The sequence below is a fragment of the Anomaloglossus baeobatrachus genome, chromosome 11 (genome assembly GCF_048569485.1).
Source record: "Anomaloglossus baeobatrachus isolate aAnoBae1 chromosome 11, aAnoBae1.hap1, whole genome shotgun sequence".
In the NCBI taxonomy this organism is placed as follows: Eukaryota; Metazoa; Chordata; class Amphibia; order Anura; family Aromobatidae; genus Anomaloglossus; species Anomaloglossus baeobatrachus.
In genome coordinates this window covers 178,811,129-178,955,307 of record NC_134363.1, presented here as the reverse complement: position 1 = coordinate 178,955,307, position 144,179 = coordinate 178,811,129, and the positions used below count along the sequence as shown (strand labels likewise).

At 45.1% G+C, this 144,179-nt stretch overlaps 2 protein-coding genes across 2 annotated transcripts; both read right to left on the bottom strand.

The window, feature by feature from the left end:
• Nucleotides 1-8,841: 8,841 nt before the first annotated feature.
• On the bottom strand, nt 8,842-51,644 carry LOC142257000 (indolethylamine N-methyltransferase-like). The gene is made up of 5 exons (XM_075329044.1): nt 51,494-51,644; nt 45,556-45,763; nt 32,325-32,446; nt 22,676-22,682; nt 8,842-9,548 (listed from the first exon to the last, which is right to left on the bottom strand). The coding sequence occupies exons 1-5, from the start codon at nt 51,642-51,644 to the stop codon at nt 9,245-9,247; spliced, it is 792 nt and encodes a 263-aa protein (XP_075185159.1). The 3' UTR covers nt 8,842-9,244.
• Nucleotides 51,645-55,013: 3,369 nt separating this feature from the next.
• On the bottom strand, nt 55,014-113,624 carry LOC142256812 (indolethylamine N-methyltransferase-like). The gene is made up of 3 exons (XM_075328706.1): nt 113,466-113,624; nt 96,391-96,598; nt 55,014-56,037 (listed from the first exon to the last, which is right to left on the bottom strand). The coding sequence occupies exons 1-3, from the start codon at nt 113,614-113,616 to the stop codon at nt 55,611-55,613; spliced, it is 786 nt and encodes a 261-aa protein (XP_075184821.1). The 5' UTR covers nt 113,617-113,624; the 3' UTR covers nt 55,014-55,610.
• Nucleotides 113,625-144,179: the final 30,555 nt, after the last annotated feature.

Sequence of the window (144,179 nt, the reverse complement as noted above, 5' to 3'; positions counted from 1 at the left end):
GAAAAAGTGGAGAAAAAGTGGAGAAAAAGTGGAGAATAAGAGGAGAAAAAGTGGAGAATAAGAGGAGAAAAAGTGGAGAATAAGTGGAGAAAAAAATGGAGAAAAAGTGGAGAAAAAGTGGAGAAAAAGTGGAGCATAAGAGGAGAAAAAGTGGAGAAAAAGTGGAGAAAAAGTGGAGCATTAGAGGAGAAAAAGTGGAGAAAAAAGTGGAGAAAAAGTGGAGAAAAAGTGGAGCATAAGAGGAGAAAAAGTGGAGAAAAAGTGGAGAAAAAGTGGAGAAAAAGTGGAGCATAAGAGGAGAAAAAGTGGAGAAAAAGTGGAGAAAAAAGTGGAGAAAAAGTGGAGAAAAAGTGGAGAAAAAGTGGAGAAAAAGTGGAGAAAAAGTGGAGATTAAGAGGAGAAAAAGTGGAGAAAAAGTGGAGAAAAAGTGGAGCATAAGAGGAGAAAAAGTGGAGAAAAAAGTGGAGAAAACGTGGAGAAAACGTGGATTAAAAGTGGAGAAAAAGTGGAGAAAAAGTGGAGAAAAAGTGGAGCATAAGAGGAGAAAAAGTGGAGAAAAAAGTGGAGAAAAAGTGGAGAAAAAGTGGAGAAAAAGTGGAGCATAAGAGGAGAAAAAGTGGAGATTAAGAGGAGAAAAAGTGGAGAAAAAGTGGAGAAAAAGTGGAGAAAAAGTGGAGAAAAAGTGGAGCATAAGAGGAGAAAAAGTGGAGAAAAAAGTGGAGAAAAAGTGGAGAAAAAGTGGAGAAAAAGTGGAGCATAAGAGGAGAAAAAGTGGAGCATAAGAGGAGAAAAAGTGGAGAAAAAAGTGGAGAAAAAGTGGAGAAAGTGGAGAAAAAAATGGAGAAAAAGTGGAGAAAAAGTGGAGAAAAAGTGGAGAATAAGAGGAGAAAAAGTGGAGAAAAAGTGGAGAAAAAGTGGAGAAAAAGTGGAGAGAAAGTGGAGAAAAAAATGGAGAAAAAGTGGAACACCCTTTGGTACCTTTCATGTGGCACTAAGGGGTGCTTAGCTTTGTATTTAGCCAAAAAAATGAAAAAAAAATGACATAGGGTTCCCCCTAGTTTTGTAGCCAGCTAGGGTAAAGCAGACGGCTGCAGCCTGCAGACCACAGCTGGCAACCTCACCTTGGCTGGTAATCCAAAACTGAGGGCACCCCACGCTGTTATTTTAAATTAAATAAATAATTAAAAAAAAAACACGTAGGGGTCCCCCAAAATTGGATCACCAGCCAAGGTAAAGCAGACAGCTGGGGCCTGATATTCTCAGACTAGGGAGGTCCATGGTTATTGGAATCTCCCCAGCCTAAAAATAGCAGGCCGCAGCCGCCCCAGAAGTGGCGCATCCATTAGATGCGCCAATCCTGGTGCTTCGCCCCAGCTCATCCCGCGCCCTGGTGCGGTGGCAAACGGGGTAATATTTGGGGTTAATACCAGATGTGTAATGTCACCTGGCATCAAGCCCTGGGGTTGGTGAGGTCAGGCGTCTATCAGATACCCGACATCACCAACCCAGTCAGTAATAAAAAAAAAATAGACGACAAACACATTTTTATTTGAAAAAACACTCCCCAAAACATTCCCTCTTTAACCAATTTATTAGATTGAAAAACAAATCCAGGTCTGGTGTAATCCAAGGGGTTGCCATGACGATGCACACTGTCCCAGTCAATGAAGAGCAGGATGTTCCCCATTGGCTGGGAGAGCAGTGCAGTGACCTGAGCTAACATCAATGGGTCAGCCCAGGTCACTGCAGGGGGGTGACAAGTGCTGCTGTCAGTGAGGTACATTACCTGCGCTGATCTCCAGCACACTGACAGCCCCTGTCACTGAGGTCAATGACCGGCGCCTTCACATCAAGTATCGCGAGAGGTCCGTGACGTCACCGCCAGTGTCAGTCTCGGGTCGGAAGCGATAGGTGATGTGACAAGCGGCGGCCATGGAGGACAGTGACAGCGCTGAGGTCGGGATGGCGGGACTTCATCACCGCAGGTAAGCCGAGCGAGCGAGCGAGCGGGCGAGCGGGCGGGCGGGCGGGGGGGGGGGGGTGGACGTGTGTGTGTGTGTGTGTGTGTATGTGTATGTATGTGTACATGCCGCGGGCAGGAGGGGGTGGAGCGAGCTGAGCGGGAAAGTGTGGGCTTCCTGCACGTAACTAAGATAAACATCGGGTTACTAACCAAAGCGCTTTGCTTGGATACCCGATGTTTATCTTGGTTACCAGCTTGTGGCAGGCTGCCAGCGATGGCTCCTGCACACTGTAGCTGTAAAAAGCCCTGCTTTTTGCTGCTAGAACCGTTCTCGAACGTATCTAGAACTATCGAGCTTTTAGCAAAAAGCTCGAGTTCTAGTTCGATCTCGAACATGCCCCAAAATCACTCGAGCTTAGAACTGGAGAACCACGAACCACGAACCGCGCTCAACTCTAGTTAACATACACCGTGGAGCCTTTGATGCAATACAGAAATCAATAGAGGGGCTCCAGAGAAATCAGAAAAAGAATAGAATCCTAAGTTCAGAAGAATATAAACAGAAAGGACTGTGTTTTGAATGTTATCAGAAATGGCACATGAAGAGGGACTGTCCTCAGAGGAAAAAGAGAGGACAGACACATGTGGCAATGATAAATGCTGGAGATTCTGGGAATGATTCAGACTAGGAAATAGGCAGCCCCCAAGGAAGTCAGATAATTACAGTTTCTCCTACAGATGCCTGGCCACACTAAATCAGATGCACATACTGTCGCAAAACAATTACCCACTGAGGTGGTATGCAGGTATGGAGTAACAGAGGTAACAGAGAGTGACAGGGGGAGTCATTTCACCTCAAAAGTTTGTCAGGAGATTTTGCAAGCTCTAGGAATAGAGCAGGTCTTACTTAATCCTTATCATCCGCCAAGCAGTGGAAAGTTTGAAAGGTTAAATGGGACTTTGAAACTAAAAATCCAAAAAGTCATAGGAGAGACAGGAAAGCCATGGACTGAATGTCTTCCTATAGCACTGTACTCTTTAAGGGTCAACCCAAACAAAAAGAGTGGATTAAGTACTTATGAGACATTATTTGGGGGACCACCTAAAACAGGATTATATTATCCTCACAAATTCCGACATTACATTCTGACATGACAGCATATGTGGGAGCTTTACAAAATGTATTGTGTCAAATTCATAAATGTGTTTTCAGTTTCATTCCAGATCCCTCCTCCCTGGAAGGCACACAGTCTCTAAAGTCCGGGTACTGTGTGACAATCCGGAAACATGTGAGGAAAAGCTTGGATCCTAGATTTGAGGGACCATAAAAATTCCAACTTACGACACCAACCTCAGTAAAAGTTGAGGGAAAGACCATTTGGATCAATGCCTCCCACTGCAAAAAGTTCCACAAAGACTGAAAGAATAATATTAGGGAATTATTGTGTATTGATTCTATTTCTATACTCAACTTTCCTTTCAGCAATAAAAGGTGATAATTTGATCAAACCATGGGAGAAATCAGTAATACAACAGGAAGAAGTAGTTGAACGGAGTGATTAGCAGTGGGGTGGGATACCCAAGAAATGGGATAAGATTGTGATGTACCATGATTAATCATAGAGTTAGTATATACAAAACATCTTATTGTTATGACTAATCAGCACTCAATGGTGCTTGACAATCTCACAGCCTCTGGTGGAGGCTTTTGTCAGGTGGTAGGACCGTCATGTTCTCATTTTATTAACCCTTAAGGACTCATGCAGGTTACACATGATATAGTTCAAGCAGAAAAATGAAAATCGAGAATATAAAAAGGCTAATGCACTGGATGATCTGCGTTTTCCTGCATGTCTCTCCTGGTTAAATCCATTAAATTTGTTTAAAGGTGTGGGTGGGTAAATAACTGGGATAATACACTATGTGATCCAAGGAGCTTTTGTAGTATTGGTGTTTGCAGTACGGATAAAATTGTTTGTGATGCTTGTGATGAAAATTCAAGGAGCTAATTGTAAATATTTTTCAGGAAAATATAACATCAAAAAGGATAAAAATACTGACATTGAATCACGCCAAACTCATGTACTGATGACAATAGCTACCATAAAGAGATGCAGATGCATACTTTGTGACAATGAGACCCCAGTGGATCTGGCAGACTGCGCCTACTGTGGAAGTCTTATGGAGCTGACTCAATTATAAGAAAGTCGACAAAAAAAGAACTTTAATACTGTGTAAAACACTCATATAAGTGTTGAGGATAAAGAATTGAGTATCCAAAAATACTTAATTCAGCCATTTCATAGACTCAGTTATATAGTTCAGTAGATGTGAACTAACACACATATTTGTGAATGCTTTTGTTTCTTACTAACATGTATATATGTATATTGCATATTCAGTGTATTTTCCTTAGACACAGTATATACCAGCACATGTAATTGTAAAGATGGCTGCTATTTCCTGTTTTGCACCCAAGACAGATGGACAAAGGAAATTCCTGGAGTCTGGACTGACCAATCCAAGGAGGATGTGCAGATCTCTCTACGTCATGAAGCCCTGCCCTGCGATACTTGATTGGACTAAAACTTTTGTTTACACCCCCTTACTGCTCAGACATCTCAGGTCTCTTCCTCAGGCATAGTTTTCAATATGATATATAGAAATGCACTACTCTGATTTAATAAACTGTAGCAATATATATATATATATATATATATATATAAAATATAACAATATATTACACATATCTCATGCATGTAGTTTCAAATATATCTATATTTTCCATCTCCATCAAAAGGTAGGAAGCCTACAGGGTCTGTCTGAATGGTAGTGCCCCATAATGTGTGTAGGGAAAGCCTTGTGTATTGTGTAGTAGGACATCTCTGCAGACCTACCGTACAGTTAGGGATAGATAGCATAGGTAAAAATAGAACATAATAAAAAGAGGGGAGTTGTTAAAGAAGACACCATTTTGTTAGTTCAGCTATTTTTCTCTATTCAAGCCAATTAAAGTTCATCATGTTCTATTCTCATAGATAATGTGATAAACAACTTATGTTCAATTTGGCAGAACATGTGTCCCTGGCAGGACAAAATGCATTTTTGTATTATTATATCCTTTTATTCCCTTTTACTCCCTTATTTCTCCGAAATCAAGCTTATCTCATAAACAACATGTGTTGACCTACGGACTAACTCGTGTCATTTGTTAAAATATGTGTCCTTGGCAGGATCTTGATATTATATTCTTCTTACTCCCTTATCTTTCTGGGAATATTATAAATACCAAGGTCAAGTTGAGCCAAAGAATGTCCATGCTAGCCAAATTGCAAGATTTTCTAGACATGTCAAAATTGATCAATTACTCTGGAAACATGTAATTTGTCCAAGAAAACCCCCATTTATTGTGTAATCTTTTATTCAACACATTTTATGTACTTTAGAAAACCTATATATTATCCCTCTGTTACAATAAGAAGATGTGACACTCATAACCTAAGACTCTGAGTCTGTGTCTTTCTTGGTGAGCATCTGCAAGATACTGCTGCCGATCCAACCATCCTCTACTACCTGAGAGAGAAAAGAGTCTCCCGTCTCTGACACAAGCCATCAAAGAAAGAAGAACTTCTTAAATTTTTGCACTAGGAGTGGCATAAGGTCACCCAAAAGCAGTCTGAAAGACTAGTGGAAAGCAGCCAAGACGAATGGAAGCTGGGATCAAAAATCATGGTTATTCCACAAAATATTAATTTCTGAACTCTTTCCGAGATAAAACATTATTAGTATTGTTGTTTCTAAATTATTCTGAACTTGTTTTCTTTGCATTATTTGAGGTGTGAAAGCAATGCATTGTTTTGTTATTTTGACCATTTTTCATTTTCGGAAAATACAAAATTCATTGCTTGGAAATTCGGAGACGTCAGTAGTTTATTGTTAATAGTAGAGGATAACCTCGGCACACTAAAACTCCCACACTGAGTCAGAAAGTCACAATGAATAGTAATGCAAAAACACTCTTTATTGGTCCGTAATTTGAAGAAATTTTTTTTTAAGGCATATATGTTTCTGTCCAAAATAAGTAGCTAATTTGACGTTTCGGCCTGAGCCTTCGTCAGATTGGACTTATCGAGAACACATATAGTCATGATAGGTACGTCAAACAAGAGGACCGGACAATGTAAGGCACTTTATACTGTTGTGTGTATCACTGTTGCTTAGAAACAGTTATAAGGTAACATGTGCCAAGAGGCACCTGTCAGGTGCTATAGCTACTCAGCCTAGGAGTGCTGGGGAAGACACAGTAGCGTCTAATATGGATCAAGCTGTATGTCAGCCTTGCTAGTATAGCACTGTCACAGGAGCTGTATAGGATTGCTGGGATGTTTTCCACAGATAATGCCTTATGGGAAGCTTGCTATGAGATATAGGTAGCTTGCAATCAGATATAGATACAGTCACTGCACAGGAGCGCGCTAGTACTGAACGCACGTCCACCAGCGGCGAGAACCTTGGCCTGATACCCTTCCGGTGCTACCGGCAGCATTAACACTTGACCTTCCACTTAGAGGTACCTATATCTCATAGCAAGCTTCCCATAAGGCATTGTCTGTGGAAAACATCCCAGCAATCCTATACAGCTCCTGTGACAGTGCTATACTAGCAAGGCTGACATACAGCTTGATCCATATTAGACGCTACTACTGTGTCTTCCCCAGCACTCCTAGGCTGAGTAGCTATAGCACCTGACAGGTGCCTCTTGGTACATGTTACCCTATAACGGTTTCTAAGCAACAGTGATACACACATCAGTATAAAGTGCCTTACATTGTCCGGTCCTCTTGTTTGACGTACCTATCACGACTATATGTGTTCTCGATAAGTCCAATCTGACGAAGGCTCAGGCCGAAACGTCAAATTAGCTACTTATTTTGGACAGAAACATATATGCCTTAAAAAAAATTTCTTCAAATTACGGACCAATAAAGAGTGTTTTTGCATTACTATTCATTGTGACTTTCTGACTCAGTGTGGGAGTTTTAGTGTGCCGAGGTTATCCTCTACTATTGTCTATTAATTTACCTCTGAGCACCTGTATACCAGTGCAGCAAAGCTTCCTCTACAGTAGTTTAATGTTAGGTATTGTGGTGTATTTTTATACATTAGGCATTTGTTCTTATGGTATCCATCCTGTCTTATGACTAGTGATGTCATAGAACTCAGCTAACACTGATGGGCGGGGAACTTTCACATTTCTATACTCACCCCTACTGCTCTTATTGGTGCATAGTTCAGAGGGACCATGTTCTTTGTTCTGAGATCCTATATAAACTGGTCACATGACCTAATAAACCAGAAGTCTCCAGTAGAAGATGGTAGATTGTGCTGTTATGATTTCTCGAGTGCTCAAAAAACAAATATTATTAATTTTGAGTTCAAACGGCATAGAAGGAGTGCATTTCACTCCCGTGGGCATTTACTTACCTATTGCACTCATGATAGTTACTCATTGTTTCGGAGGGGACGAATGAAATAAAATAATAAACAATAAAGTAATATCAATCGTTGCCCCACGTCCGCCGAGCAGGTGTTAAGGCCACTTAGGACTGAAGAGCGAACTACAGCAACTCCGGAAACACAAACCATGTGCGTGTCCCTATGACCCCACAGATGCACATGCAATGGTCACGTGTGTAGGGATATGTCTAAACCAAAGGAATGCAACTAAAGATGGTCACGTGTGTAGAGACATGACAAAAACAAATGGTAACCCAGTTAACCTCACTGAAAAACCTGGAACGTAACCACTGAGCCGGTCATGTGTGTACAGGACATGTCAGACCGTGAAGGCTACCCAGTTAGGATCACTGGTAACCTGGAACGTAACCACTGAGCCGGTCACGTGCATACAGGGGCACGTCAGACCGAGGAGGTCACTCTGTTAGTGGCACTGGGTACCCAAAGCTGGCACACACATGCACACATGTCTGCCACTGCAGACGGGGCGTGTGCGTAGGGGGCACTTCGTGTCCAGAAGGACTTCGAATTCCTCACTGTGCAGAGACACAGCTTGTACCTAGATACGAATACCTGGTACCGGAGCCTGACCTAAAGTCAGAATCACACTACACATCTACAAAAGTTAGTTAGTGTCTCTGGGTACCCACAACTGGCACACGCATACATACAAGTCTGCCACTGCAGACGGGGCGTGTGCATAGGAGGCACGTCTTGTCCAGAAGGACTCAAATCCCTAACTGTGCCGAGACACAGTTTGTACCCAGATACGAATACCTGGTACCGGCACCTGCCCTAAAGTCAGAATCACACTGCACATATACAAGAGTCTGCCACAAACACGGCAGACTTACATTGGCGCTGGAACCAACTCACACCTCACAGAAGGGAAAGTGGCCTAGCTGTCAGCAAAATGACGCTCGTGCCATGATGGTCGGAGCTACAAACCTTTTATAGCCACCGCCCTGGCCCAGACAATATGGCATGTGGTAATGGTGTCGGCTGCAGCCATACAGGGGCTGCCACGTCATTGCTGAAGTCATGATGACCAATCGACGGCTGCCACTTCATCGCTGATGTCACTGGTGACCAATCAGTAGCCACCTTGTCATCAAAGACATCACGCACATGCTCAGTGTGGCTGCATGAACACTTAGGCTCAGGATGGTACAAAACTCTAGCCACCTGATACCTCAAGTGATGGCCAGGTGGCGCTGCAGAGTTAACCGACCTCAATGTGTGACTTAATGAGGAGACTACATAAGTAAATGTTTTTAAACTATAGAGCAAGTGTTAAAAATCCAGCCATAAAAGGGAAGAAACAGTTAATGTGAAATTCATACCTTTATTATACTATACAAACAAAGTAAGCAGGAAACATGGGAAACAAAGCAACAATGAAAGATGAGCAGATCCCAAGACATCAAGATCAGAGGCTGCTCCAGATGGTGAAGCCACGTCTTAGCATAAATCCACAATAAGTTCTAAACATAGGGGCCCTTAATATATTTAGAACATAAAGTCTAGAACTTTTATCTTACAAGTATGATCCTGTTACACATGTATATGGAAGATATTTCCTGTGATACATGATGTTCCTCACATATTATACTGAAAGCAGGATTATATTATTATATACCCATACCACTCAACGCAAATTGCAGATATCAACATCTGAATAAAAACAGGTCACACATCTTGAGAATATTATATATTATTTTAACATATACATATAACTCTTGACATGTGGACTCTACTTTTTGCTTACACCGTATCCTTATGAGCTGCAATGAATATGCCAGCCTTATAGTCAATAAGGTCACTTACATTTGTTCTCTTCTTAACCTTACAATTATCAATTACAAAACCTGCATCAACCAGAGCTTTCCTGACAAAATCCTCATCATGATTGAGAAGGTGATATTTATGTTTACCAGCTGTTGCATACGTTGCCTCTAAACATCCAATTAATATAATGTGTCCTCCAGGTTTCAGCAACTGTGAGAACTTCCTGACATTTCTCATGTATTCATCTTTATCTTTGCTAATAAACTCTAAAAGGCAAAAACTGATGATAAGGAAATAGAGCGAAGGAAGGAAGGATCCAGCACAAATCCTCGTGGTTAAAAGTAAAAAAACATCCTTTATTTCAAAAGTTTAAAAGATCTTCAGAGACCGGGAGTAGGAAAAATATTTACAATGGACGCATAGGTGAACTTTACGCGTTTCGGACTTGGGGGGTAAAAACAACGGAGTCCTTAATCATAAGTGACCTATGCTTAGCTGGAAGCAACTCATATAGGGGAGGAAGTGAAATACACACCAGGAAAAGGGGCGGAAATGAAAAAAATCGTAGGTGGAAGGAAAAGATGCGATTTTACGTTTTCTTCCCCTTCTTGAACAGGATGTTACATTGAAGTCTGTTCTTTCTAATGGAGTTAACATTGTGGCGAAGAGAGCATGCACAGTCGGTAACATGATCGCACCAACCGCTTACACAGTTCGTAACCCTAAGAAAACATGGCTTAGTGTTTCAGGCTCTTACAAATGTAATTCCAGTCGCTGCGGTCTATGTAAGTTTATGAATACCACCAAAGTCATCACTAGTGTTGATAATACAGATTATAGGATTAACTCATTTATCAATTGTGCCACTACTCATGTAGTGTACAAAGCCACATGTTCTACCTGTAACATGAGTTACATCGGTTGTACATCCAGACCTTTGAGAACAAGGATATCTGAACACACTAGGATAACATCTTGCCTTGAACCAACTACTTCTAATAATCTTCCATCACAAAAACGTTCCCTGTCGGGTCTTTCCCGACACTTCATGGAACACCATTCTGCAGATTTTTCTTCGCTCACAGTCACTGGTGTTGAATTTGTTCCCAAGCCATTCCGAGGAGGTGACTGGTTTCAGGCACTTTTACACACAGAGGCTAAATGGATACTTAAACTAAATACCAGACATCCGCATGGCATGAACTATCGTTTTGATTTGAGATATATTTTCTGATCATTTATACCCAATCCTGTTCATTTCCCAATATAACCCCCCCCCATCCCCTCCCCTTCCCCCCCTCCCCACCCCCCACCCCCAGTTCGTATAGTACATTATTACATTGGGATGCTGACATAGATTATTTTGCCTGCACATTTATTTGTGAGATTTTGTTATTTTTCAAATTGACATCTTTATCATTGACATCATATACATTTCATATATATATATTCTGCATTTACTATTTAATTTGTCTTGTCCCCCCCCCTTCCCCCCCCCAGTTTGCATATTATATCATTACATTGGGATGTTAACATGGATTATTTTGCCTGCACATTTATTTGTAGGATTTTGTCATTATTTAAATTGACATCTTTATTATCAACATCTTATACACTTCATACATATATATATATATTTTTTTTTATTTATTAATTATTTTGTCCTTTGTTGGTATTTATCTTACAATCATGATATATGGTGTTCATTTTTTCATCAATTTATATCGATTTTCATTTATTTGCTGTGGTCATGGAAGATTTGCTAATCTTGTCTTTTCTGCTTATAACCCATTTATTTTCATGTGATTTTTGGTTAATATTCTTCTATATATGGGTATCTATTCATATATAATATTATGGTTATATATTTATCTCATGTATGTTGAACGCCTTTTTGTCTCTTAATTGAAGTGGGTACAGGTGGTTTGGCCTTTTCCTTCCACCTACGATTTTTTTCATTTCCGCCCCTTTTCCTGGTGTGTATTTCACTTCCTCCCCTATATGAGTTGCTTCCAGCTAAGCATAGGTCACTTATGATTAAGGACTCCGTTGTTTTTACCCCCCAAGTCCGAAACGCGTAAAATTCACCTATGCGTACATTGTAAATATTTTTCCTACTCCCGGTCTCTGAAGATCTTTTAAACTTTTGAAATAAAGGATGTTTTTTTACTTTTAACCACGAGGATTTGTGCTGGATCCTTCCTTCCTTCGCTCTATTTCCTCATTACCTTGGCTGGCCTGGACCTTCCAGCGGATCCGTGCACCCAGGAGATCACAGCAGTGGAGTCGGCAGCTGAGCTGAAATATCTTCATTTTCACGTCTAGTTTATGGTCCCCTTTTCGTGCTCCCTGCCACTCTCGGTGGACTGCCTTCATCCTCTTTTTGGTCACAGGTTTATTGAACTATTATATACTAGTGTGGATATTATGTGCCAGTGACTGGATTCGTTTCCATATCATCGCGTCAGAGACCGGAGTAGTACTTATTTAAAAAGAAGATTTGTTTTGCTGGAGTTTTTTCTGTGGTTAATTTGCAACTTACATATTTTCACACCATATATATATATTTTTTTTTTTCTCTTTCTAACATGGACACCTCCTCCTTTCTGGATAATGAGGAACGCCGCAGAAGGGTGGATACGGTCTTTTCAGAACCAATTGATTCACGTCCTATACTGAATAATGATTCACATGGTGATAATTTATACACATTTTGGGACCTAGAAAGATTGTCTATACAAAGGTTGAAAACATGGTGGGATTCGATGACCCTGAAAAAGTATATTGAAAAAGAGATGGTTCCTAGAGGACTAAGGATTAAAAAAATCCCCACCTTTATTTTCTCGGACAATTTTATGGAGGAGTGGAATGCCATACTAACATCCTGCTCATTAAAATTAATGGACTTAATTGTGAAGGAGGAATTATCACGTATCTCTGATCTGGACAGTAAGATAAAAGGTGTACATGATCATCTTGTGAAAAATTATGACAAATCTGATTTTGATAAGTTGAATTCCCGTTTTAAGAATACAGTAGATAAGATTGAATCAGAGATTATGGAACTGAAGCAGGGCAAGTATCATAGGGATATCAGAGACTATGAGTCAAAACAGGTATATACATGGCAAAATGCCAAAAAGAATAAATCAATCTTGAAAAGACGCCAGCAGAACCCCCACAATGAATGATCGGTCAATTTTTCCTCAACAGATTTGGATTCTACTGATGGCAGTGTGGGCTCACATGAATCCGCCAGAGACACTTATACCTCACGGCATACAAAAAACTTGTTGCCCACAAGAAACGTAAACCGCGGAGAGGGGGGAGGAAGCATAGACATTACAGAAGAGAGATATCCCCTACGCTCCAGGAGACGCCGATTTTGGAGGAATTAAATAAACCTGAATCCCCTGATATTGCCATTATTAACCTTTCTGCTTGTTCCTTGGACTCCTCTCAAATTAAAGTCTTACAGAAAGGTCTCAATTTTGCTCCCATAAATCGAGCCAACCTTTTTCAAACTATCAAAGATGTGAATAAATTTATCAGAAATCTGACCGTTAAGAGACACTTCTTCAACACCAATAAAGGGACCCAGGACGAAGATTTCGTCCCAACGACAACAATAGATACCATCACTCACATCCCACTCCATTTGGATCTTAAAGAACAGATTGCAATTTCCAATCTTCAGGATTTGGGTGACCCATCTCCCGTCTTAACCGAGCCACCTCCTTTTTCTACCAGTAATCCATACTTCTACCCGGTGGCCTCCAGAGTGCCAGCAATGGACACCTTTCAGGATGTTATTGAGATGGAGATCAGACGTATTCTTACTTCTGCCTCTGGATTTCAAGATAATCTATCCATACCAGAGAGAAAGGCTCTTAAGTCTCTGAGAAATAATGAGTAGAGATGAGCGAACCGGTCGCGGTTCGGCTCGAGGTTGGTTCGCCGAACGGACCTCCCGTTCGAGTTCGGTTCGTCGAACGTTCGACGAACCGAACTCGAACTGCATAGGAAACAATGGCAGGCAATCACAAACACAGAAAAACACCTAGAAAACACCCTCAAAGGTGTCCAAAAGGTCACAAACAACTCACAACACATGGAAAAGTGACAAGGACATATACTCATGCGAAAACAAAAGAGCTGGACAAGGAAAAAGAGGAGGACACACAGATATATGAGTATATGCAAGGAAACATCGATTCCATTAATGTGCAACTTGAGCCCTGCTCATTCTTGGCTTCCAATCTTGATAAATTGCCTGAGCTCGCCACGTACGTCTTGGGGATCTTGTCGTGTCCTGCAGCCAGCGTTCTCTCGGAACCTGTCTTCAGTGCTGCTGTGGGTCTGCTGGCAGATAAGCACACGTGTCTGTCCACTGACAATGTGGACATGGCTCTCAGAGGACTTTTCTTCCCCTGGGTCAGCCAGGGGACGGGAAAGGCACGCGTATTTTTGAGAGTGCTTCATGCAAAGCATCTTTTTCTTTTTCAAAAGGGAGCTCAACCGATGCCAGTCAAGTGGGGTGTGTGTGGCCCAGTGAGTGGCAACCAGGGAGACTGTGGTTGGAGTCCCCTCGCTGTGTCTCTAAAAGAACCAAGATGAACAAGTCATGGCTCTCAGAGGACTTTTCTTCCCCTGGGTCAGCCAGGGGACGGGAAAGGCACGCGTATTTTTGAGAGTGCTTCATGCAAAGCATCTTTTTCTTTTTCAAAAGGGAGCTCAACCGATGCCAGTCAAGTGGGGTGTGTGTGGCCCAGTGAGTGGAAACGAGGGAGACTGTGGTTGGAGTCCCCTCGCTGTGTCTCTAAAAGAACCAAGATGAACAAGTCATGGCTCTCAGAGGACTTTTCTTCCCCTGGGTCAGCCAGGGGACGGGAAAGGCACGCGTATTTTTGAGAGTGCTTCATGCAAAGCATCTTTTTCTTTTTCAAAAGGGAGCTCAACCGATGCCAGTCAAGTGGGGTGTGTGTGGCCCAGTGAGTGGAAACGAGGGAGACTGTGGTTGGAGTCCCCTCGCTGTGTCTCTAAAAGAACCAAGATGAACAAGTCATGGCTCTCAGAGGACTTTTCTTCCCCTGGGTCAGCCAGGGGACGGGAAAGGCACGCGTATTTTTGAGAGTGCTTCATGCAAAGCATCTTTTTCTTTTTCAAAAGGGGGCTCAACCGATGCCAGTCAAGTGGGGTGTGTGTGGCCCAGTGAGTGGAAACGAGGGAGACTGTGGTTGGAGTCCCCTCGCTGTGTCTCTAAAAGAACCAAGATGAACAAGTCATGGCTCTCAGAGGACTTTTCTTCCCCTGGGTCAGCCAGGGGACGGGAAAGGCACGCGTATTTTTGAGAGTGCTTCATGCAAAGCATCTTTTTCTTTTTCAAAAGGGAGCTCAACCGATGCCAGTCAAGTGGGGTGTGTGTGGCCCAGTGAGTGGCAACGAGGGAGACTGTGGTTGGAGTCCCCTCGCTGTGTCTCTAAAAGAACCAAGATGAACAAGTCATGGCTCTCAGAGGACTTTTCTTCCCCTGGGTCAGCCAGGGGACGGGAAAGGCACGCGTATTTTTGAGAGTGCTTCATGCAAAGCATCTTTTTCTTTTTCAAAAGGGAGCTCAACCGATGCCAGTCAAGTGGGGTGTGTGTGGCCCAGTGAGTGGCAACCAGGGAGACTGTGGTTGGAGTCCCCTCGCTGTGTCTCTAAAAGAACCAAGATGAACAAGTCATGGCTCTCAGAGGACTTTTCTTCCCCTGGGTCAGCCAGGGGACGGGAAAGGCACGCGTATTTTTGAGAGTGCTTCATGCAAAGCATCTTTTTCTTTTTCAAAAGGGAGCTCAACCGATGCCAGTCAAGTGGGGTGTGTGTGGCCCAGTGAGTGGCAACCAGGGAGACTGTGGTTGGAGTCCCCTCGCTGTGTCTCTAAAAGAACCAAGATGAACAAGTCATGGCTCTCAGAGGACTTTTCTTCCCCTGGGTCAGCCAGGGGACGGGAAAGGCACGCGTATTTTTGAGAGTGCTTCATGCAAAGCATCTTTTTCTTTTTCAAAAGGGAGCTCAACCGATGCCAGTCAAGTGGGGTGTGTGTGGCCCAGTGAGTGGCAACGAGGGAGACTGTGGTTGGAGTCCCCTCGCTGTGTCTCTAAAAGAACCAAGATGAACAAGTCATGGCTCTCAGAGGACTTTTCTTCCCCTGGGTCAGCCAGGGGACGGGAAAGGCACGCGTATTTTTGAGAGTGCTTCATGCAAAGCATCTTTTTCTTTTTCAAAAGGGAGCTCAACCGATGCCAGTCAAGTGGGGTGTGTGTGGCCCAGTGAGTGGCAACCAGGGAGACTGTGGTTGGAGTCCCCTCGCTGTGTCTCTAAAAGAACCAAGATGAACAAGTCATGGCTCTCAGAGGACTTTTCTTCCCCTGGGTCAGCCAGGGGACGGGAAAGGCACGCGTATTTTTGAGAGTGCTTCATGCAAAGCATCTTTTTCTTTTTCAAAAGGGAGCTCAACCGATGCCAGTCAAGTGGGGTGTGTGTGGCCCAGTGAGTGGCAACGAGGGAGACTGTGGTTGGAGTCCCCTCGCTGTGTCTCTAAAAGAACCAAGATGAACAAGTCATGGCTCTCAGAGGACTTTTCTTCCCCTGGGTCAGCCAGGGGACGGGAAAGGCACGCGTATTTTTGAGAGTGCTTCATGCAAAGCATCTTTTTCTTTTTCAAAAGGGAGCTCAACCGATGCCAGTCAAGTGGGGTGTGTGTGGCCCAGTGAGTGGCAACCAGGGAGACTGTGGTTGGAGTCCCCTCGCTGTGTCTCTAAAAGAACCAAGATGAACAAGTCATGGCTCTCAGAGGACTTTTCTTCCCCTGGGTCAGCCAGGGGACGGGAAAGGCACGCGTATTTTTGAGAGTGCTTCATGCAAAGCATCTTTTTCTTTTTCAAAAGGGAGCTCAACCGATGCCAGTCAAGTGGGGTGTGTGTGGCCCAGTGAGTGGAAACGAGGGAGACTGTGGTTGGAGTCCCCTCGCTGTGTCTCTAAAAGAACCAAGATGAACAAGTCATGGCTCTCAGAGGACTTTTCTTCCCCTGGGTCAGCCAGGGGACGGGAAAGGCACGCGTATTTTTGAGAGTGCTTCATGCAAAGCATCTTTTTCTTTTTCAAAAGGGAGCTCAACCGATGCCAGTCAAGTGGGGTGTGTGTGGCCCAGTGAGTGGCAACCAGGGAGACTGTGGTTGGAGTCCCCTCGCTGTGTCTCTAAAAGAACCAAGATGAACAAGTCATGGCTCTCAGAGGACTTTTCTTCCCCTGGGTCAGCCAGGGGACGGGAAAGGCACGCGTATTTTTGAGAGTGCTTCATGCAAAGCATCTTTTTCTTTTTCAAAAGGGAGCTCAACCGATGCCAGTCAAGTGGGGTGTGTGTGGCCCAGTGAGTGGCAACGAGGGAGACTGTGGTTGGAGTCCCCTCGCTGTGTCTCTAAAAGAACCAAGATGAACAAGTCATGGCTCTCAGAGGACTTTTCTTCCCCTGGGTCAGCCAGGGGACGGGAAAGGCACGCGTATTTTTGAGAGTGCTTCATGCAAAGCATCTTTTTCTTTTTCAAAAGGGAGCTCAACCGATGCCAGTCAAGTGGGGTGTGTGTGGCCCAGTGAGTGGCAACCAGGGAGACTGTGGTTGGAGTCCCCTCGCTGTGTCTCTAAAAGAACCAAGATGAACAAGTCATGGCTCTCAGAGGACTTTTCTTCCCCTGGGTCAGCCAGGGGACGGGAAAGGCACGCGTATTTTTGAAAGTGCTTCATGCAAAGCATCTTTTTCTTTTTCAAAAGGGAGCTCAACCGATGCCAGTCAAGTGGAGTGTGTGTGGCCCAGTGAGTGGAAACGAGGGAGACTGTGGTTGGAGTCCCCTCGCTGTGTCTCTAAAAGAACCAAGATGAACAAGTCATGGCTCTCAGAGGACTTTTCTTCCCCTGGGTCAGCCAGGGGACGGGAAAGGCACGCGTATTTTTGAGAGTGCTTCATGCAAAGCATCTTTTTCTTTTTCAAAAGGGAGCTCAACCGATGCCAGTCAAGTGGGGTGTGTGTGGCCCAGTGAGTGGAAACGAGGGAGACTGTGGTTGGAGTCCCCTCGCTGTGTCTCTAAAAGAACCAAGATGAACAAGTCATGGCTCTCAGAGGACTTTTCTTCCCCTGGGTCAGCCAGGGGACGGGAAAGGCACGCGTATTTTTGAGAGTGCTTCATGCAAAGCATCTTTTTCTTTTTCAAAAGGGAGCTCAACCGATGCCAGTCAAGTGGGGTGTGTGTGGCCCAGTGAGTGGCAACGAGGGAGACTGTGGTTGGAGTGCCCTCGCTGTGTCTCTAAAAGAACCAAGATGAACAAGTCATGGCTCTCAGAGGACTTTTCTTCCCCTGGGTCAGCCAGGGGACGGGAAAGGCACGCGTATTTTTGAGAGTGCTTCATGCAAAGCATCTTTTTCTTTTTCAAAAGGGAGCTCAACCGATGCCAGTCAAGTGGGGTGTGTGTGGCCCAGTGAGTGGAAACGAGGGAGACTGTGGTTGGAGTCCCCTCGCTGTGTTATACATGCTTTTAGAAGGGCATGACATGGCTTGGAGGTTGACTTTCATAAAATGCAAACTGTTGGCTACCAAAATGCTGCCTTTCCAACAACTGTGGTTATAGGCAATGAGGAACATACTGATGAAGATGAGACGCAGATACCCGATTGGGATGACAACTTAAATATTCGGTCAGGGCAAGAAGAGGCTCGGTCTGAGGGGGAGGGGAGTGCAAACACAACAATTGATGATGAAGTTCTAGATCCCACCTACTGTCAACCCCCAGTCAGGCACTCGAGGAGGTCAACAGAGGCGGTGGAGGAGGATGCAACCGACGACGAAATTACCTTGCGCCTTCCTGGACAGAGTCGGAGCACTGGTAGCACGTCTACAACTGCATCCTCAGCCACCACTCTGCCTATGAGCATTATTCGGGGTGCATCAACAGGTCGCATGGCCTCTAAGCCTTGCCTAGCCTGTTCCTTTTTTGACATAGAAAAAGATCGCCCAAATCATGTGATATGTAAAATTTGTCATGATTCTCTTAGTAGAGGTCAAAACCTCAGCAGTTTGACAACTTCTTCCATGAATCGTCACATGAATAAATATCATAGGTCCCGGTGGGAAGCTCACTGTGCTGCAATGCGGCCTAGCGGAGCGAACCATCCACCGCCCGCCCCTTCCAGTGCATCCGCGCGCTCTTCATCTTCTAGGACTGTGGGGACAGCTGTCACACCTGTTTTTCCACGCAAAACTTCCACCACTGTAACCGCAACAGGCAGTTTGCTTGGTAGGTCGTCAGTTGGTTTGGAAGGGGAAACAAGTGAGTGTGTACAGCTCTCTCAGACATCGATAGCACCTACGTTGGATGAAGGCAACATCATGTCTCCGCCTGCACTTTCCTCACAAACCTGCATTTTTCCAGGGACACCCTACTCAACACCGTCTACACACAGCAGCCAGATCTCTGTCCCTCAGATGTGGTCAAATAAAAGGCCACTTCCTCCGACCCATGACAAAGCTAAGAGGTTGACTCTATCCCTCTGTAAGCTGTTGGCTACCGAAATGCTGCCTTTCCGCCTAGTGGACACACAGGATTTTAGAGACCTTATGTCTGTCGCTGTGCCCCAGTACCAGATGCCTAGTCGCCACTACTTCTCTAAGAAAGGTGTGCCCGCGCTACACCAGCATGTCGCACACAACATCACCGCTTCCTTGAGAAACTCTGTGTGTGAACGGGTGCATTTCACCACCGATACTTGGACCAGTAAGCATGGACAGGGACGTTACATGTCGCTGACTGGGCACTGGGTAACTATGTTGATAGATGGTGAAGGGTCTGCTGCACAAGTCTTGCCGTCCCCACGACTTGTGTGTCAATCCTCTGTCTGTCCAAGTTCCGCCACTGCTTCTGCATCCTCCACCTCATCTGGGTCCTCCACCTCCGCCCCAAGCCTGCCTGGTCAGGCCACCAGCGTTCTCACTGCGCAGAAGGAATCACGCACCCCTCATTACTATGCTGGCAGCAGAGCGCAACGGCATCAGGCGGTCTTTAGCTTGACATGTCTTGGGAATAAGAGTCACACAGCTGAGGAGTTGTGGTCAGCTCTGCGGTCCGAGTTTAATAAATGGTTGTCTCCACTCAACCTGCAGCCTGGTAAGGCCGTGTGCGACAATGCTGCAAACCTGGGTGCGGCCCTTCGCCTGGGCAAGGTGACACACGTGCCTTGTATGGCTCACGTGTTGAACCTTGTTGTCCAGCAATTTTTAACACACTATCCCGGCCTAGATGGCCTTCTGACCAGGGCACGTAAACTGTCTGCAGTGCTCACTTCCGCCGTTCAACCGCCGCAGCTGAGCGACTTGCATCGCTCCAGAAGTCTTTCGGCCTGCCGGTTCATCGCCTGAAATGCGATGTGGCGACACGCTGGAATTCAACTCTCCACATGTTACAGCGACTGTGGCAGCACCGGCGAGCCCTGGTGCAATACGTCATGATGTATAGCCTGGGCCAACGAGATGCAGAAGTGGCGCAGATCACCCTGATGGAGTGATCTCAGATCAAGGACCTATGCACCGTTCTGCACAGTTTCGACATGGCGACGAATATGTTTAGCGCTGACAATGCCATTATCAGCATGACGATTACAGTCATTTACATGCTGGAGCACACGCTAAACACTATTCGGAGTCAGGGGGTGGGACAACAGGAAGGGGAGTAACTACAGGAGGATTCATATGCGCAAGACACAACAACATCACCAAGGTCCAGACGTTCATCATCACCAACGCGGCAGGCATGGGACCATGGGGGACAGGGATCAACAAGGGCGCATGGTAGCAGGCGAGATGTTGAGGAAGGTGCAGGAGGACATGAAGATATGGAGGACGAACTGTCCATGGACATGGAAGACTCAGCGGATGAGGGAGACCTTGGTCAAAATTCAGTTGAAAGAGGTTGGGGGGAGATGTCAGAGGAAGAAAGAACGGTTAGCACCTCTATGCCACAAACACAGCGTGGACTTGGTCCGCATGGCTGCGCAAGACACATGAGTGCCTTCTTGTTGCACTACCTCCAACATGACCCTCGGATTGTCAAAATTAGAAGTGATGATGACTACTGGCTTGCCACACTATTAGATCCCCGGGACAAGTCCAAATTTTGTGACATAATTCCACCCATAGAAAGGGACGCACGTATGCTGGAGTATCAGCATAAGCTGTTACTCGATCTTAGCTCGGCTTTTACACCAAACAACCGTGCAGGTGAAGGGAGTGATTCTCCCAGTTGTAACTTGACAAACATGGGACGGCATCGTCATCTTCAACAGTCTACCCGTACCAGTAGGACCGTATCTGGTGCTGGTAACAGCAATTTTATGGAATATTTTCATAATTTTTTTAGACCCTCCTTTGCAGGGCCACCAGAGACAACAAGTCTGACACATAGTCAACGGATGGAGAGGATGATACAGGAGTATCTCCAAATGAACATCGATGCAATGACTTTGCAAATGGAGCCTTGCTCCTTTTGGGCTTCAAATCTAGAAAAATTGACAGAGCTCTCCAGTTACGCCTTGGAGATTTTGTCGTGTGCAGCTGCCAGCGTTGTCTCTGAACGTGTCTTCTTCAGTGCTGCTGGGTGTGTGCTGACAGATAAGCGCACGCGTCTGTCCAGTGACAATGTGGACACACTGACGTTCATCAAAATGAACAAGTCATGGATCCAGAAGGAATTTACTACCCCTGTGTCATCCTGGGGAGAGTAAATGCTTGTGGATTTGGAATGTGCTTGATGCAAATCAAAACATCCTGTTTGCAACTAGGGCACAAGTGCTGCCACTGATGGGGTGTCTGTGTGCCCAATGTTGGGAAAAAAGGTAGACTCCGCTTGGAGTAACCCTTTCTTGATGTGTTTTTTAAAAATGATACAAGATGAACAGATCTGAAGGCAAGATGAAGGCAACATCATGTCTCCGCCTGCACTTTTCTCACAAACCTGCATTTTTCCAGGGACACCCTACTCAACACCGTCTACAGACAGCAGCCAGATCTCTTTCCCTCAGATGTGGTCAAATAAAAGGCCACTTACTGCGACCCATGACAAAGCTAAGTGGTTGACTCTATCCCTCTGTAAGCTGTTGGCTACCGAAATGCTGCCTTTACGCGTAGTGGACACACAGGATTTTACAGACCTTATGTCTGTCGCTGTGCCCCAGTACCACATGCCCAATCACCACTGCTTCTCCAAGAAAAGCATGCCCGCGCTACACCAGCATGTCGCACACAACATCACCACTTCCTTGAGAAAATCTGTGTGCGACAGGGTGCATTTCAACACAGATACTTGGACCAGTAAGCATAGACAGGGTCATTACATGTCACTGACTGGGCACTGGCAAACTATGGTGAGAGATGGAGAAGGGTCTGCTGTACAAGTCTTGCCGTCCCCACGAGTTGTTTCAATCCTTGTTCTGTATGTAGAAGTTAATACACTGCTTCTGCCTCTTCAACCTCGTGTGGGTCCTCTACCTTGGCGCAAACCCTGTGTGGTCAGGCCACCCTTCCTTGCAACTGCGCACAAGGACTACCACACACCTCCTTACTATGCTGGCAGCAGAGCTCAATGCCATCAGGCGGTCAAAGCTTTACTTTGAAATGTATGGGAAATGTGAGTCACACCGCTATTACAGAGAATAGTAGTCAGGCAGGGTCAAAACATTAATTGAGGAACAGGAACAGAATGGGACGGCCAGGAAAGAATCAGAAAACAAGCAGAGTTGAAATGCGTATCGGCCAACAAGGTACATAAACAGCAAGCAGGAAAAGTAGTCAGGTAACAAGCACACAAAATCATAAAACTGAACTGGGGGTAAAATTAACCAGAGGTTCATAGCTATGTCTGGCAGTGGTCTGCAGACAGGATGGGCATAAAAAAGGGTGTGGTGTCTTCCCATTGGTTGTAGCTGAATGATGGTATTTCATCTGTGAGATACCCACCAGCTACATTCAGCCAGAGATTCTGCATCTGTCAAGGTAATGCAGCCCAGTGGGTGAGCATAACCTGCGTCCACCTGCGCCGCTGGCATCGACTACTCTCACATCATCAGCACTATTCATGAAAGGAACACGTTGTCACCTGGCAACCGGAGTACAAATTGACGGAGCGGACTACGTTGGTGACTTAACAGCCGTGTGCGGCAATGATGCAAACCTGGCTGCGGGCCATCCTCAGGGCAATGTGACACACGTGCCTTTTAGGGCTCACGTGTTGAACCGAATTCGCCAGCAATTTTTAAAACACCATCACGGCCTACATGGCCTTGTGCAGTGGGCACGCTCGCTATGTGCTCACTTCCATCGTGCGCACACAGCAGCTCAACAACTTTCATCACTCCGGAAGTCTTAGGGTCTGGCAGTTAAACGCCGTAAATGCGATGTTTCGACACGCAGGAATTGGAATCTGCACATGTTGCAGCGTGTGTGGCAGCACCGCAGAGCCCTGCTGAAATACGGTAAGACATATAGCCTGGGATAACTTGATCCAGAGGTGGTGCAGATCACGCTGCTGGAGTGGTGTCAGATCAAGGACCTATGCACCCTGCTACACAGTTTTGAAATGTCGACGAAGATGTTTAGCACTGGCAATGTCATTCTCAGCGTGACAATTCTGGTCATCTACATGATGGAGCACACTGTAATTATTATTCTGAGTCAGGTGTTGGGACAAGAGGAAGGGGAGGAAGTACAGGAGGAGTCATATGCGGAAGGGATAACAAGATCTACGAGGTCCAGATGGTCAGCGGCACCTATGCGGCATTCATGGTGAGGGAGAGGGATTAACAAGGGCGCATAGTATCAGCAAAAAGTGTTGATGAAAGTGCAGGAGCCCATGAAGAAATGGAGGACGAACTGGCGATGGGCATGGAAGACTCAGCAGATGAGTGAGAGCTTGCTCACATTTCGGTTGTGCGAGGTTGTGGGTAGAGGGCAGAGGAAGGATGCACGATTCTCACCTCTCTGCCACCAACACACCAAGGACTTGGTCCTCCTGGATGCACAAGACACATGAGCGCCTTCTTGCTGCACTACCTACATGACCCTCGGATTGTATGAATTTGAACTAATCCTGAATACTGGGTTGCCACACTGTTAGATCCCCGGTACAAGACAAAATTTGGCGAACTAATTCCTGCCATAGAAATAGACGCACGTATACAGGAGTATCTGCAGAATGTGGTACGCAATCTTAGATCTACTTGTCCACTAAACACCAGTGCTGCACAGAGTGAATCTCAACGCTTTGTCATGGATAGGAGGAAATGGTCTTTTACTTGTCCACATCGGAGGGACCGAGGGATGGCTGCTGTGCTGAGATGGCGTTGAGTACGGTGTCCCTGCACAGTTGCACTTTTGGTCATATCCCAAAATGAGTTGAAAAAGGACAGATGCTGTTGGAAAGGGGAACAGGTGTGTTGGAAAGGGGAAAAAGTTTTGGTCCGTGGATTTGGTGGTTAAGCAACTGTAACATTTGCTGAAGAAACAACATCTGTTACAGTGGGACTGGCAGATTTGGATAAAGTGGTATATAATCTGTGACCGCTATATAACGAAAATTAATAAGAAAAGAAAGAGAAAGGTAGATATCCCCATCAGCAGTCAGTGTCCACCGTGCTCCCAGTTGGAAAAGGAGAGGTTGGCAACTTGAAGGTTTGGTGGAGGATACAGAGCTGTGTGGCTATGAAACTAATAGTAGCCTGAACCGAGTTAGACGCCATTCGGATCTGGAGACTGTGAGCCCTGTTAGCGTCACAGGGTCCACATGCCCACCCAGCCCAGGAACTCCCTGTTAACAACACAGGGGCCATTGAGTACGCTGACCGTGTGCGTAGGGGCCACACCTGTGGACAGCAGGCGCATCAGCAGCAGCAGGCCTGTTAATGCCACTGGGTTGCACAAGCAGGACTGTTAGGACAGGAGCTGGTCTTAACCGTTCTGCGTTACCAACTGTGGTGGTGGCCTGCATCCACCACCCGATCCCTGCCTACCTCTGGCCTAAAGCCGCAATGGGTTCAACACATGGAGGTGTGCTCTTTCGGAGCATAATAGAAGACTGCGCACCTCCTTTTTGGCTCCAGCCCCTTTTATAACCTGGGTCCGCCCCAAACCAGGGTGAACCACAATGCACCTCCTGGAGACAAAAGTAGAGTGACACGTCATGAGTGGCATAACTAGCGTCCTATTTGGAAACGCAACTTCAATGATGACCTCATGGCTGCCATGACCCAAACACCTCACCAGTCATCGTCTGAGCATCAATAATGCGGTGACAAGTCATAGGTGTGGGCCTCTGCAAGCCATTTGGGAGGACACCTGATGCCCTGTGGTCTATATGGGACCCCCACATCAGGGCCAGGGCCAAAGAGTTCATTACCGGACCTAGTCTCTGATGCAGGAAGTGCCTGAGCATGCTCAGTAGCATGAAATACAGTCTCTGAAAAAAGACTATCAGCTTTAGCATGGTGTCTATGCCCAAAACAGGACTTAGACCCGGCACGGAATGCAAGCACCTGTGCAAAGAGGCTTTTCACACTTAGTGTGGGAGCATGCGCTGTATCCCGAAATGAAAACTTAGCGTCAGGAATGGCACAGTCAGGCTGAGCATACTCACTAGGCGAAACACTGTAATTATGCTGCAGCTGGGGTACATCGGCACACGCATGCGCACTAGCTGCCTCTCCACACTTAGACGTGGAGGGGAAATTTGTCTTGGAGATGCTGTCTATGAACAGAAGGAAAAGCTAAAGGAAGCCTGACTTTCTATCCCTCCGAATTATGAAATGCAGCAATGAATTCCATGAGTTTGCTATAACATTAGCGTAGCAAAATGTGCATGAGGGTGTGATGTAGAGGTGCTAGAAATAGCTTGTCACCAGTGGGGCACTAATGGAATACAACAGCCAGTTCTATGATGCCACAAAATGGCAGTATTTTGTGCTATCATTATAGCTTATTAAAAACAGAGCACGAGGTTGTCATGCAGAGGTGCTGCACATAGATTTGCAGTAGTGTGAATTGACAAAAGTACAATAGCCACGTTTAGGATACAACTAGGTACAGTGAGTGTTTGCTAGTAAAATTGCTTAGTTTAAAAAAGTTGTAGTGTGCAATGCAGGCAGACGTGCTATGCAAATGTCTTTGCACTAGTGGGACTATAGCAAAGTCCAATAGCCACGTATAGGATGCCACTAGGTACACTGAGTGTGTGCTAGTATAATGGCTTCGTTATAATTTGTTGGAGTGTGCAACGCAGGCAGATGCGCTCTGCAAATGTCTTGGCACTAGTGGGACTATAGCAAAGTCCAATAGCCACGTATAGGATGCCACTAGGTACACTGAGTGTTTGCTAGTATAATGGATGAGTTTAAAAAAGATAGAGTGTGCAATGCAGGCAGACGTGCTGCAAATAACGTTCCAATACTGTGAATTGACAAAAGTACAATAGCCACGTTTAGGATACAACTAGGTACAGTGAGTGTTTGCTAGTATAATGGCTTCGTTAAAATTAGTTGGAGTGTGCAACGCAGGCAGATGCGCTCTGCAAATGTCTTGGCACTAGTGGGACTATAGCAAAGTCCAATAGCCACGTATAGGATGCCACTAGGTACACTGAGTGTTTGCTAGTATAATGGCTTCGTTATAATTTGTTGGAGTGTGCAACGCAGGCAGATGCGCTCTGCAAATGTCTTGGCACTAGTGGGACTATAGCAAAGTCCAATAGCCACGTATAGGATGCCACTAGGTACACTGAGTGTTTGCTAGTATAATGGCTGAGTTTAAAAAACTTGGAGTGTGCAATGCAGGCAGATGTGCTCTGCTAATGTCTTTGCACTAGTGGGACTATAGCAAAGTCCAATAGCCACGTATAGGATGCCACTAGGTACACTGAGTGTGTGCTAGTATAATGGCTTAGTTATAATTCGTTGGAGTGTGCAACGCAGGCAGACGTGCTGCAAATGTCTTGGCACTAGTGGGACTATAGCAAAGTCCAATAGCCACGTATAGGATGCCACTAGGTACACTGAGTGTTTGCTAGTATAATGGCTTCGTTATAATTTGTTGGAGTGTGCAACGCAGGCAGATGCGCTCTGCAAATGTCTTGGCACTAGTGGGACTATAGCAAAGTCCAATAGCCACGTATAGGATGCCACTAGGTACACTGAGTGTTTGCTAGTATAATGGATGAGTTTAAAAAAGATAGAGTGTGCAATGCAGGCAGACGTGCTGCAAATAACGTTCCAATACTGTGAATTGACAAAAGTACAATAGCCACGTTTAGGATACAACTAGGTACAGTGAGTGTTTGCTAGTATAATGGCTTCGTTAAAATTAGTTGGAGTGTGCAACGCAGGCAGATGCGCTCTGCAAATGTCTTGGCACTAGTGGGACTATAGCAAAGTCCAATAGCCACGTATAGGATGCCACTAGGTACACTGAGTGTTTGCTAGTATAATGGCTTCGTTATAATTAGTTGGAGTGTGCAACGCAGGCAGATGCGCTCTGCAAATGTCTTGGCACTAGTGGGACTATAGCAAAGTCCAATAGCCACGTATAGGATGCCACTAGGTACACTGAGTGTTTGCTAGTATAATGGCTGAGTTTAAAAAACTTGGAGTGTGCAATGCAGGCAGATGTGCTCTGCTAATGTCTTTGCACTAGTGGGACTATAGCAAAGTCCAATAGCCACGTATAGGATGCCACTAGGTACACTGAGTGTGTGCTAGTATAATGGCTTAGTTATAATTCGTTGGAGTGTGCAACGCAGGCAGACGTGCTGCAAATGTCTTGGCACTAGTGGGACTATAGCAAAGTCCAATAGCCACGTATAGGATGCCACTAGGTACACTGAGTGTTTGCTAGTATAATGGCTTCGTTATAATTTGTTGGAGTGTGCAACGCAGGCAGATGCGCTCTGCAAATGTCTTGGCCCTAGTGGGACTATAGCAAAGTCCAATAGCCACGTATAGGATGCCACTAGGTACACTGAGTGTTTGCTAGTATAATGGCTGAGTTTAAAAAACTTGGAGTGTGCAATGCAGGCAGATGTGCTCTGCTAATGTCTTTGCACTAGTGGGACTATAGCAAAGTCCAATAGCCACGTATAGGATGCCACTAGGTACACTGAGTGTGTGCTAGTATAATGGCTTAGTTATAATTCGTTGGAGTGTGCAACGCAGGCAGACGTGCTGCAAATGTCTTGGCACTAGTGGGACTATAGCAAAGTCCAATAGCCACGTATAGGATGCCACTAGGTACACTGAGTGTTTGCTAGTATAATGGCTTCGTTATAATTTGTTGGAGTGTGCAACGCAGGCAGATGCGCTCTGCAAATGTCTTGGCCCTAGTGGGACTATAGCAAAGTCCAATAGCCACGTATAGGATGCCACTAGGTACACTGAGTGTTTGCTAGTATAATGGCTGAGTTTAAAAAACTTGGAGTGTGCAATGCAGGCAGATGTGCTCTGCTAATGTCTTTGCACTAGTGGGACTATAGCAAAGTCCAATAGCCACGTATAGGATGCCACTAGGTACACTGAGTGTGTGCTAGTATAATGGCTTAGTTATAATTCGTTGGAGTGTGCAACGCAGGCAGACGTGCTGCAAATGTCTTGGCACTAGTGGGACTATAGCAAAGTCCAATAGCCACGTATAGGATGCCACTAGGTACACTGAGTGTTTGCTAGTATAATGGCTTCGTTATAATTTGTTGGAGTGTGCAACGCAGGCAGATGCGCTCTGCAAATGTCTTGGCCCTAGTGGGACTATAGCAAAGTCCAATAGCCACGTATAGGATGCCACTAGGTACACTGAGTGTTTGCTAGTATAATGGCTGAGTTTAAAAAACTTGGAGTGTGCAATGCAGGCAGATGTGCTCTGCTAATGTCTTGGCACTAGTGGGACTATAGCAAAGTCCAATAGCCACGTATAGGATGCCACTAGGTACACTGAGTGTTTGCTAGTAAAATTGCTTAGTTTAAAAAACTTGGAGTGTGCAATGCAGGCAGATGTGCTCTGCAAATGTCTTTGCACTAGTGGGACTATAGCAAAGTCCAATAGCCACAGATAGGATGCCACTAGGTACACTGAGTGTTTGCTAGTATAATGGCTTACTTAGAATGAGTTGGAGTGTGCAGAGGACAAGAGGGTACAGTGGCAGGATTGTGGTGCTCTGGGTAGAGGAATGGAAGCCTGCCTTTCTATTCCCTCCTAATGGTGAAATGCAGGGAGGAAATCCCTGACCTGGGCTACACAGACGCTGTTGCTGTTTGCAGGACCTGTCACCTATGGCTCTCTGACCCTGCCGGTACGAGCCCTTAAAAGGACTGCTAGAATGTGCTCTCCCTAAGCTGTCTAACGCTGTGTATGCAGCGCATACAGCTGTATCGGCGATAGGACAAAGGACGGAACTGCGACAGTGATGTCTGACACCAAAGACGCAGAAGGCAGATAATGGCGTCCGTGAAGAAAATGTCCGGTTTTATAATGCAGGGACATGTGACATGCAGATCCTATCACACATGCCGTTGCTTCTCTGCCTCAAAGTCCACTTAGGTGTGTGTGTGTCTGTGATTGGCTGACATGCTGGCCAGCCCCACAAGACGCGCGCGCTTAGGGAAGGAAGACAAGAAAAAAAAAAAAAAAATGGCGATCGCCATTATAGAAACAGCAGTGATCTGAAGGCGCTGTTCACGCACACTATACACTGAAATGTGATAATAGTTTGATTCACAGAGTGACTTACACTATTACAGCAGAAACCAAGCTAAGATTTAGCTGTTTTTTGGCTGCTAGAACCGTTCTCGAACGTTTCTAGAACTATCGAGTTTTTGCAAAAAGCTCGAGTTCTAGTTCGATCTAGAACATGCCCCAAAATCACTCGAGCCTAGAACTGGAGAACCACGAACCACGAACCGCGCTCAACTCTAATAATGAGTACATTGTGATTCGGAAAGCGGATAAAGGGGGATCAGTAGTCATACTGGACAGTTCACTTTATGAAAGGGAGATAAACTCCATATTAGATGATGTTACAACTTACAGGCGTTTATCTAGTGATCCCTCGATTGCTTTCCTGGGCAAGTTACAGAACATATTAACACATGGGTTTGACCGGGGCATCATTAATAAAAAAACCTATGATTACCTCCTCATTGACAAACCTATATGCCCGGTGTTCCAAGGGCTTCCCAAAATACATAAGGGCATTTTTCCACCTCCTTTGAGACCGATTGTGGCCAGTACAGGTTCCTTAACCAGCAATCTTAGCGACTGGTTGGACAATATCCTCCAACCCCTTATGAAACGTGCGACAGGCTATATTAGGGACACCAAAAGCTTACTACAAAATCTGGATAGAATAAACTTGACCACAAATTCGTTTTGGATTACCAGTGATGTAATCTCATTATACCCTTGTATTCCACATGATAAGGCCTTACAAGCCCTTTTCTTTCATTTGGAGAAATATAGCTCTTTAGATGACCATTTTAAGGAATACATTCTTATGGTCACTGGGTTCCTTTTGAGACACAACCATTTCCAATTCAATGGTTCTTATTATCTCCAGATTTCTGGGTGCCCTATGGGTGCTAGCTTTTCTTGTGCCCTGACCAATATTTATATGGCATACTGGGAGGAGCACTATGTTCACATTGATACCAACCCTTTCTTACATCAAATCTCCTGGTATGCCAGGTATATCGACGATCAGTTACTGATATGTAACACCCATGATCCAGGCACACCTCATGAGTTTGCAGAAGCTCTTAGTCTATACTTTAACAACAATAGTCTAAATTTGAAATTTACAGTAAATGTTCATTTACAGCAAGCACCTTTTTTAGATATTTGTCTATTTGGTAACTCCATTACAGGTACCATCGATTCCACTCTCTACAGGAAACCCATTAGTGGCAACACATCCCTTCATGCAGATAGTTGCCACATCCCCCACACTTTACTCAGTCTTCCTGTGGGGGAACTGTTTCGGGCAAAAAGACTCTGTTCCTCCGATCAAGCTTATTCCAAAGAAGCTTCCCACATTAAACATAGATTGAAAACCAGAGGTTATTCCAACCAAACAATCAATAGAGCATCGTCCATTGTAGACAATAGGACCCGTTCCAGTTTGTTACTAGATCGCATCAAACCCACTGCATATAAAGAAAAAATCACTTTTTCCACCCCATATAGTGTGGATTTTTTCCACATAAAAGATGCGATTTTACGTTTTCTTCCCCTTCTTGAACAGGATGTTACATTGAAGTCTGTTCTTTCTAATGGAGTTAACATTGTGGCGAAGAGAGCATGCACAGTCGGTAACATGATCGCACCAACTGCTTACACAGTTCGTAACCCTAAGAAAACATGGCTTAGTGTTTCAGGCTCTTACAAATGTAATTCCAGTCGCTGCGGTCTATGTAAGTTTATGAATACCACCAAAGTCATCACTAGTGTTGATAATACAGATTATAGGATTAACTCATTTATCAATTGTGCCACTACTCATGTAGTGTACAAAGCCACATGTTCTACCTGTAACATGAGTTACATCGGTTGTACATCCAGACCTTTGAGAACTAGGATATCTGAACACACTAGGATAACATCTTGCCTTGAACCAACTACTTCTAATAATCTTCCATCACAAAAACGTTCCCTGTCGGGTCTTTCCCGACACTTCATGGAACACCATTCTGCAGATTTTTCTTCGCTCACAGTCACTGGTGTTGAATTTGTTCCCAAGCCATTCCGAGGAGGTGACTGGTTTCAGGCACTTTTACACACAGAGGCTAAATGGATACTTAAACTAAATACCAGACATCCGCATGGCCTGAACTATCGTTCTGATTTGAGATATATTTTCTGATCATTTATACCCAATCCTGTTCATTTCCCCATATAACCCGCCCCCCTTCCCCCCCCCCCCTCCCCCCCCCCCCCCAGTTCGTATAGTACATTATTACATTGGGATGCTGACATAGATTATTTTGCCTGCACATTTATTTGTGAGATTTTGTTATTTTTCAAATTGACATCTTTATCATTGACATCATATACATTTCATATATATATATTCTGCATTTACTATTTAATTTGTCTTGTCCCCCCCCCCTTCCACCCCACCCCCCAGTTTGCATATTATATCATTACATTGGGATGTTAACATGGATTATTTTGCCTGCACATTTATTTGTAGGATTTTGTCATTATTTAAATTGACATCTTTATTATCAACATCTTATACACTTCATACATATATATATATATTTTTTTATTTATTAATTATTTTGTCCTTTGTTGGTATTTATCTTACAATCATGATATATGGTGTTCATTTTTTCATCAATTTATATCGATTTTCATTTATTTGCTGTGGTCATGGAAGATTTGCTAATCTTGTCTTTTCTGCTTATAACCCATTTATTCTCATGTGATTTTTGGTTAATATTCTTCTATATATGGGTATCTATTCATATATAATATTATGGTTATATATTTATCTCATGTATGTTGAACGCCTTTTTGTCTCTTAATTGAAGTGGGTACAGGTGGTTTGGCCTTTTCCTTCCACCTACGATTTTTTTCATTTCCGCCCCTTTTCCTGGTGTGTATTTCACTTCCTCCCCTATATGAGTTGCTTCCAGCTAAGCATAGGTCACTTATGATTAAGGACTCCGTTGTTTTTACCCCCCAAGTCTGAAACGCGTAAAGTTCACCTATGCGTCCATTGTAAATATTTTTCCTACTCCCGGTCTCTGAAGATCTTTTAAACTTTTGAAATAAAGGATGTTTTTTTACTTTTAACCACGAGGATTTGTGCTGGATCCTTCCTTCCTTCGCTCTATTTCCTCATTACCTTGGCTGGCCTGGACCTTCCAGCGGATCCGTGCACCCAGGAGATCACAGCAGTGGAGTCGGCAGCTGAGCTGAAATATCTTCATTTTCATCTCAAAAACTGATGATACAATCCGCTGGTGGTAAGAGGATCGGATCCACCATATTGTCTTTTCCAAGGTTACATTTTACAACATGTTGAAGAGCCGATCTCACTTTATTTTCTCTTTCCTGTGTCTGTTCACTGTAAAAAAAGAAAAAAGAGAAAAATGATGAAACTTTTTGTCTCACGGACATGGTCACTATTGTCCAGGGTGACATCAGGACTTGGGGGGATTACACTGGACTTTAAATACAGGAGAAGACTTAAATTCAACCAAATGGTGTATTACTACAGAGCCACTTTCAATTTACAGTGCCTACAAGTAGTCTTCAACCCCCTGCAGATTTAGCAGGTTTGATAAGATGCAAATAAGTTAGAGCCTGCAAACTTCAAACAAGAAAAAAACCAAAGAGAAAATTGCATGAAAAATACCCTGACTATAAATAAATAAATTGCAAGTGCTTAATAACAGGGTACTTAGTGTATACCTTGACGAGGTGAGACAGCTTTTTACCTTTTTGCAAAAATGTATACACTAAGTACCCTGTTATTAAGCACTTGCAATTTATTTATTTATAGTCAGGGTATTTTTCATGCAATTTTCTCTTTGTTTTTTTTCTAGTCTTAAGGCTGCAATTCACATGCTTAATGTTGCATGTTTACTGAACATTGTTTCAGCTCAGGTTTTTTGTGTTTTTTGAAACTTCAAACAAGAGCAGGATTTATTAACAGATGCATAAATCTTACAAACCAACAAGTTATGTTGCTCAGTTAAATTTTAATAAATTTTCAACATAAAAGTGTGGTCAATTATTATTCAACCCCTAGGTTTAATATTTTGTGGAATAACCCTTGTTTGCAATTACAGCTAATAATCGTCTTTTATAACACCTGATCAGGCTGGCACAGGTCTCTGGAGTTATCTTGGCCCACTCCTCCATGCAGATCTTCTCCAAGTTATCTAGGTTCTTTGGGTGTCTCATGTGGACTTTAATCTTGAGCTCCTTCCAGAAGTTTTCAATTGGGTTAAGGTCAGGAGACTGACTAGGCCACTGCAACACCTTGATTTTTTTTTCCCTCTTGAACCAGGCCTTGGTTTTATTGGCTGTGTGCTTTGGGTTTTTGTCTTGTTGGAAGATGAAATGACGACCCATCTTAAGATCCAATATGGAGGAGCGGAGGTTCTTGGCCAAAATCTCCAGGTAGGCCGTGCTATCCATCTTCCCATGGATGCGGACCAGATGGCCAGGCCCCTTGGCTGAGAAACAGCCCCACAGCATGATGCTGCCACCACCATGCTTGACTGTAGGGATGGTGTTCGTGGGGTCATATGCAGTGCCATCCAGTCTCCAAACGTCACGTGTGTGGTTGGCACCAAAGATCTCGATCTTGGTCTCATCAGACCAGAGAACCTTGAACCAGTCTGCCTCAGAATCCTCCAATTGATCATGAGAAAACTGTAGACGAGCCTTGACATGACGCTTTGAAAGTAAAGGTACCTAACGGGCTCGTCTGGAACGGAGACCATTGCGGTGGAGTATGTTACTTATGGTATTGACTAAAACTAGTGATGAGCGAGTACTAAAAAGCTCGGGTGCTCGAAGCTCGGGCCGAGCATCCCAAGATACTCGTGTACTCGGGCCGAGCAACGAGCCCAATGTTATCCTATGGGAGACCCGAGTATTTTTGTGAAATGACCCCCCGGCAGCATGGAGAAACCCTAAAAATGGCACAAAAGTCTCAGAAGAGTGCTCAAATGACATGGCAACAGCATGGGGAAGACCCCTTGAAGCATTTATCACTGAAAAGTCACAGCTGTGAACAATTTTGTCCGCGTTTCACGCCATTTTTACGGACTCACCAGAAAACCTTCCAAAATGACCCCAAAATGATTTTTCATGGCAGAAATGTTAAGGGCACATACGCAATAGTGAGATAGAGCTGGTGTATGTTACTTTTTGAGATTAATACATGAAAGATTTTACGTGAAAACATTGTGTGGCACTCCGATGTCCCTGAGAAGAGACGTACATGAAGGCCTCTTGAGTCTAATGTGCCCATTTTGAGGAAGTGAGTCTTTGTAGTATTTTCCTTTGCCAGGGCAGTCCAAAATTGTGAGGTTCACCAATGCCCCTGCATACAGACGTGCATGAGGGCCTGTAAACCTGAAGTGCCCATTGGAAGGAAGTGGGTCTATTGTAGTATAGCCCTTAGGCAGGGCAGCCAAAAATTGGGAGGCTCCACGTTGTCCCTGGATAGAGACGTGCATGAGGGCCTGTAAACCTGAAGTGCCCATTGGAAGGAAGTGGGTCTATTGTAGTATAGCCCTTAGGCAGGGCAGCCAAAAATTGGGAGGCTCCACGTTGTCCCTGGATAGAGACGTGCATGAGGGCCTGTAAACCTGAAGTGCCCATTGGAAGGAAGTGGGTCTATTGTAGTATAGCCCTTAGGCAGGGCAGCCAAAAATTGGGAGGCTCCACGTTGTCCCTGGATAGAGACGTGCATGAGGGCCTGTAAACCTGAAGTGCCCATTGGAAGGAAGTGGGTCTATTGTAGTATAGCCCTTAGGCAGGGCAGCCAAAAATTGGGAGGCTCCACGTTGTCCCTGGATAGAGACGTGCATGAGGGCCTGTAAACCTGAAGTGCCCATTGGAAGGAAGTGGGTCTATTGTAGTATAGTCCTTAGGCAGGGCAGCCAAAAATTGGGAGGCTCCACGTTGTCCCTGGATAGAGACGTGCATGAGGGCCTGTAAACCTGAAGTGCCCATTGGAAGGAAGTGGGTGTATTGTAGTATAGCCCTTAGGCAGGGCAGCCAAAAATTGGGAGGCTCCACGTTGTCCCTGGATAGAGACCTGTTAGGTTCTTAGAGCCTCCGTGCTTGCATTTAAAAACCGCACGTGTGTGCCTGTTGGTGGCAGCTTTCCGCTGCATTTGTGTGAGTTTTGCAAAAACTTGGATATAACGCACAAGTCTAGTGAATAATACACATCAGCACAGAATTGCAAAATGCGCAAGGGCGTTGTCAACGAACAAGGAAGTGGACGTGATGGTGGTGCAGGCAGAGACCGAGGTTGTGTGCAAGCTCTAATTTCGCCACAACAAAGGGCCACATCTAGTCGCTCGCACGTCCTGTCCCAAATTCTTGGGGACCGCAGCAGTACACCGCTCTTGAACCAAGACCAGTGTCAACAGGTTGTTAGTTGGATAGCGGATAATGCTTCTAGTCAGATTGGCACCACCACAAACACTCTGTCTTCCACACGGTCAAGTGTCAGTAGCCGTGATACTGCACCGCACATTTCAGAACCTGATCCTCCTTCCTACCACCAGGCCGAGTACACGTCCACGGACATTACTGATCCCACACTTGTACACTCGGAAGAGCTGTTCGTTCACGTTTCCATTCACAAATTCTGGCCTCTCGCCAGCTCCTGTTGAAGTGGGCCATGACGAGATTGTATGTACAGATGCCCAAATATTTGAGCAGCCACGTTCTCACGAAGTTGGCAACGTATCTCAACAAGGGGTGGACGATGATGAGACACAATTGTCAGGAAGTCAGGAGGAGGAGCAGGGTGCGGAAGAGGAAGACGACGTGGTGGATGATCCAGTAACTGACCCAACCTGGCAGGAGGATATGCAGAGCGAGGACAGCAGTGCACAGGGGGAGGGAGGCGTAGCATCCCAACAGGCAGTAAGAAGCAGAGTGGTGGCCCCAGGCAGACGTCAGGCAACTGTTCCCCGGAACAACACGACACAAGGTGCCTGTACAAATGTTAGGTCTTCCCGAGTCTGGCTGTAATACTATTGTATGTATTGAGGATTTCGATTGCGTTAGGGCAATGACAACCAGAGACGAGTTCTTGGTGCAAGACGTTTATAATATGCAACCAGCAAATATGTACATAAACGGAACAAAAACACAGTAGAACATAAATACAGGAAATACCTTCCAGGGACGGAGCGAAAGGGAATTCCCGGGACCGCGCACCGGACTCCCCCAGGGAGACCACCAAGAGCGAACCCCTATACAGGGACTGTCTGGCAATCACCCCAGAAGCCCTAAATGCGCAGCAGCCGGGACACAAAAGGGCAATAGGTAAGTCCAAAAATGTCCGTACGTGATGTGAGTCCAGAGTGGCATTAAACGGAAGGAACCGGGCAGAAGTGCCGACCAAAGACGGCAAACGGAGTCCGGGCACAGCTAGATGATACCAGATGAAGTCCAGAGTCGGTGTCGGTTGTTTTCCAAGAGGATCCGAATAACAATCAGGAACCAAAAGCAGCAGGGCAGGAGCACACAGGAAGCAGTATACTCAGGCACTGGACTAAGCTTTAGGGGCGGCTTTTAAACAGATGGACAGGAAGTAGGGCAACAGAACAGAAAACTCCATGTTAACAAAGGGCAAGCTCTTTCAAAAGAAAACTGGAAAACCCTGACACTGGCAGTTTTTTAAGTTGGCTCCAGATGATTCTAAAAAGGCCATTTGCAACACCTGCCATGCCAGCATCAGCAGGGGTACCAAAACTAGCAGCCTGACCACCACCAGCATGATCAGGCACATGTCAGCCAAGCACCCGACTTTGTGGGAAGTACAACAGAGTCGAGGAGCAGTGCTTGCTGATGTCACTGCTACGTCTTCGCTGGTTGTGCATGCGAGCCAATCCCCTGTCCATGCTGCCTGAGAACAAGCCTCCTCCACTCCTGCACCTGCAGTTGCCTACGCAGAAAGAACACCATCATCAAGCACGTCCTTGTCCCAGCGCAGCGTTCAGTTATCCATTCAGCAAACCTTTGAACGCAGGCGCAAATACACTGCCAACACCCCACATGCCACAGTTCTAAATGCTAACATTTCGCGACTGCTTGCGCTGGAAATGTTGCCTTTTAGACTGGTTGAGACAGAAGCATTCCGCGACATGATGGTGGCAGCTGTCCCACGTTACTCGGTCCACAGCCGCCACTATTTCTCCCGGTGTGCCGTCCCCGCATTGCATAACCACCACGTGTCACAAAACATCACACGTGCCCTGAACAACGCTGTTTCAGCCAAAGTCCACCTAACCACAGACACGTGGACAAGTGCATGTGGGCAAGGCCGCTACATCTCGTTGACGTCACACTGGGTTAATATTGTGCAAGCTGGGACCCAGTCTGAGCGAGGGACGGAACACGTCCTTCACACACCAAGTTTTGCAGGCCCTACCTCAGTCAGGGTTTCACACACACTCTACAGCTCCGGAATGTCATGCTCCTCAGCCTCCTCCTCCTCCTGCGCATCCTCATCCACTTTACCCTCCACACCAGTCCCAAGCTGGAAGTGTCGCGGGCGGAGGAGGGGACGGTGCGCTCTCCCACTGCTCGGGTCCGGCTGACGCTGCTCTACGGCTGCTGCTATCGCTCGTTGGCTCGAGCGATGGCCGGATCCCGGGGACTCGAGCGGCGCTACTCGCCCGTGAGTGAAAAGGGGTGGTTTGGGTTTTGGGGATATTGTCCGTGACGCCACCCACGGTTGTGGTGATTGTGTGGACACCACCGCTGCTCTGGACGGGGATCCCGGGAGCCTGTGACAGGGAGCAGCTTTGTTGTTATTTCTCCCCTCCGTGGGTAGGGGGGTTGGTTGTCCCGGGGCCTGGTGATGGGGTAGAGATGGATGACAGGCGGGTTGCGGGGCCTGATGAGGTGCAGGGTCGCAGGGGCAGCGCTGTGCCGCACGGCATGGAGGTACTCACTCAGCCCAATGATGATGACACAGTTCACGGTAAAACAAGTGGCTGGATGGACGGGTCACTCGGACGGCTGCGGTTGTTCCTCCCTGCAGGTTAGTGATGACTGTCTCTCCCTGCACCTAAGTTAAGTGTTGGTAGTGATGGTTTCCCAACGGTAACCCGCTCCCCGACCTGGATATGGGCCGGAGGAGCCCCTTTTGCCCACAGGCGCTGGCCCTGGGAGACGGTTGCCCTTGGCGGTGGCGGTGTCTCCCCTTCACGGTTGTACGGTTGCCTTCTATCTGGACTTGGCTGTTTGGAAACCCTGAGGTTCCCTTCACTAACGGATTTGGCAAATTCACGGCGACACCAAGCCTTGCCGGGATCCGAAAGTCCTCTGCCAATGGTGCTGGCTTCTCTTTGTATACCGGTCCGGTACGGCCGGGTCACCACCCGTCCACGGTCCTTACGGCAGACTCCAATCGGCCTCAACTGCAGACGGTCACCACATCCTGCCAACCTTGCTGTCCTGTCCGGTCCACACACCCGGACCAACTTCAGGCTCTTTGCTGTCACTTTTCTCCTCTCTACTACTTTCCTCCTTCCACTTCCTTAGCTTAACTCTCACTGCCTGTGTTTTCCCTCCTCCTCGGTGGGTGGAGACCAACCGCCTGGCTCCACACCCTGGTGTGGACAACAGCCCCTGGGGAAGGCAACTAGGATTTTGTGTTTTGACTATGATATGCCTGCAGGGAGTGTGGGGTGTTTAAGTGTTGTGCTCTGTGGCCCCTGGCTTGTCCAGGGCGACACAGAAGCACTGCAGCACTGCCTCGGCGAAGCGGCAACAGGCAGTGCTGAAGCTAATCTGCATAGGTGACAAACCCCACAATGCAGAAGAGGTGTGGACAGCTCTGAAACAGCAGGCAGATCACTGGCTCACAACTCTGAACCTAAAGCCAGGAAAGGTCGTGTGTGACAATGGCCGGAACCTGGTGGCGGCTTTGAGGCGAGGCCAGCTGACACATGTTCCATGCGTGGCCCATGTGCTCAACCTCGTGGTTCAGCGGTTTCTAAAGTCATACTCAGAGCTGTCTGATCTGCTGATAAAAGTTCGCCGCCTGTCTGCACATTTTCGAAAGTCACCTACTGCTTCAGCCGGCCTTGCCGGCTTAAGACGCCGTTTGCATCTTCCGGCACACAGACTGGTGTGTGATGTCGCCACGCTTTGGAATTCAACTCTGCACATGTTGGTCAGGATATGTGAGCAGAAGAGGGCAGTTGTTGAGTACCTGCATCACCTAAGCCGTCGGGAAATGGGTCAAACTCCACACATAACACCTGAGGAGTGGAGAGGGATGTCCGACCTATGCACCATCCGCCAAAACTTTGAGGACTCCACCAAGATGGTGAGCGGCGATGACGACATTATTAGCGTCACCATACCGCTTCTCTGCCTTCTAAAATGGTCTCTGCTCAAAAAACAACCATGATGCATTGCAGGCGGAGCGCGATGAGTTTGAGCAAGAAACAGTAGTGGGTGTGGGTGATGATAACACACAGCCCAGCCTCGTCTCATCACAACGTGCAGTGGAGGACTATGACGAGGAGGAGGATGAAGACATGGAGCAACTCTCTGGCCAAATTGAGGATATGACATGCAGTCATATCCTCGGTTCAGCGTGGCTGGCCAGAGGACAGGGTAGATGATGAGGAGGAGGAGGAGGAGGACAGCATGTTCAGTCATCGTGTTGGTCAGGATACTGAAGTGATGGCTGTTAAGAGTCTGGCACACATGGCTGACTTTATGGTAAGCTGCCTGTCTCGTGACCCTCGCGTTAAGAACATCTTGGCCGACAATCATTACTGGTTGGTAACACTGTTAGACCCACGCTAAAAGGACAACTTTATGTCTCTTATTCCCGAGGCGGAGAGGTCAGGCAAAATGCAGCAGTTCCAGAAGGCCATAGTCACGGAAGTAGGCAAAGCATTCCCCTCACAAAACGCTAGCGGCATAGGTCAGGAATCAGTGGACAACCAAGGCGTACAGCCGAGAGGGGCACAAGTCCAATCCGCCAGAGGTAGGGGAACAGTCTTTAAGATGTGGGACAGTTTTCTCAGCCCCTCACATACCACAGCCCCTGAGGTGAGGGGTAGTGCCACAAGAAATCCTAAGTTTGCCCAGATGCTCAAGGAGTACCTTGCAGATCAAACAACTGTACTCCGACATTCCTCTGTGCCTTACAATTAATGTGTATCCAAGCTGGACACGTGGCATGAATTGGCTCTCTACGCCTTGGAAGTCCTGGCCTGCCCTGCCGCTAGCGTTTTGTCAGAGCGTGTTTTTAGTGCCGCAGGTGGAATCATTACAGATAAACGCACCCACCTGTCAACTGTAAATGCTGACAGGCTGACTCTGATCAAGATGAACAAGGGTTGGATTTGGCCAGACTTCACCACACACACCAACAGCAAATTACAGCGGAATTTAAAGTTTGTAACGGGAATTTGCCATGTACCTCCACTCACCCATGGTAACACACTTCTGGACTTTGGCTAATCGCTGGACTGCTCCTCCTTCTCCTCATGCGCCATCATGGTGACCGTTACAATAGTTAAGCCGTTGTTTCAGGTATACCCCCAGTGGTAAATTTTTTCGCCCATTCTTTCTGAATGGGCATTACAACGACAGGAGACCCGCTCCTTTGCAATGGGAACAATGTTTTGAGGCCCTCATGCACATCTCTATCCAGGGACAATGTGGAGCCTCCCAATTTTTGGCTGCCCTGCCTAAGGGCTATACTACAATAGACCCACTTCCTTACAATGGGCACTTCATGTTTACAGGCCATCATGCACGTCTCTATCCAGGGACAATATGGAGCCTCCCAATTTTTGGCTGCCCTGCCTAAGGGCTATACTACAATAGACCCACTTCCTTACAATGGGCACTTCATGTTTACAGGCCATCATGCACGTCTCTATCCAGGGACAATATGGAGCCTGACGCTGCCACCGACTGCCACACACGTGCTGTTTTTAAATGCAAGCACGGACGCAATAAGAACCTAACTGGTTTTTAGGAGCGACAATTACTGAGAAGTCTGACACTATCAGACACTGCTGACTGATGTGTATTATACACTAGACTTGTGCGTTATATAATAGTTTGTGCAAAACGCGCACCTGTACCCTGCCACCGACTGCCACACACGTGCTGTTTTTAAATGCAAGCACGGACGCAATAAGAACCTAACTGGTTTTTAGGAGCGACAATTACTGAGAAGTCTGACACTATCAGACACTGCTGACTGACGTGTATTATACACTAGACTTGTGCGTTATATAATAGTTTGTGCAAAACGCGCACCTGTACGCTGCCACCGACTGCCACACACGTGCTGTTTTTAAATGCAAGCACGGACGCAATAAGAACCTAACTGGTTTTTAGGAGCGACAATTACTGAGAAGTCTGACACTATCAGACACTGCTGACTGACGTGTATTATACACTAGACTTGTGCGTTATATAATAGTTTGTGCAAAACGCGCACCTGTACGCTGCCACCGACTGCCATACACGTGCTGTTTTTAAATGCAAGCACGGACGCAATAAGAACCTAACTGGTTTTTAGGAGCGACAATTACTGAGAAGTCTGACACTATCAGACACTGCTGACTGACGTGTATTATACACTAGACTTGTGCGTTATATAATAGTTTGTGCAAAACGCGCACCTGTACGCTGCCACCGACTGCCACACACGTGCTGTTTTTAAATGCAAGCACGGACGCAATAAGAACCTAACTGGTTTTTAGGAGCGACAATTACTGAGAAGTCTGACACTATCAGACACTGCTGACTGACGTGTATTATACACTAGACTTGTGCGTTATATAATAGTTTGTGCAAAACGCGCACCTGTACCCTGCCACCGACTGCCACACACGTGCTGTTTTTAAATGCAAGCACGGACGCAATAAGAACCTAACTGGTTTTTAGGAGCGACAATTACTGAGAAGTCTGACACTATCTGGACTGTTTTACACTGTGTACACCAGCCCCAGATATGATGAAGGCTGGTATACGGTCACCACTAGGAATGGCTATATACCCTGCCTGCCTGCCTGTATACTGCTACAATAGTCCTGACAAGGACTCTTCTGGTCACTAGCCTGTATTCCGACCTGGCTATACCCTGCCTGTATATAGCAACAATAGTCCTGAGAAGGACTCTGCTACTGTACTCCGACCTGGCTATACCCTGCCTGCCTGTATACAACTAGAATAGTCCTGAGAAGGACTTCTGGTCACACTGTTTGCAGCCCTGCTCCGGAACTAACTATAAAGGGCCGCAAAGCTTTCCCTGAATCAGCGACACTCTCCCTGCACTCACTGTCTGGATAGCTGTGAGCAGAGCACAGCGCGCCGGCCGATATAAAGGCTCGGTCACGCTGTGCAGGCCGGCCAATCACTGCAATTCCACAACTAACAGGGCTGTGGCATTGCAGTGGTCTGCCAGCCAATCCCTGCATGAGGGCTGGCTCTCAAAAGAGCGCCAACATGCAGAAATGAAGACCACGAGTACAGCACGAGTATCGCGAGATTACTCGGTCCCCGCCGAGCAGCCCGAGTACAGCGATACTCGTGCGAGTACCGAGTAGTGACAAGCATGCTCGCTCATCACTAACTAAAACCAATGTCCCCACTGCCATGAGATCTTCCCGGAGCTCCTTCCTTGTTGTCCTTGGGTTAGCCTTGACTCTTCGGACAAGCCTGGCCTCGGCATGGGTGGAAACGTTCAAAGGCTGTTCAGGCCGTGGAAGGCTAACAGTTGTTCCATAAGCCTTCTACTTCCGGATGATGCTCCCAACAGTGGAGACAGGTAGGCCCAACTCCTTGGAAAGGGTTTTGTACCTCTTGCCAGCCTTGTGACCCTCCACGATCTTGTCTTTGATGGCCTTGGAATGCTCCTTTGTCTTTCCCATGTTGACCAAGTATGAGTGCTGTTCACAAGTTTGGGGAGGGTCTTAATTAGTCAAAAAAGGCTGGAAAAAGAGATAATTAATCCAAACATGTGAAGCTCATTGTTCTTTGTGCCTGAAATACTTCTTAATACTTTAGGGGAACCAAACAGTATTCTGGTGGTTTGAGGGGTTGAATAATAAATGACCCTCTGAATAAACTTTTCTCAATTTAAAAAAAAAAAAAAAAAAAGAAATAACATTCTTTTTTGCTGCATTTCACACTTCCAGGCTGATCTACAGTCCAAATGTCACAATGCCAAGTTAATTCCGAATGTGTAAACCTGCTAAATCTGCAGGGGGTTGAATACTACTTGTTGGCACTGTATATCTTGAAAAGCAGCCACAGACCACAATAAAGACAAAGGTGTCTATTTTCCACCTTTCACGGTCAAATATACTACTTTATCTTTTTTTTTAATGTACAAATTACTGTAGATTTTCTATATATTAGTTCATTGCCAAATATTATGTACTGTACAATATAATTTAATTTGTTCCTTGCACAGTGACAGATTTTGGCAATATATATATATTACCAATTAAACAAGATTTATACATGATCTAAAGACCAAAAACATTGTATGTATTGTGCGCTTTCAACATTACTTATTATTAGAGAAGAGCGGACCAGTTGAAGTTCAGTTCAGCAGGTTCAGCCGAAGTTTAAATAAGTTCGTTTTTGGACCTAAACTTTACCTGAACCCCAATGTAGGTCACTAATTGGGCAGTTCAGGTCTCCGCCCACATGCAGCCAGCCATAACATTTTTTTTTAAACATTTTGTATTTTTGGTGCACACTACATCTGATCACGCCTACTAGTATGAAAGGGTATATCTTGTTGACCCCAGTGTGAACTATCCAAACACTGCAAGTGGCTCACACTGGGCTGAGCACTGAGCATACCCAAGCACACTGATGCTTACGCAAGTGAAGTTCATGCGTAAAGCACCCGAATTCCGAACCCAAACTCAGTTTTCCATAAAAGTCCGAATGCCAAACACCGAACCTCTAGTTTGCTGATCTCTAATCATTATTATACTGAACCACGATTGATCTGAGTGGATAAAAGTAGACTTTTCCAATGAAATCCAAATTTTGGTTTTTAACCCCTTCAGCCACAGAGCGTTTTTCGTTTTTGCGTTTTTGTTTTTTGTTCTCCTTCTTCTGAGAGCCGTACCTTTTTTATTTTTTTGGCAATCTTGCCATATGAGGGCTTGTTTTTTGCGTAACAAGTTGTACTTTTAAATGGAATCCTTAGTTTTACCATATAGTGTACTGGAAAACAACAAAAAAATTCCAAGTGTGGAAAAACTGCAAAAAAAGTGTGATCGCACAATAGTCTTTTGGATATTTTTTTCACCGTGTTCATTATATGGTAAAACCGATGTGTCATTGTGATGTCTGAGGTCGGTGCGAGTTTGTAGACACCAAATATGTGTAGGTTTACTTGTATCTAAAGGGTTAAAAAAAATTCACTATCTGTCCAATAAAAGTGGCGTACGTTTTGCGCCATTTTCTGAAACCCGAAGCGTTCTCATTTTTCAGGATCTATGGCTCAGTGACAGCTTATTTTTTGCGTCTCAAGCTGCCGTTACTAATGGTACTATTTTTCCGCAGATGCTACGTTTTGATCGCCTGATATTGCATTTTGCGCAAAACTTGCGGCGACCAAAAACTGTAATTTTGCCAATTGGAATTTTTTTGACGCTATGCCGTTTACTGATCAGATTAATTGATTTTATATTTTGATAGATCGGGCATTTCTGAACATGGCAATACCAAATATGTGTAGATTTTTTATTTTTTTAACTCTTTAATTTTCAATTGGGCAAAAGGGGGGTGATTTGAACTTTTAGTTTTGTTTTTTTCTTTAAAATTTTTTTTTCCTTTTTTTTTATTTTAGTAGTCCCCCTAGGAGGCTATAGCGATCCGCAATCTGATCGCTCTGCACTATCTGCAGATATCAGCTACAGAGCTAAGATCTGAAGATATGCTGCTTTACTCTCCGTGCTGGCACTTTGCCAGCATTGAGAGGAAGTGACTCATGTTAGCTACAGGAGTTATCACATGACCCTGTGCTACCATGGCAACCACCGAAAGTCACGTGATCACGCACGTGACTTCCGGTGGGGGCGGCGGTAAGTAAATCTAATTGCCGCATGGATATACATCTCGCTGCCAGACTTTAGCAGTGAGATTTAAGGGGTTAAATGTTGCGAGTGGAAGCGATTCCACTCATAACATGCAGGCACACATGTCAGCTGTTGAAAATAGCTGATATGTGCGCGGATTGCCGCAATCTGCCCACAGCAGGGGGCGGGGCTTAACCGCATATACTCCATGACGGATAGATCCGTCATTGGTCGTGAAGGGGTTAATAATCTGACAAAGTAATATATGGTAAATAAAAGAAATACTGTGCAATAATCTCCCAAATTTGCCATTGTTTTTCTAGTTTGAAAGCAAAAATAGCAATGTTATTGGGTTTCTCCTAATGTTTGGGCAATGCCTCACCTGCTTTCTTTATTATCTACATGACATTTAGCTGCATGGCCCCAATCAAAAGCTCCTGTACGTTCATCCACCCATCTCTTTAGCTCCATGATGCATCTGTCTTGGATCTTCAGCACTATAATGTGTTTGAAAAAATCACAAGCTGCAAATAAATGATGAACTAGGGGACCAAAACTGAAATCAATCAAGACGTCTCCTTTAATATGACCTGTAGAAAAGAAGATCTAAATATTAATATTTACATTCTGTGGTTGGAACAAACCAGAAACAGGATTCTCCACTGATGTTTGGATTGTACTCTGTAATAGTTTTTTGCCTTTTGTTTTTTTCTTCCCTTTTTCAAAGATCCATAACTTTTTTCCTCTATAAAAACAGTCATATGAGGACTTGATTTAAATAGGACACATTGTAGTTTTGGGCATTACCCTGTAATATTGTTACACAGTCTGCCAGACATTAGTGAACTCCTGGTGAGCACCGCAACTCACAGGGTAGGACCTACCATTGTAACATGTCCCCAGTCACTGGGGACATGTTACAATGGTAGGTCCTGCCGCTTGGGAAAGGGGAACAGTGTCACCTCCAGAAATCCTTTCCCCATCTCTGATCACTTTCCTAGGCCCTTGCCTTCCCTTAACTTACCCTGACTAGGGAGAAGGCCAGTGAGAGCATTAGTCTCACCACTACAATAATATAATACAAGGGTAGGGAGACAGACAGGGGGAAAATAGACACAAAAGAAAAACACTCCAAACTCATCCAATGCAGCCAAACTCCGCAGCTGAAATTGTCATGACACCTAAGCTTCTTCTAGAGACTGGCTCCTTCTGAAGTGGACAGCATAAGAATGAAGATTCTAAAACCAGCATCAGATAGTAAAACAAGTGACTTTACTTAGCAAAGTGGAGTGGTCACAAAAAACTGCACCTGAGATTAAGGCTTCAAAGGATAGTCATATAGGAAAGAGTCTTTAACTCAAAAGCCCCAAAATAAAGCAGATTCATTCAAACAAAGGTTTCAGATCTGCACATAAAAGGTGTCACAGACGGGGGGCCGTGCTCGCTACGCTCGGGTCCGGGGCTTCTGCTGCTGCTTGGTGGCTCGAGCGGTGGGCCGGCAGCGCTCCTCGCCCACGAGTGAAAAGGGGTGGTTTGTTTGGAGAGATAGTTCATGACGCCACCCACGGGTCATGGTGATGATGGGCACCACCGCTGCTGGTGACGGGGATCCTGGGAGCGATGGCAGGGAGCAGTTAGGATGTTGGTTCCCCCTCCGTGGGTAAGGGTTCGTGATCCCGAGGCCCGGTGATGATATGGGGAGGCAGGGTAGCTGGGGTGCAGGGTTGCGGAGGCAGCGCGGCGCGGTGCCGGATGGCACTGTTGTACTCATTCAGGCATAGATTCACAGAGTCACTGGTAAACCAAACGGCTGGATGGACGGGCCCCGCAGCCAGCTGCTGGGTCTGTGCTCTCCCCGGACAGGTTGATGGCGGCTGTCTTTCCCTGCACCACTGTAAAACTGTACTGACTGCGATGGTTTCCGAACGGTAGTCCGCTCCCCGGCGTGTATGTACCGAGGGAGCCCATTTTGCCTGCAGGCACTGGCCCTTGTATCTCTAACATATGGCAGTAGCTTTCTATTCTCACGGTGTGGACGGTTGCCTTCTGTCGGGACTTGGGTGTTAGGGAACCCCTGGGGTTCCGGTCACTCTCAGATTTGACCTTTTTGGCGGCTCCTAGCCTGGTCGGGGTCCGATGGCCCTGCCTTTGTGCTGGATGCGGATCTGTTCCCCGGTTCGGTACCGGCGGGCCACCGCCCATCCCCGGTCCTACGGTTCCACCGACCTGCACCCACATCTGCAGACGGCCACCACCATCTGCCGACCTTGCTCACAGTGCCTGGGCTCCGTCCCAGACACCAGCAGTTCCTCTCCTCTACACTTCACTCCTCCACTCTACTCCACTCCCAACTCAACTCACTCAACTCCACTCCACTCCACTGACTGCTTTTTCCCGTCTCCAGGACTGTGAACTCCTTGGTGGGTGGGGCCATCCGCCTTGCTCCACCCCACCTGGTGTGGACATCAGCCCCTGGAGGGGGCAACAAGGATTTTTGTTTGACTGGTGTTACTATCCAGGGGAGGGGGTGTGGGCGGTGTTGTGCCTGTGACTACCTGGCTAGTCCAGGGCGTCACAAAGGCATTGTGACTTTCCGGTCCCAGACTCACTAGAGGTCTCCTCAGAGCAGGGCACAATTATGATAAATGTATAGTAAAATAGTAAAAAAATACCATTCCACCATTGATTTAAGGATTTTCTTTTTAAAGCATTCATTATGCGGAAAAACAACCCCGCAGCATGATTGTTCAAGTCAGTACCTCATAGGTTGACGATCGTGGTAATCATGGTGGACATAATCTATCATAATTAATCATGGCTGCAATTAGTTGCCCGTGGCGCACAAAGTCATTAACCCCCGTCACATGTACTTACCTCCCGGATGACATCACTGTGGGAGGCAAACATCCTCTTCCTAAAGGGGGAGGGACGTTCGGCGTCATAGCGACGTCACACAGCGGCCGGCCAATATAAGCAGAGGAGCGGAGATGAGTGGGACGTAACATCCCGCCAACCTACTTCTTTCCGCATTGCTGGCGAGACGCATGTAAGCTGCAGTTCATCGTTCCCGGGGTGTCACACGGAGCGATGTGTGCTGCCTCGGGAACGATAAACATCCGGAGCACAGAAGGAGGACCGACATTTTGAAAATGAACGACGTGTCAATGAGCAATGATAAGGTGAGTATTTTTGCTCCTTCACAGTCATTCAGGGGTGTCACAAGGTACGATATGTGAAACGATGCCGGATGTGCATCACTAACGACATGACCCCGACGACATATCGCCCGATATATCGGACTGTGTGACGCCGGCATTAGGCTAATGTGCGTACATTGCATCCTTGTGGTGACCATAAAGATTCCCTTTTTTGTTCCAAAAACCCTCCCCCAGCAGGCATTTCTTGCCGCGTTTTGATGCGTTTTTACCGCATTTTTGACCAGTGCGTTTTTTAACTCAAATCTGTTGACTGGAAGGGTTAAAAAATGCTGGCAAAAATGCAGAAAGAATTGACTTGCTACATCTTTGTGGTCACCACAAAGACGCAGCCAAAAAAAGCTGCAACCTGCGGATAGCAAAAATAAAATCTCATAGACTTTGCTGGGGAAGGAAATGCATGCAGTTTTGGGACCAAAACTGCACCCAAAAATGCACAAAAACGCGACAAAAAATGCAGTGTGCACACAAGGCCTAATTCTTTTTTCACCCTCAAACTTTTTTTCTGTGGTGCTACCTATAATAGAGGGGGAAACAATGACTCCACTAAACCCAGAGACCTTATAGTCTACATCATATTCGATGACCAGAGTTTTACTCAATTTTCTTGGGTTAATCTAATATATAAAGCTGAATGTGTGTATGTATGTGTGTGTATGTGTGTGTATGTATGTGTGTGTGTGTGTATGTGTGTGTGTATGTCCGGGATTGGCATCCACACCGTCGCAGCAAAGGCCATAAAATTTTGCACACTCACATTTCTGGACCCCGAGAGCATCATAGGCTATGTTTTGAGGGGAAATTTTAAGCCCGCTCTTTACAGTTATTGAAAAAAAACCTGCCTCCATTAAAGCGAATGGAGCTGGGAGCCACAGTGCTGCCAGAACTTCAGAAGAATGTGCAGCCACGCCCTTATATGGAATGTCACCATGCAGCCAGGGAAAGAGACAGACACAGACAGGGAAAGAGGCAGACACAGACAGGGTAAGAAACAGACACAAAGAGACAGACACAGACAAAGAGACAGAGTGACAGGGAAAGAGACAGACAGGGAAAGAAAGGGAAAGTGACAGACAGGTTAAGAGTCAGACACAGACAGGTAAAGAGACAGACAAAGAGATAGAGACATACACAGGGAAACAGACAGATAGGGAAAGAGAGGGAAAGAGACAGAACGGGTAAGAGACAGACAAAGACAGGTAATGAGACAGAAAAAGAGACAGACACAGGGAAAGAGACAGACAGGGAAAGAGAGGGAAAGAGAGGGAAAGAGACAGACAGGAAAAATGACAGAGATAGATAGACAGACAGGGAAAGAGATAGATAGACAGACAAAGAGACAGACACAGGGAAAGAGACAGAGGGAAAGAAGGAAAGAGACAGACAGAGAAAGGGAGGGAAAGAGACAGATAGGGAAAGAGAGGGAAAGAGACAGACAGGAAAAGAGACAGACAGGGAAAGTGAAAGAAAGATAGACAGACAGGGAAAGAGATAGATAGACAGACAGGGAAAGAGATTGAGACAGATGGAGAAAGAGACAGAGACAGTCAGAGACAGACACAGTCAGAGACAGACAGGGAAAGAGACAGACAGACAAAGAGATAGAGAGAGAGATAGAGAGATATATACAGAGAGGGAGACAAACATTATAATTACATTTATATCTATTTGTTTTGTGGTTTTTGTGTGCAGAATACATTTTTGTTAATACATTATATTTTGTTAACAGCAGTTATTAACCCGGGCGAGACAGACAGGGTAAGAGACAGACAAAGACAGGTAATGAGACAGACAAAGAGACAGACTGACAGGAAAAGAGACAGACAGGGAAAAGAGAGAACGAGAGAGACAGGTTAAGAGACAGACACAGACAGGTAAAGAGATAGACACAGACAAAGAGACAGAGACAGACACAGGGAGACAGACAGACAGGGAAAGAGAGGGAAAGAGACAGACAGGGAAAAAGATAGACAAAGACAGGTAAAGAGACAGACAAAGAGACAGACACAGGGAAAGATACAAAGAGACAGACAGGGAAAGAGAGGGAAAGAGATTGAGACAGACAGGGAAAGAGATTGAGACAGATGGAGAAAGAGACAGAGTCAGTCAGAGACAGACAGGGAAAGAGACAGACAGACAGACAAAGAGATAGAGAGAGAGACATAGAGATATATACAGACTGGGAGACAGACATAATTACATTTATATCTATTTGTTTTGTGGTTTTTGTGTGCAGAATACATTTTTGTTAATACATTCTATTTTGTTAACAGCAATTATTAACCCGGGCGAAGCCGGGTAGTACAGCTATTAATAAATAAATGGCAGTGGGTTTACCTTTTTCTAATCACTTTAACCCTCATAAAGAAATTATTCTAATTATTCTAAGGGGTGCTTCACACACAGCGAGATCGCTACTGAGATCGCTGCTGAGTCATGGTTTTTGTGACCTCATTAGCGATCTCGCTGTGTGTGACACTGAGCAGCGATCTGGCCCCTGCTGTGAGATCGCTGCTCATTACACACAGCCCTGGTTCGTTTTTTTATTGTTGATCTCCCGCTGATAAGCACGCATTGCTGTGTGTGACAGCGAGAGAGCAACAATCCTGAATGTGCAGGGAGCAGGAGCCGGCGTATGACAGCCTGCGGTAAGCTGTAACTAAGGTAAACATCGGGTAACCAAGGTGGTTACCTGATATTTACCTTCGTTACTAGCCTCCGCAGCTCTCACGCTGCCAGTGCCGGCTCCTGCTCCCTGCCACACGCTAGGTTAAGCGGTGTGAGCTGGTAACTAAGGTAAACATCGGGTAACCATACCCGATGTTTACCTTAGTTACCAGTGTCTGCAGCTTCCAGACGCCGGCTCCGTGCAAGTGCAGCGTCGCTTGCACGTCGCTGCTGGCTGGGGGCTGGTCACTGGTCGCTGGTGAGATCTGCCTGTTTGACAGCTCACCAGCGACCATGTAGCGATGCAGCAGCGATCCTGGCCAGGTCAGATCGCTGGTCGGATCGCTGCTGCATCGCCAAAGTGTGAAGGTACCCTAAGTTTTAGCTAGATATTTACAATTGTAACTAATAGAAATCTACAAAGATTAAGATACATACCCTTTGTGAAAGTTTTTGTAATATTTTCAATGGGAAATATTATGGTATCTTCTCCAAAGACCATGTCTTCTTTACCTGAAAAGTAAGTTTCCAGACCCTTTCTGGAGTCTAAGCCATCAATATGGTAGAGCTTATAGCTGCAAGAATCCATCGTGTAACCTTGTATCACAGACGGAGTGGCTCCTTCAACACCAGAGCTTAAGATCTTTATATAACCAGCAGGAAACAATTTACAAAGTGGTAAGAAGTAAATATCAGATCATGAGTCATCATTTTCACTTAGAGTCATAGGATCATATGGTAATCAAGTGACATTGACTTACAAATACGGAAAACAAATAGTGATCCACTATTGAATGAGTGAATATGGCCTTAGGAAAACAGAACATTTCGACCTATGACAAGTGCATTTTCAAGGATATGTGTGAAAGGCAAACTATTCAGTATGCATGAAATAGAAGTTGAGAGCCACGCAGTACCGCCATTCTTTGCACACTGACCAGGCGGCTTCTACACACAGATGTTCTTTAAAAAACTTTTTTGCATAGGTCGAAACAATGAACGATATCTGTTTTTCTCATTGCTTTATCAAAAAATACGGGATTAAAGCAGAATATTTTGTGATTGTCTACTTCAGTGTTGAGGTTACTGCTAGAGTTGAGTGAACCTTAGGCTACTTTCACACATCCGGCTTGAGCTCTGCGGCTCAATCCGGCTGTGCAAGCTATGCAACGGATGCGGTGAAAACACCGCATCCTTTGCATAAGTTTTTCCTTTGCGGCCAGTCCGGTTTTTGCCGCTTGCGGCATGCTACTGAGCATGCGCAGTGGCAAAAACCGCACGTGGCGGCCGGATGCGGTTATTGCCGCATCGCACCGCATCCGGCCGCCATAGGCATGCATTGAAAAATGCGCCGCATCGGCCGAATGCGGCGCGATGCGTTTTTTTTTGCCGCACGAAAAAACATGCCAGGCAACGTTCCATCCGGCCGCCGCATCGGCTAAATCTGCTGCATGCGGCAAAAACCGGACGGAACGCAAGGCCATACGGCACAATGCGGCACTAATTAAAGTCTATGCAGGAAAATCGCAACCGGCAGCAAAAAAAACCGGTTGCGATTTTCCTGCAAAGTGCCGGATTGTGCCGCATAGCAAAAACCGGAGGTGTGAAAGCAGCCTTAGGCTCCAGGCTTTGGGTTCGGACTCAGAAAAGGATGTAAAAAAAGTCAAGCCCTGTGCTCATGTGTGAGTGAATCCCCTAACTGTGCAGGCTGTGGTTAGCGTTTGATCTTCTCAGATATGGCTTACATTCAGTGTTCTCAAATGTCTTGTTCATGGAGAAAAAAAAATGCCCACCCACCTTCTGAAGTGTTTTGCTATAGGGGCTGTTTGTTTTTCTTTTATTCTCCATGAACAAGACATCTGAGAACGCGGAATATAAGCCAAATTTGAGTCGATCAAACACTAACCACAGCAAACACAATGCAGGGCATGACTCAAACATGAGCAAAGCGTTCGACTCACCATGGTGATTTTCACGTAATTTTCCGAGCCAGAACCCCAAACCTCGAGCCTAAGGTTCGCCCAACTCTAGTTACTGCTGTGAGAGAATACAAGCCATTTTGTATTCTCTAGAAAACATCTTGTCTTATAACTGAATGGTGCCATAGGGTTCAGCTTATACTGATGAGCGGGGAGGTTTCACATTTCCCCACACACCCCGGCGGCTCTTATTGGTGCATGGTATTTTTTTGTTTGAGGTACTATGTAAGCTGGTCACATGATGTAATAAAACAGAAACTTTCAGCATACCATAGATGGTGTGTGCTGTATTGATTTCTCCAAGTGCTTGTGAAACCAATCTTATTAATTTGGAGTTCCAAGGGCATAGAAGCATAGTATTTAGCTCACACTGTAATATATGAGACGGTTGCACCTCAGACCTTTCCCAGATTATGAAATTGTTAGTATCGGTCTTTTTTCTTCAACTTAGTATACAAGATAAGTAATCAGTAAATAATCAAAATAAGTAATTAATTTTAAAGTAAATAAAATTCATGTTTAATTTTTAGGAATTCTCTGAACTCAGAAAATTTGAATAATTTTCAAATCACTGTACAAAAATCATCTTAAATGTCCTCCTCCATTCTATACATTTCAGACAATTGCATCCGCTAGAAAATGATCACGTGATCTTGTGTGGTCAAGCGCACTTCTCCATAATATCTTGCAGCTTCTTTATATAGGATAGCCAATCAGGAGCCAGTATAAAAGCAAAAACAGGAAGTGTAACAGCCATTTTGTGATGACTCTGGATAGTTGGAGATTTTCACAGTTGACACCAGAAATATAGACTGAACAAATGGTGCAGATAGTGTGAGTGACAATATATCAGTCTGTGCTCTCTCTCGGACCAGAGACTTAGTGGATCCACCCCACTGCCCCACACAGTGGTCCCAGGAGAATGTTCACCATCTTTAGATCCACACAGACTGGCCAGTAATGATAGTGGAATGATATTTTCTGTAGGAATAGATTAATTGTGTTTTGCTCTTCCTTTACCTTAGTTGAGTAACCTATTGGGATTGGTCCATATTTGTTTCCATTGTGTAAAAGAATACATTTTAGGCTCTGTTTAAAGCTGTCTACAAATAGAGATGAGCAAACCTGAGGTTTGTAGTTTGGACTTTTATTTAAAAGCTGAAGTTGGGTTCTGAGTTCGGATGTTGCATATATATCATCTTAACTTACACAAGAATTGCTGTGCTTGGGTATGCTCGATGCTCAGCTCAGTTTGAGCTGCTTGCAGTGTTTGAAAAGCTCACACTCAGGGAAATAACAGCAAAAGACGTATGACGCTCCTGCAAAAACAGTTGCTTCCTTCTGCTCAGGAAATGTTCCCCAACTATGAAGACTGTTTTTTCCAGCAGGACAATGCGTCATGCCACACAGCTAGGTCAATCAATATATGCATGAAGAACCACCACATCAAAACCCTGTTATGCCCAGCCCAATCTCCAGACCTGAACCCCATTGAAAACCTCTGAAATATAATCAAAAGTAAGATGGATAGTCACAAGCCATCAAACAAAGAAGAACTGCTTACATTTTTGCACCAGGAGTGGCATAAGGTCACCCAAAGCAGTGTGAAAAACTGGTGGAAAGCAGCCAAGACGCATGAAAGCTGTGATTAAAATCATAGCTATTCCACAAAATATTGATTTCTGAATCTTCCTGAGGTAAAACATTATTAGTATTGTTGTTTCTAAATGATTATGAACTTGTTTTCTTTGCATTATTTGAGGTCTTAAAGCACTGTGCATTTTTTTGTTATTTCTCATTCTCATTTCTCATTTTCAGAAAATACAAAATTCATTGCTTGGAAATTCGGAGACGCTGTCAGCAGTTTATACAATAAAAGAACAATTTACATTTTACTCAAAAATATACACATCTGAATAAAAACAGGTCACACCTCTTGAAAATATTATATTTTATTTTAACATATACATATAACCCTTGACATGTGTACTCTACTTTTTTCTTATGCGGGCTTAACACGAGATGACTGATCGTGCGATGGATCGTCGGGGTCACGGTTTTCGTGACGCACATCCGGCATCGTACACGATGTCATCTTTTGTGACACATCCTAGTGATGCACTATCGCTCACAAATCGTGAGTCGTGTACTCGTCGCTAGGTTTCAAAAAATTGTTTAATTAAAATGGTGCCGGTTGTTCATTGTTTCCGTGGCATCACACGTTGCTCCGTGTGGCCCCACGGGAATAATGAACACAGCTTACCTGCATCCCGCGGCACCCGCCGGCTATGTGGAAGGAAGGAGATGGGCGGGATGTTTACATCCCGCTCATCTCCGCCACTCCGCTTCTATTGGCCGGTTGCCGCGTGATGTCGCGGTGACGTCGAACATCCCTCCCACTTCAGGATGTGGACGTTCGTCGCCCACAGCGAGATCGTCCGGAAGGTAAGTGTGTGTGATGGGGTTAAACGAGTTTGTGCGACATGGGCATCGATTTGCCTGTGACGCACAAATGACGGGGGCGGGCACGATCGATCGTGAAATCGCACGATCGGTCATCTCGTGTAAAGCAGGCATTACACCTTCTCCTTGTGAGCTGCAATGAAGATGACGGCCTTATAGTCAGTGAGGTCACTCACATTCGTTCTCTTCTTAACCTTACAATTATCAATTACAAAACCTGCATCAACCAGAGCTTTCCTGGCAAAATCTTCATCATGATTGAGAAAGTGAATTTTGTCTTTACCAATTGTTGCATACGTTCCCTCTAAACATGCAAATAATATAATGTGTCCTCCAGGTTTCAGCAACCGTGAGAACTTCCTGAGATTTCTCATGTAGTCATCTTTATCTTTGCTAATAAACTCTAGAAGCCAAGCACTGATGATACAATCCGCTGGTGGTAAGATGATCGGATCCACCATGTTGTCTTTTTCTAGGTTACATTTTACAACATGTTGAAGAGCTGATCTCACTTTGTTTTCTCTTTCCTGTGTCTGTTCACTGTAAAAAAAGAAAAAGGAGAAAAATCATGAATCTTTTTGTCTCATGGCCACAGTCACTATTGTCCAGGGTGACATTACCGCCTGGGGGGATTACACTGGACTTTCAATACAGAGGAAAGACTTGAATTCAATCAAATGGTGTATTACTACTAGAGAGGAGCGATGTTCGAGGTTCGCCAATTTCATGTCGAGTGATTTTGAAGGGTGCTCGAGATCGAACTCAAACGCGAGCTTTTTGCTAAAAGCTCGATAGCTCGAGTTACGTTCGAGAACGGTTCGATCAGCAAAAAGCCTAGCTAGTTACTAGCTGGCTTTTCACTGTAATAGTGTGAGTCACTGTGATTAACACTATTATCAAATTTCAGCGTATAGTGTGCGGGGGGGACACAGTTTAGGTCTATGCTGCTGAGAGAATGCCGATCGACATTTTTTTTTTCCCTAAGCGCGCGTGCAGTGGGGCGGGCCAGGATGTCAGCCAATCACAGACACACACACAGCTAAGTGGATTTTTGCCAGACAAGCAAGGGCATGTGTCATAGGCTGTGAATGTCACATGTCCTTTCCTTATAAATACGGCCATTTTCCCTCACGCCACCATTATCTGATTCTGCGTGTGGGTGTCAGTCACCGCTCACGCTGCTGCTGCCGCTGCTCCTGCTGTGTGCGCCATAGACAAAGCACTGTAGAGATTAGGGACTGCTGTTAATTTCAGCCCTTTTCAGGGCTGATTTCCAGGGGCTCCAAGCCATAGCTGCTAGGCAGCTCCATGCAAATGCTGTTTACAGCTTTAGATAACAGCGTCTGTGTACCTCTGCTCATGGAACCCCTTACTGCATTTCATCATTAGGAGGGATAGAAAGTGAGGCTTCCTTTCTTGTCCTGGTACCCACAGAACCCGGGCACTATACCCACCTGGCCACTTTTGCCATGCTATTTTTATAGCAAACAGCGCTGAAACTTAGTGGCATCCAAAAAGTGTCTGTTATACTAAATTAGTGTCCCACTGGTGCCAAGCAAGTTCCACCACCTCTGCTTTCTACCCTCCAGAACATTTTTGCCAAGCTATTTTTATAGCAAATAGTGCTGAAACTTAGTGGCATCCAAAAAGTGTCTGCTATACTAAATTAGTCTCCAACTGGTGCGAAGCAAGTTCCACCACCTCTGCTTTCTACCCTACAGCACATTTTTGCCAAGCTATTTTTATAGCAAATAGTGCTGACACTTAGTGGCATCCAAAACGTGTTTGCTATATCAAATTAGTGTCCCACTGGTGCCATGCAAGTTCCACCACCTCTACTTTCTACTCTCCAGCACATTTTTGCCAATCTATTTTCATAGCAAACAATGCTGAAACTTAGTGGCATCCAAAAAGTGTCTGCTATACTAAATCAGTGTCCCACTGGTGCCAAGCAAGTTCCACCACCTCTGCTTTCTACCCTCCAGCACATTTTTGCCAAGCTATTTTTATAGCAAGCAGTGCTGAAACTTATTGGCAACCAAAAAGTGTCTCCTATACTAAATTAGTGTCCCACTGGTGCTAAGCAAGTTCCACCATCTGCTTTCTACCCTCCAGCACATTTTTGCCAAGCTATTTTTATAGAAAACAGTGCTGACACTTAGTGGCATCCAAAAAGTGTCAGGTATACTAAATTAGTGTCTCACTGGTGCTCAGCAAGTTCCACCACCTCTGCTTTCTACCCACCTGCACATTTTTGCCAAGCTATTTTTATAGAAAACAATGCTGAAACTTAGTGGCATCCAAAAAGTGTCTGCTATACCAAATTAGTGTCCCACTGGTGCCAAGCAAGTTCCACCACCTCTGCTTTCTACCCTCCAGCACATTTTTGCCAAGCTATTTTTTATAGAAAACAGTGCTGACACTTAGTGGCATCCAAAAAGTGTCTGCTCTACTAAATTAGTGTCACACTGGTGCCAAGCAAGTTAAACCACCTCTACTTTCTTCCCTCTATCACATTTTTGCCAAGCTATTTTTATAGCAAACAGTGCTGGAACTTAGTGGCATCCAAAAAGTTTCTGATATACTAAATTAGTGTCCCTCTGGTGCCAAGCAAGTTCCACCACCTCTGCTTTCTACCCTCTAGCACATTTTTGCCACACTATTTTATCTGCACAAAGAGCTAACACTTTTTCTGCCATCCTAAAAGTGTCCGGAATACTAACTTAGTTTTCCTTTCCTGTCCTGGTACCCACAGAACCTGGGCACTGTACCCACCTGCTCACTTTTGCCATGTCAATTTATTTGCAGAAAGAGCTGACACTTTTTCTGCCATCCTAAAAGTGTCTGGAATACTAAGTTATTGTTCCTTTGCTGCCAAGCAAGGTACACCACATGTGCATTCTACACTCCTCCATTTCTGCTACGCAATTATTAACTGCAGGTAGTCCAGCCAATCTGTGACAAAGGTGCAGGCGTGGATATAATGTTGCATTCATCCAATGGTGGTTCTCTCGATGTCTAACAGAGCTCAACAATACCATCTGTTTCCACTTCCAAAACAAGTGACGACCTGCCAATCACACTCCCTGTTGCGGCTATAGGGGTGGAAGTTCAGTGTGAAAAAGCATGTGTGACTGCTGTCCCCACAGTCACAGATGATGAAGAGCACGCAGATGCACTTGATGGGGCAGGCGGTAGTTGCACAGCCCTGTTAGGAGGCATTGTAGCAGAGTGAAATTCCCATTGCGACCTATGGTTTATTTAAAGTCGTATACAGGGTTGGCTACCCAGTATGCAGCAAAACCACGCAACAGGAAAAGGACTCTAGGCAGATTGGTTGATAAATGATTGTTTTCCTTTCCCAAAACAAACAATAAGAACCATGCATAAAACTGAAAGAATAGAACAATCTATTCAGTTGCCTAATACCTGCTAATCCCTCTGCGTAGCAGGAGTAATTTTATGTGTGTGTGTGTGTGTGTGTGCGAACACGACTTAGGGGTGCTTCACACACAGCGAGCTCGCTGCCGAGATCGCTGCTGAGTCACGCTTTTTGTGACGCAGCAGTGACCTCATTAGCGATCTCGCTGTGTGTGACAATGAGCAGCGATCTGGCCCCTGCTGCGAGATCGCTGCTCGTTACACACAGCCCTGGTTCGTTTTCTTCAAAGCCGCTCTCCTGCTGTGACACACAGATCGCTGTGTGTGACAGCAAGAGAGCGACAAATGAAGCGAGCAGGGAGCGGGAGCCGGCGTCTGACAGCTGAGGTAAGCTGTATCCAAGATAAACATCGGGTAACCAAGGTGGTTACCCGATATTTACCTTAGTTACCAGCCTCTGCAGCTCTCACGCTGCCTGTGCTGCCGGCTCCGGCTCTCTGCACATGTAGCTGCTGTACACATCGGGTTAATTAACCCGATGTGTACAGCAGCTAGGAGAGCAAGGAGCCAGCGCTCAGTGTGCGCGGCTCCCTGCTCCCTGCTCACACTGGTAACTAATGTAAACATCGGGTAACCATACCCGATGTTTACCTTAGTTACCAGTCTCCGCAGCTTCCAGACGGCGGCTCCGTGCAAGCGCAGCGTCGCTTGCACGTCGCTGCTGGCTGGGGGCTGTTCACTGGTCGCTGGTGAGATCTGCCTGTTTGACAGCTCACCAGCGACCATGTAGCGATGCAGCAGCGATCCTGACCAGGTCAGATCGCTGGTCGGATCGCTGTTGCATCGCTAAGTGTGAAGGTACCCTTAACAGTGGCGCATCACATGAGCTTACAACTTATCTACCTAAACATAGAAAAAACCCATTACCCCCCCTTGAATACCCCTGTGGCTGAAGACTCACAGATAAGGCAGATGATAACAGTGTGAATGCAAACCACACAGCTCAGCAACACAGTCCTTGAAATCTTGTAAATCAATAGTCAATGCAAACATGTGTCACTGTTCCTCTATGATTTAAACTGTATGTGACAATTTGACAGTGCACAGGCAGCAAGTCTTATTGTCTATATAGTCGGCCTACCCAGAACAGATATGTGTTTTGCTAATAAAAGAAAGTGTTGCGAGCACGCATTACTGTCTGTGCCCAGTCTACCGTTCCCAGGTACTGCAGTGTCCAGTTGCCATAAATACAGACTTTACGCTCCTCTCACGGTAAACAGTATAGACAGCACCGGAAGAATGTTGGTCTGTGGCACAGGATGCTGCTCACTGGCGTTACCGTCCTCCTCACCAAACTAAAACACGACTCCCCTCACAATTTACTGAAGTGTTTCCGCAGTGGTTCCTTGCTTTAACGCACACCTTTAGCTTTTCATTCTGTTCATAGACAGCATCTCCAAGTCCACAGCCGAAGACCGTTTTGCTATTGCTATAGTGACCAAACAGACAAAGGCAGATGCAAAAAAACAGCAGCCCCTTGTGTGTAGTCTGCAGCAATGCAAATAAGCATGTTGCATTTGACAGTGGGTACATCTGAGCAATACACCCTCATGCTATCAATTCAAATCCATGTGAAACTTCATGGACGAAGTACTCAAAGTTGTGACTTTTTTCCTTCTACTTAGAGATTGTTGACAAATCTTACAGATTACATGAATTGGGTGATCCTTTGCGATGTCAAAAAAGCCCCAGGCTAGGCAAGGCTTAGAGCCCATGTGACCTGCATAGCCAACACGACTTCTGCTCAGAGGCAGAGTTGTGGCCGAGGATTAAGTTGTTGTTGTGCTTCCAGTACTTTATCTCTGTCCAGGAAGATGCAACGTGACCTCGTCGTCAGTAGCATCCTCCTCCACCCACCTCCTCTTTTGACCTCATCGACTGGGTGACTTTGGTTTGACAGTAAGTGGGTGCTCCAATCTCATCATCACCCTGTGTGTTTTCATTCCCCTCATCCTGAGTCCTCTGAGACAACCTTTTCCTGCCCTGACCGAATAGTAAAGTTGTCGTTCCAATCAGGTATCTGAGTCTCATCAGCATGGTCCTCATTGTCTCCACCAAGAGGATTTACAGTTTGTGAATGAGAGTGTACATTATGCTCAGCACCTTCTCCATCGGGGCCTGGATCTGACTCACAAAGCTTCAGGGCATCTGTGCAGATCATTTCCCCTGTCTCCTGGAACTCGCTGCCTCAACACATCAAATTATCTGCAATATCCGCAAGCTTCAAACGGAACCTGAAAACTCATCTGTTCAGAAATGACTATAAGCTTCAATGTCACCACCACCGTGCGTAGCTGCCGCCCAGCATACACCACACCTACTATCTCCTTCCTAAAATCCTTTAGAATGCAATCCCGCAAGGGCAGGGCCCTCTTCCCTCTGTACCAGTCTTTCTATTGTTACTTGTAAATGTATTATATATGTAACCCCCTTCTCATGTACAGCACCATGGAATCAATGGTGCTCTATAAATAAATAATAATAATAACTTCCTTTGCTGTACTCACTGCAGCTTTGGAGCAGACCTCTGATTCCCAGGCTATAGTGTGACTGAGCAGCTCTGCAGACTCAACCATCTCTGTTACTCCATACCCATCAGGGCTGGTGGAAACTTGAGAGCTGTTAGGAACGAAATGCGATTGGGTTGACATCACAAAGGAATGTAGTATTTGGGATATTGAACTTGAGGTGGAGGAGAGCCCACTTTATGGAGCACATGAGATCCATTGAAGCAGCCGCTGTTTTGGTGCCTCATCTACATTTGTAGCGATGGTCGTGTCCGTGAAAAAAGGGATCATATCAGATTATCCACGGGAAGAAGTACACCTGTTATTTTGCCTGCTATTTTGTGTTACGAATCGGTGCCGCCGTAAACGCAAGCAGCCTGCTGCAGTTCTAGTTGCGCCCAGGCGTCAGCTGTCATTTTGGGCTGTGCCTCGGGTTGTACAGCAGGCTTGTTTATCCTCCACGTCTAAGTGTGGAGAGGCGGCTAGTGCGCATGCATGTGCCGATTTACCCCACCCGCAGCCTAAGTCCAGTGTTTCACCTAGTGAGTATGCTCAGCCTGACTGTGGCATTCCTGAGGCTAAGTCCTCAGTTCGGGCTACAGCGCATGCTCCCACACTTAGTGAGAAAAGCATCTTTGCACAGGTACTTGGACTCCGTGCCGTGTCTAACTCCTGTGTTGTGCCTAGACACCATGCTAAAGCTGACAGTCTTTATTCTGACACTGTTGTTCATGCTACTGAGCATGCTCAGGCACTTACTGCATCAGAGGCTAGGTCCGGTAATGAACTCTTTGGCCCTGCCCCTGACGTGGCAGGCCCATATAGACCACAGGTCATCAGGTGTCCTGACGATGTGGCCAGGCCACTTCGGACTGGCTTGCAGAGGCCCGCCCCTATGACTTGTCACCTCATTATTGTTGGTCAGATGATGACTGGTGAGGTGTTTGGGTCGTGGCTGCCATGAGGTCATCATTGAAGTGGCAGTTCCGAATAGGCCGCTGGTTATGCCAGTCATGACTTGTCACTCTGCTTTTGTCTCGAGGAGGTGCATTGTTGTCCACCCCGGGTTGTGGCAGACCCAGGTTATAAAAGCCCTGGAGCAAACAAGGAGGTGCGCAGTCTTCTATTATGCTCAGAAAGAGCACACCTCCATGTGTTGAACCCATTGCGGCTTTAGGCCAGAGGTAGGCAGGGATAGGGCGTCGATGCAGGCCGCCACCACAGTTGGTAACGCAGAACAGTTAAGACTAGCTCCTGTCCTTCCAGTCCTGCTAGTGCAGCCCAGTGGCATTAACTGGGCTGCTGCTGATGCGCCTGCTGTCCACAGGTGAGGCCCCTATGCACAAGGACAGCATACCCAATGGCCCGTGTGTTGTTAACAGGGAGTTCCTGGGCTGGGTGGGTGTGTGGACCCTGTGACGCTAACAGGGATCCCAGTCTCCAGATCCGAGTGTCGTCTAACTCGGTTCAGGCTACTATTAGTTTCAGAGCCACCCAGCTCTGTATCCTCTGCCTAACCTTCGAGTTGCCAACATCTCCTTTTCCATCTGGGAGCACGGTGGACACCGACTGGCGATTGGGATATATACCTTTCTCTTTCTTTTCTTGTTTTTTTTTTTATATAGCGCCAACATAGTATATACCACCTTATCCAAATCTGCCAGTCTCCCCGTAACAGATGGTGTTTCTTCAGCAAATGTTACTGTTGCTTAACCACCAAACCCATGGACACAAACTTTTTTCCCCTTTCCAACACACCTGTTCCCCTTTCCACCAGCATCTGTCCTTTTTCAACTCATTTTATTTATTACCAAATTTGCAACTCTGCGAGGATACCCTACTCAAAGCCGTCTCAGCACAGCAGCCAGCCCTCGGTCCCTCAGATGTGGACAAGTAAAAGACCATTTCCTCCTAGCCATGACAAAGCGTTGAGATTCACTCTGTGCAGCACTGGTGTTTAGTGGAAAAGCAGATCTAAGATTGCGTACCACCTTCTACTGATACTCCTGCATACGTGCGTCCCTTTCTATGGCAGGACTTATTTCGTCAAATTTGTCTTGTACCGGGGATCTAACAGTGTGGCAACCCAGTAGTTAGCATTACTTCGAATTCGTACAATCCGAGGGTCATATTGTAGGTAGTGCAGCAAGAAGGCGCTCATGTGTCTTGTGCATGCAGGAGGACCAAGTCCTTGCTGTGTTGGTTGTGGAGAGGTGAGAATCATGCCTCCTTCCTCTACCCTCTCCCCCCAACCTCGCACAACCGAAATGTGAGCAAGCTCTCACTCATCTGCTGAGTCTTCCATGCCCATCGCCAGTTCATCCTCCATTTCTTCATGGGCTCCTGCACCTTCCTCAACAGTTTTGCTGATACTATGCGCCCTTGTTAATCCCTCTCCCCCACCATCCCATGCCTGCCGCCTTGGTGCCGCTGACCATCTGGACCTTGTAGATCTTGTTATCCCTTCCTCATATAACTCCTCCTGTACTTCCTCCCCTTCCTCTTGTCCCACCACCTGATTCCGAATAATGTTTACAGTGTGCTCCAGCATGTATATGACCGGAATTGTCATGCTGATAATGTCATCGCCAGTGCTAAACATCTTCGTCGACATTTGTAAACTGTGAAGAAGGGTGCATAGGTCCTTGATCTGACACCACTCCATCAGCGTGATCTGCTGCACCACCTCTGGATCTAATTAGCCCAGGCTATACGTCATAACGTAATGCAGCAGGGGTCGACAGTGCTGCCATAGACGCTGCAACATGTGCAGATTCAAATTCCTGCGTTTCGGCACATCGCATTTCAGGCGGTGAACCGGCAGACCGAAAGACTTCTGGAGCGATGCAAGTTGTTGTGCTGCTGGGTGTGAACGGTGGAAGTGAGCACATAGCGAGCGTGCCCGCTGCAGAAGGCCATGTAGGCCAGGATGGTGGTTTTAAAATTGCTGGAGAACCAGGTTCAACACGTGAGCCATATAAGGCACATGTGTCACATTGCCCTGACGAAGGGCCGCAGCCAGGTTTGCATCATTGTCACACACGGCAGTTAAGTCACCACTGGAGTCCGCTCCATCAATTTGTACTCCGGTCGCCAGGTGACACCGTGTTCCTTTTGTGCATAGTGCTGATGATGGGAGAGGAGTCGATGCCAGCGGCGCAGGTGGACGCAGGTTATGCTCACCCACTGGGCTGCGTTACCTTGAGATATGCAGAACCACTGGCTGACTGTAAGTGGTGGGTGTCTCACAGATGAAGTACCATCATTCAGCTACAACCAATGGGAAGACACCACACCCTTTTTTAGGCCCATCCTGCCTGCTGACCACTGCCAGACATAGCTCTGAGCCTCTGGTTCCTGTTCCGCCCTGTTCTGTTTTGTGATTTTGTGTGCTTGTTTCCTGACTACGTCTCCTGCCTGCTGTTTATGTACCTCGTTGCACGATCCACATTTGACCTCTGCTTGTTTTCTGATTAAATCCTTGCCATCCCATTCTGTGCCTGTTCCTCAATTCATGGTTTGACCCTGCCTTACCTCTACTCTCTCGGACTGCAGCCTTCCACAGGTATTGATCACCTTGGGACCTGAGTAATTCCAACTCCCTGTATAGGAGTTAAAGGGTTTCAGGGTTCTGGGGGTCCTGCTTGGTGAGTGGCTTCCCTCTAGCCTATCCTTTACAGCCCGTCTGAGTGTGTGGATCCAGGCAGGCGTAACACTGTTCCCTCTGCAGAAGGCCATGTAGGTCGGGATAGTGGTTTAAAAATTGCTGGACAACCAGGTTTAACACCTGAGCCACAAACGGCACGTGTGTCACATCGTCACGGCGAAGGGCTGCACCCAGGTTTGCATCATTGTCGCACCCGGCCTTCCCTGGCTGCTGGTTGAGTGGAGACAACCATTGATGAAACTCGGTCTCACTCTCCAGAGCCTACCGTCCACAAATCTTCAGCGGTGTGACTCACATTTCGCAGACATTTCAAAGTAAATAGTCGACCGCCTGATGGCATTGAGCTCTACTGCCAGCATAGTAAGGATGTGTGTATCATTCCTTGTGCGCAGTTACAACGCGGGTGGCCTGACCACACAGGATTTGGGCGGAGGTGGAGGACACAGACGAGGTTAAGGAGGCAGAAGCAATGTAGGAACTTCTACATACAGAGGAAGGATTGACACACATCTCGTGGGGACGGCAAGACTTGTACAGCAGACCCTTCTCCATCTCTCCCCATAGTAACCCAGTGCCCAGTCAGTGACATGTAACGCCCCTGTTCATGGTGACTGGGCCAAGTATCTGTGGTGAAATGCACCCTGTCACACACAGAGTTTCTCAAAGAAGTGGTGATGTTTTCTGCGACATGCTAGTGTTGCGCGGGCATGCCTTTGTTGGAGAAGGAGTGGCGACTGGGCATCGGCTCTTGGGGCATTGCATTGGGAATAAGGTCTCCAAAAGCCTCTGTCTCAAAAGGGTGGAAAGGCAGCATTTCTGTAGCCAACAAGTTGCAGATGCTGAAAGTCATCCTCTTAGGCATGTCATGCCCTTCGAAAATCAGGTAAAATTCAGCGAGGGGACACCAACCACAGTCTCCATCATTTCCAAAAATTGTGCCACACACACACCACTTGACAGGCATCAGTTGTCCCCCAGTTGCAATCTTAAAAAGATGCTTTGCATGAAGCAATCTAATAAATACACCTGCCTTTCTCCTCCCCAGCATGACAAAGGGGTAGAAAAGTCCTCTCTGATCCATGACTTCTTCATCTTGGTTCATTTTTTTTAAAAAAAGGGGACTTCAACCACAGTCTCCCTCGTTTCCAAAAATTGGGCCCCACACACACACTGTTACGGTTGCTGTGGCTCTGGAGACTATGTCCGGATTTCTTGCTACTGCACATGTGCAAGCGCTGGAGACTAAGTCCTATCTTGGAGCCATTGCACATGTGCGGGTGACATCATCGCTGACACGAGGTCACATATCTCTGACACCTTCTAAGCTGATTGGCCACTGGTCATGTGCTTGTGACATGTGGTCACATGTCTCTGACACCTTCTATGCCGATTGGTTGCTGGTCATGTGCTTGTGACGCTTTGCTCGGTGATAGGCCAGCGTGACGTCATTGCTGTCATTCTGGCAGCGGATTGGTTCTGGTGTCCTCCATCTTGGATGAGGCACAGAGTCTATATAAGACCCTGACGCATGCCGCCCGGCGCTCAGTCCTCTTGGTTCATGCATGAGGGTAGATGCTCTGTGCACGTTCCTCTAGGCATCTCTCTTGTCTATGTTAGGTGAGCGCTACCGGCAGGGTAGCATTCTTATACCTTACAGCTTCGGCTGCAGTCCGTATCCTTACCTCTTAGTGGAGCGGACATAGGCTGGGCCTTGTGATTCTACTCGTAGGTGGACGTTGCCGCTAGGGTAACATTCCTGATACTGCGTCTGGCAGTTGTTCGTATTCTCGCACACTAGGGGAGCGAACAGAGGTAGGAGCTTTGTGCGGCCTATGCTGCTGTCCGTCTCTTTTGCACCACTAGAAGAGCGGACCTAGGCAGGTGCCATATCTAGTGGTTCGTGTCCTCGCACACTAGTGGAGCGAACGCAGGTAGGAGCTTTGTGCGGCTTACGCTGCTGTCCATCTCCTGGCACCACTAGAGGAACGAACCTAGGTAGGTGCCATTTCACACTCACTGCTTTTTTCTCTGTGATCTTTAACAGAGACCATTCCACACACCCTCCAAGTAAGGGAGGAATTGCTTTATTTTCTAATTATATTCCTCTGTGAGTTTAACAGAGGTATTGCACTCTGCACTTGTGCTATTATTATTTACAGTGGCACACTTATATACCCCTTATTGTTACGGTTGCTGCGAGCACTGGAGACTATGTCCAGATTTCTTGCTACTGCACATGTGCGAGCGCTGGAGACTAAGTCCAGATTTCTTGCTACTGCACATGTGCGAGCGCTGGAGACTAAGTCCAGATTTCGTGCTACTGCACTTGTGCGAGCGCTGGAGACTAAGTCCAGATTTCGTGCTACTGCACATGTGCGAGCGCTGGAGACTAAGTCCAGATTTCTTGCTACTGCACATGTGCGAGCGCCGGAGACTAAGTCCAATCTTGGAGCCATTGCACATGTGTGGGTGACATCATCGCTGACACGAGGTCACATGTCTCTGACACCTTCTATGCCGATTGGTCGCTGGTCATGTGCTTGTGACGTCTTGCTCGGTGATAGGCCAGCATGACGTCACTCCTGTCGTTCTGGCAGCGGATTGGCTCTGGTGTCCTCCATCTTGGATGAGGCACAGAGTCTATATAAGACCCTGACACACGCCGCATGGTGCTCAGTCCTCTTGGTTCATGCATATGAGTAGACGCTCTGTGCGCGTTCCTCTAGGCATTCCTCTGTCTATGCTAGGTGAGCGCTACCGGCAGGGTAGCGTTCTTATACCTTACAGCTTCGGCTGCTGTCCGTATCCTTACCTCTTAGGGGAGCGGACATAGGCAGGTGCCTGAGGCACATGGTCTGGCTGGGCCTTGTGATTCTACTCGTAGGTGGACGTTGCCGCTAGGGTAACGTTCCTTATACTGCGTCTGGCAGTTGTTCGTATCCTCGCACACTAGGGGAGCGAACAGAGGTAGGAGCTTTGTGCGGCTTACGCTGCTGTTCGTCTCTTTTGCACCACTAGAAGAGCGGACCTAGGCAGGTGCCATATCTAGTGGTTCGTGTCCTCGCACACTAGTGGAGCGAACGCAGGTAGGAGCTTTGTGCGGCTTACGCTGCTGTTCGTCTCTTTTGCACCACTAGAAGAGCGGACCTAGGTAGGTGCCATTTCGCACACATTGCCTTTGTCTCTGTGATTGTTAACAGAGATCATTCCACACACCCTCCAAGTAAGGGAGGAATTGCTTTACTTACTTATTATATCCTTCTGTGAGTTAACAGAGGTATTGCACTCTGCCATAGTCTGCAGCAAAGTCTTTGCACGGTGGACCCTGACTGTCTGATACTCCTTTCGGTTATTATCAGACAGCCCCCCGTAACATTAGGACTGAGCCAAGGGTCTGGCAGTTATGGCAGAATATCAGCAGTTACACCGTTACATACAAGTACTTGAGTCACGGCTCAAGAGTATAGAGGATAAACCTCAGACCATGGTGACATCTGCACATGATCCTCGACTTGCTCTGCCAAACAGATATTCTGGCGATGCCAGATCATGTCGTGGTTTCATTAGTCAGTGTCAGATACACCTAGAGGTCAACTCTTCTCGCTTCTCTACGGAGAGGTCCAGAGTAGGCTTTATCATCTCATTACTTCAGGACAAAGCCTTAGAATGGGCGACTCCCCTATGGGAGCGCTCTGATGTGGTTACTCTGAGACATCAAGACTTTCTTGATGCTCTTAAGGCGGTATTCATGGGTCCGCAGGTTACCCATGATGCGGCCCTGAGACTGTTAGATCTATCTCAGGGTTCGTTATCCACTAGTTCTTATGCCATTGCTTTTAGAACTCTGGTGGCAGAACTAGATTGGCCAGAGAAGGTGTTGATTCCTATCTTCTGGAGAGGGTTGGCAGGCTATGTCAAGGATGCCCTTGCTACTCGTGAGGTCCCTGCTTCTCTGGAGGACTTGATCACAGTTGCAACGAGGATCGATGTACGCCATAAGGAACGTAGACTCGTGGTCTCTTCCTTACGCCCTAAGCATCGGGCTATTCCAGTTGTTGAGGGTCCACTACCATCTTCCTCAGCATCTGAAACATCTCCCACTCCTATGGAGTTAGGTCATACGTTCTCCAGACTACGCAAGTCTGGTCCTCCTATATGTTACGTATGTCGTCAGGCTGGGCACTATGCCAACAAGTGTCCTAGTCGTCAGGGAAACTCCCTGGCCTAGTAACCATTAGAGGGGGGTTACTAGAGACGTCTTCTGCACCCTCTAAGTGTTGTATCCCAGGTCAGCTCTCGTTATCTGAGAATACATGGCCTATTATGGCTTTTGTGGATTCCGGAGCTGACGGGATTTTTGTGTCCTCAGGATTTGTAAAGGGACACAATATTCCCTCTATCATCTTAGAGGCGCCTATTCCTGTCCGTGTTGTTAATGGAACTATGTTGTCTGACTCCATTACATTGAGGACAGTTCCCTTGCGCCTTTCCCTGTCTCAGGGTCACATAGAGGAGATTTCTTTTCTTGTTTTGCCTGAGGGTATAGACGACGTCCTTCTGGGTCTTCCATGGCTTCGGACTCATGCTCCTCACATTGACTGGGAGTCTGACAGCATTATTAGTTGGGGTTCGAAATGTCAGTCCCGATGTCTTCCCTTACCACCTAAGGTCGTTGCGGTTGCATCAACTGATCTCTCTCCCATACCTACACCCTATTTGGATTTCGCTGACGTGTTCTCCAAACAGGGTGCTGAGGTTCTTCCACCCCATAGGCCGTATGACTGTGCCATAGACCTTATCCCAGGTTCGGTTCCACCTAAAGGCAGGGTTTACCCCCTGTCGATACCTGAGTCGGAGGCCATGTCGACCTATATAAGAGAGAGTTTAGAGAAGGGGTTCATTCGTAAGTCTGTCTCTCCCGCGGGAGCTGGGTTTTTCTTTGTTCGGAAGAAAGAGGGTGATTTGCGTCCCTGCATAGATTACAGGGGTCTCAACGCAATCACAATAAAGAACAAATACCCATTACCTTTAATTTCGGAGCTCTTTGACAGACTGAGAGGAGCTCAAGTTTTTACGAAGTTGGATCTGCGGGGTGCGTATAACTTGGTACGAATTCGAAAGGGTGACGAATGGAAGACCGCTTTTAACACCCGAGACGGTCACTATGAATACCTCGTCATGCCTTTTGGGTTATGTAATGCACCCGCAGTATTTCAGGACTTCGTAAACGATGTGTTCAGGGATTTACTGTTATCCTCAGTAGTGGTGTATCTGGACGACATCCTGATTTTTTCTCCTGATCTGGAGACTCATCGTCAGGATGTCGTTCGTGTCCTTTCCCGTTTAAGGGAGCACTCATTGTTTGCTAAACTCGAGAAATGTGTATTCGAGCAGTCCTCATTGCCTTTTTTGGGTTACATTATCTCACAAGAGGGTCTGGCTATGGATCCTGCGAAGCTCTCTGCTGTCCTGCAATGGTCCGAACCTCATTCCTTGAAGGCGGTGCAACGCTTCTTAGGATTCATAAATTATTACAGGCAGTTCATACCCCATTTTTCTACTTTGGTGGCCCCTTTGGTGGCCTTGACTAAGAAAGGTGCTAATCCCAAAGCCTGGTCTACTGAGACATCTCAGGCTTTTGAGGCAGTAAAAAGACACTTTTCAACTGCTCCCGTTCTTCAAAGACCCGATGAGAATAAGCCCTTCCTCTTAGAGGTTGATGCCTCTTCAGTGGGTGCTGGTGCGGTCTTGTATCAAAAGAACGGTGCAGGTAGAAAAAAGCCGTGTTTCTTCTTTGCTAAAACCTTTTCACCGGCAGAGAGAAACTATACCATTGGGGATAGGGAACTGCTCGCCTTGAGATTAGCCTTGGAGGAGTGGCGTCACTTGCTGGAAGGAGCGAAACATCCTTTCCAGGTCTATACAGACCATAAGAATCTGACGTACTTACAAACCGCTCAGCGTCTGAATCCTCGCCAAGCCCGCTGGTCCTTGTTTTTCTCCCGCTTTCACTTCTCCATCAACTATCTGTCTGGGAGTAAGAATAACAAGGCAGACGCCCTGTCTCGCTCTATGCTTTCTACCCAGGAAGAGATTGACGAACCTCGTCTTATCCTTCCCTCCAGGGTTTTTCATACGCTCTCCCCTGTGACGTTAGACCAAATCCCACCGGGCAAGACCTTTGTTCCGCCTGATCGACAGAATGATATACTGTCATGGGCCCACACCTCAAAGGTGGGTGGGCATTTTGGTATTAGGCGGACACGAGAGTTACTGGAGAGGTGGTATTGGTGGCCACACTTAGCCAGCCACGTCAAGAGATATGTCGGTTCCTGCTACTCGTGTGCTCGCAACCGTCCATTACGGCAGAGACCGGCTGGGCTCTTGCATCCTTTACCAGTGCCAGATAGACCATGGGAGGTGGTAGGCATGGACTTTGTGGGTGATCTTCCATGTTCACAGGGACATAGATTTGTGTGGGTCATTACGGACCATTTCTCCCGGATGGTTCATCTCGTACCGTTATCGAGAATCCCATCTTCCAGGGTACTAGCCAAACTATTCCTCAAGCATGTCTTTAGGCTTCACGGGATGCCAGATCGTATCATTTGTGATAGAGGCCCGCAATTTACTTCCCGTTTCTGGCGAGATCTTTGTAGCCTTCTGCAAATTGAGTTGAATCTCTCTTCGGCATACCATCCGGAGACTAATGGTTTGGTTGAACGTACCAATCAATCTATGATTATATACCTTCGACACTTTGTTGCTAAGAACCACGATAACTGGTCCTCCCTCCTACCCTGGGCAGAATTTGCCCTTAACAATTCGCTGGCTGAGGCCACTGGGCAGACACCGTTCGTACTCAATAATGGGCAACACCCTAGGGTACCGGTACCGTTTCCCGCTGCTGCACCTCCTCCTCTTGTGGCCGACTGGGCAACTAATGCCAGAGAGGTTTGGGATCGGACTCAAGAGTCGATCCAAGCAGCTAAGGACCGTATGAAGACGGTGTCCGATAGGTTTCGTCGCCCGGCTCCTGTCTTTTCTCCAGGGGACTTTGTGTGGCTCTCTGCAAAACACGTGAGACTTAGAGTGAGCTCTGTCAAATTTGCTCCTCGCTTCCTGGGTCCTTATGAGGTTCTTCGACAGGTAAATCCTGTAGTCTATCAATTGAAGTTACCTGTCCATCTTAGGATTCATGACAAATTCCATGTCTCACTGCTAAAGCCGGCTATTTTACCTCACGCTCGTGAAGTGCACTCTCCTGCCTCTGATTCCTCTCGCTCTAGCTATGAGGTACGAGCCATAGTTGGTTCTAAGATGGTTAGAGGGCGCAGGTTCTTCTTGATAGATTGGGAGGGCTATGGCCCGGAACATCGCTCTTGGGAGCCTGAGGAGGCTGTCCATGCTCCCGACTTAGTTGCCGATTACCTGCGTCGCCGGGAGGGGGGCCCTTGAGGGGGAGGTACTGTTACGGTTGCTGCGAGCACTGGAGACTATGTCCAGATTTCTTGCTACTGCACATGTGCGAGCGCTGGAGACTAAGTCCAGATTTCTTGCTACTGCACATGTGCGAGCGCTGGAGACTAAGTCCAGATTTCGTGCTACTGCACATGTGCGAGCGCTGGAGACTAAGTCCAGATTTCGTGCTACTGCACATGTGCGAGCGCTGGAGACTAAGTCCAGATTTCTTGCTACTGCACATGTGCGAGCGCCGGAGACTAAGTCCAATCTTGGAGCCATTGCACATGTGTGGGTGACATCATCGCTGACACGAGGTCACATGTCTCTGACACCTTCTATGCCGATTGGTCGCTGGTCATGTGCTTGTGACGTCTTGCTCGGTGATAGGCCAGCATGACGTCACTCCTGTCGTTCTGGCAGCGGATTGGCTCTGGTGTCCTCCATCTTGGATGAGGCACAGAGTCTATATAAGACCCTGACACACGCCGCATGGTGCTCAGTCCTCTTGGTTCATGCATATGAGTAGACGCTCTGTGCGCGTTCCTCTAGGCATTCCTCTGTCTATGCTAGGTGAGCGCTACCGGCAGGGTAGCGTTCTTATACCTTACAGCTTCGGCTGCTGTCCGTATCCTTACCTCTTAGGGGAGCGGACATAGGCAGGTGCCTGAGGCACATGGTCTGGCTGGGCCTTGTGATTCTACTCGTAGGTGGACGTTGCCGCTAGGGTAACGTTCCTTATACTGCGTCTGGCAGTTGTTCGTATCCTCGCACACTAGGGGAGCGAACAGAGGTAGGAGCTTTGTGCGGCTTACGCTGCTGTTCGTCTCTTTTGCACCACTAGAAGAGCGGACCTAGGCAGGTGCCATATCTAGTGGTTCGTGTCCTCGCACACTAGTGGAGCGAACGCAGGTAGGAGCTTTGTGCGGCTTACGCTGCTGTTCGTCTCTTTTGCACCACTAGAAGAGCGGACCTAGGTAGGTGCCATTTCGCACACATTGCCTTTGTCTCTGTGATTGTTAACAGAGATCATTCCACACACCCTCCAAGTAAGGGAGGAATTGCTTTACTTACTTATTATATCCTTCTGTGAGTTAACAGAGGTATTGCACTCTGCCATAGTCTGCAGCAAAGTCTTTGCACGGTGGACCCTGACTGTCTGATACTCCTTTCGGTTATTATCAGACAGCCCCCCGTAACACTTATCCTCTGCCATAGTCTGCAGCAGAGTCTTTGCACGGTGGACCCTGACTGTCTGATATTCCTTTAGATTTTATTATCAGACAGCCCCCCGTAACACACCCCTTGACTGGCATCAGTTGTCCCCCAGCTGCCTTTCGCCTCCCCTGGATGACACAGGGGTAGAAAAGCCCTCTATGATCCATGACTTCTTCATCTTGCTTCATTTTTTAAAAAAAGGGGACTCCAACTACAGTTTCCCTCGTTTCCAAAAATTGGGCCACACACACACCACTACTTTGGCATCAGTTGTCCCCCATTTTCAATCTTAAAAAGATGCTTTGCATGAAGCACTCTCAAAAATACACCTGCCTTTTGCTCCCCCTGGATGACACAGGGAAGAAAAGTCCTCTGTGATCCATGACTTCCTCATCTTGATGAACATTAGTCTGTCCACATTGTCAGTGGACAGACGCGTGCGCTTAACTGTCAGCACACACCAAGCAGCACTGAAGACACGTTCCGAGAGAACGCTGGCTGCGGGACACAACAAGATCCCCAAGGCGTAAGTGGTGAGCTCAGGCAATTTATCCAGATTGGAAGCCTAGAATGAGCAAGGCTCAGTAATGGCATTGATGTTCACTTGCATATACTCATATCTGTGTCTCCTCCTCTTTTTCCTCGTCCAGCTGTTTTGTTTTCGCATGAGTATTTGTCCTTGTCACTTTCCCATGTGTTTGTGGTGTCTAGGGAGTTGTTTGTCACCTTTTGGACACCTTTGACGGTGTTTTCTAGGTGTTTTATGTGTTTGTGATTGCCTCTCTTTGTTTTCAATGGGGTTCGAGAGGTTCGTCGAACGGCTCGCGGAACCAAACTCGAACGTGGCCTCCGTTCGACGAACTGAGTCCATCTCTAATTACTACAGAGCCACTTTCAATAGATGTCTAGAAAAGCAGCCACAGACCACAATTAAGACAAAGGTGTTCATTTTCCATCTTTCACTGTGATATATACTATTGTATCATTTTTTTAATGTACAAATTACTGTAGATTTTCTAAATATTTGTTCATTGCCAAATATTGTTTACTATACAGTATAATTTGTTTTGTTTCTTGCATAGTGACAGATTTCTGAGATATACATTGTCAATTAAGCAAGATTTACACCTCTGACCTAAAGACCAAAAACATAGTATGCATTGTGCTCTTTCAACATTACCTATTATTAGAGAAGAGCGGACCCGTAGAAGTTCGGTTCAGCAGCTTCAGCTGAAGTTTAAATTAAGTTCGGTTTGGGACCTAAACTTTACCTGAACACCAACGGAGGTCACTAATTATTCAGTTCAGGTCTCTGCCCACATGCAGCCAGCCATAAGCAGGTTTTTTTAAACTTCTTTTTATTTTGGTGCACACTACATCTGATCACGCTAACTAAGGAAGTGGGTGACAAAACGTGCGTTGGAGCAGCTGGATTGGACAGAGCTCATTTGCATTCATCCACATGTAAGTTTACCTGCTAACATTCTTGTTTTTGCTATTACTTGATAAATTCTCTTATCTTCCTCATTGGTGTACAGCCTAGATCTATGTGTTTGGCTTTTTCTTAGGTATATTACCATCTACTTGCAGTCATTTTTTCTATCCCTTGAATATTTTTGTATGCATCTGGCACTTTTTCATATCTCTATTTATACAAAAATTGTATTTTTATGAACAAAAAAAATTTTTTGGAATCTTTAAATGATTTTTCTCTCTCCGATACTCATACGTGTATCAGCATTATATACGTTTTTTTCTTTCTGGTATATTTTAATTGTTTCTAAATAAAAATTAATTATTTTAGGCCTTATACTTTTCGTGACCTTCAATCCTCACAAGATCTCCTTCTCTACTGCCCTCTCATTTCTTCTTCCCACCATCCCACCATCGCATCCAAGATTTCACCCGTGCCTCCCCCATACTCTGGAATGCTCTGCCACAACATATCAGACTCTCGCCTACCTTGACAAGCTTCGAAAGGAACTCTGAAGACCCACCTCTTCCGACAAGCCTACAACCTGCTGTATTCCTCAGTCTCATACAGCGCCGCACGACCCGCTCTACCCTCACCTACTGTATCCTCACCCATCCTTTGTAGACTGTGAGTCCTCACGGGCAGGGTCCTCTCTTCTCCTGTACCAGTCTGTGCCTTGTATTGTTTATGATTATTGTACTTGTCCCTATTATGTATACCCCTTTCACATGTAAAGCGCCATGGAATAAATGGCGCTATAATAAAAAATAATAATACTTTTGATTCTCTTTTGTTGTTTGTTATGAATTAGTTTATGACACCCTATACTAACAATCAAAGAGAGACCAGGAGCTTTAAGGGCTAAATGCAAAAAAGGATACTTTACTTATTACTAGAGTTGAGCGCAGTTCGCGGTTCGAGGTTCTCCAGTTCTAAGCTCGAGTGATTTTTGGGGCTGTTCGAGATCGAACTAGAACTCGAGCTTTTTGCAAAAGCTCGATAGTTCTAGATATGTTCGAGAACAATTCTAGCAGCAAAAAGCAGGGCTTTTTACAGCTACAGTGTGCAGGAGCCATCGCTGGCAGCCTGCCACAAGCTGGTAACCAAGATAAACATCGGGTATCCAAGCAAAGCGCTTTGGTTAGTAACCCGATGTTTATCTTAGTTACGTGCAGGAAGCCCACACTTCCCCGCTCAGCTCACTCCGCCCCCTCCTGCCCGCGGCATGTATCGGCTTACCTGCGGTGATGAAGTCCCGCCATCCCGACCTCAGCGCTGTCACTGTCCTCCATGGCCGCCGCTTGTCACATCACCTATCGCTTCCGACCCGAGACTGACTAGCGGTGACGTCACGGACCTCTCGCGATACTTGATGTGAAGGCGCCGGTCATTGACCTCAGTGACAGGGGCTGTCAGTGTGCTGGAGATCAGCGCAGGTAATGTACCTCGCTGACAGCAGCACTTGTCATCCCCTGCAGTGACCTGGGCTGACCCATTGATGTTAGCTCAGGTCACTGCATTGCTCTCCCAGCCAATGGGGAACATCCTGCTCTTCATTGACTGGGACAGTGTGGATCGTCATGGCAACCCCTTGGATTACACCAGACCTGGATTTGTTTTTCTTTCTAATAAATTGGTTAAAGAGGGAATGTTTTGGGGAGTGTTTTTTCAAATAAAAATGTGCTTGTCGTCTATTTTTTTTTATTACTGACTGGGTTGGTGATGTCGGGTATCTGATAGACGCCTGACCTCACCAACCCCAGGGCTTGATGCCAGGTGACATTACACATCTGGTATTAACCCCATATATTACCCCAATTGCCACCGCACCAGGGCGCGGGATGAGCTGGGGCGAAGCACCAGGATTGGCGCATCTAATGGATGCGCCACTTCTGGGGCGGCTGCGGCCTGCTATTTTTAGGCTTGGGAGAGTCCAATAACCATGGACCTCCCTAGTCTGAGAATATCAGGCCCCAGCTGTCTGCTTTACCTTGGCTGGTGATCCAATTTTGGGGGACCCCTACGTGTTTTTTTTTTTTAAATTATTTATTTAATTTAAAATAACAGCGTGGGGTGCCCTCAGTTTTGGATTACCAGCCAAGGTGAGGTTGCCAGCTGTGGTCTGCAGGCTGCAGCCGTCTGCTTTACCCTAGCTGGCTACAAAACTAGGGGGAACCCTACGTCATTTTTTTTTTTCATTTTTTTGGCTAAATACAAAGCTAAGCACCCCTTAGTGCCACATGAAAGGCACCAAAGGGTGCTCCACTTTTTCTCCATTTTTTCTCCACTTTTTCTCCACTTTTTCTCCACTTTTTCTCCACTTATTCTCCACTTTTTCTCCACTTTTTCTCCACTTATTCTCCACTTTTTCTCCATTTATTCTCCACTTATTCTCCACTTTTTCTCCACTTTTTCTCTATTTTTTTCTTTTTTTTTTCTCCACTTTTTCTCCATTTATTCTCCACTTTTTCTCCACTTTTTCTCCATTTTTTTCTCCACTTTTTCTCCACTTTTTCTCCACTTTTTCTCCACTTTTTCTCCACTTTTTCTCCACTTATTCTCCACTTTTTCTCCACTTTTTCTCCACTTATTCTCCACTTTTTCTCCACTTTTTCTCCACTTTTTCTCCATTTATTCTCCACTTATTCTCCACTTTTTCTCCACTTTTTCTCCATTTTTTTCTCCACTTTTTCTCCACTTTTTCTCCATTTATTCTCCACTTTTTCTCCATTTTTTTCTCCACTTTTTCTCCACTTTTTCTTCATTTATTCTCCACTTTTTCTCCACTTTTTCTCCATTTTTTTCTCCACTTTTTCTCCACTTTTTCTCCACTTATTCTCCACTTTTTCTCCACGTTTTCTCCATTTTTTTCTCCACTTTTTCTCCACTTTTTCTCCAGTTATTCTCCACTTTTTCTCCACTTATTCTCCACTTTTTCTCCACTTATTCTCCACTTGTTCTCCACTTTTTCTCTACTTTTTCTCCACTTTTTCTCCGTTCTTTTTCTATGTTCGGTCTACCCATTAGCTCTGCCATGCATACTGTAGCTCTACACCTACTGCACATGTTACTTTATGATTGACATCTCTTTCGTACCAGAGCTGTCTAAGTCTACTCTGACCCCATATTTGTCATTACTATATTGTCCTTGTACTGTATTATGACATTTGTATCATGTGTTTCATTTCTTGCTGTGTTGCAATTTTTTTGCTGCATGCCAATTGTACCTCTACATTGTTCGAGTTTATGTTATTGTTCTCTCACTCTTATGTGATACTGATTATTGTCATTTTTCATGATTACATGCAGATAAGTCCAATCTGACGAAGGCTCAGGCCGAAACGTCAATTGTAACTTGTTTTGGACAAAAACATATATGCTTATGAAAAAAAAAATGTTCTTAATACGGACCAATAAAGAGTGATTTTGCATTACTATCCATTGGGACTTACTGACTTAGTCTGGGAGATTTAGAGTGCCGAGGTTACTCACTAATTTTATCTATTATTACCTCTGAGCACCTATATACCAGTGAGCAGAGCTTCCTCTACAGTAGTTCTCCTGATTAGGCATGCCCTTACCTCATAAGCAGGGCATTGCAGCTTTGGTAGCAACCATTACGACATGGACTCTGCTGCTGTGGACCCGGGGAGAGTGAGTGCAGATTCATTGCACCCACACTCCTCACATGAAGGGTCCGCACTCCTAGAAAATGGGGGATACGTTCCCTGAGTGTCTCCCCCCCATATTCTAGACGGTCCAGAGTCGTCGTGGGACCCCTTTATTTTTTTTCTTACAATAAATTGGTGAAAGAGGAAATGTTTTGGGGACTGTTTTTTCAAATAAATTTCTTTTGTCGATTTTTTGTTTTTGTTAGTACTGACAGTTTATGATGTTGGGTATCTAATAGACGCCATGACATCACAAACTGCTGGGCTTGATCTCAGGTGACTTTACAGCTAGTATCAACCCGATTTATTACCCCGTTTGCCACTGCACCAGGGCACGGGATGAGCTGGGGTGAAGCGCCAGGATTGGCGCATCTAGTGGATGCGCCACGTCTGGGGTGCCTGCGGCCTGCTATTTTTAGGCTGTGAAGGCCCAATAACTATGGACCTTCCCACCCTGAGAATACCAGACCACAGCTGTCCGCTTTACCTTGGCTGGTGGTCCAATTTGGAGGGGACCCTACTTTTTTTGTGTAATTATTAATATTTATAAAATAATTATAAAAAAGAGCCTGAGGGGACCTCCACATTGGATCCCCAACCACGGTAAAGCTGCCAGCTGTGGTTTTCAGGCTACAGCCGTCTGCTTTACCCTAGCTGGCTATCAAAAATGGGGGGACCCAACGTAATTTTTTTTTTTAACTATTTTTTAAATAGAAAAAATTAATGGGCTTCCCTGTATTTTGATTGCCAACCAAGGTAACGGCAGGCAGATGGGGGTGGCAACCCATAGCTGTCTGCTTTATCTGCGCTGAGAATCAAAAATACCGCGGAGCGCTTTGTCATTTTTTTAAAGATTTATTTTTACAGCACTGTGATGTCCAGCAATCAAAATACAGGGAAGCCCATTTTATTTTTAGTTATTTATATAAATAATTAAAAAAAATAAATATGGGCTCCCGCTGCATTTTTTGTATTGCTAGCTAAGGGTAATCCAAGCAGCTACTGGCTGCTAACCCCCACTGCTTGGTGTTACCTTCACTGGCAATGGAAAATCCAGGGAAGCATTTTTTATTTTTTGTGCCAAAAAACTACAAAAAAAGGACGTGAGCTTCGCCATATTTTTGTATGCTAGCCAGGTATAGCAGGCAGGTGCTGGAAGAGTTGGATACAGCGCCAGAATATGGCGCTTCTATGAAAATGCCATTTTCTGAGGCGGCTGCAGACTGCAATTCGCAGCAGTGGGGCCCAGAAAGCTCAGGCCAACCTGTGCTGCGGATTCCAATCCCCAGCTGCCTAGTTGTACCTGGCTGGACACAAAAATGGGGCGAAGCCTACGTCATTTGTTTTCTAATTATTTCATGAAATTCATGAAATAATAAAAAAAGGGCTTCCCTTTATTTTTGGTTCCCAGCCGGGTACAAATAGGCAACTGGGGGTTGGGGGCAGCCGTACCTGCCTGCTGTACCTGGCTAGCATACAAAAATATGGCGAAGCCCACATAATTTTTTCAGGGGGCAAAAAACTTCTGCATACAGTCCTGGATGGAGTATGCTGAGCCTTGTAGTTCTGCAGCTGCTGTCTGTCTGTATGGAGAAGAGCAGACAGCAGCTGCAGAACTACAAGGCTCAGCATACTCCATCCAGGACTGTATGCAGAATTTTTTTGCCCACCAAAAAAATGACGTGGGCTTCGCCATATTTTTGTATGCTAGCCAGGTACAGCTGGCAGCCACGGGCTGCCTCCAACCCCCAGTTGCCTATTTGTACCCGGCTGGGAACCAAAAATATAGGGAAGCCCGTTTTTTTAAATTATTTCACTTATTTCATGAAATAATTAAAAAACAAATGACGTGGGCTTCGCCCTATTTTTGTGTCCAGCCGGGTACAACTAGGCAGCTGGGGATTGGAATCCGCAGCACAGGTTAGCCCGAGGTTTGTGGGCGCCTCTGCTGCGGATTTCAGTCCGCAGTCGTTCAGAAAATGGCGCTCTCATAGAAGCGCCATCATCTGGCGCTGTATCCAACTCTTCCAACAGCCCTGGAGCCGGGTGGCTTGTTGGGTAATCATGAGTTAATAATGGCTTTGTTTTACCAGCCAGTATTAAGCCAGAGATTCTTAATGTCAGGCACGTTTGACCCGGCCATTAAGAATCTCCAATAAAGGGTTAAAAAAAAGACACCACACAGAGAAAAAATACTTTAATAGAAATAAATACACAGACACATTAGAGACTCCATCTTTATTACCCCCTGTCAGCCCTCCACGATCCTGCTCTTCTGTCTTCTTTCTTTCTAGTGTAGTAGTAGTGACGATTGTAGTGAGGATGAGATTCACCAGCTCATCACTTGGGGCTGGGGAACCTCCATCCTCACTACAATCATCACTAGTGTAGTAGTAGTGACGATTGTAGTGAGGAAGGATGAGATTCACCAGCTCATCACTTGGGGCTGGGGAACCTCCATCCTCACTACAATCATCACTAGTGTAGTAGTAGTGACGATTGTAGTGAGGAAGGATGAGATTCACCAGCTCATCACTTGGGGCTGGGGAACCTCCATCCTCACTACAATCATCACTAGTGTAGTAGTAGTGACGATTGTAGTGAGGAAGGATGAGATTCACCAGCTCATCACTTGGGGCTGGGGAACCTCCATCCTCATTACAATCATCACTACAATCAGGAAGCAGCATGCAGCCTTCACTCCGTGAGTGATCAGTGCTGGCTGTCAGCGGTAACAGCGGTAACGCTGACAGACGCGTTACCATAGCAACGGTGCTCTCGGAGCCGCGGTTAGCGGTGACGTCACCGCTAACTGCGTTCCTATGGCAACGGTGATCTCCGTTAATGACCGGCTGTGTCAGCCGGTCCCTAACGGAACGGGGAGTCGACCGTGTGCTAGAGCATGTCGCCGGTACACGGCGATACACATATGTGCACCGTGTACCGGAGAGATGCACTCGCAGGTCCTACATGACGTGTCATAGTCATGTGACCAGTCTGTAGCCAATGAGATAATAGCCACGTGACTGGTCACATGGCTATTTTAACGTCACGATAGGTCCTGCATCTCTGCTGGCAGTGCAGGTCACCGGGAGGATTCAGCGATCATCGGATGGAATAGCGGCAGGAGACAGAGTGCAGAAGGGATCGCGAGGACCGGTAAGTGTTATGGCAATGTTTATTAACTGTTTGTGTACATTTATAATGCATTTTTATGTGTTTGTGATTGCCTCCCATTCTAGCCTATACGTTCAAGTTCGGTTCGTCGAACGTTCGACGAACCGAACTTGAACGGGACCCCCGTTCGGCGAACCGGCCTCGAGCCGAACCGGGACCGGTTCGCTCATCTCTACTTATTACACATATTAAAACAGGGGGTAAATATCATGAAATTGAGGAACATATTAAAAGTTCTAATTAGATGGTACAATGGGAAAACACCCCCAAGCATATCAGGGATGGAAGTCAGAGATTACAACCAAAATAGTATTAGGGAACCAGCATCACAGGGATTTATTGAAGTATCATGGCCTCAATAATCAAAGCTTTCACTATACACAGTTAAGTTAGTAAGGACAAGAAAAGAACAGACCTGAAAAAATCAATTACGAAATTTGCATACCCATATGGTGAACCATACACAACCATCCCTCACATGTAAAAACAACCCCTCCAACGCACGTTTCGCATCACAAATGGTGTCAGCTTCTTCAGGGCGGGTTACCCTATACTAGTATGAAAGGGTACATCTTGTGGACCCCAGTTTGAACTGTCCAAACACTGCAAGCAGCTCATACTGGGCTGAGTACTGAGCATACCCAAGCACACTGATGCTCGCACAAGTGAAGTTGAAACGTAAAGCACCGAACCCTAATTTAGTTTTCCATAAAAGTCGGAATTAGAGTTGAGCGCGGTTCGTGGTTCGTGATTCTCCAGTTCTAGGCTCGAGTGATTTTGGGGCATGTTCTAGATCGAACTAGAACTCGAGCTTTTTTGCAAAAGCTCGATAGTTCTAGAAACGTTCGAGAACGGTTCTAGCAGCAAAAAACCAGCTAAATCCTAGCTTGGTTTCTGCTGTAATAGTGTAAGTCACTCTGTGAATCACACTATTATGACATTTCAGTGTATACTGTGCGGGAACAGCGCCTTCAGATCACTGCTGTTTGTATAATGGCGATCGCCATTTTTTTTTTTTTTCTTGTCTTCCTTCCCTAAGCGCGCGCGTCTTGTGGGGCGGGCCAGCATGTCAGCCAATCCCAGACACACACACAGCTAAGTGGACTTTTAGCCAGAGAAGCAACGGCATGTGTGATAGGATGTCCATGTCACATGTCCCTGCATTATAAAAACGGACATTTTCTTCCAGGACGCCATTATCTCTTCTGCGTCTTTGGTGTCAGACATCACTGTCGCAGCTCCGTCCTCCTGAGTCCTATCGCCGATACAGCTGTATGCGCTGCATACACAGCGCTGGACAGCTTAGGGATAGCACTTTCCATCAGTCCTTTTAAGGGCTCAAACCAGCAGGGTCAGAGAGCCATAGGTGACAGGTCCTGCAAACAGCAACAGCGTCTGTGTAGCCAAGGTCAGGGATTTCCTCCCTGCATTTCACCATTAGGAGGGAATAGAAAGGCAGGCTTCCTTTCCTCTACCCAGAACCCCACAATCCTGCCACTGTACCCTCCTGTCCTCTGCACACTCCAACTCATTATAACTAAGCCATTATACTAGCAAACACTCAGTGTACCTAGTGGCATCCTATCTGTGGCTATTGGACTTTGCTATAGTCCCACTAGTGCAAAGACATTTGCAGAGCGCATCTGCCTGCGTTGCACACTCCAACTTTTTTAAACTAAGCCATTTTACTAGCAAACACTCAGTGTACCTAGTGGCATCCTAAACGTGGCTATTGTACTTTGCTATAGTCCCACTAGTGCAAAGACATTTGCAGAGCACGTCTGCCTGCATTGCACACTCCAACTTTTTTAAACTAAGCCATTATACTAGCAAACAGTCAGTGTACCTAGTGGCATCCTAAACGTGGCTATTGGACTTTTGTCTATTCACACTATTGTAAAGATATTTGCAGCACGTCTGCCTGCATTGCACACTCCACCTTTTTTTAACTCAGCCATTATACTAGCAAACACTCAGTGTACCTAGTGGCATCCTAAACGTGGCTATTGGACTTTGCCTAGTCCCACTAGTGCAAAGACATTTGCAGAGCACGTCTGCCTGCATTGCACACTCCAACTTTTTTAAACTAAGCCATTTTACTAGCAAACACTCAGTGTACCTAGTGGCATCCTAAACGTGGCTATTGGACTTTGCTATAGTCCCACTAGTGCAAAGACATTTGCAGAGCACGTCTGCCTGCATTGCACACTCCAACTTTTTTAAACTAAGCCATTATACTAGCAAACAGTCAGTGTACCTAGTGGCATCCTAAACGTGGCTATTGGACTTTTGTCTATTCACACTATTGTAAAGATATTTGCAGCACGTCTGCCTGCATTGCACACTCCACCTTTTTTTAACTCAGCCATTATACTAGCAAACACTCAGTGTACCTAGTGGCATCCTAAACGTGGCTATTGGACTTTGCTATAGTCCCACTAGTGCAAAGACATTTGCAGAGCACGTCTGCCTGCATTGCACACTCCAACTTTTTTAAACTAAGCCATTATACTAGCAAACAGTCAGTGTACCTAGTGGCATCCTAAACGTGGCTATTGGACTTTTGTCTATTCACACTATTGTAAAGATATTTGCAGCACGTCTGCCTGCATTGCACACTCCACCTTTTTTTAACTCAGCCATTATACTAGCAAACACTCAGTGTACCTAGTGGCATCCTAAACGTGGCTATTGGACTTTGCCTAGTCCCACTAGTGCAAAGACATTTGCAGAGCACGTCTGCCTGCATTGCACACTCCAACTTTTTTAAACTAAGCCATTTTACTAGCAAACACTCAGTGTACCTAGTGGCATCCTAAACGTGGCTATTGGACTTTGCTATAGTCCCACTAGTGCAAAGACATTTGCAGAGCACGTCTGCCTGCATTGCACACTCCAACTTTTTTAAACTAAGCCATTATACTAGCAAACAGTCAGTGTACCTAGTGGCATCCTAAACGTGGCTATTGGACTTTTGTCTATTCACACTATTGTAAAGATATTTGCAGCACGTCTGCCTGCATTGCACACTCCACCTTTTTTTAACTCAGCCATTATACTAGCAAACACTCAGTGTACCTAGTGGCATCCTAAACGTGGCTATTGGACTTTGCTATAGTCCCACTAGTGCAAAGACATTTGCAGAGCACGTCTGCCTGCATTGCACACTCCAACTTTTTTAAACTAAGCCATTATACTAGCAAACAGTCAGTGTACCTAGTGGCATCCTAAACGTGGCTATTGGACTTTTGTCTATTCACACTATTGTAAACATATTTGCAGCACGTCTGCCTGCATTGCACACTCAAACTTTTTCAAACTAAGCCATTATACTAGCAAACAGTCAGTGTACCTAGTGGCATCCTAAACGTGGCTATTGGACTTTTGTCTATTCACACTATTGTAACCATATTTGCAGCACGTCTGCCTGCATTGCACACTCCAACTTTTTTAAACTCAGCCATTATACTAGCAAACACTCAGTGTACCTAGTGGCATCCTAAACGTGGCTATTGTACTTTTGTCTATTCACACTATTGTAAACATATTTGCAGCACGTCTGCCTGCATTGCACACTCCACCTTTTTTTAACTCAGCCATTATACTAGCAAACACTCAGTGTACCTATTGGCATCCTAAACGTGGCTATTGTACTTTTGTCTATTCACACTATTGTAAACATATTTGCAGCACGTCTGCCTGCATTGCACACTCCACCTTTTTTTAACTCAGCCATTATACTAGCAAACACTCAGTGTACCTAGTGGCATCCTAAACGTGGCTATTGTACTTTTGTCTATTCACACTACTGCAAATCTATGTGCAGCACCTCTGCATGACAACCTCCTGCTCTGTTTTTAATAAGCTATAATGATAGCAAAAAATACTGCCATTTTGTGGCATCATAGAACTGGCTGTTGTATTCCATTAGTGCCCCACTGGTGACAAGCTATTTCTAGCACCTCTACATCACACCCTCATGCACATTTTGCTATGCTAATGTTATAGCAAACTCATGGAATTCATTGCTGCATTTCATAATTCGGAGGGATAGAAAGTCAGACTTCCTTTAGCTTTTCCTTCTGTTCATAGACAGCATCTCCAAGAGCAATTTTTCCTCCACGTCTAAGTGTGGAGAGGCAGCTAGTGCGCATGCGTGTGCCGATGTACCCCAGCTGCAGCATAATTACAGTGTTTTGCCTAGTGAGTATGCTCAGCCTGAATGTGTTATTCCTGACGCTAAGTCTTCATTTCGGGATACAGCGCATGCTCCCACACTAAGTGTGAAAAGCCTCTTTGCACAGGTACTTGCATTCCGTGCCGGGTATAAGTCCTGTTTTGGGCATAGACACCATGCTAAAGCTGATAGTCTTTTTTCAGAGACTGTATTTCATGCTACTGAGCATGCTCAGGCACTTCCTGCATCAGAGACTAGGTCCGGTAATGAACTCTTTGGCCATGGCCCTGATGTGGGGGGCACATATAGACCACAGGGCATCAGGTGTCCTCCCAAATGGCTTGCAGAGGCCCACACCTATGACTTGTCACCGCATTATTGATGGTCAGACGATGACTGGTGAGGTGTTTGGGTCATGGCAGCCATGAGGTCATCATTGAAGTTGCGGTTCCAAATAGGACGCTAGTTATGCCACTCATGACGTGTCACTCTACTTTTGTCTCCAGGAGGTGCATTGTGGTTCACCCTGGTTTGGGGCGGACCCAGGTTATAAAAGGGGCTGGAGCCAACAAGGAGGTGCGCAGTCTTCTATTATGCTCCGAAAGAGCACACCTCCATGTGTTGAACCCATTGCGGCTTTAGGCCAGAGGTAGGCAGGGATAGGGTGTCGATGCAGGCCACCACCACAGTTGGTAACGCAGAACGGTTAAGACCAGCTCCTGTCCTACCAGTCCTGCTTGTGCAGCCCAGTGGCATTAACAGGCCTGCTGCTGCTGATGCGCCTGCTGTCCACAGGTGTGCCCCTACGCACACGGTCAGCGTACTCAATGGCCCCTGTGTTGTTAACAGGGAGTTCCTGGGCTGGGCGGGCATGTGGACCCTGTGACGCTAACAGGGCTCACAGTCTCCAGATCCGAATGGCGTCTAACTCGGTTCAGGCTACTATTAGTTTCATAGCCACACAGCTCTGTATCCTCCACCAAACCTTCCAGTTGCCAACCTCTCCTTTTCCAACTGGGAGCACGGTGGACACTGACTGCTGATGGGGATATATACCTTTCTCTTTCTTTTCTTATTAATTTTCGTTATATAGCGGTCACAGATTATATACCACTTTATCCAAATCTGCCAGTCCCACTGTAACAGATGGTGTTTCTTCAGCAAATGTTACTGTTGCTTAACCTCCAAATCCACGGACCAAAACTTTTTTCCCCTTTCCAACACACCTGTTCCCCTTTCCAACAGCATCTGTCCTTTTTCAACTCATTTTGGGATATGACCAAAAGTGCAGCTGTGCAGGGACACCGTACTCAACGTCATCTCAGCACAGCAGCCATCCCTCGGTCCCTCCGATGTGGACAAGGAAAAGACCATTTCCTCCTATCCATGACAAAGCGTTGAGATTCACTCTGTGCAGCACTGGTGTTTAGTGGAAAAGTAGATCTAAGATTGCGTACCCCATTCTGCAGATACTCCTGTATACGTGCGTCCATTTCTATGGCAGGAATTATTTCGCCAAATTTTGTCTTGTACCGGGGATCTAACAGTGTGGCAACCCAGTATTCAGGATTACTTCAAATTCATACAATCCGAGGGTCATGTAGGTAGTGCAGCAAGAAGGCGCTCATGTGTCTTGTGCATCCAGGAGGACCAAGTCCTTGGTGTGTTGGTGGCAGAGAGGTGAGAATCGTGCATCCTTCCTCTGCCCTCTCCCCAGAACCTCGCACAACCGAAATGTGAGCAAGCTCTCACTCATCTGCTGAGTCTTCCATGCCCATCGCCAGTTCGTCCTCCATTTCTTCATGGGCTCCTGCACTTTCATCAACACTTTTTGCTGATACTATGCGCCCTTGTTAATCCCTCTCCCTCACCATGAATGCCGCATAGGTGCCGCTGACCATCTGGACCTCGTAGATCTTGTTATCCCTTCCGCATATGACTCCTCCTGTACTTCCTCCCCTTCCTCTTGTCCCAACACCTGACTCCGAATAATAATTACAGTGTGCTCCATCATGTAGATGACCAGAATTGTCACGCTGAGAATGACATTGCCAGTGCTAAACATCTTCGTCGACATTTGTGAACTGTGTAGCAGGGTGCATAGGTCCTTGATCTGACACCACTCCAGCAGCGTGATCTGCACCACCTCTTGATCAAGTTATCCCAGGCTATATGTCATACCGTATTTCAGCAGGGCTCTGCGGTGCTGCCACACACGCTGCAACATGTGCAGATTCCAATTCCTGCGTGTCGAAACATCGCATTTCCGGCGTTTTACTGCCAGACCCTAAGACTTCCGGAGTGATGAAAGTTGTTGAGCTGCTGTGTGCGCACGATGGAAGTGAGCACATAGCGAGCGTGCACGCTGCACAAGGCCATGTAGGCCGTGATGGTGTTTTAAAAATTGCTGGAGAATTCGGTTCAACACGTGAGCCATACAAGGCACGTGTGTCACATTGCCCTGAGGATGGCCCGCAGCCAGGTTTGCATCATTGCCGCACACGGCTGTTAAGTCACCAACGGAGTCCGCTCCGTCAATTTGTACTCCGGTCGCCAGGTGACAACGTGTTCCTTTCATGAATAGTGCTGATGATGGGAGAGTAGTCAATGCCAGCGGCGCAGGTGGACGCAGGTTATGCTCACCCACTGGGCTGCATTACCTTGACAGATGCAGAATCTCTGGCTGAATGTAGCTGGTGGGTATCTCACAGATGAAATACCATCATTCAGCTACAACCAATGGGAAGACACCACACCCTTTTTTATGCCCATCCTGTCTGCAGACCACTGCCAGCCATAGCTATGAACCTCTGGTTAATTTTACCCCCAGTTCAGTTTTATGATTTTGTGTGCTTGTTACCTGACTACTTTTCCTGCTTGCTGTTTATGTACCTTGTTGGCCGATCCGCATTTCATCTCTGCTTGTTTTCTGATTAAGTCCTGGCCGTCCCATTCTGTTCCTGTTCCTCAATTAATGTTTTGACCCTGCCTGACTACTATTCTCTGTAATAGCGGTGTGACTCACATTTCCCATACATTTCAAAGTAAAACTTTGACCGCCTGATGGCATTGAGCTCTGCTGCCAGCATAGTAAGGAGGTGTGTGGTAGTCCTTGTGCGCAGTTGCAAGGAAGTGTGGCCTGACCACACAGGGTTTGCGCCAAGGTGGAGGACCCACACGAGGTTGAAGAGGCAGAAGCAGTGTATTAACTTCTACATACAGAAGAAGGATTGAAACAACTCGTGGGGACGGCAAGACTTGTACAGCAGACCCTTCTCCATCTCTCACCATAGTTTGCCAGTGCCCAGTCAGTGACATGTAATGACCCTGTCTATGCTTACTGGTCCAAGTATCTGTGTTGAAATGCACCCTGTCGTACACAGATGTTCTCAAGGAAGTGGTGATGTTTTGTGCGACATGCTGGTGTAGCGCGGGCATGCTTTTCTTGGAGAAGCAGTGGTGATTGGGCATCTGGTACTGGGGCACAGCGACAGACATAAGGTCTCTAAAATCCATTGTGTGTCCACTAGGCGGAAAGGCAGCATTTCGGTAGCCAACAGCTTACAGAGGGATAGAGTCAACCTCTTCGCTTTGTCATGGGTCGCAGGAAGTGGCCTTTTATTTGACCACATCTGAGGGACAGAGATCTGGCTGCTGTCTGTAGACGGTGTTGAGTAGGGTGTCCCTGGAAAAATGCAGGTTTGTGAGGAAAGTGCAGGCGGAGACATGATGTTGCCTTCATCTTGCCTTCAGATCTGTTCATCTTGTATCATTTTTAAAAAACACAGCAAGCAAGGGTTACTCCAAGCGGAGTCTCCCTTTTTTCCAAAAATTGGGCACACAGACATCCCATCAGTGGCAGGACTTGTGCCCTAGTTGCAAACAGGATGTTTTGATTTGCATCAAGCACATTCAAAAATACGGCATAATTAACCGTCCCCAGCATGACACCGGGGTAGGTAGATAAAGTCTTTGCTGAACCATGACTTTGTCATCTTGGCTCCTTTTAAAAACAATGTAAGCAAGGGTTACTCCAAGCGGAGCCTCCCTTTTTTCCAAAAATTGTGCCCCACACACACCCACCCATTCAGTGGCAGCAGTTGTGCCATAGTTGTACACTTCACAGCTAGATTTGCATCAAGCACATTCAAAATCCACAAGCATTTACTCTCCCCAGGATGACACAGGGGTTGTAAATTCATTCTGGATCCATGACTTGTTAATTTTGATGAACGTCAGTGTGTCCACATTGTCACTGGACAGACGCGTGCGCTTATCTGTCAGCACACACCCAGCAGCACTGAAGACACGTTCAGAGACAACGCTGGCAGCTGGACACGACAAAATCTCCAAGGCGTAACTGGATAGCTCTGGCCATTTTTCTAGATTTGAAGCCCAAAATGAGCAAGGCTCTATTTGCAAAGTCATGGCATCGATGTTCATTTGGAGATACTCCTGTATCATCCTCTCCAGCCGTTGACTATGTGTCAGACTTGTTGTCTCTGGTGGCCTTGCAAAGGAGGGTCTAAAAAAATTATGAAAAGATTCCATTAAATTGCTGTTACCAGCACCAGATACGGTGCTACTGGTACGGGTAGACTGTTGAAGATGACGAGACCGTCCCATGTTTGTCAAGTTAAAACTGGGAGATTCACTCCCTGCACCTACACGGTTGTTTGGTGGAAAAGCGGATCTAAGATCGAGTAACAGCTTCTGCTGATACTCCTGCATAAGTGCGTCCCTTTCTATGGCTGGAATTATGTCACAAAATTTGGACTTGTACCGGGGATCTAATAGTGTGGCAAGCCAGTAGTCATCATCACTTCTAATTTTGACAATACGAGGGTCATGTTGGAGGTAGTGCAACAAGAGGGCACTCATGTGTCTTGCGCAGCCATGCGGACCAAGTCCACGCTGTGTTTGTGGCATAGAGGTGCTAACCGTTCTTTCTTCCTCTGACATCTCCCCCCAACCTCTTTCAACTGAAATTTGAGCAAGGTCCCCCTCATCTGCTGAGTCTTCCATGTCCATGGACAGTTCGTCCTCCATATCTTCATGTCCTCCTGCACCTTCCTCAACATCTCGCCTGCTACCATGCGCCCTTGTTGATCCCTGTCCCCCATGGTCCCATGCCTGTCGCCTTCGTGATGATGAACGTCTGGACCTTGGTGATGTTGTTGTGTCTTGCGCATATGAATCCTCCTGTAGTTCATCCCCTTCCTTTTGTCCCACCCCCTGACTCCGAATAGTGTTTAGCGTGTGCTCCAGCATGTAAATGACTGGAATCGTCATGCTGATAATGGCATTGTCAGCGCTAAACATATTCGTCGCCATGTCAAAACTGTGCAGAAAGGTGCATAGGTCCTTGATCTGAGACCACTCTACCAGTGTAATCTGCCCCACCTCTGCATCTCATTGGCCTAGGCTATACGTCATGACGTAATGCACCAGGGCTCGTTGGTGCTGTCTCTGTATCATGTGGAGAGTCGAATTCCAGCGTGTCGATACATCGCATTTCAGGTGATGAACCGGCAGGCTGAAAGACTTCTGGAGCAATGCAAGTCAAGTCAGCTGCGGCGTTTAAACGGCAGAAGTGAGCAGAGAGTGACCATGCCCTGTGCAGAAGCCCATCTAGGCCGTGATAGTGGGTTAAAATTGCTGGACAACAAGGTTAAACACGTGAGCCATACAAGGCACGTGTGCCAGCTTGCCCAGGCGAAGGGCCACACCCAGGTTTGCAGCATTGTCGCACACGGCCTTACCAGGCTGCAGGTTGAGTGGAGACAACCATTTATTTAACTCGGACCGCAGAGCTGACCACAACTCCTCAGCTCTGTGACTCTTATTCCCAAGACATGTCAAGCTAAAGACCGCCTGATGCCGTTGCGCTCTGCTGCCAGCATAGTAATGAGGGTTGCGTGATTCCTTCTGCGCAGTGAGAACGCTGGTGGCCTGACCAGGCAGGCTTGGGGCGGAGGTGGAGGACCCAGATGAGGTGGAGGATGCAGAAGCAGTGGCGGAACTTGGACAGACAGAGGATTGACACACAAGTCGTGGGGACGGCAAGACTTGTGCAGCAGACCCTTCACCATCTATCACCATATTTACCCAGTGGCCAGTCAGCGACATGTAACGTCCCTGTCCATGCTTACTGGTCCAAGTATCGGTGGTGAAATGCACCCGTTCACACACAGAGTTTCTCAAGGAAGCGGTGATGTTGTGTGCGACATGTTGGTGTAGCGCGGGCACACCTTTCTTAGAGAAGTAGTGGCGACTAGGCATCTGGTACTGGGGCACAGCGACAGACATAAGGTCTCTAAAATCCTGTGTGTCCACTAGGCGGAAAGGCAGCATTTCGGTAGCCAACAGCTTACAGAGGGATAGAGTCAACCTCTTCGCTTTGTCATGGGTCGCAGGAAGTGGCTTTTTATTTGACCACATCTGAGGGACAGAGATCTGGCTGCTGTGTGTAGACGGTGTTGAGTAGGGTGTCCCTGGAAAAATGCAGGTTTGTGAGGAAAGTGCAGGCGGAGACATGATGTTGCCTTCATCCAACGTTGGTGCTATCGATGTTTGAGAGAGCTGTACACAATCACTTGTTTCCCCTTCCAAACCAACTGACGACCTACCAAGCAAACTGCCTGTTGCGGTTACAGTGGTGGAAGTTGTGGGTGGAAAAACAGGTGTGACAGCTGTCCCCACAGTCCTAGAAGAGGACGAGCGCGCGGATGCACTGGAAGGGGCAGGCGGTGGATGGTTCGCTCCGCTAGGCCGCATTGCAGCACGGTGAGCTTCCCACCAGGCCATATGATATTTATTCATGTGACGATTCATGGAAGAAGTTGTCAAACTGCTGAGGTTTTGACCTCTACTAAGATAACCATGCCAAATGTTACAGATCACATAATTTGGGCGATCTTTTTTTATGTCAAAAAAGGACCAGGCTAGGCAAGGCTTAGAGGCCATGCGACCTGTTGATCCACCCCGAATAATGCTCAGAGGCAGAGTGGTGGCTGAGGATGCAGTTATAGACGTGCTACCAGTGCTCCGACTGTGTCCAGGAAGGCGCAAGGTTACTTCGTCGTCGGTTGCATCCTCCTCCACCGCCTCTGTTGACCTCCTCGAGTGTCTGACTGTGGGTTGACAGTAGGTGGGATCTAGAACTTCATCATCAATTGTTGTGTTTGCACTCCCCTCCCCCTCAGACCGAGCCTCTTCTTGCCCTGACCGAATATTTCAGTTGTCATCCCAATCGGGTATCTGCGTCTCATCTTCATCAGTATGTTCCTCATTGTCTATAACCACAGTTGTTGGAAAGGCAGCATTTTGGTAGCCAACAGTTTGCAGATGATGAAAGTCAACCTCCAAGCCATGTCATGCCCTTCTAGAAGCATGTAAAACACAGCGAGGGGACTCCAACCACAGTCTCCCTCGTTTCCACTAACTGGGCCACACACACCCCACTTGACTGGCATCGGTTGAGCCCCCTTTTGAAAAAGAAAAAGATGCTTTGCATGAAGCACTCTCAAAAATACGCGTGCCTTTCCCGTCCCCTGGCTGACCCAGGGGAAGAAAAGTCCTCTGAGAGCCATGACTTGTTCATCTTGGTTCTTTTAGAGACACAGCGAGGGGACTCCAACCACAATCTCCCTCGTTTCCACTAACTGGGCCACACACACCCCACTTGACTGGCATCAGTTGAGCCCCCTTTTGAAAAAGAAAAAGATGGTTTGCATGAAGCACTCTCAAAAATACGCGTGCCTTTCCCGTCCCCTGGCTGACCCAGGGGAAGAAAAGTCCTCTGAGAGCCATGACTTGTTCATCTTGGTTCTTTTAGAGACACAGCGAGGGGACTCCAACCACAGTCTCCCTCGTTTCCACTAACTGGGCCACACACACCCCACTTGACTGGCATCGGTTGAGCCCCCTTTTGAAAAAGAAAAACATGCTTTGCATGAAGCACTCTGAAAAATACGCGTGCCTTTCGCCTCCCCTGGATGACCCAGGGGAAGAAAAGTCCTCTGAGAGCCATGACTTGTTCATCTTGGTTCTTTTTTCAAAAGCGAGGGGACTCCAACCACAGTCTCCCTCGTTTCCACTAATTGGGCCACACACACCCCACTTGACTGGCATCACTTGATCCCCCTTTTCAAAATGAAACAGATGCTTTGCATGAAGCACTCTCAAAAATACACGTGCCTTTCCCGTCCCCTGGCTGACCCAGGGGAAGAAAAGTCCTCTGAGAGCCATGACTTGTTCATCTTGGTTCTTTTAGAGACACAGCGAGGGGACTCCAACCACAGTCTCCCTCGTTTCCACTAACTGGGCCACACACACCCCACTTGACTGGCATCGGTTGAGCCCCCTTTTGAAAAAGAAAAAGATGCTTTGCATGAAGCACTCTCAAAAATACGCGTGCCTTTCCCATCCCCTGGCTGACCCAGGGGAAGAAAAGTCCTCTGAGAGCCATGACTTGTTCATCTTGGTTCTTTTAGAGACACAGCGAGGGGAATCCAACCACAGTCTCCCTCGTTTCCACTAACTGGGCCACACACACCCCACTTGACTGGCATCGGTTGAGCCCCCTTTTGAAAAAGAAAAAGATGGTTTGCATGAAGCACTCTCAAAAATACGCGTGCCTTTCCCGTCCCCTGGCTGACCCAGGGGAAGAAAAGTCCTCTGAGAGCCATGACTTGTTCATCTTGGTTCTTTTAGAGACACAGCGAGGGGACTCCAACCACAGTCTCCCTCGTTTCCACTAACTGGGCCACACACACCCCACTTGACTGGCATCGGTTGAGCCCCCTTTTGAAAAAGAAAAAGATGGTTTGCATGAAGCACTCTCAAAAATACGCGTGCCTTTCCCGTCCCCTGGCTGACCCAGGGGAAGAAAAGTCCTCTGAGAGCCATGACTTGTTCATCTTGGTTCTTTTAGAGACACAGCGAGGGGACTCCAACCACAGTCTCCTTCGTTGCCACTAACTGGGCCACACACACCCCACTTGACTGGCATCGGTTGAGCCCCCTTTTGAAAAAGAAAAAGATGGTTTGCATGAAGCACTCTCAAAAATACGCGTGCCTTTCCCGTCCCCTGGCTGACCCAGGGGAAGAAAAGTCCTCTGAGAGCCATGACTTGTTCATCTTGGTTCTTTTAGAGACACAGCGAGGGGACTCCAACCACAGTCTCCTTCGTTGCCACTAACTGGGCCACACACACCCCACTTGACTGGCATCGGTTGACCCCCCTTTTGAAAAAGAAAAAGATGCTTTGCATGAAGCACTCTCAAAAATACGCGTGCCTTTCCCGTCCCCTGGCTGACCCAGGGGAAGAAAAGTCCTCTGAGAGCCATGTCCACATTGTCAGTGGACAGACATGTGTGCTTATCTGCCAGCAGACCCCCAGCAGCACTGAAGACAGGTTCCGAGAGAACGCTGGCTGCAGGACACGACAAGATCCCCAAGGCGTACGTGGCGAGCTCAGGCAATTTATCAAGATTGGAAGCCTAAAATGAGCAGGGCTCAAGTTGCACAATAATGGAATCGATGTTAACTTGCATATACTCATATATCTGTGTGTCCTCCTCTTTTTCCTTGTCCAGCTCTTTTGTTTTCACATGAGTATATGTCCTTGTCACTTTCCCATGTGTTGTGAGTTGTTTGTCACCTTTTGGACACCTTTGAGGGTGTTTTCTAGGTGTTTTTCTGTGTTTGTGATTGCCTACCCCTGTTTCCTATGCAGTTCGAGTTCGGTTCGTCGAACGTTCGACGAGCCGAACTCGAACGGGACCCCCGTTCGGCGAACCGGCCTCGAGCCGAACCGGGACCGGTTCGCTCATCTCTAGTCGGAATACCAAACACTAAACCTCGGGTTCGCTAATCTCTACTCATTATTATACAGAACCATGATTGATCTGAGTGGATAAAAGTAGACTTTTCTAATGAAATCCGAGTTTTAGTTTTAATTATCTACCAAAGTAATATATAGTAAATAGAAGATATACTGTGCAATAATCTCCCACATTTGCCATTATTTTTCTAGTTCAGAAGAAAAACATATCAATGATATTGGGTTCCTCCTAATGTTTAGGCAAATACCTCACCTGCTTTCTTTATTGTCTACATGAAATTTTATGGCATGTCCCCAGTCAAATGCTCCTGTACGTTCATCCACCCATCTCTTCAGCTCCATGATGCATCTGTCTTGGATCTTCAGCACTATGATGTGTTTGAAAAAGTCGCAGGCTGCAAACAAATGATGAACCATGGAACCATGACTGAGGTCAATCAAGATGTCTCCATTAATATGACCTGCAGAAAAAAAAAATCGATATTTTAAAATTTCCATTCAAACAAACCAGAAACAGGATTTTCCATTAACTAAAAACAAATTTTCCATTAAAAATTGCATCTCCTAATACTAGAAAGAAAATTCAAAGTTAATTTTTCCAATGTGGTCTATAGGGGGTGGAAATAGACAATATTGGTAAAGTCTTAACAATGGTCTCAAGGTTGTCAAGTATTTAAAGCTGATTTCAGACAGATAGATACAATATAATAATTGTAATATAGAAAGGATCAAAGGATTACCTGATATATGCACCTAGTTGGACTAATAAATAATATGAAAGAAATTGGGCAATTACCCCCTTCAAGACTGGGAAATTTCCAGTTCTTCCCCTTTTTAATCTTTTTTTTCTTTGAAAACAGACACATGAGGACTTGATATTTATAGGAAATGTTGTAGTTTTGAACTTTATCCTGTAATATTGTCACACAGTCTGCCAGGCATAAGGGAACTCCTTAGTAGACTGGGGACACAATACAATGGTAGGTCCTGGTGCTTGAAAAAGGGAAGCAGGATTACCTCCTACACTGTCCAGAGATCCCTTCCCCCTTTCTCTGATCACTTGCCAAGGCCCTTGCTTTTTTGAACTTACCCTGACTAGTGAGAAGGAGAGTCCGAGCACTAGTATCACCACTACAATAATGTAACACAAGGGTAGGGAGACAGACAGGGAAAACTAGACATGAAAAGGAAAACATATATCAACCTATACAAGAATGTGAGTCAGGAATCCACCAAAAAATTAAATGTAAAGACTTAATTTATTAGACATATAACATAAATAATATACAGTACAAGACAACACAAATGGGTGCTCATCAAAGAATCCAAGTAAGGGGGGGCACAGAATTGCAGGACAAAACTACATCAATAGGGTAGGTATAAAGTGAATGTGCATAATAGCAGCAGGGTAATAATATGTAATGAAAAAGTCTTCTAAGCTCACCGCTAGAAATAAAGTACACATTAAAAATAGTAATCAGCCAGGGGGGCCAAGAGCATCATGTGACAAAAAAGTCACCCATAATCCCCTAAATGTCCTGCAATATAGGTCCCTCCAATACCCCTACTCGCGTTTCGCGTGGGCTTCTTCCAGGAGGTCATACGGTTAGTGTATGCAGTGGAGTTTAAATAGTCCCAATACCTTATGTCCGTCCATACCGTCATTAAAGTGTGGCACATGCGCAGTCCGCACACGCACCGGGCGGAGGCCGCGTCAGCCATCCAGCGACGGAACTGAGGAGAGGAAATCCCCTGTGACGTCATTCTCAGACGGTGGATAAAGGAGGGCGTCAGCGGCTTCCATCCGCCAATCATGGACCACGCATGCACGCTCCAAACAGGTAGGATTTGCTATCACGCAGGAGCCATCTTGAAAGGGGAAAAAGCCGACAGAGATAGATGTCGCAGGGCACCATAGTTAGAAGGTCACCATCAGACCGCACAATATTCAGAATGTCTCAGCACTAAGTGGCAAAACACAGTGGGCCATCCAAAATACATATACATAATAATAAAAAAAGACATTTAAATATTTAATATAAGTTAGAAGAGGATGGGAATCTTTCCACTGTGTGATGGTTGTAATGGAGAACCGGATAATGGGAGCAAGGATCAAGAGATCGGCACCATAAAACGCACTATAAACAGATAAAAGAACACACAAATTAAAATGGAGAAAGGGATATGTTACGGTTGCTGCGAGCACTGGAGACTATGTCCAGATTTCTTGCTACTGCACATGTGCGAGCGCTGGAGACTAAGTCCAGATTTCTTGCTACTGCACATGTGCGAGCACTGGAGACTATGTCCAGATTTCTTGCTACTGCACATGTGCGAGCGCTGGAGACTAAGTCCAGATTTCTTGCTACTGCACATGTGCGAGCGCCGGAGACTAAGTCCTATCTTGGAGCCATTGCACATGTGTGGGTGACATCATCGCTGACACGAGGTCACATGTCTCTGACACCTTCTATGCCGATTGGTCGCTGGTCATGTGCTTGTGATGCCTTGCTCGGTGATAGGCCAGCATGACGTCACTCCTGTCGTTCTGGCAGCGGATTGGCTCTGGTGTCCTCCATCTTGGATGAGGCACAGAGTCTATATAAGACCCTGACACACGCCGCATGGCGCTCAGTCCTCTTGGTTCATGCATAAGAGTAGACGCTCTGTGCGCGTTCCTCTAGGCATTCCTCTGTCTATGCTAGGTGAGCGCTACCGGCAGGGTAGCGTTCTTATACCTTACAGCTTCGGCTGCTCTCCGTATCCTTACCTCTTAGGGGAGCGGACATAGGCAGGTGCCTGAGACACATGGTCTGGCTGGGCCTTGTGGTTCGACTCGTAGGTGGACGTTGCCGCTAGGGTAACGTTCCTTATACTGCGTCTGGCAGTTGTTCGTATCCTCGCACACTAGGGGAGCGAACAGAGGTAGGAGCTTTGTGCGGCTTACGCTGCTGTTCGTCTCTTTTGCACCACTAGAAGAGCGGACCTAGGCAGGTGCCATATCTAGTGGTTCGTGTCCTCGCACACTAGTGGAGCGAACGCAGGTAGGAGCTTTGTGCGGCTTACGCTGCTGTTCGTCTCTTTTGCACCACTAGAAGAGCGGACCTAGGTAGGTGCCATTTCGCACACATTGCCTTTGTCTCTGTGATTATTAACAGAGATCATTCCACACACCCTCCAAGTAAGGGAGGAATTGCTTTACTTACTTATTATATCCTTCTGTGAGTTAACAGAAGTATTGCACTCTGCCATAGTCTGCAGCAGAGTCTTTGCACGGTGGACCCTGACTGTCTGATACTCCTTTAGGTTATTATCAGACAGCCCCCCGTAACATTAGGACTGAGCCAAGGGTCTGGCAGTTATGGCAGAATATCAGCAATTACACCGTTACATACAAGTACTTGAGTCACGGCTCAAGAGTATAGAGGACAAACCTCAGACCATGGTGACATCTGCACATGATCCTCGACTTGCTCTGCCAAACAGATATTCTGGCGATGCCAGATCATGTCGTGGTTTCATTAGTCAGTGTCAGATACACCTAGAGGTCAACTCTTCTCGCTTCTCTACGGAGAGGTCCAGAGTAGGCTTTATCATCTCCTTACTTCAGGACAAAGCCTTAGAATGGGCGACTCCCCTATGGGAGCGCTCTGATGTGGTTACTCTGAGACATCAAGACTTTCTTGATGCTCTTAAGGCGGTATTCATGGGTCCGCAGGTTACCCATGATGCGGCCCTGAGACTGTTAGATCTATCTCAGGGTTCGTTATCCACTAGTTCTTATGCCATTGCTTTTAGAACTCTGGTGGCAGAACTAGATTGGCCAGAGAAGGTGTTGATTCCTATCTTCTGGAGAGGGTTGGCAGGCTATGTCAAGGATGCTCTTGCTACTCGTGAGGTCCCTGCTTCTCTGGAGGACTTGATCACAGTAGCAACGAGGATCGATGTACGCCATAAGGAACGTAGACTCGAGGTCTCTTCCTCACGCCCTAAGCATCGGGCTATTCCAGTTGTTGAGGGTCCACTACCATCTTCCTCAGCATCTGAAACATCTTCCACTCCTATGGAGTTAGGTCATACGTCTTCCAGACTACGCAAATCTGGTCCTCCTATATGTTACGTATGTCGTCAGGCTGGGCACTATGCCAACAAGTGTCCTAGTCGTCAGGGAAACTCCCTGGCCTAGTAACCATTAGAGGGGGGTTACTAGAGACGTCTTCTGCACCCTCTAAGTGTTGTATCCCAGGTCAGCTCTCGTTATCTGAGAATACATGTCCTATTATGGCTTTTGTGGATTCCGGAGCTGACGGGTCTTTTGTGTCCTCAGGATTTGTAAAGGAACACAATATTCCCTCTATCATGTTAGAGGCGCCTATTCCTGTCCGTGTTGTTAATGGAACTATGTTGTCTGACTCCATTACATTGAGGACAGTTCCCTTGCGCCTTTCCCTGTCTCAGGGTCACATAGAGGAGATTTCTTTTCTTGTTTTGCCTGAGGGTATAGACGACGTCCTTCTGGGTCTTCCATGGCTTCGTACTCATACTCCTCACATTGACTGGGAGTCTGACAGCATTATTAGTTGGGGTTCGAAATGTCAGTCCCGATGTCTTCCCTTACCACCTAAGGTCATTGCGGTTGCATCTACTGATCTCTCTCCCATACCTACACCCTATTTGGATTTCGCTGACGTGTTCTCCAAACAGGGTGCTGAGGTTCTTCCACCCCATAGGCCGTATGACTGTGCCATAGACCTTATCCCAGGTTCGGTTCCACCTAAAGGCAGGGTTTACCCCCTGTCGATACCTGAGTCGGAGGCCATGTCGACCTATATAAGAGAGAGTTTAGAGAAGGGGTTCATTCGTAAGTCTGTCTCTCCCGCGGGAGCTGGGTTTTTCTTTGTTCGGAAGAAAGAGGGTGATTTGCGTCCCTGCATAGATTACAGGGGTCTCAACGCAATCACAATAAAGAACAAATACCCATTACCTTTAATTTTGGAGCTCTTTGACAGACTGAGAGGAGCTCAAGTTTTTACGAAGTTGGATCTGCGGGGTGCGTATAACTTGGTACGAATCCGAAAGGGTGACGAATGGAAGACCGCTTTTAACACCTGAGACGGTCACTATGAATACCTCGTCATGCCTTTTGGGTTATGTAATGCACCCGCAGTATTTCAGGACTTTGTAAACGATGTGTTCAGGGATTTACTGTTATCCTCAGTAGTGGTGTATCTGGACGACATCCTGATTTTTTCTCCTGATCTGGAGACTCATCGTCAGGATGTCGTTCGTGTCCTTTCCCGTTTAAGGGAGCACTCATTGTTTGCTAAACTCGAGAAATGTGTATTCGAGCAGTCCTCATTGCCTTTTTTGGGTTACATTATCTCACAAGAGGGCCTGGCTATGGATCCTGCGAAGCTCTCTGCTGTCCTGCAATGGTCCGAACCTCATTCCTTGAAGGCGGTGCAACGCTTCTTAGGATTCATAAATTATTACAGGCAGTTCATACCCCATTTTTCTACTTTGGTGGCCCCTTTGGTGGCCTTGACTAAGAAAGGTGCTAATCCCAAAGCCTGGTCTACTGAGACATCTCATGCTTTTGAGGCAGTAAAAAGACACTTTTCAACTGCTCCCGTTCTTCAAAGACCCGATGAGAGTAAGCCCTTCCTCTTAGAGGTTGATGCCTCTTCAGTGGGTGCTGGTGCGGTCTTGTATCAAAAGAACGGTGCAGGTAGAAAAAGGCCGTGTTTCTTCTTTGCGAAAACCTTTTCACCGGCAGAGAGAAACTATACCATTGGGGATAGGGAACTGCTCACCTTGAGATTAGCCTTGGAGGAGTGGCATCACTTGCTGGAAGGAGCGAAACATCCTTTCCAGGTCTATACAGACCATAAGAATCTGACGTACTTACAAACCGCTCAGCGTCTGAATCCTCGCCAAGCCCGCTGGTCCTTGTCTTTCTCCCGCTTTCACTTCTCCATCAACTATCTGTCTGGGAGTAAGAATAACAAGGCAGACGCCCTGTCTCGCTCTATGCTTTCTACCCAGGAAGAGATTGACGAACCTCGTCTTATCCTTCCCTCCAGGGTTTTTCATACGCTCTCCCCTGTGACGTTAGACCAAATCCCACCGGGCAAGACCTTTGTTCCACCTGATCGACAGAATGATATACTGTCATGGGCCCACACCTCAAAGGTGGGTGGGCATTTTGGTATTAGGCGGACACGAGAGTTACTGGAGAGGTGGTATTGGTGGCCACACTTAGCCAGCCACGTCAAGAGATATGTCGGTTCCTGCTACTCGTGTGCTCGCAACCGTCCATTACGGCAGAGACCGGCTGGGCTCTTGCATCCATTACCAGTGCCAGATAGACCATGGGAGGTGGTAGGCATGGACTTTGTGGGTGATCTTCCATGTTCACAGGAACATAGATTTGTGTGGGTCATTACGGACCATTTCTCCCGGATGGTTCATCTCGTACCGTTATCGAGAATCCCATCTTCCAGGGTACTAGCCAAACTATTCCTCAAGCATGTCTTTAGGCTTCACGGGATGCCAGATCGTATCATTTGTGATAGAGGCCCGCAATTTACTTCCCGTTTCTGGCGAGATCTTTGTAGCCTTCTGCAAATTGAGTTGAATCTCTCTTCGGCATACCATCCGGAGACCAATGGTTTGGTTGAGCGTACCAATCAATCTATGATTATATACCTTCGACACTTTGTTGCTGAGAACCACAATAACTGGTCCTCCCTCCTACCCTGGGCAGAATTTGCCCTTAACAATTCGCTGGCTGAGGCCACTGGGCAGACACCGTTCGTACTCAATAATGGGCAACACCCTAGGGTACCGGTACCGTTTCCCGCTGCTGCACCCCCTCCTCTTGTGGCCGACTGGGCAACTAGTGCCAGAGAGGTTTGGGATCGGACTCAAGAGTCGATCCAAGCAGCTAAGGACCGTATGAAGACGGTGTCCGATCGGTTTCGTCGCCCGGCTCCTGTCTTTTCTCCAGGGGACTTTGTGTGGCTCTCTGCAAAACACGTGAAACTTAGAGTGAGCTATGTCAAATTTGCTCCTCGCTTCCTGGGTCCTTATGAGGTTCTTCGACAGGTAAATCCTGTAGTCTACCAATTGAAGTTACCCGTCCATCTTAGGATTCATGACAAATTCCATGTCTCACTGCTAAAGCCGGCTATTTTACCTCACGCTCGGGAAGTGCACTCTCCTGCCTCTGATTCCTCTCGCTCTAGCTATGAGGTACGAGCCATAGTTGGTACTAAGATGGTTAGAGGGCGCAGGTTCTTCTTGATAGATTGGGAGGGTTACGGCCCGGAACATCGCTCTTGGGAGCCTGAGGAGGCTGTCCATGCTCCCGACTTAGTTGCCGATTACCTGCGTCGCCGGGAGGGGGGCCCTTGAGGGGGAGGTACTGTTACGGTTGCGGCGAGCACTGGAGACTATGTCCAGATTTCTTGCTACTGCACATGTGCGAGCGCTGGAAACTAAGTCCAGATTTCTTGATACTGCACATGTGCGAGCGCCGGAGACTAAGTCCTATCTTGGAGCCATTGCACATGTGCGGGTGACATCATCGCTGACACGAGGTCACATGTCTCTGACACCTTCTATGCCGATTGGTCGCTGGTCATGTGCTTGTGATGCCTTGCTCGGTGATAGGCCAGCATGACGTCACTCCTGTCGTTCTGGCAGCGGATTGGCTCTGGTGTCCTCCATCTTGGTTGAGGAACAGAGTCTATATAAGACCCTGACACACGCCGCATGGTGCTCAGTCCTCTTGGTTCATGCATAAGAGTAGACGCTCTGTGCGCGTTCCTCTAGGCATTCCTCTGTCTATGCTAGGTGAGCGCTACCGGCAGGGTAGCTTTCTTATACCTTACAGCTTCGGCTGCTCTCCGTATCCTTACCTCTTAGGAGAGCGGACATAGGCAGGTGCCTGAGGCACATGGTCTGGCTGGGCCTTGTGGTTCGACTCGTAGGTGGACGTTGCCGCTAGGGTAACGTTCCTTATACTGTGTCTGGCAGTTGTTCGTATCCTCGCACACTAGGGGAGCGAACAGAGGTAGGAGCTTTGTGCGGCTTACGCTGCTGTTCGTCTCTTTTGCACCACTAGAAGAGCGGACCTAGGCAGGTGCCATATCTAGTGGTTCGTGTCCTCGCACACTAGTGGAGCGAACGCAGGTAGGAGCTTTGTGCGGCTTACGCTGCTGTTCGTCTCTTTTGCACCACTAGAAGAGCGGACCTAGGTAGGTGCCATTTCGCACACATTGCCTTTGTCTCTGTGATTATTAACAGAGATCATTCCACACACCCTCCAAGTAAGGGAGGAATTGCTTTACTTACTTATTATATCCTTCTGTGAGTTAACAGAAGTATTGCACTCTGCCATAGTCTGCAGCAGAGTCTTTGCACGGTGGACCCTGACTGTCTGATACTCCTTTAGGTTATTATCAGACAGCCCCCCGTAACAGGATATATATAAAAATTCTGCAATATAAAAGGAGAGCACAGATGTACACATAATGGGGACTATGTCATGTCAAAAAGGCACATAAGACCAAAACAGAAAAAAAAGGGAGTGGGTGGAGGGGGGGAGGGGAAAAAAAAAAGGGGGGGGGACTTCTGGAGAAAGGGACAATGGCCACCTCTTTGTGAAATATAAGAATCTTCTGAATAGAAGGACTCGCATATTGTGGAGTAAATCATTTTTAGAATGGTATATTTCTAGGGGATTTATTCCTAGTGGCATACAGTTTCAAATATTCCCCTCCTTTGAGATCTATGATCAGGAAATTAAGGATGAATGGGAGGATGTGGCAGCTAAATGTTCAGTGGGATTTATGAAATTACTCATCAAGTTAAATGAGAATACCCTGAGGGAGATTGACCAAGAGATTGAGGGCGTACCACATGATATGAGTAAAACTCTGACCCCTGAGGGTATATCCAAAATCAAGGGAGATTTGGATTTGGAATTCCAGAAATGGGAGAAAGAAATTGTGACGGCTAAATCCAAAAAGTATCAAAGGGATTTGAGGGATTTTCAGAAAAAGCAGGTCTAGAAGTGGAGACACTCCCGTCCTGGAGTGCATGGTCCATCTATTAACCGTTCAGAATCACACACATCAATTTCATCTATTGACGATGACCCGGTGGTCAGACCCAAAAATTCCAAGCAGTCAGGATTTGGGTCTAAGCCCGTGGGAAGTATTTCATCTATTACAAGGAGTCATTCCAGAAATAAACGTGTGATCACACCTCCCCCTAATGAACCGAAGCAGAATAGATTCGAGGTGATTAATTTATCTACATTTCAAATATCTAAAATACAACATGATGTATTGAGTCTGGGTCTGACGTTTGTGTCTAGTAACAACTTCAACTTTTTTACAGCACTAAAGGATCTCCATTTATTTGCGAGAAAGTTGGTCCTGCAACAACTCCATTTCAGACCCCCTGAGGATGTCGGCCTAAATTCTACCATGGAGCAAAATGCTTTACGTATTCTAGAGGATCTGGAGTATGAGTCGGAATCTAGTGCTCAAGGTAAATTTCCTTATGATACTCGCCCCAGCTGTACCACTTTTCCCCCCTTGTCCTTGTGTCCTCAAGTAGATATTTTTACGAGGTTAGTAACTGAGGACCTGAAAAAACTGGACAATAAATCCAAAAAGGATAATCTTACATCTCTACAGAGGCACACATTGCGCGAGCTCCAGTCCATGAAAGGCATTGTCATTAAACCAGTGGACAAGGGGGGAAATGTCGTCATCTGACCAACTGATAAGTATGAAAAAGAGGCACTAAAACAATTGCGTCAAAAAGACACATACTTTTTGTTACCATCTTGTCCCCTTGAGTCTTTTGCTAAGGAACTTCGGGTGATTTTGGAGGCAGCTTTTGACTCTGGTGTAATTCCAAAAAAGGTGTTTGATGGGTTGACGACGAAATTCCCGTTTGTCCCTACTTTCTATCTATTACTAAAAGTGCACAAGGACCACCTTAACCCGCCGGGGCGTCCGATTGTCTCTGGCATAGGAAGGCTTTGTGATCCGTTATGCAAATTTATTGATTTTTATTTGAAACCTCTTGTTGAGACGATCTCCTCCTATGTCAGAGACACTACTGACGTCCTGAAGCAGGTGGATGGGTTACATCTTGATCCTTGTGCACTTTTGGTAACGGCAGATGTGGAGTCATTATATAAGATCATCAGTCATACTGACGGCATGACAGCTGTTGCCTTTATTCTTAGGATGAGTAACATCGATTTGGCTCTCTGCGATCTAATTCTGGAACTTTAAGAGTTTATTTTGACTGATAACTTTTTTACTGTTAGGGACAGATACTACTTACAACGACGGGGGAACACAATGGGGGCGGTGTGGGCGCCATCTTTTTCAAAAATGTTTTAGGCTATTGGGAACATGAGATCTTCCAGGATGGTGCCTACGCCGTCTCCCATGTATCTGGAAGGTTTCGTTATATTGACGATTTGTTTTTTATCTGGAAAGGCACGATCCCTGAGTTACATGAATTTATGCTGGGTCTAAATAACAACAGCTTTAATATCAGACTAACATATAAGTTTCACCCCCTGTCCATTGAGTTTTTGGACATTAAATTTCATGTACAGGATAATGGATTAATTCAGACCAACGTGTTCCGTAAGGATACGTCGGTCAATTATTTTCTTCATGCGTCATTGGCTCATACCAGACCATCCATCTGCGCTATCCCAACAGGGAAATTCCTTAGAATGCGTCGTATCTGTTCCTCTGATTACAATTTTGAAAGACAGGCCTCTGATTTGAAATCACGGATCTTGGAACGGGGATATAGCAAAAGGACAATTTAGCAAAGATATATGCGGGCCAAGCACTGTCACCTACTCAATCCCAATTTGAAACCTAAAAATTATACTAACGGAATTAGATTCATCTCTATGCTAAATCATCAATGGGACAACATGAGGAATATTCTGTTCAGACATTGGTCCATTTTAAAAACCGAGCCCTCCCTCTCTGATTTCCTTTCTGATACCCCATTGATGACAGCACGGAGGGGAAAGAATTTGAAAGATCTTTTAGTGAGGAGCCACTATGTCACTAAACAACCAGGCATTTTTGGGATGGGCAAACAAAGATGGGGGTGTTATCCATGTAGTGACTGCCTGGGCTGCAAGAATATCATTAGAGCCACCACGTTTTTATCAGCCAATCGTTCACAGAAATATAAAATTACAAATTATATATCATGCCGAACCTCCTGTGTGATCTACTATGCTACGTGCACATGTGACCTTATTTATATCGGCTTAACTTCTCACAAATTACGTGTCCGTACTTGCAAACACGTTCATGATATTCTTGCAGCCCGTGATGTAGAAGACGTCACTTTGTTAAAAACCTTACCAAGGCACTTCCATAAATTTCATGATTCATGCAACCCTAAATTGCATGATTCATGCAACCCTAAATTCCTCAAAATCAGAGGTATTGACCGTTTGCACTGTGGGATTCGGAGGGGCGATGTACAGCGCCGTTTGGCACAATTAGAATGCAGATGGATTGTTACTGTGGGCTCAATGGTACCAAATGGTTTAAATAAGAAGCTTACCTTTTCATCATTTTTGTAATATATCCAATTAATGTTTTAAATGAGAAACTTTTTTAACTATCCATCTGTGTACATGGGCCCCCTCTTTCCTCCTTTACCCCCCTTTTTTCCCCCTTTTTTTCCCCCCTCCACCCCTTAACCCCACACTCACCCCCTCCACCCACGCCCTCTTTTTTCTTTTTTGGTCTTATGTGCCATTTGACATGATATAGTCTCCATTATGTGTACATCTGTGCTCTCCTTTTATATTACATAATTTTTATAGATAAACCTTTCTCCATTTTAATTTGTGTGTTCTTTTATCTGCTTATAGTGCGTTTTATGGTGCCGATCTCTTGATCCTTGTTCCCATTATCCGGTTCTTCATTACAGCCATCACACAGTGGAAAGATTCCCATCCTCTTCTAACTTATATTAAATATTTAAATGTCCTTTTTTATTATTATGTATATGTATTTTGGATGGCCCAGCTATGTTTTGCCACTTAGTGCTGAGACATTCTGTATATTGTTCGGTCTGATGGTGACCTTCTAAATATGGCGCCCTGCGACATCTATCTCGGTCGGCTTTTTCCCCTTCCAAGATGGCGCCTGTGTGATAGCCAAGCCTACCTGTTTGGAGCTCGCATGCATGGTCCTTGATTGGCAGACAGATGCTGCTGACGCCCTCCTTTAGCCACTGTCTGAGCATGACGTCACAGGGGATTTCCCCTCCTCAGTTCCGTCGCTGATGGCTGACACGGCTTCCGCCCGGTGCGTGTGCGGACTGCGCATGCACCACACTTTAATGGCAGTATGGATGGACATGGGGTATTGGGACTATTTAAACTCCACTGCACACACTAACTGTATGACCCCCTGGAAGAATCCCAAGCGAAACGCGCATAGGAGTCTTAGAGGAACCTATATTGCAGGACATTTAGGGGATTATGGGTGAGTTTTTGGCACATGACGCTATTGGCCCCCTTGGCTGATTACTATTTTTAATGTGCACTTTATTTCTAGAGGTGGGCCTGGAAGACTTTTTCATTACATATTATTACCCTGCTGCTATTATGCACATGCACTTTATACCCACCCTATTGATGTAGTTTTTTCCTGCAATACTGTGCCCCTTCTAAACTTGGATTCTTTGCTGAGCACCCATTTGTGTTGTCTTGTACTGTACATTATTTATAATATAATAATAATAATAATAATAATAATAATAATAATAATAATAATAATAATAAATTAAGCCTTTGCATTTAATTTTTTGGTGGATTCCTGACTCACATTCTTCTATAGATTTATATTTGTTCTTGAGTCACTACCTATTATTCTTTATTGTCCTTGGTTATATTTGGGGGTGTATGCTGGGTTCAGATTTTCCTGTGACTCCCCTCCCTACCCCAGTTTTTTTCAGTTCAGATGTTGTTAACATGAAAAGGAAAACACTCCAAGCTCCTCCAATACAGCTCAACTGCCAGATGTAATTGTCATGACACCTAAGCTTCTTCTAGAGACTAGTAGTAAGGGAAATACTGAACTCTTTCTTACTTATTTGGTGGTGCTCAGGTAGGATCTCAATCCTTTTATGCAAACAAAAAAGACCCGGCACTCAAATTACCATGTTGCGGTGAGTAAATCTATTTAATGGAGGATCAACAGATGAGTGTAAAATGTGACGTTTCGGTCAACAGGACCTTTTTCAAACATTCATTTAGCCAGGGGAGGAAAGAGGACGTCGCGGTACACTTCCTCACTGCAATACATTGCCACATCACCAGTGTCTGTCCTCTTTGCTCCCCAGGCTACAGCACTAAGGGTATATTTGAAAAAGGTCCTGTGGACCGAAACGTCATGTTTTACACTAATCTGTTGACCCACCATTAAATAGATTTGTTCATCGCAGCATCGTGATTTGAGTGCCGGGTCTTTTTTTTTTTGTTCTTGAAGAGACTGGCTCCTTCTGAAGTGGAAAGCATAAGAATGAAAATTCTATAACCTGCATCAGGTGGTAAGACAAGGTACTATTTTTAGAAAAGTGAAGTGGTCACCAAAACCTGAATTGAGAGTAAGGTTCCAAAGAATAGTCAGATAGGAGTTTTTAACGCGAAAGCTCCAAAAGAAAGCAGATTCATTTGATCACAAGCTGCAGACCTAATAAGGCATTGTGACCTTCCGGTGCCAGACTGATCCGCAGTCTTCCCAGAGCAGGGCACTCCCATGTAGAGATGAGAGAACCGGTCGCGGTTCGGCTCGAGGTCGGTTCGCCGAACGGAGGTCTCGTTCGAGTTCAGTTTGATGAACTGGTTCAGCAAACCACTCGAACCGCATAGGAAACAATGGGAGGCAATCACAAACACATAAAAACACCTAGAAAACACCCACAAGGTGTCCAAAAGGTGACAAACAACTCACAACAAGACACAAACACATGGGAAAGTGACAAGGGCATATACTCATGTGAAAACAAAACAGCTGGACGAAGAAAAAGAGGAGACACAGATATAGGCATGGCACGCCCTTCTAAAATCATGCAAAACACCGCAAGGGGACTCTAAGCGGAGTCTCCCTTTTTTCCAAAAATTGGGCCACACAGACACCTCTTCAGTGGCAGCACTTGTGTCCCTGTTGTACACTTCACAGGTAGATTTGCATCAAGCACATTCAAAAATACACCATCCTTAACTGTCCCCAGGATGACACTGGGGTAGGTAGCAAAGTCTTTGCTGAACCATGACTTGTTCATCTTGGCTCCTTTTAAAAAACACAGCAAGCAACGGTTACTCCAAGCGGAGTCTCCCTTTTTTTCAAAAATTGGGCCACACACACCCACCCCTTCAGTGGCAGCACTTGTGCCCCAGTTGTACACTTCAAAGCTAGATTTGCATCAAGCACATTCAGAAATATGCCATCCTTAACAGTCCCCAGGATGGCACCGGGGTAGGTAGCTAAGTCTTTGCTGATCCCAGCTCTGTTCATCTTGGATCATTTTTAAAAACACTGTAAGCAAGGGTTACTCCAAGCGGAGTCTCCTTTTTTTCCAAAAATTGGGCCACACACACACCCACCTCTGCATTGCACAATGAGCTTGAGTGTGCAATGCAGAGGTGCTGCACATAGATTTGCACTAGTGGGACACTAATGGAAGTCCAACAGCCACTTTTAGAATGCCACTAAGTTTACTCAGTGTTTGCTAGTATAATGGCTTAGTAACAATGAGTTTGAGTGTGCAAAAGGCAGGAGGGTACAGTGGCAGGGTTGTGGGTCAGTGTACAGGAAAGGAAGCCTCACTTTCTATCCCTCCTAATGGGGAAATGCAGCGAGGAAGTCCTTGAGCTTAGCTACACAGACGCTGTTATCTTCTGTGGCTGTTAAAATCTGTTTCCACGGACCTGACTGTCACCTATGGCTCTGAGCCTGCTGTTATTAGCCCTTACAAGGGCTAATAGAAACTTATATCCCTATTCTGTATAGCGCTGTGTGTAGAGAGTACACAGCAGTATCGGAGACAGGAGCTGCGCCATCGGTGACTGACACCCAGACGCAGAAGAGATAATGGCGTCCGGACAGGCAGATACCCGTTTTTATAATGCAGGGACATGTGACATGGACATCCTATCACACATGCCGTTGCTTCTCTGGCTAAAAGTTCACTTAGCTGTGTGTGTGTCTGGGATTGGCTGACATGCTGGGCCGCCCCACTACACGCACGCGCTTAGGGAAGGAAGACAAGGGAAAAAAAAATGGCGATTGCCATTATCCCAGCAGCAGTGATCTCAATGCGCTGTTCCCGCACACTATACGCTGAAATTTTATAATAGTGTGAGTCACAGAGTGACTTACACTATTACAGTGGAAAGCCAGCTAGTAATTAGCTGGTCTTTTTGCTGCTAGAACTGTTCTCGAATGTAACTAGAACTATCGAGCTTTAGCAAAAAGCTCGAGTTCTAGTTCGATCTAGAACACCCCCCAAAATCACTCGAACCACGAACTGGAGAACCACGAACCGCGCTCAACTCTAGTCCCATGACAAATATATAGTAAAATAGTAAAAAAATAAAGTGTAAAATGGTGAAAAAAAAACTATTCCAAGGGTTTTGTTTTTAAAGCATTGATTATACGGAAAAACGACCCTGCAGCATGACTGTTCAAGTCAGAACCTCAGGTTGATGGTCGTGGTAATCATGGGGGACAATATCTATTATAATTACCTTGGCTTCCATGTTAAATCATCTATATCCCCCAACCATATCATGGGGGATCCATTGGGCACCAGTGCATGTTATTAGCCATGCAAATGACACTAGCTTTGGCAGCTGCTGTCATACACCCCCTGAAACCTCATGACATCATTTTATGTGATATGGTTGTAAAGTGTGTCTGAATTAGGTCAGAGTGCATTGAGAGAAAATTTTGCATTGCACTCTGCTCCTTTCAAGACAATGCTACTGCTCATATCTGCAAGTTTTTCCTCAGGCCTAATCAGACTGGGGAAAAAAATTGCAGCATGATGCAATTGACTGGGAGTCTCTCATCACTCGCACCCATAAAAGTGCGATTGAAACATCGGACTGCACTCAGATGCCATGAAAGTGCAGAGCAATATACGAGAGGCCGACAATGGAGGAGATGGAGAGAATAATACCTCCTTCCCCTATGCAGCTGTGATACGATTGCAATATCGGAAAACAGCTGCATGAAACTCAGTTCAGGCTCGCAGTAGACCCTGAGCTGGGTGTCATTAGCATATCGCATTTGATGATCTTGCATCCGATGCCATATACTCGTGCGACTCCAGCTTTATGCAAGATGTGACAGAACTTCCAGAAGAAAAAACTATGTTTGAAATAACGTTCTAAGCAGGCAGAAAAATAAGGATCCTAACTGGTGAACCTCTCTATTAACTTAGCAGTACTTCAAGGGAACATTTCATCAGGTTTGTGTACCTTAAAGGGAGCCTGTCACCAGTTTTGAGGCCTATAAGCTGCGGCCACCTCCAGTGGGCTCGTATACACAGCATTCTAACATGCTGTATATAAGAACCGAGGCCGCTGTATAGAAAGTTAAAAATCAATTTATAATACTTACCGAACGGTACTTACCTCCTCTTTCAGCCATCTTCGTTCTCTTTCTGAAACCTATGTGAATGACGCGTCTTACATCATCCACACTCGCCGGCATTGAGGCCCTGCGCAGGCGCACTACAATACTTTAATCTGCCCTGCTCAGGACAGATCAAAGTGCGCCTACGCAGGACATCAATGCTGGCGAGTGTGGATGACGTAGGACGTGTCATGCACCCTGGCTTCAGAAGAAGGAAGACCAATATGACCGAAAGACGAGATGACGGCACTGAAGAACGGAGACACCCATTTGACCAGTTCGCACCAGAACAACCTTCTAGGTAAGTATTATAAAGTCTTTTTCATGTTCTACATAGTGGCCTGGGCTCTTATTTACAACTTTTTCTATGTTTCTGATTATGAAAGACTGGGAAACAATGACTCTACTCAACCCATAGACCTTATATTCTACATCATATTTGATGGCTAGAGCTTTGACCAACTTCCTTTGATTTATAATAAATAGAAGGCAGTGGGTTTACTTTTTTCTGATCAGTTTAGCCCTTACAAAGAAATGCGTCCAAGTTTTATCTAGTTCTTTACAATTGTAACCAACAGAAATATAGAAAGATTAAGATACATACCCTTTGTGAAAGTTTTTGTAATATTTTCCATTGGAAATTTTATGGAATCTTCTCCGAAGACCATGTCTTTTTTACCTGAAAAGTAAGTCTCCAGATCCTGTCTGGAATCAAAGCCATCTACGTGGTAGAGCTTATAGCTGCACGAATCCATCGTGTAATCTTGTGTCACAGACGGGGTGGCTTCTTGTACGCTGGTGCTCAAGAGCTTAATATAATAAGTAGTAATCAATTTACAAAGCGGTAAAAAGTAATTATCAGGTCACGAGTCATCACCTTCAAATAGAGACATAGGATTGTATCATTACTTACATGGGGATCAAGTAATATTGACTTACAAATATTGCAGACAAATAGTGATCAAATATTGAACGAGTGAATATGGCCTAGGAGAAACACATGACAGAATATCTCAAACTATGAAAAGTGCCTTTTCAAGGACATGTGTGAAAGCCAAACTGCTTGTGTGCATGTAATAGAAGTTACGACGAGCCACTAATAAATGCAGGAGAACATGCAGTATAAACACACACAAGACAATTTCATTTAGTGAAAAAATACAATTTTTTTTTAGTATAAAAAGATAAAAACAAACAAAAAATGGAAATGGATCGAAATTGTCAGGGATAAAGATAGAAAAAGACAAAAAGGTCTGATCCTGCCAGGTTACACAGTGAATATGCAAAATGGAAAAAAGTTGAATATGACATGGCAAATAACCACACCACCGAGAGGAGTAAGTGCAACAAAAAAAGTCTGAAATCATGTCAACAAGTCATGTCTTTTTTTCAACAAGCCCTAAAAAGCTTAAAGACTTACAAAACAAATTCCTGCATGTAAACAAGGGCATAAATGTCGACCATGAGACAGACAAAGGGCAAATTGCCAAAAAATGCAGTGGTAACAGTTACTTCAATCGGTGGTGCTATAGGCAGGAGGCCACGGAGAAGAGAGGAGACCTAAAATACGTTTCACATATAGGAAATATTACAGATTCATCAGCAGAGGCAGAGGATCATGGCACCTGTTAGAAACATGGCCTTTAAATAGTCACATAGATGAACCATGTGACCGCAGTCCTGGTCACATGAGCACAAGATCTGGCTTTTGACTCAGGATTTTCCTATATAACCAAAAGCCAGTGCTATACTGGCACTATCAGGCTGATTCTATACATACCTTTAATGGTCAGCTAGGATGTATATGTTTTGAAACACAAGAAAGTTAACTTTGTAAAATGTACAGCTTTTTGAATGGCAGCAGCTGCCGATCAGCTGATAGCTGCGATGGGTTTTGATAGTGATCCTTACCCCCCATGCCTGTCCTAATCCTTGTAATTTATGCTAATTATATTATAGAATCGTTTTACTAAGTGGCTAGAAGGACCTGTACTGATGTCATACCCATGTGACCAGAAAGGGCGGGGCCTCAGCCAATAGAAAAGTAATGTTGCTTCCTGGTATCAGCTTTGTTGGCTGAGGCCACTCCCCTTCTGGTCGCATGGGTATGACATCAGCACAGGTCCTTCTAGTCACTTAGTAAAACAATTGTATAAGAGAATTAGCATAAATAACAGGGAAGGAGGACGGACAAGCAGGGGACGAGAATCACTATGAATACCTATGAATACCCACCCCCCGCTATCAGCTGATCGGCAGCTTCTGCCCTTCAAAAAGCTGCTCATTTTACAAACTTAACTTGTTTGTATTTCAAAACCTATACATCCGAGCTGACCACTAAAGGTCTGTATAGAATCAGCATGATAATGCCAGAATAGCACAGGCCTTAGGTTATACAGGAAAATCCTGTTGACTGGTGCACTTTAAACAACTAGATGAAATTTGCTTCTTGCCTTAGGATATACTTTACTGTTAGTGGATGATCGGTTCTCCTGATCATCATGTTCTGTCAGTATTTGTTGATGATTACTTTAATAAACAATGATTGATTGCTCTCAGTGAGAGAAACAAAATTAAAATGTTGTAGTTGTGATACCTTTTAATGGCTAACTAAAATAATTTTATTTTAGTTAGCCATTAAAAGGTATCACAACTACAAAATTTTAATTTTGTTTCTCTCACTGAGAGCAATCAATCATTTTTCAACTGGCTAACACGGTACCAAAACCTTTTTCTTTTAACTTTAATAAACAAGAAACATTGTTCATTTTATTGATGAAGAAATCCTAAGAAATTGGATGAATATATGATGTCTCTTCATCCATTTTTAATGTTTTCATGCATTTTATAAACATTTTAGAATATTATTCATTGCAGAAGGCATTTCGTATTTCAATGATTATCACAACGTTTTGGTATTTTTTATTTTTTTTTTCCCTTTACAGAAATTCTTTAGACAGATAAGACTGGAAAGTTTTCAGTAAAATTATATTTTTTACTACATGTAATACATTTCTTCCCTTCAAACATTTTTAGGTTTCTTTCCTGGGTAAGTAGAATTTTTCTCAAAATGTAGCAAGCATTTTTTCAATTTTTTTTTACACAGGCTCACAATACAACTTCCAGAATGTCAGAAAAAAATTCCAAATTGTCTCTCCAGGAAAGGAGACAAACTCTAGCGCAGCGCCACCTATTGGAAGTAGCGATCCTAAAAGTCAAATGTGGATTTTTAACAGTCCTTTGCATATGATTTAGGATTTTATGCCAGATCAGAATCTCAATTTGCAGACACGGTGTTTCGGGGTGCTTGCCCCTCGTCAGTGCAAAGTATGGGGTGTCTGATCTGGCTCATGAGAAGCTTTGTGGGGACCACGGGGGAACACTATTCTCCTTAAGGAGACTTTGCAAGCCAGTCTGGCTGCCAGTAAGGGGACTTATAGCTGCCATGCCCCTCTGGGAATTATTCAAATTGTCTCTCCAGGAAAGGAGACAAACTCTAGCGCAGCGCCACCTATTGGAAGTAGCGATCCTAAAAATCAAATGAGGATTTTTAACAATCCTTTGCATATGACTTAGGATTTTATCCCAGATCAGAATCCCAATTTGCAGACAAGACAAATTCTCATGATACAAATGCGATGAAAGAGAAAATGTAAAAGAAAATTTTGGTAAATAAAAAAAAATCTGAAATTGTTTGAAATTCAATATGTTTTTCTAGATATTCTGAAAGTCAAACAAACATATGTGAATTTTATACTGAAAACAGACGATTTATAATACTATATACTAATACCACTCAACACAAATTGCAGAAATCAACATCATTCTCATCATCTAAGTAAAAAAAGGATCATTTCTGTTATAAATATTAGATTTTATTGTAACATTTACATATAACTCTTGAGATGTAGACTGTACTATTTTTTTTTTAACTTACACTTTCTGCTTGTGAGCAGCAGTGAATATCATGGCCTTATAATCAGTGAGGTTACTCACAAGCGTTCTCTTCTTAACCTCACAGTCATCAATTAAAAAACCTGCATCAACCAGAACAACATGTTGAAGAGCCGATCTCACTTTATTTTCTCTTTCATGTGATTGTTCACTTTAAAAAAAAAGAAAAAGGAGAAAAATGGTGACATTTTTGTCTAACGTTAATTATTGTATAGGGTGACATTAGGGCTTTGGGAAAAACAGTGGACTTTCAATACAGGGGGAAATGTTAGGCATACCTGTTGTGGTTGCAATCATCAGAATTCCCCACCAGTCTGCCACCAGTTGTGGGTGTAAGGCGATTGCGCACTTGGGTCACACAGATATACATGATGGTTCAGTGTGTGGAAGTGGTGTGTGATGTAAGGACGTGGGACACAGGGTCTCCTGGTGTGTTTCACAGCCTGGGAGACATGGGACGCTCTGTCTCCCAGTTTCCAGTCAACGCAAGACACTGCCTTGCCTGGTGTAAGTTGGGGGGCAGCGATGGTGGTGGAGCTGGGTCATAGGAGGCAGGGGCAGTGGTGAAGAAAGGCAATGATGCGGGCGGTGTGGTGGCTGTCCCAGATGCTTGCTGCAGGCACTAGCAAGAACATACAGAAACTGTTAGTGTTGCGGGCTTCAAGGATATGGTGCCTGGAGTTGCAGCGTGCACAGTTTGAGCTACCGGCTCAATGACAAACCAAAATCTCATCTGCTCATGCGCCACTTCCAGGCAGAATTTTCTTTAAGTTGGCTGCTGGGATAGCAACAGACCAGAGGCGGTGCTTCCACAATTGAGATCTTGAGCAGAGGGCTCAGTCTGCACATTCCCTGACTCTTGGTGCCATTATTTGAAGCCTGCACCACAGAGATTTTCAGGATGGCCCCAGCCTTACCTTCTGCAGTGCACAGTCCACAGTTTGTAGCATTTCCCCTGCCTCCTGTCATTATTCTCCACAATCCACCGGTAAGCTAGGTTCAGCTTAGAAGATACAGCCCTCATTTTCCTCCCAAATTTTTGGGAGGAAAAGTGCATCTTATAATTAAAAAAAAAGGTAAATAATAAAGGAAATCTAACTTTGCTACTTCACTGATGTTCACCTATTTCGGGGGTCTCTAGAACGTGATCCCAGCCTTTTGGATGTTTTAACCTTTAGCAAAGCTGATCCATTTTCATATTTTTTGCACACTTTGCTGTTGGCCTACAGCTTGGATCTCTGCACCTGTTTTTCCGGAGAGTTCGTCACTTGTCTACAGGGTGATGCTCTCAATATATGTCCAGGAAAACAGTCACAGGCCACAATTAAGACAAATGTGTTTGTTTTGCCTTTTTCAGGGTAATATGAACTGGTGGTGAATATAAAGCAGTGGTGAAGCAGAGTCACAGGCGGCAGGGGTGGTGCTGGATTAGGGCAATGCTGCAGGTGCTGTGTTGGGGGCTTTGCTTGCTACGGGTGCTGTGCTAGCTGTGTGGAGCAAGGCGGGGTGGCGGGTGTCACAGATGCTGTGTCGGAGGTGCAGGCTTCAAAGAAATGGCGTCCAGAGTCAGCTTGTGCACAGATTGAGCTCTCAGCTGAATGACAATCCAAGACCTCATCTTCTCATGCGCCACCTCCGGGTGCCATTTTCCTTAAGTCCACTGCTGGGAGATCAATGGGCCAGAGGCGGCATGTGAGCAGATGAGATCTTGAGCCAAGAGCTCCATCTGTGCACGCGCCAGATCCAGGCGCCATTACTTGAAGCCTACACCACTGACAGAGCACCTGGGATATCCACCGCACCGCCCTGCTCCACACAGCCCCCTGTGCAGCCGCCAGCAGAGCCTCCACCACAGCCACCAGCACAGCCCCCACCACAGCCATCAGCACAGCACTGACCGCAGCCATCAGCACAGCCCCCACCACAGCTCTTACCGCAGCCCCCACCAAAGCCCTATCGCAGCCGCCAGCACAGCACCCATTCTCCAGCTCCCGGTAAGCTACATTTGCTTTATAAGATGCACCCCTCATTTTCCTTCCAAATATTTGGGAGGAAAAGTGCATCTTATAATCTGAAAAATACGAGATATCTCTAATCTACAGACTAAACACAATGTACCGTACTGTGTTCTTTCAATATTACTCATTATTATACACCTCCATAATTGAGAATTTTAATCTGGGTGGATAAAAGTAGACTTTTCTACTGAGTTTTGTTTTGTTTTTTTTCTACCAAAGTAACATATGGTAAATAGCAAATATACTGTACTACAATTTTCCAAATTTGCATTTTTTTTTCTAGTTCAGAAGCAAAAATAATAATGATATTGGGATTCTCCTAATTTTTGGCCAAATACTTCACCTGCTTTCTTTAATGTCCACATGAAGTTTTGCAGCATGCTGCCAATCAAACGCTCCTGTAAGTTCGTCCACCCATCTCTTCAGCTCCATGATGCATCTGTCACTGAACTTCAGCATCATGATGTTTTTGAAAAAATCACATTCTGCAAACAAATGGTGAACCATGGAACCAAAACTAAGGTCAATCAAGACGTCTCCATTAATATGACCTGCAGAAAAAAACTCTAAATATTAAACTTTATATTCTATAGTTCACACAAACCAGAAACAGGATTCCCCATTGTCTAAATACACATTTTCCATTAAAAATGAGATCTCTTAACACTGGAAAGAAAATTCTAATGTAATCTTTCCAATGTGATTCATTGGGGTGGAAATGGACAATATAGGAAGTTGGATTAGTAACAATTGTCTTAAGGTAGTCATGTATGAAAGGCTGATAATCTAAGACAGACAGATGCAACATAACAGTTGTATTATGGAAAGGATCCAAGGATTGCTGGTGGCGATCCCTGCACATGTCTAGTGATTTGAACAGCAGACATGTGCGGCTAACAAGCGAAGGTGGATCCGCGATTCACCCACGCCATCGGAGGCCTCGTGATGCGATCACGAGGAGCCGATGGTTACCATGGTAGAAAAGGATTATGTTGTAGTTTCTGTTACAGCCGACAGAGCAGCAGCTGTAACAGGAGAGCAGCATTTCTGCTGATCAGAGTTGTGCAGTTCTGATCAACAGAAATGAATCAGCGATCAGACTGCTGCTCCTTATAGTCCCCTAGGGGGACTAATAAAGTAAAAAAAAGTTTAGATATTTATTTATTTTTTTTTTTTAAATAAAAAATCCTAAAAGTTCAAATCACCTCCCCATTTGCCCCATTTAAAAATTAAAGGGTTAAAAAATATTAAATCTAAACATATTTGGTATCCCATTTTCAGAAATGCCCAATCTATCAAAATATAAAATCCATGAAAGTGCTAAAAACAGCATAGCAGCAAACAATTTCAAATGTCAAAATTAATATTTTTTGGTCTGTGCAAATTTTACGTATATATTATATCATTAAAAACATCAGCACAAGACGTAAAAAATAAGCCATCACTGAGCCCCGTATTCCAAAAAATTAGATCAATATGGGTCTCGAAAAATGGCGCAAAAACTGCACCACTTTTTTCAGATAAACTTCTGACATTTTTTTAACCCCTTTGATTAAAGTAAACCTATACATGTTTAATATCTTGGTATCTACGAACTCGTACCGACTTGAGGCATCACACTGACACATCAGTTTTACCATATAGTGAACATGGTGAATAAAATACCCCAAAACAATTGTGCAATCACACTTTTTTTGCAATTTTTCCACACTTGGCATTTTTTTGCCATTTTCCAGTACATTATATAGTAAAACTCATGCTTACATTTAAAAGCACAACTCGCCCCACAAAAAACAAGTTCTCACATAGCAAGTTTGATGTTAAAATAAAAAAGTTACGGCTCTCGAAAGAAGGGGAGCAAAAAACGAAAACAATAAATAGAAGACAGTGGAAATTACCTTTTCTGGTCACTTGATCCAGTTATACACAGTTATTCACAATTGTAACCAATAGAAATAGAGAAAGATTAAGATACATACCCTTTGTGAAAGTTTTTGTAAGATTTTCAATGGGAAATATTAACGAATCTTCATGAAAACCATGCCTTCTTTATCTGAAAAGTAAGTCTCCAGACTTTGCCGGGAATCAATCAAGAAATAACGTCTGGAACACCATTCTAAGTCTGAACTGGGTGCAAAAACCTAAAAAAAATCTACACTATATGGAGAGAAGGTATGCACACCAGTGACCATGTAAAGGGAATATATGAAACTGCTGTGTGAATACTGACATGAAAAATCCAATAGTAATATGTAAGAATGAAAATGTGAAAAATGGAATCTGCATTACTGCCATGAACATGTGAATAAAGAGAAATTTAGCTACTGAATTGATCAATGCAACAGAGCCCCAACACTACGCCAAAGTATTTCAACGTAGATTCCATTTTTCACATTTTCATTTTTGCATATAGCTATTGGATTTTTCATGTCAGTATTCACACAGCAGTTTCATATATTCCCCTTACATGGTCACTGGTGTGCATACTTTGCCTGGAATCAAAGCCATCAACGTGGTAGAGCTTATAGTTGCGGGAATCCGTCGCCTAATCTTGTATCACAGACAAATTGAGTCTTTCTGCATTATTGTTTAAGGTCTTAATATATTCAGCAGGAATCCATTTACCAAGATATAAGAATTAATTATCAGATCATGAGTTAACACCTTCAATTGGAGTCATAGGATCATGCCATTACTTATATGGTGATCAAATGATATTTACTTTATATAGATAAAATCTACAGAAATTGTTTATTTTTCATTCTGCCAAAAAGTGAGTTTGATCAGCCATGAATCAGGGATTGTAGAAAGAATTCTAATTCCATGTGGAATACACTATTATTATAACTAGATAATAGATCATAGTGATCTAAGCAATTATGTAGATGATTACGATCAATCCTGCTGCAATATATTTATTCGATCCATATTAGGTGACATTCACATATTCAGTATTTGGTTAGTATTTTACAATAGATAACCTCTAATAGAAGGACATGACACTAGTTGAAAACTTATAGTGTGACCTCCGAATACTCCAAAACATACATTGCCCAAATACAGTATTCAAAGGAGGCAATTATTAGGAGAAATAATCCAAATTTTATTGAATATATTAAAAAACTACTTGCCCTCTTTGGTCTGGTGGTAGGCTTCTCGCTTGGGATGCGAGCAGTCATGGGTTCGAACCCCAGTTAATGCCCATGGACTCTTTATTGCTGCGTCCAATTGTTTGCTATAACCTCTTCAATACTATGTGTACTTATTTTATAATCCCATGGCAGATGTGTGATATAACTGGGATAATTTTATTGGATTTTTTTAGCATCCATGTATTAATTGTATTATAATACATTCTTCTAAATTCCATTGATATACATTGATATATTGGAATGTTTCATTTTTCTATTCGATGTCCATGCCCCGTAACACACACTAAGAGATCTTATCTTATTTTTTAATTGTCTGTGTGTTTTTGTATTTTTAATATATTCAATACAATTTGTATTAAATATCCTAATGATTGCCTCATTTGAATACTGTTTTTGGCATAGTATTTTACATTAGTCTTTGTAGCCAAAACCAGGAGTGGAACAATCAAAGCAAAAGTATAATAGAAAGACGGGCACCACTTCTGCATTTTTCACCCGCTCCTGATTTTGACTTACAAATACTGATGGAAAATAGGGATCAATTACTGAATGTGGCTTTAGCAAAATATATATCACTGAACATTTTGACCTATAAAAAGTGCTTTTTAAAAGACGTGTGAAAGCCGAACTAATTAGTGCACATGGAAAAGAAGTTGTGAGACACTCATTCCTTGCACACAGACTAGGTTGGCTTCCACACTTGTTACAAATGTTTTTGAAAAAGGCCTTTGCATAGATCGAAATAATGGACAATATTTTTTTTCTCATTTTTTTCTCAAATAAATATAAAATTAAACAGAATACTTTGTGTTTGTCTACTTCAGTGTTAAGGTTACAGCAATATACAGTAAGCACCTCAGTTCTTTGCTCGGTTTTGAAATTGTTAGAATTGGTCTTTTTTCTTCAACTTGGTGTAACTAGATAAGTCAGCACACAATCAATCAGTAAATAATAAGAGATAAGTAACTCATATTAACGTAAATAAAATTTTAGGAATTCTCTGAACTTAGAAAATTTGAATAATTTGCAAATCACTTTGCAAAAATCACCTTAAATGTCCTCCTCCATTCTATAAATGACAGATAATTGCATCAGCAAGAAAATGATCACGTGATCTTGTGTGGTCAATAGAGATGATCAAACCTGTACCATAAAGGTTCAACAATTTCAAATTCGTTACAAGGCTTAGCAGGTTTGTTCGGGCTCGGTAACCCCGAGCACTTTCACTAAAAGTCGGCGAGTATCTGTTTTATTCAGTTTTACCCCTGAACACTGTCCGCGTATCCAAAAATGCTTTTGTAATAACATTTTCTGCTTTTGTATAGGATTGTGGTGCTGGCTGATGAAAGGGGAGATGTGTAAAATCAGTGGAGGGGCTAGGAACTCAGAAGAAGGTTTTTTGGCGCCCGGCGCCATTTTTCTTCTTAACTTTACTTGCAGATGTTCCTGGAGCTAATCACAATACAGGAAACATCCACAAAGTTCAGACACAAGGGCTTCTGTGATTGGCTGTCTAAGTCACATGTCCGTCTGCATATAAACTGCGGACATGTTGCATCGGCGCCATTTTGTGGATGGCATTAGGGAACAGCACATTAGGGAAGGTGCTGCCACTGGTGCTGCTGAACAGCTTAGCTAGGGGTTTAATGCTAGGTAGTTGAGATACATTGGTTAGTGATAGTTTTAGAATAGGGAGGTGCAGTGTACAGTCATGGCCAAAAGTTTTGAGAATGACACCAACATTATTTTTTCACATGATCTGTTGCACTCTGGTTTTTAATTGTGTTTGTCTGATGTTTATATCACATACAGAAATATAATTACAATCATATTATGAGTACCAAAAGGTTATATTGACAGTTAGAATGAGTTAATGCAGCAAGTCAATATTTGCAGTGTTGACCCTTCTTCTTCAGGACCTCTGCAATTCTCCCTGGCATGCTCTCAATCAACTTCTGGAGCAAATCCTGACTGATAGCTGTCCATTCTTTCATAAGCAATGCTTGCATTTTGCCAGAATTTGTTGGTTTTTGTTTGTCCACCCGTCTCTTGATGATTGCCCACAAGTTCTCAATGGGATTAAGATCTGGGGAGTTTCCAGGCCATGGACCCAAAATCTCTATGTTTTGTTCCATGAGCCATTTAGTGATCACCTTTGCTTTATGGCAAGGTGCTCCATCATGCTGGAAAAGGCATTGTTGGGCGCCAAACTGCTCTTGGACAGTTGTGAGAAATTGCTCTTGGAGGACATTCTGGTACCATTCTTTATTCATGGCTGTGTTTTTAGGCAAGACTGTGAGTGAGCCGATTCCCTTGGCTGAGAAGCAACCCCACACATGAATCATTTCAGGATGCTTAACAGTTGGCATGAGACAAGACTGGTGGTAGCGCTCACCTCTTCTTCTCCTAATAAGCTGTTTTCCAGATGTCCCAAACAATTGAAATGGGGATTCATCTGAGAAAATGACTTTACCCCAGTCCTCAGCAGTCCACTCCCTGTACCTTTTGCAGAATATCAGTCAGTCCCTGATGTTTTTTCTGGAGAGAAGTGGCTTCTTTGCTGCCCTCCTTGAAACCAGGCCTTGCTCAAAGAGTCTCCGCCTGACAGTGCGTGCAGAAGCACTCACACCAGCCTGCTGCCATTGATGAGCTAGCTCGGCACTGCTGGTAGTCTGATCCCGCAGCTGAAACAGTTTTAAGATACGGTCCTGGCGTTTGCTGGTCCTACTTGGGCGCCCTGGAGCCTTTTTGGCGACAATCGAAGCTCTCTCCTTGAAGTTCTTGATGATGCGATAGATTGTTGACTGAGGTGCAATCTTTGGAGCTGCGATACTCTTCTCTGTTAGGTCATTTTTGTGCAGAGCAATGATGGCTGCACGTTTTTCTTTAGAGATAACCATGGTTAACTGAAGAGAAACAATGATAGCAAGCACCAGCCTCCTTTTAAAGTGTCCAGTGGTGTCATTCTTACTTAATCATGAATGATTGATCGCCAGCCCTGTCCTCATCAACACCCACACCTGTGTTAATGGAACAATCACTAAAACAATGTTAGCTGCTCCTTTTAAGGCAGGAATGCAATGCTGTTGAAATGTGTTTTGGGGGTTAAAGTTCATTTTCTTAGCCAATATTGACTTTACAAGTAATTGCTGTAAAGCTGATCACTCTTTATGACATTCTGGAGTATATGCAAATTGCCATTAGAAAAACTTAAGCAGTAGACTTTGTAAAAATTAATATTTGTAGCATTCTCAAAACTTTTGGCCATGACTGTAGGGAAAAATGTGTGTGCCATAAATCAGCACATTTCATGATAGAAATAGGGATTGGTACTTGCAGTGCCTCCTAATTAGTTGCCAATGAAGCATCTAAATATGTATTGCTACGTATTACTGACTGCTCAAAATTATGCAAACACATTTATAGTTATTGCTAGTTTGCACTACCTGGCCTAAAAAGTTGTTAGGGAAGTATCTAAAAAGTGGTTCCTCCCAATTCTAGTTGCCTGCTCAAAATTATGCAAACACATTTATAGGTATTGCTAGTTAGCAATGCCTGGCCTAAAACATTGCTAGGGAAGTATGTAAAAACTGGTTCTTGCCAATTTTAATTGCCTGCTCAAAATTATGCAAATACATTTATAGGTATTGCTAGTTAGTAATGCCTGGCCTAAAAAGTTGGTAGGGAAGTATGTAAAAAGTGATTCTTGCCCATTTTCAGTGTCTGCTTAAAAATACGCAGACGCATTTATAGGTATTGCTAGTTAGTAGTGCCTGTCCTAAAAAGTTGCAAGGGAAGTATCTAAAATGGTGTTCTTGCCAATTTTAATTACCTGCTCAAAATTCTGCAAACACATTTATAGGTATTTCTAGTTAGCAGTGCATGGCCTGCTGTAAATTTGCTAGGCAACTTAAGTTGTTCTTGGCAATTTTAATTGCCTGCTCAACATTCCGTGGAAAACACATTTATAGGTATTGTTAGTTAGCAGTGCCTGGACTGCTGTAAATTTTCTAGGCAACTAGCTAAAAAGTCTGTTCTTGGCAATTTTAATTGCATACTCAAAAATTCCGCAGTGAAACATTTTTATAGGTATTGTTATTAGTGTCTGCTGAAAATTTGCTATTGAGCAAGCTAAAAAGGTCTTCTTGTCACTTTTCCGTGTCTACTCCAAATTACGCAATGAAACACATTTTAGGCAGTGGTCTTTTTTAGTGCCTTCACAATATTGCAAACTCAGACAGGAAATAAATAATTTATCTTTGTGTCAGGTGTCTGACAGGTGTGGGCGTAGGTTTGCGAAACATCTTTTTGAAAGGGGAAGGGTACATCAACCATGAGTGGTAAATCACAACGAGGTTGCCATGAAAGGGGGAATAGGTGGGGTGTTGGAGGGGTAAGTGTGGGAAGCTCTGTTAGTCAGAGGTCTAGTGAGCAAACACCAGCTCATCCTATCCCAAAAGAAATAAGAATAACTTCCATTACTAGACAGCCTACTCCACTAGATTTTTCACAGCTGCATATTGCTTCAACTTTGACATAAGGCTGATAAACAGCAGGTGCTGGAGTGAATGGCAAGCACTGCAACAAATGGCCTCTCCTATTCTTCCTGCACCTCAATATCACACACAGTTCATTTCTCCGAGATGCCACCCCAAGTTAAACTTGTTTGCGCCCACGTCACAAAGGTGAGTCATGGGCGAGTCTCAAGAGTTGTTCACACATTCTATCCCATGTGCATCAAAGGTCCACTCCAAAGATTTCCAGACTGATGAGGAGGAAAGCATCTGCACCGATGTCCAAAATCTTTGTGAGTTGGATAATCTAGTTCCTCTTATATTAGCTCACCAGGGGGAGCGGCAGTGGTGGAGCGGCTCAGGGAGGTCACAGGAGGCAGGGTAGGCAAAGCTGCAAAATCAGAGGAGGGAGTGTCATGGCTCAGGAGGGTTGGTGATGCTGCAGGCTCAGAAGAGGGGCTATTGCAGCTCAACAGGGTCTGTGTGAGGAGGGTCTGCGATACTGCAGGCTCGTGGGGTATCACTGCTTCTGGCGCCATTGACCTGCTGGATGGCTCAGAGGAGCGGGTCTTGTGGCTCAGGAGGGTCAGTGTACGGAGGGTCGGTGATACTGCAGGCTCATGGGGTGTCACATTGGCCAGCACCATTGATCTGCCAATGGCCTGCGGGCTCCATTGAATCGCTGTGGACACGATGGACTTCAAGAACATGGTTGTGGAGGCAGCACATGCGCAGATTCACCTCTGTTGCCATTTTATTGAAGTCTATCACATCAACTGCAGGTGATTCAAAGCAACCCGCAGATCAATAGTGCCCGCTGCTGACACACCCCACAAGCCCGCAGTATCGCCGGCCCTCCATATATACATAAACATTGCATCATCTATTCAAAGAATAGTAAACAGATTTCCAGCATACAGGGCCCAGACCAAAGTAATAGTGCGATATCCCCACGCACCCGATGTGCGTTTCGGAACCAAAGGTTTGTCTAGGTCTGTGTCTTGTGTTGGTCCATTCTTTTTAGATTGTTTTTAAAATTTTTAGTTAATAAAGGTTACTTTATTTTTGGCTTGCATTGTTTTTTTGGTGTTAATACTGTGGTATCATATGCATTTAGCCTTCCATATTGGTTTTGATATTGGTGTTTATACACAATTATATACATTGGAGATCAAAATTATAGAACAATGCCTGATCACTTGCTTTTTTTAGAAATAATCTTATCTACATTGATGAACATTTGCAGGTTATTTGTAAGAGGTGCACCATGCTAAAAGAACAGTGTTTTACAAAAGATCCAAAGTTTATCACCATAAACCCTTTATTTTGCCCAAAACGTGATGATCATAAATAGAGAACAGTAATGACTGTAGCTTGAAGAAAGATTATAACTACAATATCTGCAGGTAACAACAGTCACCGATCAGTAGAACGTGTACTGGCCGTTGATGTGAATGACTTCAGCACATCTGCGGCCACAGGATATCACTAGTGTCTTACACTGCTCTGGTGGAATTTTGGTCCACTCTTCTTCCAGTCTCTTCCACAGTTCTTTGACTGTTGTAGGTTTCTTGGCCATAACTTTCTCACCAAGGATTTTCCAGAGGTTTTTAATTGGGTTTAGATCAGGACTCCGAGCTGTGGCCATTTAATTGGTTCTAGGAACTGCTTTCCGCATGTTGCTGCATGACAGGGGGCATTGTTCTGAGTGAAAATTGCTGGCTGATTGAGTGATGAAGGCAAGTAATGAACCACGTGTTGTGAAGAAGGTTCTCATCCACACTTGCATTGACTCTGCCATGTAGCTGTATGAGAGGTCCAATTCCTGCTGCAGAAAACATTCCCCAAACCATGACTGCAGTGTTGAAACGATTACCCATGGAGATTTTCTGCATTATCCTGTCCTCTCTTGCATTTGTCTTTCGAGGGTGACCTCCTTCTTGGGGGAATCGAAAGACTTTGTGATGTTGTAAAGATGAAATATTATTGAAAGCTCAGACTTGGAATGAACAACTACTCTTGCAATGGCTGATAGAGTCACGCCTTTGGCCTTCATCTGGACAACCTGCCGCCGGAGAGTTTCAGTCACTTTGTAATGACACACCATTTTTGCAAAGGCAGTGTAAACTGGATAGTTAGGAGCCAGTTACATAGGGTTTGTCAGATAATTAAGGATATTAGCACTAGGTGTCACATTAATACCATTAACTTCCAGGAATCTGAAAGTGTTCTCTAATTTTGATTCGTGTTGTTTTCATTTATCTCAGTTACATTTTTATTATGTGCTTTTGAAAAAAAATCAATTTATGAAATAAGCTTAAAATCCTGCGAGTTTCCTCATGTCAGGATATAATCACATAGGACGACACAATGACCGCAACATTTAGGAAATTGTGTACTGTTCTCTAATTTCTGTCTCCAGCGTATATCTTTTAAATTTCATTAAGTAAAGCCTTTATAACATTAATCATGATTTTCTAGACTGCGCATTTGTTTTTTGGGTTTCTTATAATTTTTTCTGCATTAGGTTTATTTTTTTTTGTTTGGCTACTGCTTTAGGGTTTTTCTTACTGGATCAAATAAATATCAAATTGAAGCAGAATTCAGTGTGAGCTAAGAACATGCTCCCAGCAAAGTACATTTACATGCGGTTTAAACAAGAAATGAAGTTTGTATGTTATAACTAAACCTTACTGTTAGTGGATGATCTGTTCTCCTGATCATCACGCGCTGTCAATATTTGTTGAAGGCGACTGAAAACATTGTTCATTCAATATACAGAGAAATCATGAGGAGTCAGATGGTTTCATGATGTCTCTTCGTCCATTTGTAATATTTTTGTGAAGTACTTTAAAGCATTTAAAAAAAATAATCCTTGAGGAACACAATTCTTATTTTAAAGGTTCCCACAGCGTTTTGATAATTTTAACCCCTTCACCCCTGCACGATTTTCCATTTTTCATTTTCATTTTTTGCTTCCCTTTTTCCGAGAGAATTTTCAATCTTGCCTTCTGTGGGTTTATTTTTTGCGAGATGAGTTGTACTTTTGAATGAAATCATTAGTTTTTTTTAGTTTTACCATATAGTGCACTGGATATCGAGAGAAAAATTTCCAAGTGCGGTAAAATTGCAAAAAAAGTGCAAGTGCATGATGGTTTTGGGGATATTTTATTCACTGCGTTCACTATATGGTAAAATCAACATGATCGTCTGATGCCACAGGTCGGTATGAGTTTCTAGATACAAACATGTATAGGTTTGCTTTTGTCTAAGGGGTTAAAAACATTTCAGCAGTTTGTCTAAAAAACACCATTTTCTGAGACCAGTAGTGTTCTTTTTCTGAGTGGTTTTTCTGAGACCAGTAGTAGGACCCCAACGTAGAGAAATACTTTGGCGTGGTGTTGGGGCTCTATTGCATTGATCAATTCAGTAGCTAAATTTCTCTTGATTCATATGTTCATGGCAGTAATGCAGATTCCATTTTTCACATTTTCACTCTTACATATAGCTATTGGATTTTTCAAGTTAGTATTCACACAGCAGTTTCTGCTATTTCATGTATTCCCCTTACATAGTCACTGGTGTGCATACCTTATCTCCCCATAGTGATGTTTTTTTGGGGGTTTTGCACCCGGTTCAGACTTAGAATGGTGTTCCAAACGTTATTCCTTATTTGTTAGTGGTTTTTCGTTTGTGAACCCTCCCCAACCACACCTATTGCCAATCCATATCATACGCATAAATAGCCTGGGTCTCAGCTTCCCATACACGGTAAGTTTTTTAACTGCATGAGAGGACACACACAAGCTAGGGACCCCAACGTAGAGAAATACTTTGGCGTAGTGTTGGGGCTCTATTGCATTGATCAATTCAGTAGCTAAATTTCTCTTGATTCATATGTTCATGGCAGTAATGCAGATTCCATTTTTCACATTTTCACTCTTACATATAGCTATTGAATTTTTCATGTCAGTATTCACACAGCAGTTTCTGCTATTTCATGTATTCCCTTTACATAGTCACTGGTGTGCATACCTTATCTCCCCATAATAATATTGTATGTTATAACTAAACCTTACTGTTAGTGGATGATCAGTTCTGCTGATCATCACGCGCTGTCAATATTTGTTGAAGGCGACTGAAAACATTGTTCATTCAATATACAGAGAAATCATGAGGAGTCAGATGGTTTCATGATGTCTCTTTGTCCATTTGTAATTTTATTGTGAAGTACTTTAAAGCATTTAAAAAAAAAATCCTTGAGGAACACAATTCTTATTTTAAAGGTTCCCACAGCGTTTTGATAATTTTAACCCCTTCACCCCTGCACGATTTCCCATTTTTCATTTTCATTTTTTGCTTCCCTTTTTCTGAGAGAATTTTCAATCTTGCCTTCTGTGGGTTTATTTTTTGCGAGATGAGTTGTACTTTTGGATGAAATCATTAGTTTTTTTAGTTTTACCATATAGTGCACTGGATATCGAGAGAAAAATTTCCAAGTGCGGTAAAATTGCAAAAAAAGTGCAAGTGCATGATGGTTTTGGGGATATTTTATTCACCGCGTTCACTATATGGTAAAACCAACATGATTGTCTGATGCCACAGGTCGGTATGAGTTTCTAGATACAAACATGTATAGGTTTACTTTTGTCTAAGGGGTTAAAAACATTTCAGCAGTTTGTCTAAAAAACACCATTTTCTGAGACCAGTGATGTTCTCATTTTTTGGTATATGGGGCTCATTGATGGCTTATTTTTTGCTTCTTGAGCTGATGTTTTTATATGAGCGAGTTCGAGTTCAGTTCGGTTTGGCGAACGAAGGCAGCGTTCGAGTTCGGTTCGGCGAGCCGATCGACGAACCTCTCAAACCCCATTGAAAACAATGGGAGGCAATGACAAACACATAAAGACACCCAGAAAACACCTTCAAAGGTGTCCAAAAGGTGACAATCAACTCCCAAGACAACACAAACACATGGGAAAGTGACAAAGACAAATACTCATGCAAAAACAAAACAGCTGGACGAGGAAAAAGAGGAGGAGACACAGATACAGGCATGTCATGCCCTTGTAAAATCATTTAAAAAACAGCAAGGGTACTCCAAGAAGAGTCTCCCTTTTTTCCAAAAATTGGGCCACACAGACACCCCTTCAGTAGCATCACGTGTGCCCCATTTGCAAACTTGACAGGTAGATTTACAAGAAGTATATTCCAAAATACGCCAGTCTTAACTGTCCCCAGGATGAAATCAGGGTAGGTAGCAAAGTCTTTGCTGAACCATGACTTGTTCATCATGGCTCGTTTTTAAAAACACCGCAAGGGGACTCCAAGCAAAGTCTCCTCTTTTTCCAAAAATTGGGCCCAACAGACACCACTTCAGTGGCATCACTTGTGCCCCATTTGAAAACTTGACAGGTAGATTTACATCAAGCACATTCCAAATCCACAAGCCTTTACTCTCCCCAGGATGACACAGGGGTAGTAAAGTCATTGCGGATCCATGACTTGTTCCATCTTGATGAACGTTCGTCTGTCCACATTGTCACAGGACAGACGCGTGCGCTTATCTGTCAGCACACACCCAGCAGCACTGAAGACACGTTCAGAGACAACGCTGGCAGCTGGACACGACAAGATCTCCAAGGTGTAAGTGACGAGCTCAGGCCATTTCTCAAGATTTGAAGCCCAAAATGTGCAAGGCTCCAGTTGCAAAGTCATGGCATCGATGTTCATTTGGAGATACTCCTGTATCATCCTTTCCAGCCGTTGACTATGTGTCAGACTTGTTGTCTCTGGTGGCCTTGCAGTGGATGGTCTAAAAAAATTATGAAACGATTCCATAAAATTGCTGGTACCAGCACCAGATACGGTGTTGCTGGTACGGTTTCACTGATAATGACGAGACAGTCCCATGGTTGGCAAGTGACAACTGGGAGATTTACTCCGTGCACCACTGGCATTTGGTGGAAAAGCCGAGCTAAGATTGAGTAACAGCTTCTGCTGATACTCCTGCATACGTGCATCCCTTTCTGTGGCTGGAATTATTTCACCAAATTTTGACTTGTACAGGGGATACAATAGTGTGGCAACCCAGTAGTCATCATCACTTTTAATTTTGACAATCCGAGGGTCATGTTGGAGGTAGTGCAGCAAGAAGGCGCTCATATGTCTTGCGCATCCATGCGGACCAAGTCCTCGCTGTGTTTGTGGCATAGAGGTGTTAACCGTGCTTTCTTCCTCTGACATCTCCCACCAACCTCGTTCAACCGAAATTTGACCAAGGTCTCCCTCATCTGCTGAGTCTTCCATGTCCATCGAGAATTCGTCCTCCATTTCTTCATGGTCTCCTGCACCTTCCTCAACATTTTGGATGCTACCATGTGCCCTTGTTAATCCCTCTCTCCCACCGTCCCATGCCTGCCGCCTTGGTGATGATGAACGCCGCCTTGGTGATGATGAACGTCTGGACCTTGTAGATGTTGTTAGCCCTTGCACATATGAATCCTCCTGTACTTCCTCCCCTTCCTTTTGTCCCACCCCCTGACTCTGAATAGTGTTTAGCGTGTGCTCCAGCATGTAAATGACTGGAATTGTCATGCTGATAATGGCATTGCCAGCGCTAAACATATTCGTCGCCATGTCGAAACTGTGCAGAAGGGTGAATAGGTCCTTGATCTGAGACCACTCCATCAGCGTGATCTTCCCCACCTCTGCATCTCGTTGACCCAGGTTATACGTCATAACGTATTGCACCAGGGCTCGGTGGTGCTGCCACACTCGCTGTAACATGTGGAGAGTCGAATTCCAGCGTGTCGATACATCGCATTTCAGGCAATGAACCCGGCAGGCTGAAAGACTTCTGGAGCGATGCAAATTGGTCAGCTGCGGCGGTTGAATGGCGGAAGTGAGCAGAGAGTGACTGTGCCCTGTGTAGAAGCCCATCTAGGCCTGGATAGTGGGTTAAAAATTGCTGTACAACAAGGTTCAATACGTGAGCCATACAAGCCACGTGCGTCACCTTGCCCCGGCGAAGGGCCGCACCCAGGTTTGCAGCATTGTCGCACACGGCCTTCCCAGGCTGCAGGCTGAGTAGAGACAACCATTTATGAAACTTGGACCGCAGAGCTGTCCACAACTCAGCCGCTGTGTGACTCTTATTTCCAAGACATTTCAAGGTAAAGACCGCCTGATGCCGCTGAGCCCTGCTGTCAGCATAGTAAGGAGGTGCGTGGGATTCCTTGTGTGCAGTTTCAACGCGGGTGGCCTGACCAGGCAGGCTTGGGGTGGAGGTGCAAGACCGAGATGAGGTTGAGGAGGCAGAAACAGTGGAGGAACTTCAACATACAGAGGATTGACAAACAAGTCTTGGGGACAGCAAGACTGGTTCAGCAGACCCTTCTCCATCTCTCCATCTATCACCATAGTTACCCAGTGCCCAGTCAGCGACATTAAATGCCCCTATCCATGCTTACTGGTCCAAGTATCGTTTGTAAAATGCACCCAGTCACACACAGAGTTTCTCAAGGAAGTGGTGATGTTGTGTGCAACATGCTGGTGTAGCGCAGGCACACCTTTCTTGGAGAAGTAGTGGCGACTGGGCATCTGGTACTGGGGCACTGCGACGGACATAAGGTCTCGAAAATCCTCTGTGTCCACCAGATGGAAAGACCTCTGACACTATGGTTTGGTGAGGGCTGGCAGCAAGGACCTGACTGACAATTATTATGTCCCCTGAGGAGTCTGAGTGACGAAACGCGTCGGGATGTCATCAGGGTCAGCATAGGGGTCTAGCTTGAGACCTAGTTGTGGTCCGTCCTTGTGAGAACGGAAGCTTGGGGCAGCAGTCATTTCTTTTTTTGTACCCAAGGAGTGGCAGGGTCAGTATATGATGGACGACTCTACTGCTCAAGATCAAGAGACTGCATGACCTCACACGAAAAGGGACTGGGTGAGACCATTCCTTTTATAATACCTAAAAATCTATTGCGTATTTACGTATCTGTATGACTGACCACTGTCAGTGAGATAAATGCATATTGATTTGTTTTTTTAGGTATTATTTCTTATGTTGTGTTTTTTGTCAATTGGACCACTGCCCTTTGCTCTTAGCAACATCACTTTTTGGTTTTGTTTGATTAGTTCTTTTCTTGTGTTCATTTTTTCTTGTGGCCATCACTAGATAGGACCCCTCGCGGGTATGTCCTTAATTGGCTAACCTAAGTGGCAATGGTGTTTTCACCTTAGATAGTGATGGCTTATTGAATTTGACTTGATTGTACTAGAGTAATTAACGTTGCTCTTTTTAGGTCTATTAATAAAGGAGTATATTTTAATGCTTATTTTGTCCACCAGACGGAAAGGCAGCATTTCGGTAGCCAAGAGCTTACAGAGGGATAAAGTCAATGGCTTGGAGGAAATGGCCTTTATTTGTCCACATCTGAGGGACCGAGATCTGGCTGCCGTGTGGAGACGGTGGTGAGTAGGGTGTCCCTGGAAAACTGCAGGTCTGTGAGGAAAGTGCAGGCGAAGACATGATGTTGCCTTCATCCAAAGTTGGTGCTCTCGATGTCTGAGAGTGCTCTACACCAGCACTTGTTTCCCCTTCCAAACCAACTGACGACCTACCAAGCAAACTGCCTGTTGCGGTTAAAGTGATGGAACGTCTGGGTGGAAGAACAGGTCTAACAGCTGGCCCCACAGTCATAGAAGATGAAGAGCACGTGGATGCACTGGAAGGGGCAGGCAGTGGTTGGCCCGCTCCGCTAGGGTGTATTGCAGCACAGTGAGCTTCCCACTGGGACTTATGTTTGTTATTCATGTGATGATTCATGGAAGAAGTTGTCAAACTGGTGAGGTTTTGGCCTCTACTTATAGATTGCCATCAAATTTTACAGATCACATGATTTGGGAGATCCTTTGCAAGGTCAAAAAAGGACCAGGCTAGGCAAGGCTTAGAGGACATGCGACCTGCAGAGCCACCCCGACTTATGCTCCGAGGCAGAGTGGTGGCTGAGGATTCACTTGTTGACGTGCTTCCAGTACTCCGACTCTGTCCAGGAAGGCACAAGGTAACTTCGTCGTCATTTGCATCCTCCTCCACCACCTCTGGTGACGTCCTTGAGTGCCTGACTGTGGGTTGACAGTAAAGGGGGATCTAGAATTTCATCATCAAGCGTTGTGTTTGCACTCCCCTTGCCCTCAGGCCTAACTTCTTCCTGCCATGACTGAATAGTTAAGTTATCATCCCAATCTGGTATCTGCGTCTCATCATCATCAGTATGTTCCTCATTGTCTCCAGCAACATGTGTTACAGTTTGGGATTGAGGGTCTACATTATGCTCAGAAACTTTGTCATCAGGGCCTGAATCTGAGTCACAAAGGTTCTGGGCATCACTGCAGACCATTTCCTGGTCTGTACTCACTGTAGCTTGGGAGCAGACCTCTGATTCTAAGGCTATAGTGTGACTGAACAGCTCTGCAGACTTAGCCATCTCTGTTACACCATACTCTGCAGGGCGGGTGGAGGCTTGAGAGCTGGGAGAAAGCAAGTGAGATTGGGATGACAATTCAAAGGACTGTTGTTTTTTGGATGTTGCAGTTGAGGTGTAGGAGAGGCCACTTGTTGGAGCACTTGGGATCCATTCAAGCATGTTCTTTTTTTGTGCATCATCTACCTTTGTTACAGTTGTTTGGCTCCGTAAAAAAGGGAGCACATCGGTATGTCCACGCAAAGTAGTAGACATCTTACTTTTGCTGAAAGATGGCCTGTCTTCAGCAGATGTTAATGTATCTTTCCCACCTTCCTCATGGACACAAACTTTTTTTCCTATTCCAACACGATTGTTCCCCTTTCCACCAGCATCTGTCCTTTTACCACTCATTTTTTTAGCGACAAGATTGGACACTTTAAATGTGGTAGCAAAAACTTAGAGGTGGTGTAGATTGCAGAGGTGGTCTAGCTTTATTGACAGCTGAAGAACCAACACTGACTATCCCTGACAATGCAACTATGGCCCTAAAACTGGCAGCGCTGTTTGCTATAAAAATAGCATAGCAAAAAAGGGCAGAATGGTAGAATGCAGAGGTGGTGGAACTTGCTTGGCACCCGTGGGACACAAAGTTAGTATAGCAGACACTTTTTGGATGCCACTAAGTTTCAGCACTGTTTGCTATAAAAAATAGTGTAGCAAAAATGGGCAGGAAGGTAGAATTCAGAGGTGGTGGAACTTGCTTGGAACAAGTGGGACACTAAGTTAGTATAGCAGACACTTTTTGGATGCCACTAAGTTTCAGCACTGTTTGCTATGAAAATAGCGTAGCAAAATGGGCAGGAGGGTAGAATGCCGATGTGGTGGAACTTGCTTGGCACCAGTGGGACACTAAGTTAGTATGGCAGACACTTTTTGGATGCCACTAAGTTTCAGCACTGTTTGCTATAAAAATAGCGTAGCAAAAATGGGCAGGAGGGTAAAATGCAGAGGTGGTGGACCCTGCTTGGCACCAGTGGGACACATAAGGGGGCTTTACACGCTACGATATCGTTAATGTTTGATCGTCGGGGTCACATTGTTAGTGACGCACATCCGGCGTCATTAACAATATCGCAACGTGTAATACTTACCAGCGACCTTAGGCGACCTCAAAAATGGTGAAAATCGTTCACCATGGAGAGGTCGTCCTAAACTCAAAAATCGGTAAGGGATGTTTAGCGTTGTGGTTCATCGCTCATGCGGCAGCACACATCGCTATGTGTGACACCGCATGAGCGAGGAACGTCTCCTTACCTGCCACCGGCCCCAATGCGGAAGGAAGAGGTGGGCGGAATGTTTGCATCACGCTCAGCTTCGCCCCTCCGCTTTGATTGGCTGGCCGCTTAGTGACGTTGCGGTGACATCGCTATGATGCCGAACGTCCCTCCTCCTTGAAGGAGGAATTGTTCGGCAGTCACAGCGACGCCGCCGACCAGGTAAGTATGTGTGGCGCTGCGTAGCGATAATGTTCGCTACGGCAGCGATCACAAACAATCGCATGCGCGACGGGGTCAGGTATTTACACGCTCGATATCGCTAGAAATTGCTAGCGATATCGCTACCGTGTAAAGCCCCCTTAAGTTAGTATAGCAGACTCTTTTTGGATGCCACTAAGTTTCATCACTGTTTGCTAAAAAATAGCGTAGCAAAAATGGGCAGGAGGGTAAAATGCAAAGGTGGTGGAACTTGCTTGGCACCAGTGGGACACTAAGTTAGTATAGCAGACACTTTTTGGATGTCACTAAGTTTCAGCACTGTTTGCTATAAAAATAGTGTAGCAAAAATGGGCAGGAGGGTAGAATGCAGAGGTGGTGGAACTTGCTTGGCACCAGTGAGACACTAAGTTAGTATAGCAGACTCTTTTTGAATGCCATTAAGTTTGAGCACTGTTTGCTATAAAAATAGCGTAGCAAAAATTGGCAAGAGGGTACAGTGCCCGGGTTCTGTGGGTACCAGGACAGGAAAGGAAAGCTAACTTAGTATTCCAGACACTTTTAAGATGGCAGAAAGTGTCAGCTCTTTGGGCAAATAAAATAGCGTGGCAAAAGTGGGCAGGTGGGTACAGTGCCCGGGTTCTGTGGGTACCAGGCAGGAAAGGAAAGACACTTTTAGGATGGCAGAAAGTGTCAGCTCTTTGGGCAAATAAAATAGCTTGGCAAAAGTGGGCAGGGGGCTCCAGTGCCCAGGTTCTGTGAGTACCAGGACAGGAAAGGAAGCCTCACTTTCTATCCCTCCTAATGATTAACTGCAGCAAGGAATTCCCTGAGCTGAGGTACACAGACGCTGTTATCTAAATCTGTATCCAGCATTTGCACGGAGCTGCCTAGCAGCTATGGCTATGAACACCTGGAAATCAGCCCTGAAAAGGGCTGAAATAGCTTGCAGTCCCTCCCTAATCCCTACAGCGCTGTGTAGCTTGCACTATGTCTATAGCGCACACAGCAGGATCAGTGGTGGCAGCAGCAGCATGAGCGGTGACTGTCACCCACACGCAGAAGGCAGATAATGGTGGCGTGAGGGAAAATGTCCGTGTTTATAAGGCAAGGACATGTGACATTCACAGCTTATGACACATGCCCTTGCTTGTCTGGCAAAAATCCACTTAGCTGTGTGTGTGTCTGTGATTGGCTGACATCCTGGCCCGACCACTGCACGCAAGCTTAGGAAAAAAAAATGGCGATCGGCATTCTCACAGCAGCACAGATCTAAGCCGCGCCCCCCCCCCCCCCGCACACTATAAGCTGAAATTTGTTAATAGTGTCAATCACAGTGACTCACACTATTACAGTGAAAAGCCAGCTAGTAATTAGCAAGCCTTTTTGCTTATCGAGCCGTTCTCGAACGTAACTCGAGCTATCGAGCTTTTAGCAAAAAGCTCGCGTTCGAGTTCGATCTCGAACACCCCCCAAAATCACTCGAACATGAAATTTGCGAACCTCAAACATCGCTCAACAATACTTATAGGTGCAAGAATCCATCGTCTAATCTTGTATCACAGACTGCGGCTTGTATCACAGAAGTGGCTTCTTATACACTTGTGCTTAAGATATTAATATAATAAGTAGGAATCAATCGTCTAATCTTGTATCACAGACTGTGGCTTGTATGACAGAAGTGGCTTCTTATACACTTGTGCTTAAGATATTAATATAATAAGTAGGAATCAATTTAGAAAGAGGTAAGAAATAATTATCAGGTCATGAGTCATCACAACTTCAAATAGAGTCATAGGATTGTGCCATTACTTACAAGGTGATCCAAGGATATTGACTTACAAATATTGAAGACTAATAGTGATCAAATATTGCGTATGTAAACATGGCCTCAGGAAAACATATCACAGAACATTTCGACCACTGAAAGTACATTCTCAAGGATATGTGTGAAAGATAAACTATTCAGTATGCATGGAATAGAAGTTGTGAGCCACTCAGTACTACCATTTCTTCACACTGACCAGGCCGTCTTCTACACACATTAGAGATGTTCTTGAACAAATTTTGCATAGTTCAAAATGATGGACAATATCCGTTTTTCTAATTGCTTTACCAAAAAATACAAGATTAAAGCAGAATACTTTGTGTTCATGCACTTCAGTGTTGAGGTTACTGCAATATACTGTATGATACGGTTGCACCTCAGACCTTTCCTCGATTATGAAATTGTTAGAATTGGTCTTTTTTCTTCAACTTGGCATAACCAGATAAGTCAGCACACAATCAATCAGTAAATAATAATCGAGATAAGCAATTCATTTGAAATGAAATCAAATTCATGTTGAATTTTGTAGGAATTCTCTGATCTCAGAAAATTTGAATAATTGGTAAATCACTTTGCAAAAATCACCTTAAATGTCCTCCTCCATTCTATACATTACAAACAATTAAATCAGCAAGAAAATAATTACGTGACCTTGTGTGGTCAAGCGCACTTTCCCATAATATCTCGCAGCTCCTTGATATAGAATAGCCAATTAGGAGCAGTATAAAAGCAGCAACAGGAGGTGTAACAGCCATTTTGTAGTGACTCTGGATAGTTGGAGATTGTCACAGTTGACACTAGAAATATAGACTTATCAAATTGTGCAGTTAGTGTGTGTGTGACAATACATTAGTCTGGATACCTTCTCAGACTAGAGACTTAGTGGATTCACCCCACTGCCCCACACAGCTGTCCAAGGAGAATGTTTACCATCTTTAGATCCACACAGGCTAGCCAATGATGATAGTGGAATGATATTTTCTATAGGAATAGAGCAATTGTGTTTTGCTCTTCAGTTACCTTAGTTGAGTGACCTATTGGGATTGATCCATATTTGTTTCCATAGTTTAAAAGAACACATTTTAGGATCCACTTAAAACTGTCTATAAATAGAGATGAAAGAACCTGAGGGTTGTTGTTTGGACTTTTATTTAAAAACTGAATTTGGGTTTGGAGTTCGGACGTTTCATACAGGATCTTAACTTACGTAAGAATTGCTGTGCTTGGGTACGCTCAGTGTTCAGCCCAGTGTGAGACGCTTGCAGTGTTTGAAAAGCTCACACTGGGGGTAACAACAGCGCAGGACGTATGACGATCCTGGAAAAACAGTTACTTCCTTCTGCTCAGGCAATCTTCCCCAACTCTGAGGACTCGGTTTTCCAGCAGGACAATGCGCCATGTCACACAGCTAGGTCAATCAATGTGTGGATGAAGGACCACCACATCAAATGGCAAGCCAAATCTCCAGACATGAACCCCATTAAAAACCTCTAAAATAAAATCAAGAACAAGTTGGATAGTTACAAGTGTTAAAGAAGACACCATTTTGTTAGTTCACCCATTTTGTCTTGTAAGGTATATTACTCTATTCAAGCCAATTAAAGTTCATCATGTTCTATTCTCATAGACAGTCAGATAAACAACTTAAGTTAAATTTGGCACAACATGCGTCCCTGGCAGGATAAAATGTATTTTTGTATTATTATATCCTTTTATTCCCTTTTACTCCCTTATTTCACCGAAATCAAGTTTATCTCATAAACAACATGTGTTGACCTATGGGTTAACTCATGTTCTTTTGTTAAAATATGTGTCCTTGGTAGGATCTTGATATTATATTCTTCTTACTCCCTTATCTTTCTGGGAATATTATAGATACCAATGTCAAATTGACCCAAAGAATGTCCATTCTAGCCAAATTGCAAGATGTTCTACAAATATGTCAAAATTGATGAATTACTCTGTAAATATGTAATTTGTCCAAGAAAACCCCCGCTTATTGTGTAATCTCTCGTTCAACATCTATTTTTATGTACTTTAGAAAATCTATATCTAATCCCTCTATTACAATAAAAAGGTGTGACCCTCATAACACAAGACTCTGAGTCTGTATCTTTCTTGCTTCTTGCTTCTCCAAGGTATGGCTGCTGATAAAATCATCTTGTACTACCTGAAAGAGAAAAGAGTCTCCCGTCTCTGACAATTTGGAGGCCCCAGCGAGATTCCCTCTTTCCTCTTTGAATTCATCTGCGACTGAACAAAGTAGTCTGCCTGGCTTGAAAAGAAAATACCAGACCTGGGGTAAGTTGAGCCTTTGATCTCAAGAGTATTTTCTCTTCAAGGAAGGGAGCAGGCACGGGTCATTCACAAGGGAATAGAAACGGGAAACTAAAGGTCCTCAGGTAGATTGTATGTTATATGTTGTTTGTTTTGCATATTATTTGTTCTGTTCTTGTTTGTATTGTTTATTTATCTGTGTGTATGTTATGCTTAAAATTTCTGCTGGTCACTGTTTTATTTGTTTGTGTTCTGTAACTAAATTAACCATACTAACCCATTAACTCACTAAAATCAAGTTAATATTTGATTGCTTGTTGCTACCTTTTGTTAATAGAAGGTAATCGTCTATGTAACTTTTCTTGATTGGTCCTGTTAGCAGCAGGGTGAAAGAGGAGAATAGAAAAGCTGCAGCGTTGTGACCTTATGACCCTCCCTCCCTGTACAGAACAGATTGGAGAACTGAATCACGGTGACTCAGGGAATTGGAATGACGTGCTGTAGATGTCAAAATAGCATAGCAGGATAGGGAAATATTTAGCAGGTATTCAGAGTTTGATTTTTTGTTGACCTTGTACATTTTGGCAGATGCTGAAGATTGGGCTTTGACATATACGCATGCAGTGGATAGAAGTTCTGTTAATATAAGGATTAATTCACATCTTTGCCCGCCAGAGGGAAGTTTAAGATTATCATTGGAGCAAGTGGCTGTTCAGTTTATACTCACAGGAGAAAGATGTGATGATGCATTGCTGATGTGTCCAAATGCATTTGAAAATTTCCGCCTCTTTGAGTATACAATCGATAATAATTATTATGGACGTTTGATGCTTATGAAATTATTCTAAGAAATATATGACGTGTGAAAATTGCCTTTGTCATTGACGTTGGTAAGGAAAGGTAGATTATTTGTTTGTCTGTCTTTATTTGTTTAGGCATCTGTGTATCAGGATTAGACCAGAACGGAAAGTTGAAGTTGCTTTAATTGCCTTTGAGACTAAAGGGTACTGGGGTGGGATACCCAAGCAATGGGATAATAAGTATGTGATGTACCATGATTAAATATAGAGTTAGTATATACAAAACAGCTTATTGTTATGACTAATCAGCACTCAATGGTGCTTGACTAACTCATAACCTCTGGTGGAGGCTTTTGTCAGGTGGTAGGACCTTCATGTTGTCATTTTATTAATCCTGAAGGACTCACGCAAGTTGCACAGGAAATAGTTGAAGCAGAAAAATGAAAAGCAAGAATATAAAAAGGCTAATGTGCTGGATAATTTGCCTTTTCCTGCATGGCTCTCCTGGTTAAATCCATTAAATTTGTTTAAAGGTGTGGATGGATGGATAACTAGGATTATACATTATGTGATCCAAGGAGATTTTGTAATATTGGTGTTTGAAGTTCTGATAAAATTGTTTGTGATACTTGTGAAGAAAATTCTAGGAGCTAACTGCAAAATGTTTTTCAGGAAAATATAACATCAAAAAGAGACAAATACTGATATAGAATCACGCCAAACTCATATACTGATGACAATGGCTACCATAAAGAGATGCAGATGCATACTATGTGACAAGAAGCAGGTTTTAAGACCACTAAGGACTGAAGAGTGAACTGCAAAAACTCCGGAAACACAAACCATGTGAGGCGTGTCCCTATGACCCCACAGATGCACACACAATGGTCACATGTGTAAGGACACGTCTAAACCAAAGGAATGCAACTAAAGATGGTCACGTGTGTAGAGACATGACAAAACCAAATGGTAACCCAGCTAACATCACTGGGAAACCTGGAACGTAACCACTGAGCCGGTCACATGCGTACAGGACACGTCAGACCGTGAAGGCTACCCAGTTAGGATCACTGGTAACCTGGAACGTAACCACTGAGCCAGTCACGTGTGTACAGTGGCACGTCAGACCGAGGAGGTCACTCCGTTAGTGGCACTGGATACCCAAAGCTGGCACACACATGCACAAATGTCTGCCACTGCAGACAGGGTGTGTGCGTAGGGGGCACTTCGAGTCCGGAAGGACTCCAATTCCTCACCGTGCAGAGACACAGTTTGTACCTAGATATGAATACTTGGTAATGGAGCCTGCCCTAAAGTCAGAATCAAACTACACATCTACAAAAAAAAGTTAGCGTCTCTGGGTACCCACAACTGGCACATGCATACATACAAGTCTGCCACTACAGATGGGGCATGTGCATAGGAGGCACGTCTTTTCTGGAAGGACTCTAATCCCTCACCGTGCAGAGACACAGTTTGTACCCAGATATGAATACCTGGTACCGGCGCCTGCCCTAAAGTCAGAATCACACTGCACATATACAAGAGTCTGCCACAAAAACTGCAGACTTACATTGGCACTGGAACCCACTCACACCTGACAGCAGGGAATGCGGCCCAGCTGTCAGCATACAAAAGGACGCTTGTGCCCCGATGAGCGGAGCTACAAACCTTTTTTAGCCGCCACCCTGGCCCATACAACATGGCATATCGTAATGGCGTCGGCTGCAGCCATACAGGGGCTGCCACGTCATTGCTGAAGTCATGATGACCAATTGGCGGCTGCCACTTCATCTCTGATGTCACTAATCA

Coding starts and splice junctions, on each gene's coding strand:
- LOC142257000 (XM_075329044.1), bottom strand. CDS start 51,644: ATGGATTCTTGCAGCTATAAGCTCTACCATATTGATGGCTTAGACTCC. Junction 45,764..51,493: donor TACAAAAACTTTCACAAAGG/GTATGTATCTTA, acceptor TCTTTTCTACAG/GTCATATTAAAGGAGACGTC. Junction 32,447..45,555: donor GTAGATAATAAAGAAAGCAG/GTGAGGCATTGC, acceptor CTTTTTTTACAG/TGAACAGACACAGGAAAGAG.
- LOC142256812 (XM_075328706.1), bottom strand. CDS start 113,616: ATGGATTCGTGCAGCTATAAGCTCTACCACGTAGATGGCTTTGATTCC. Junction 96,599..113,465: donor TACAAAAACTTTCACAAAGG/GTATGTATCTTA, acceptor TTTTTTCTGCAG/GTCATATTAATGGAGACATC. Junction 56,038..96,390: donor GTAGACAATAAAGAAAGCAG/GTGAGGTATTTG, acceptor CTTTTTTTACAG/TGAACAGACACAGGAAAGAG.